This window comes from Xiphias gladius, chromosome 9, assembly GCF_016859285.1.
Source record: "Xiphias gladius isolate SHS-SW01 ecotype Sanya breed wild chromosome 9, ASM1685928v1, whole genome shotgun sequence".
Classification (NCBI taxonomy): domain Eukaryota; kingdom Metazoa; phylum Chordata; class Actinopteri; order Istiophoriformes; family Xiphiidae; genus Xiphias; species Xiphias gladius.
The window spans coordinates 10131225-10275403 of NC_053408.1; the positions used below are offsets into that span (position 1 = coordinate 10131225).

Sequence of the window (144179 nt, forward strand, 5' to 3'; positions counted from 1 at the left end):
TGACATTTTTGAACCTATAGCAGCGCTGTCTGCCTCCTTTTTGATTTTAAAGGCGCACCTAGCCCTCTGCAGAAGACACTAATACCATTTCACCATGCAGACAATAGAAACAGAGAGAGCTGGGTCAGATCTAGGCTGAGCCAGGCTAAACCACTTAGTGCACCCCCCTCTTCCCCTCCCCTCCATCTCCATCTTACCTTCCATCTCTCTCCCTGTAGAATACTGCCACAAACCTTTGAACTGAAATTAACACTTTACCACTACAAAGACATACAATTATAAGCAGCAGTGTCATTTGCAGGATAATGGGGAGTTGGAGAAATGCACCTGTTTTTAGTGGCAGAGGCTTTTTTTACCATCTTTTTATTTGCCAGAATTTGTGTGACCTTTGCCCTTTCAATTAAATTTCTCACTGTGACTTACTGTATGCAAATTAATGTACAGTGAGCCCAAGTAGATGTCAGAGATAGTCGTTTCTAAATTTTTTTGGCCACACATTGAGTGTATTTCTTTCCGTGTTATGTAATTAGAATAACACAAGCAAAAGGAGAGAGCAAATTCCTGACTGTATTTTTTTCTGTATAGCTTTTTTCCTCTGCTGCTGTCCATTTTAAAAGTGGACAGAGGACGGAAAGAAACAAACGAGGAGAAAATCAGGAATGAGTGCAAAGGAGGCCAGGTTACCTGCGAGGCTCTCAGTGGCCTGGACGTTCAGAGAGAGGAGGTTTTAGTCCGGCTCGCCCATGTACAGTAATTTACTTTGCATATGGTGTCTTAGCAGACACGATTCTAAATTTCCAACTGGGAGGCATCAGTGGAGGAATCACTGTCTTCAAAAGACGGCCTGCCAGTCACGCTCCTCTCGTAGCCGGAGATCTGAGCGTGCAGTGATAACCCGCGACATCTTTCTGGAAAAACGGGGAGTCGATCAGCTTTGATGGAGCACATCTGCCATGACAGGATACTGAAGAGCTTGTTAATGAACTGGGGTGGGGCGGGGTGGGGTGGGGGGGCTTTGCTTAGCATGACAGCACAGGGGAAATAGGTGGGGGGGTGGGGGAGGGATGGATGGATAGACGGACAGATAGATGGATGGGGAAGGTGTGCACTTGTTCGCTGCAAAGCAACCTCACCTCCGGAACATGCAGGTGGATGGAAGGGTGCCCAGATGAGAGGGAGACAGAATATGTGTTTGCATTGTCTGGAAAACAGGGCACCCCATCCGATACCCCCAGCAGCATGTTACCTACCACCCCCACCCACCACCCCCTTCACAAAACCTCCGCCTCAGATGGTTGGTGGCAATTAAATATTCATGGTGGGGCATCCAATCCCAGAGCCTGTTGGTCAGTTTTCTCCACATAGGCCAGGAAGTGGAATTGGATTCTTAAGAGGGGGGCCTACTGAAGGTTGGTGTGTGGGGTCAATTGAATCGGGAGTCAAAAGGTTACAGACCCTGTACGATGTCCTGTTATATCCCACCACTTCTCTGAAAATAGTGACGCACTCACCATGAACACTACATAAAAGATCCGCGGTTTGTCTTTACCTGTTTCTCGCTAAAAGGCATATATTCAAGTCGTTTTCTCAGACTTGTTTGACTTGCTTAGAAGTTGAAACAAGCTTGATATATTTGACACAAGTCCCATGTCCTCACATAATTCACTCAGGCTCCAAATTATGAACCAAACTTTCCCTGAAACATTATGTACGTGCTCTCTTCACTGCACATACAGCCTTGCAAGCACAAAGCTGCATTTTCTCAAACAGACTGGCTTACGCTACACACACACACTCACTTACGCTTACACACACAAAACACACACCTCTCTATTGAGACATATGGATGTGGCAACAAAGTACACAACTTTTTGTTCATTTCAAGGACTTGTGAGGGCCCCAGTGAACTGAGAGGCCATATTGATTTTCCCTCTTTTCATGCTGTGACTCTGGGATTACCCATTTTCTCATTCATTTTTAAAGACAACTCGAGATTCTTCCTTCCCCTTTTCTCTCTGTATTTTCCTTTTTCCATCAGCCCTCCTCAAACACACACACATACACACACACACACACACTCCCCCACCATCACAGCAGTTGTACCCACCCCTTTTACACAGCCAAGTCCCTCCTTGACCCTGAAAATTGTAATTCAGCCATAGATTACAGCTGCTGAATATCAGGTCTTACAAAAGCAGTTAAATAAAATATGTTGAAATCGTCCAATCCCAGAGGCCACGGTAGAAATTCTGATCAGGTGAGAGAGAGGGGAAGGAGTCAGCAGGGGGATTAGGGGTAAAGAGAATCGTCTGGATCTACCAGGCAAGAATGAAAAGCTGACATAGAGGTGGGATTGAACCAAAATCATAGCCATCATAATGCTGTGTCATGAGGTAGGATGGAAAATTTTCTTCGACATTTGAGCTGTAACATGATTGTAAATTCATTTAAACTCAGAAAATTAAATGAAATCAAGACAGTACAATGCAGTCCCTCAGACAACCGAAATCCAGCAACTACCACAGTCAGGCTTCTTTTTGATTCTCAATTTTGAAAATATCAAGACACAAAACACATGATCCATAAATTTGCATACAACATGAATACTATTTGTGGGTTATACGTTCTCACAAAAACATTTTCGAAAAGTACTTTGAATGAAACACATAATTTCAAGTAATCCATGCCATACTGTTATCCATAATTAGTGCATAAACCATCCCTGTCTCTAGATAAAGGTCTTCAATGTCAGCAGCTTCTCATATCCTGCAGTGACAACGAAACTATTTGGAAAATAATTGAGTCTCTGGGTACTAATGGACTCATTTTATGCTAAACAGGCCAACAACCCTTTTGGCCTTTCGGCCGTCCTTTGACCGGCGTAGGAGGGGGTCAAAACATATTAATTATTATGCTGGCATGCTTGTTAAAGTAAACCACAAAGGTTGACCAAAGTGAGGATGATACATGGGACAATGCTGTTTCAGATTATCAGATTTTGTGCTATTTTTCCAAGAGAGCATAAACTCCTGGTGCAAGTCGAACAGGAACAGCTTCTAAAATAAATGAAAGATTTAAGTTTTTTTTCTTTTGTTGAAGGTAGACATGCACCAAAATAAATATTCCTCTAAGTGCAAGTGAATGTCATGCTACATTGATGTGATCAGAAAATCATCAACTAGAACACAAGCATGTCATGACTGTTCTGAAAACTTTTCATGCCTTCTTTCTTCATTGTTCCCACCAGTGAGCAGCTTGGACTCAGCCACATGTAAAATGGCCGGACAGTCCAGAGAGAGGTGATTGATCGCGCTTCAATCCCTCTGTGGTTCTCCAGACAAGGAGACGCTCGATTACACTCTGGGATCAAAATGCTGAATTCACACACTCCCCTCCAGAGAAAGAGAAAAAAAAAATGTCCAGAGACCTTCGCCAGGCAAATTCTGCATACAACCCAGCAGTGGCTCTCAGGACTTTGTGTTTTGTCTTTGGCAACCAAATAATGCATTCACCTTCATTCTATCATGTCTGAGCTGGTACAAATCAACAACAAAGCATGCTGTTCTTGTTGATTGTCGCGAAAACAAATGTAAATTAGCATTTACCTTCCTCATAGTGTGTTTACAGAGATAAAGGCAGAATATGAACACCTCCTCATCTATCTAGCAGAGAGCTGAACACTTCCAAATGAAACCTAGTTTGGTAGTTAAAGGTAAACATACCTAAACTGAGCAAACCACATCATTTTCTCGACATCTGTTGGTACAGAAGATTGACAGCAATCAGATTTCTTCAGTGACACCTACACAGACTGGTATTGTGATATGAACACAATGTCTTGAAATGCAAATACAGGCTCCGTTCTCAAAACTTTAAAATAAATATACTCACCGAGAACTTTATTAGGAACACCATACTTATACTGGGTAGGGCTTCCCTTTGCTCTCAAATAAGGTCTCAGTTCTTTGTGGCATTGATTCCACAAGATCATGGAAACTTTCCTTTGAGATTTTGGTCCATGTTGACATGATTACATCAGATCATTTCTGCAGATTTGTCAGCTGCACATTCAGGCTGCTAACCTCCTGTTCTACCACATCCCAAAGGTGTTCTACTGGATTCAGGTCTGGTGACTGGGGAGGACACTGAAGTACACTGAACTCATTGACATGTTCATGAAACCATCTTCTAATGGAAGTAGCCATTAGAAGATGGTAAATTGTGGCCATAAAGGGATTCACATGGTCAACAGCAATACTCTGATAGGCTGTGTCATTTAGACCATGATTGATTGGTTTTAAGGGGCCCAAAGTGTGCCAAGAAAACATTCCTCGCATCATTACACCACCACCACCAGCCTGGACTGTTGACACAAGGCAGGTTGGGTCCATGGATTCATGCTGTTGACGCCAAATTCTGACCCCATCATCTGCATGCCTCAGCAGAAATCCAGATTCATCAGACCAGGTTACGTTTTTCCAGTCTTCAACTGTCCAGTTTGGTGAGCCTGTGCCCGCTGCAGCCTCAGATTTCTGTTCTTGGCTGACAGGAGTGGAACCCGACGTGGTCTTCTGCTGTTGTAGCCATAGCCACTCTCCTCTGACCTCTCTCATCAATAAGGTGTTTCTGTCCGCAGAACTGCCGCTCACTGGTTGTTTTTTGTTTTTGGAAACATTCTGAGTAAACTCTTAGAGACTGCAGTGCGTGAAAAGCCCAGGAGATCAGCAGTTTCAGAAATACTCAAACCAGCTGGTCTGGCACCAAAAATCATGCAATTGTCAAAGTCACTGGGATCAAATTTTTTCCACACTCTGATGTTTGATTTTAACATAAACTGAAGCTCCTGACCTGTATCTGCATCATTTTATGCATTACACTGCTGCTACATGATTGGCTGATCAGATAATTGCATGAACAAGCAGGTGTACAGCAGGTGTGTTCCTGATAAATTGCTAGGTGAGCAATTTATTTAAGATCAGCAACTTTTTGCTGATCTTAAATAAGTTGCAGATATTAAAAACATATTTTTTTTGTGTACATTTTAAAGGGCTTTCGATCAGTGTTAGAGGTTCTGTGTCATATCTGGCTTTTAAGAATGATTCAAAGATCGATAAATATTTAGCAAGATTTTGATATCACATTGATTTGTTCAGGATTTGCTCTTTGTTTCTTTTTTGAGTAACAATATTGTAACTCAAACACTACAAGAACAAAAGTGATTTGAACCAAGTCAAACACTCCTCCATCTTCTATGTTGTCTCTTAAGATTTTTTTTTAGGATTTTGATGGTCAAATAAACCAAATACAGACTGCTGTTTCCTGCCTTTTGATTTCCTCATATTTTGGGTGGTAGGAAGATTTACTGTTTCCCATCTCATGCTGGCAGAGCATGAGATGGAACAATTGGAACAATTTTTATCGTATCAGCTGATAAGTCTTTATTCTTGGATCTCTCTGGAGGTTTTGTCAAGGACTGAGGAAGGGTGGGGGGGACACAAAGGGTAGTGGGGGTATTCACCCCTATGTGGACACAACAGCTGTAGGGTCAATCCTAAAACACTAGTATTTTTTTGTGAAGCACAGTCCGTAGAAAGGATGCCAGTGGACAAAAAAAAAAAAAAATCTCTTTCATGACTTGAATAACACAGGCTGCTTATTCAACTCAGCTACTGTTTGTGCCATTGAAATCATATGTAATCTTCTTGTATGCTGAGCTGATGGCAGTGGTTGAAGGACAGGCCATTTAGAAAGGGAGTGATCTTACAGTTGCACACATGTAGTGCCTTTCAATGGATGCTCAGAATCGTAGCGCTCATTCAGAGTGAAAATGCTATTTCAAGTGGTGGTCTTTCTCCAAAATGGGACAATGAGATGGAAAAGTAAGTAAAAGCAGAAGATGGTGTAACTAAGAACTTTTTATTGTGAGTATCTGCCATTCCATAAAGAACGCAGGGAGGTTAGTAGCAGGAGCACTCATCTCCATTGGCGTGTAGTGCTGTGTGATTGTGCTGTGGCCTTGGGTTCCTATTGGTGCAGAGTGGACGTCCGCACAATTGTGTCCATTATGTTGGACCTACTGTCAGGTAGCCTCCTTGCTCCATTTTTCTCTATACTCTTTCAGATACACATAGCCCTTTGCTCTCAGCGGAGATTAACAAAGTATAACCTCAAACAATATGGGCCGTTGCCATTTAGGCACGCTACGGCCTCTCATGCGGGCCTGGCTACTTTTATTTGCACATAACAACATGTTTGTAATTGAAATTCAATCAGAAAGCCAGTTTTTCAATGTGAAGGTGAAGTTGTGACCTAAAGTTGCTTTGGTATCGTCATTCAAGAGTTCATTAGTCTGGATCCAGACAGTATTTGATGCTCATTAAGGTTACAATTGAAAGAGGTTTTGTTGATATTAGATGTAACCATTTGTAAATATTTTCCAGTGTAGAAACTCAAAGAACATGACCCTGATTTTGTAACCTAAAAATGTTGGTAGTTATGAAAGCACTGTACTCACCAAAGTATTTGCAGAGATCTTGGAACATCGCAACATCACCAAAGCAAATACAAGTAGTCAGAGGGTCAGACCTATTGTAAACAGTTTAACCACATTCTATAAACCACTTTATTTGGAGGTTATGATACAGTTAGGTACAGTGACACAATTTTTGTAATTTTGCCTCTGTAAAACACCACAATGGATTTGAGGGGAAGCCATCCAGATGTGATTGAAGTATAGACTTTCAGCTTTAATTCGAGGGGTTTAAGAGAAATATCCAGATAACCGTTTAGGAATTACATCCAATTTTATACATAGCCCCCTTTTCAGAGGCTCAAAAGTAATTAGACAATTGATTGACATCAGTTTCATGACCTGGTGTGGCCTGTTCCCTTCTTACTGCATGACAGATTATGCAGATAAAAGGTCTGGAGATGATTCCAAGTGTTGAATTGGCATTTCGTAACTGTTCATGGGAACTCTTAATATGCGGTCCAAAGAGGTGTCAATGCAAATGAATGAGGCATTTGGTACCTCCTCAAAAAGAAGGAATGCACTGGCGAGCTCAGTAACACCAAAAGGCCTGGAAGACCACGGAAGACAACTAAAGTGGATGATCGCAGAATTCCTTGCTTGGTGAAGAAAAAAAACCCTTCACAACATCTAGCCAGGTCAAGAACACTCGAGGAGGGAGGGTTAACATTGTCAAAGTCTACAATCAAGAGACGCCTCCATGAATGTAAATACAGAGGGTTTACCACAAGGTGCAAACCAGTGGTAACACTCAAGAACAGAAAGTCCAGATTAGACTCTGCCAGAAAACATCTAAAAAAGCCTGCCCTGGTCTGGAACAAGATTCTTTGGACAGATGAAACCACGATTAGTTGGAACTAGAATGATTGGAAGAGAAGAGTATGGAGAAGGAAAGGAACGGCTCATGATCCAAATCAAACCACGTCATCTGTCAGACATGCTGGAGGCAGTGTGATGGTATGGGCATGTATGGATGCCAGTGGAACTGGGTCACTACTGTTTATTGATGATGTGGCTGCTGATAGAAGTAGCAGGATGAATTCTCAAGTGTACAGGGCTATACTATCTGCTCAGATTCAGCCAAAAGCTGCAAAACTGATAGGATGGTGCTTCACAGTATAGATTGATAATGACCCAAAACATACTGCAAAAGCAACCTGAGAGATTCTCAAGGCAAAGAAATGGAAAATTCTTCAATGGCCAAGTCAGTCACCTGACCTCAACCAAATTGAGCATGCTTTTCACTTACCAAAGACAAAACTGAAGGCAGAAAGACCAACAAACAAGCAGCAACAGAAGGCTGCTGCAGTAAAGGCCTGGCAGAGCATCTCAAGCGAGGAAACTCAGCATTTGGTGATGTCCATGGGTTCCAGACTTCAGGCAGTCACTAATTGCAAAGGATTTTCATCCAAATATTAAAAATAATCTTTAAATATTTCAATTATGGTAGCCTATCCAGTTACTTTTGAGCCTCTGAAAATGAGGGACTGTGTGTAAAAATGGCTGTACTTCTGAAACGATTAATGTGATATTTTTGTTAAACCCCTTGAAATAAAGCTGAAAGTCTATAGTTCAATCAGATCTTCATGGCTTCATTTCAAATTCATAGTGGTAGTGTACAGAGGCAAAATTATGAAATTGTGTGAATGTCCAAATACTTAACGTACCTCAGTAGCTTGCTAAATACAATATGTACCTTAGAGACTTTTTGGTATCTTATTTTTGGAATATAGAATTGAATGGCTTTATATTCCATGGCATTGTACTGCCTCATTAGTTTGTCTTACACAGTTCATGATTTTCAAACTGAATGAAAATATACTTTAACTGTACGGTAACAAGAAATCCACAAAATAATTTGCTAAAACAAATATTTATGTTCACATCATTGCATTTTGAGATTGTGCAAAGAAAAAAGGGCAGAAAAACTTTGTTTAACATACAAGAAAAGCAATCAAATAAATATGAAGCAACAAATTTGGGAAATTGAAATGCACTGTATGCATAGGTATATTAGTGTTTGAGGGTTCTTCACTAACGACTGACGCATGTCAGTCGACACAGTAGTGTGAATAAGCAGAGACAAAAGGACAAGGACTCAGGTTTATTTCAGCTGTCGGGATGTCTCAGTAGGTGTCTACCAGAGGTTTAACTCCACAGGTTAAGAGCTACGGACTGATGGATGGTGGCTATCCACCAGAGAGGACACCATCTAAGGAATGGCGGACATGTGGACCAAGACAAGCTGAACATAAACCTGGAGGCCATGGTCCAAAAGATTTACTTCAAGAAACGAGAAATCAACATAGAGAAATAATCTGAACTTCGAAGAGAAAGACGGTAAAGAAAAATGAAAATTTTTTATCGTTTGATTTAAATACATGTAATTTATTTGCAATTATTTGTACATGCAGTTTCTTAGAAGCGTAGTTCTAGTATGGTTGTTATTTATCTGCAAGGCCATCCTATCACATTTTGCTATTAAGGAGCCTTTAATTTTTGTACTTTATTTCGCTTTTTGACCAAATACATTATGCTCGTCACTATGTTGCTTGTACAACCTGAAAATGAAATGCAACATCATGAGTTATCTCAGTGCTTTGGCATCATCTTCAGCACAAGTTCCTTAAAATAAAAAACATGGGTAAAGTAGTAGTAAAATTCGGACTCAGGGAGGGGTTTTCTTAAACACAAATGTACCGTGGGATAGTAGAATGACAAAAAAATATGTACCTTGGTTTGATTAGAGACTTTGTGTTTCATTATATCCTGGTAGTCTACCTATGAATGCTGGGATATGCACCCCCATTTGAAACTAGCCAGGTCGTTTCAGCACCATGGACAGATTCAGCAACATTCAGAGAGAAGTTACACAACTATTTAGTTCAAGTTTCGACGCACGTAAATAAGCTTCATTGAAGACAACTGGAGGAGAAACTTCCCCTTACACCCAAGATATCCCCTTTGCTATAAGTCTGCCTGTATGGGAGGCCTTTCAACTGTATGACGAAGCATTATTGTCAGTCCTAGTCTTTTTCATCAGGCTTTGCGATTGAGAAGTTTATTATTAAAAATGTTCATTGGACTGGCCTCGGCCATAAAACCTCTACATTGAAACCCACAGACTGCGGAGACTCAGGTATCATATCAGCCATAAAAAGTACACCCACAACTACAAGAGCTCCATTATCATTGGGAAGCCAAAGGAAAGCAATACCTCCTGGCCAGAGATGGAATAGTTGTTTTACATGTGACGCACACTGATACTCAGCCAGACAGGGTGGTGATGAAGCAGAGGCCCTCCTGGTTACACTACATCTCCTTAAAAACAAAAATCCCCCAGCGCAGCTCCAGCTTCAAGCTGATGTGCTATAGGGAGCCGAGGTCACTGGTTCAGCCATCAGAGAGGCTCCTCACTGATGGATGGCACTCAGAGCAACGCGCGCCCAATCCGCTGTAGCCCTAACCGCCAAGAAAGGGCCTTCGCAGGCAGAGAAATATATAAATAAACAGCAACATCAAAGGGATGTTCAAAAGAAAAACAAAGCTTGCACACGTTCGTTTGCAAACACACACACACAAGCACGCATTGGCTCTCTCACACACATCCGGCGAGAGAGAAAAGGGAGGCGGAGGGAAAAAATACAAAGGACTGAAAGCATACACATAGTTTACTCTCCAATGACACTCGGCTTGAAGAAAATCTAGACAAAACAAGGCAGAGTGGTGAAAATTGGAGCGTTTGATGGTTCGATATTCACGTTGAACAGGCTCGAAAACAAAGATCAGGCCAAAACTGTATACAGTTTCAGGTTTTTCACAAAATCTACAAACACCCACAATGATCTTTATCCTCAGTCTTCCAGTGTCTCATTGAAGGGATAAAGTGGCGCCATAAGTCACCTTTACCCACTGGACACACAACTGTGGCTTAGACGTTGTCTATAAAACACATCTGTGTGATGTCTACTACCCTTAACACTTAATATTACATTTCCTCTAAATGACTTTAAAAGAATAAATCGGGTGATATTCTATATTTTCACACTGTCAACAAATCCCATGGAAAGACTAAACAGGTTCTCTCTGTTTAGCCAAAGCCTACAATTTTATTTGAAAACTATTAAAAGCACATCAGCGGGCCACATCATCGCAGGCACTGTAGTTTATTTTGAGTCAATTCCACATACACCATCTTGCTGCCATAAATACTTGGTAGTACACCAAATCCACTGCAGAAAGTAATATCTGCTAAAATCTACTGTGCCCAGCTGTTTTAGGAAATTATTTAGCCTTCTTTAATAAAATTAAAATATAGATTCTTAACCCATTTTTAAAGATTAACACCATTAGTAAGGAACCAGTGGGCTTGCGTCCGAGAGCAACAGACTGGCAGAAAATACTGAGGATGAGCTGATGCACCGATCTAATGCACCAGATGTTTCTTTTTTGTAGACAATTACAAAACAGAACAGAACATATAGGTAGAACATTGCCAGCCTTATCCTTCAATCAGGAAAGTAATATATGTCATTTAGTGCCAGTTGGGCGCCAGTTGGGATCAAATTACTAATCTTGTCAGAGTTTGCACCATCCCCTACCCGACAACTCACCCAGAGTCAAACAAATGTAAGAGCAGCTTTTCTTTCAGCATGTTAAGAATTTTTGAAAGCATGTGACCATTTAGGGGTTTTTATTTCCTATGTTCCTGGACAGAAAGCTGTCTGCGGGGATTGTAAAGAAGGACCAGCAATAAAGCAATCAAGACAAAGAAACCCTACCCCGAAAAAAAGTCAAAGAACCTTGCACAAGGAACTTTTACCTCTGTGAGAGCCAGAGGATGCTATCAAAGATGAGCCTACGTGTAATTGTGTTTAGGTTCAGCCCTCCAAAATGCGCAGAACTGTTTGGATTTTTATTGCACCTCACAAAATATTTGTTGTGGTGCCAGCTAGCACCTTGGCTTCTTTGGTTTTGGAGCCACTTTCAAAGGGTAAACCTAACATAATTTACATTTATGGAAGTCTTCTTGGATTTACTGTATTCTTTTTTGTCTCATTTATCTGATTGCAGGGAACTGCAGCTAAATGTTATTGTTTCCAAGATCGTGGATATTGGCAACCGGATCCTCAGCAGACTGCGAGTGCTTTGGTTGGTTAGGGAGCCTTGCTTTCATGGCCTTGAGTTAGTCAGCATGGGCTCATCCCATGAAATATTGAGGAAGCTGGAAGGGCTACGCTGGGGCCTCATGTTGTTGTGTACGTGTGTGTGTGTGTGTGTGTGTGTGTGTGTGTGTGTGTGTGTGTGTGTGTGTGTGTGTGTGTGTGTGCGTGCGCGTGTATGGTGGGGATTGCCTGACGGTGGAAGCAGTGGATGTTGTGTCAGCTCCCCCAAACCAAAACAAACTCCTTAGCCCCTAGTGTACTCCTAAAATCAGAAAAGCGGATTGCAATATACTTTCCATTGAAAATATACCATTCTCTGTCTTGTTTTCACACCCTACTCCCCCTCCCGCTCTCCCCTCCCTCCTTTCTGTCTTATACACACATACACCCAGAGACACGTACACACCAGCCAGGCTCTCTAGATTTAATCTCATCCTTACTCCTGTACCCTTAATCTTTTTGTTTCTTTACATCTCCATTTCCCCATGCAAATCAGTTCTTCTCATCTTTCTGCCTTTTCTCCTTCACTTTCTGCTCTTTCTCTTTCTCCCTCTTCTCCAATCAGTCAACAGAGCTACTGCAGTGTGTGTGTGTGTGTGTGTGTGTGTGTGTGTGTGTGTGCGTGTGTGTGTGCGCGTGCGCGCGCATGTCTAGTCAGTCAGCGAGCTGAGCTACAGTACAGACAGTTTAGTACAGTTGAAAGAGCACATCAGACTTCTGCCCTGCTCTCTCTGAGGGCTGATAATATGGGCCCTTCTTACCTGTTAGGAGCTAGTGAGCCGCTGCTCCTCCCTTTAAATGAACTTCAGAGGGGGAGTCAGATTGACAGGAACACAGAGAGGGCTGCGCCGTTTGACTGGCGGTCCTGTCAGGGTGAACCCAAGGTGCTCTCTCAGGCCTGCGCTGCTTTCCACAAGGCTGCCCTGCTGAGCTGATTGGGTCTTAATGGTACAGTAATGACCAAAACAAGCCCCCACACACATATGCACACACACAGCCTCACTATTGTCTCAGCCAAGGGCACCTTATCTCAAAAGATTTTAGAAACTTAAAGGTCTAAGCCAGCTAATTTAGCAAGTTAACATCAGTTGAGCCTCCCCATTAATCTTTGTTTCAAAGTATGTGAGGGAAATATAAGGCAGCGTGTAGTAACTGTTTGAGAAACCATTGCGAGTGCGTGGACTCGTTTTCCTCCCCTGACAGATTCTGCATAGTAATAAAGGCAAGGGGAAGCCTCTCTTTAAGCCTCAGCACCTTAATAGCCTGTATGATGACACTTTATCTATAGTTTGTGCATATAATCACCAAACTAAAGGGGGTGACCCCAGGGCGTAAGTTCACCCACTGACATTTGACATCTTTATAATTAACTGGGAAGGTCTAATCTCTGCCTTCAAATGACGCATGGCCACATTCCATTTAATATGCTTATAAGCACTATGTATTATTCAAATATGCAGATGAGGCTCTGTTAGAAAACAGACTTTTTGACACAGGTTTTTCTCTCCCGTTGTGGTGGGGTATGGGGCCACTAATGGACCTGCAGGGATCGGGGAGCAGCAGCCCTTGTGAAATTTTCATTCCCTGAGAATGAAGACCAAGCTTTTTCTTCCATATCTTGTCCGTCTTAATGACACCGTTTGAGTTTAAGCTACTCAGGAAAGACAGAACTGAAAGGCGCGCGTTCCAGCGGTCGGTTTTAAGCGCGAAGGCACTGAGAAGCTTATTAAAACCTCATTCTTTCTGCTGTATAAGCCAGAGCGCACATTTATCAAGCCATCATTTCTCTATATAAAACATTTTTAAGACAGGGACTGCTTGTGTGGATTTTTCTGAAGAGTTTTAATAGTTTTGGTCAGAGATGTTTGGAGGAGTCAGCCATCTTTAGACTGAGTGAACCAGCAGAGCTTTTTATGGATGCGGGCTCTAACAGGGTTGGAAGAAAGAGCCTCTTATGTTCACTTTTGGCTTGAGTTACTTTTGAGAGGCTGGTGGTCGCTGGGTCAGAGGCTTCAGTGAGCCGGTAACCACTACACGAAGCCCTCAGTCCTCACCGGGGCTTTTCAGCAGCTGCAGCAGCGCCTCGCCACATTCACTGCCTTATATCCTCTCGTTTTAGAGAAAAATGAAGTCTGACTTGTGAGTTAGGTGTACTCAGTCTGAAATGCTGTTCATTTTTTCCCTTTTCTTTCAATTCATATTCACGAATCACTTCTAAATTATAAAATAAATATCATACTACAATTATACTGTGGCGAGGTCATAGTCTTGTTATTTAGAAATCATACATACACTTGTGCACTAAAAAAATTTTAGACCATTGAAAAATTATTGTGATTAATGCATTATAGTAAATTATCATCACAAACAGGTATATTTATTACATCCTCCGTCAGAGTCTTTTGAAAACACAGTTGTTGGTTGTAATGTTGGTGAATTTAGGTGTTTTGCACTCAAATTCACTTTATCAAAAACTGCTTTATAGATATGATGTTAAATTTACATGTTTAATGTGTAAAAAGTGTCTTGAATTTGCAATAATAAGAGAATTAGAGTGTTAAAGAAAATCATGCATTCTTTAATCTGCCACCCTGAAGTAAAAACCAAGTTTGAACAACTTTTTAAAAAATGTTTTCACTTCCTCTATGCAATATGTTTGCTCACGCAAAAATACAAAGTTACATCTGTAAATGATTTGTTTCTGTATGTGGCGTAGGTTTACAATTTGCTATTCAAATTTCAAGCTTCCAATTTTATCTTCACCTTGTATGAAAAAGATAAACTGCTACATTTCTATAACCCCGTAAATTCTTCTAAATACGTCTCCAAGCTTTCTTTTTTCCCTCTACACTTACCTTGTAGGGGATGTTACATAAAATGTCCAGTTTTCAAGAGGTACTGTGTTTTGTGGCATTGTGAGTTTGTAACTTGAATAACATTATTATGTTTTTCAAGTTGTATGAAAGGCGCAGCATTTTAAGAGAAGCACATGAGTGCTTTTATATGCTACTGTGAAAGCTGAACCAATCCCTACTGTGTTGATTGTTCTCATTTTCTCTAGTTTGACATTTGAAAAGGTGGAAAAAACAGTAAATCTGAAAAACTAATATTAAAGACCGAAAAATAAACAAATGTCTGCTGTTTTTGCCCTCTGTTTCAGGTTTATCCCCAGTTTGCCATTTGGCCGTTACGGGATTGATATCGAACGGCATCAAATCACCTTTTTTTGTTCCTTAAAGGTTGTAAACATTTGTAAACGAGTGCTTGCATGTGTTGAAGGCATATTAGGTTTTCTCCCTGGTGTCTGTGGGGGTTTTATCGAGTATGCTGTTGTTGATCCTGGGCCGTGATTCCTTCCCTGCCCTCTCCTCTGCCTGGAGCCTGCCCCCAGCCACTCCACAACCTCCCACTGAGCTCCCTCTGTCTCTGGCTTCATCTCCAGCTCTGTCTATCCAGCTCTCCATTGCAGCTCCCGCCTCCTGTCTCATGTCCCTTTTAACTAAACTATGGGCTTTTTTTTTTTTTTTTAATATCAGCGCTCTATTCAAGCCTTTGTTACTGAACCTTCTCTTATTTCTAATTTTTATGTAGTTTATTTGTTTCTTTTTTTATCTTAATGTGGCTTTGGCTTCTTCTTTCTTTGCAGGTGAATTGTCTTCCTTACCTTTTTCTTGTTTAAATCAAACGTTAACATACAGTTCAGGCAGCTTCCACTGCATAATTGTTCTACTGTCAATTTCACCTGTTGATATCACATCCATTACTAATCCCCTTCATGACTCTCACAGGTGTTTTTCACCTTCTTGCTGCCCACGTATACACTTTACCGGCCTGGGTCTCTATCAAAGGATATAAATCTGAGGTAGAACAAACTAACAATCAAAAAAACGAAGCATAAATTGTCATTTTTACACTTTGTTATGGTACAGATAAATCACATGAGATAATGTTTTAGTTAGTGAGCTTTAGAGGTGCTGTTAGGCAGCTTTGTCTACCTTTGGACAGGGCCAGGCCAGCTGTTTACCCCTGTGTCCAGTCTTTATATTAAGCTGATGGTTCCAGCTACATATTTACCGCACAGACATGGGAGTGGTATCTATCTTGTCATCTACTCTTTGCAAAAATGCGAATCTGAGTATTTTTAAAAATGTTGAACCGTTTATTTCTTTTAATGAGGATAGAACCACTGGGAAGATTATAAGTGCGTCCAACATTTTTCTCAATGGGAAATTTAAAGGTCACATATTCCTTTTTATCTGTATTCATATATCCCACAGCATATGAGCACAAGATTACTTTTCTCATGCCAAGGGTCTGTGTACTTAGACACGAGCAACATTGCTGAGAATTTGATTACAAAATGCCAGACAGAAATGATGTGCTGCACAAATATGCGTGGGACACACACAACATCTTGTGCATCTGTTCAGAGTGCATGTCCGCCAACAATTCTTCTTCGCAGACACATAAAGAGAAAAAGGGGGGGAGAAGGCAACAGGCCAGTTGGCAGCCATATTGGCTGAATGATTTATTTCTTTTCTCACATCCACCTGTTGTTTTTCATAGGGCCTAATTAGCAGCCTACTGTATGTGTCATAATGTAACGTCACTCACACAAACACACGGGCAAATTTGATTCTCCCAAAATAAACAAGGGAAGAAACGTTTCCCGCTATCATCCGTGAGACGGCACCAGACGGCTTAGCGAATTTGCCGTCTTGAGTCTCTACTACGTAATACTTTGGTGTGTTTGGGAGAGAGATGTTAAAGCCTTATCTCACTTTTTAACACCCTAAATGTAACAAGCGAGAGACAGTACGTCCCTCTTTATACCCTTTTCTCCCACTGTCCTCCCTCTTTCTCCCATTTATCAACCCCTCTTTATCGCTTCAACACATCTCTCTGCCTCTCCCTCTCTCCATCTCTAGGCCCTGCAGATTGTCACTGTTATTTACCAAATATAGTCTGACAAAGAAGAAGTGGTATTTTTTACTGATTGAAGATCAAAGTAGCAAAGTCTCCTCCTCGAAGCCCGCCCCTTCTATTAGCCGCCCTTAAGAACAGAGGAAAACATCAATTTCTCGCACATCAATGGCGGCTTCATAATCAATTGAAAAAGACACTTGTATGGGGATGCAAATCTTATCTTTGTCTTATTAGAGCTTTTAGAAGATGCATGTCGGGATTTAATGTTATGAAATAAAAGGGGGTCGCTTTTTTTAATCTAAAGATGCAGAGGCGTTAGTAATGGTCGAAATCAAAGCCCTGAGACTGTGGTAATTACTGGAGGAGTTTGCCTATCCTTATTAATATTGATCAAATATTACTGTGATCTGATCTCTGGGCTTATGATGAATTTGGAAGGTGGTTAACGAGCACAAAGAAGAACATGGCACTCGTTTTCCCCGTGCAACAGCCACGAGCAAATGTCCGTTTTCCCTCTTGTTGAGATTTTTGACCGTAAAAGGGAGGAAAGATGCAGCTTTGTTTAAGGTGAAACTGTTAAAATACTTAAAGATTTTAGCGTCAAATCTTTCTGTCACGGCCATTATTCTCCGTTTTGCTTTTTGCCTTGAGTTGTAACAAGGAGATGCACACTCATGCTGTTTGAGTGCTGGAAAAAAAAACTGTTGCGTCAAAGGGAATTCAAGGTTGCTTTTTCAACGACCTGATGATGATGTGCTGAGCTTTAAAATGGCCCTAAATAAGATGATGTCCTCTAGGCAAGAGGGATACACAAAACACAGCAATTCATCCACCAACAATGCCGCGGATGATCACAGAATGTTAAAAGATCTTTATTTTGAAGTGTAAATAAGGCAGGCTCAAAAGTGTTGCCGGTCGGGGCACAATTTCTACACACTGTATCCCAATTCTTAAAAAGCTTTTTTGCGCTAAGTGATACTTAAGTAGCAACCAAAGACATCATTTCATGCCCCGGAATATACATTGCGCATCACGGGGGATCACGAAAAGGTGGAAAATTCATTAGTGTTTATTTCATTGAAATTCATATATCGAAATCCTCCAGCAATGAACACATAAACAAAGAGTCAGCAATGCATTAAAGAGTGAGGGGCTCCATGTGGAAAGCATTGATTGTTGCTTGCTTGAAGCCTTCAGGAGTCTATTGCTTGAGGCGTTGTGTGTATGTGTGTGTGTGTGTCTGTGTGTCTGTGTGTGTGTGTGTGTGTGTGTGTGTGTGTGTGTGTGTGTGTGTACATTACGTGTCCATGCTGTATCTGATCTACCTAACACATAACCATCTGTATGATTATGAACGATTTTGGGATCAATTTTGAGGAAAAAGGAATACCTAAGAGGTGATCAATATTTGAACCAACTGTGCCCTTAAACTTCATACACTCACATCCCTCCATCAGAGTAAACATTAAAACAAAAGGCCGACAGACCTTTAAGAGCAGCTGTGAGCATACAGTGTGTGTCACACCGACAACAAAGAGCACTTCAACAAAGAGAGGAATTGCACCACTAAATGTGTAGTTTGGTGTATTCTGTTATTCTAATTGCTTCTCAACCCTCTGCTTTCTGACTTTTTCCTAAAAAATAACAACAGTTGAATTATTATGTCTGGTGCTGCCTCCATTCACTTGACAATAGATGGAGGACTTTTGAAACATTTTTTTTTTGACAAATACAGTACTTGCGGGGTTAAGTCTAGTTCACAACAAACTTTTCATGGTGATAGAGGATGTGAGCACTGTTCTAAATGAATTTATGTTGCTTACAATTGATTTTTAATTTTGAGGTATTAGTGTTGTATTTAGTGAACCACAGGAGGTGGTTTGAGGGATATGGAATCTACTTTTTGTATCGCCATTTTATGTTAATTATACTTCTACTCCATCACACTTCAGATGGGAAGTTGTAGATTAAGATCTTTAAATACAAAACATACAGTATGATCAGCTCATAAAATATCATGTATTTTTTATATATATAGCATTTTTATATGACAATTTATGAAGCATTTAATATTATCTCTGTCTCAGCCAACATTAAAATACAACAACATTAAAATGCTCTTAACATGTTAATGCATCAGTAATAATAATCCAATATATTAATGTAATAATATAACACTCTGAAAGGGGCTATTTTGCATAATCAGTGCTTTTACTCAAGTACATTTTGCTGATAATACATTTGTGCTTTTACTTATTCAAGATTTCGAATGCAGGATTTTTACTTGCAGTGGAGTATTTTTACACTGTGGTATTTATAGTTCTAGATATTTATAGCATCTGAAATACTTCTCCCGTCATCATCTGGCTTGGGTCATACACTAATGCTATCTTTGGTTTATTACTTTTTGTTGTATGGCTGACCCACCTGACCCCAACAAAGTACAAGATTGAGTTATACACAGTTATACATGTGCTCCTATGACTGTGCAAAAGCATAAATGATACAAGCACCTTTTAAAGTGTGGGTTTTATAGAGACATGAGGTATAACCAGATGTGTAATGCTATAATTGAATACAGATTATTTCTGGGCCAAACAATAGCTGATATATAACATATAATACAGATGTCAAATATCCATGTACTGATGTTGAACATATGCATTTTCACAGGTGTTAATGGCGCAAAGTAGCCCAGTGTAAGTGTATATAGACTTGATTAATAGAACTTTTTGGTACATACAGGCTGCTAATTTACACTCCCTACCCTTTACTTATTATTATTCACAAATGTAAACTAACTAATAGAGGCTGAATTTTATCATTTTTACAAAGCAAAGACAACCTCATTCTTTTTGACAAATAACAAAAAAAGAGTTTATATACATGTGGCTGTAGTTCACTGGCTGCTGAATAGATTTTAGTTTAGATCTACATGCTGTTTTCCTGTTGTCTTTGTTAGGAGATAATGGGAGCAATACGTGACTGCAGGGATATGATCCTTTGCATCAACTATAACCTGCTCACAGCTTAACCTTGGATGATGTTAGCTTTCTTTTGACTCATATTGTACAAAGAATGTAGACTGATGTCTCATTAATGGGCTCGTCTTCCATTCTGTTAATGAAAACATAGCCAAATGAACACGACGTTGCTCTGATTTGTACTGAGAGGCGACTCATTTGACTCAAGGTCACGTCTCCATTGTGCCGCTCGTTAAGAAGTGTGAATGTAGAGCGTTAAAGATGAAATTATTTCTCTGTACTTACGCTTTTCCAAGAATTTATAGTGCTGAAAGAAAAACAGCCGCTACTGTATAACTCAGCAAATGAGCAATAGTGTAAAGTTCAAATAAAAAAAGTACAACTTACTTGTTTGCTGTAATTTATTAAATTCCTATCTGTGTTGTGATTTGATTCAACCAAAATTTCACGATACTAAAAGTGAAAATAGCCCTGAACCCTGTCAATGTACACTGGAAATTTAGTATCACATCTATAGTAAGACTAAGACCACAGTATATATATATTTTTCATATCAATATGATTTCATTCATTGTACAAAGTTGGATAAAAAATGAAAATGAATATGATAAGTCCACATTAAAACTCAAAATGAATGCACAATGCACATTTAGACACAAAAAAGCCAAGAAATGCGCAGAAAACTTTGGACAAAAGTCCCACACAGTCCCACAAAGACAACCTGCCTCCATCACTCACATAATGACTCTTCGTTCTTGCCCTGAAAGGTCAACATGCCCTCACTGTGATTTTAATTATGGCCCCATTGTCAGGAACTTGAAGAAGACACTGTTCTTTCTTCTTTCTTCTCTCACAATAAGGCCTCCTGCTTCCTGTTTGAGGAAGTACCTTCTATGAGATGCTCCCAGTCTCTTAACAAACAATCAGAAAGGGTTTCTCCCCATTAAAAGAAAGATAAAGATGTGGAGGGTCCTGCATACAAGACCGTCTGAGAAAGGGAGTTCCAATGTGCTCCCCAGACACAAAGCAGGGGGGTCAAAAGGAAGCCACTTTCTCTTTACCTATCGTTTGCCCAGTGCATCTGCTTTTGGCTTTTGTTTTGGTAGTTCATGGTACAAAAACACAAAAGTCGGAGATTAAATTTGTTGTCTGACTTTTGCTTTAGTGGATGTCCAGCTGACGATTTGTCAGGATTTTTAAATCATAACTGCTTATATCCATCCCTTCACTATGGGCAATGCTCTTAGGAAGAAGACCCGTGGGGTTTAACCATCCATGATTCCTTTTCTGGATTAATTACACAGTCTGCCAGTGATATTCTGTGTGATAAAACCAACTCTACGCTCAGTCATGTGGGCCTGCAGGAGGATAACTGGACTTTGAATTGCATTGCATATGAACAGCAGATCTAGAGACAAACACAAAATATCTTGTGACCCAATCAGGAGATGAATCAGTGTATAAATATGTCCTTTGGTTACCTGACACCTGATGCTTTCACTGTAAAGCCAGTGTGAAAATATGACTCAAACCACCGACCCACTGGCGTGTATACCATTGACCTTTAAGTAACATTTACCAGCCAGCAGCGGCTTGGCTCGCCTCTCCCTGTGAGATGCTGCCGTGACGGACAGGTGAACAGTGTGTGTGCCAGTCTGCAAATCTGCAGCAGCCGAGTACATAGGTTACCTTGTCTCTCAAGTGGATTCCATGTTTAGAGAGTTCAGGACCTGCCTCGGACCTTGATTAATGACTATCGCGTCCATTTCTGAAAAACGCTTGGCTGTTTGTTTTGGAGGCGACGGGAGACAGCTCACGTAGCTGGCCCAATACGGTTCCCACGATGCTGTGTAGATGAGTTCTGGAGACACTCAGCTCCTGCTCGAGTCCAATACCTAGAGTGATATGAAAAGCAATGTGCCTGCATTAATCATGAGTGTCCAGGCTGTTCACAAGAAAACTCCTGATCCCACTCCTGGGATTTTTTTGAAGGAAAAAAAACGAGGCTCTGCATCCATAGATTTGATGTGTTTCGATTATTGATTCATAAACTTTTAACCTAATAAAATGTTTGTTGAGCTGTTTTTTATATTTGCATTATATTGATGTCTCAGGGGGTAATATTAATTTTAGGTGAGTGCAGAGTCACTGGCCGGTGTGACTCACTCTTCGTGACACTATTATTCTCTTCCTTCACTGTCTTCACTGCGATTTGTGTTGTGGATTATAAACACAGACAGCAAATACATTTGTCAAAAATAATGGTTTGCCATATTTTCAGTAACAATGTGCTCTTTAAAATTAATTTCTGAAGGACTTTGAATGCAATTCCTGCATACAAAGCTTTTATTTTCAAATGAATTTTCCTATTGTGTCAGGGTACAATAAGAAGAAAAATAAATATATATATTTCTAAAGTACACTGTACATTCAATGTTTTCATTTTTCAAGAAAGCAACTCTTTCCTCATCATTTTCCATGTTTTGATGTGTTGAATACAAATCACACGCCAGCAGTGACGGAGCAAAGATTTGCTCTGAGTAGTTAAAATAAGTACAGAAATGTTCTGCATAGTTAAAAGTGACGTGCTGAATTTAACAAGCACGGTAATAAGTACACTATTCAAGAAAACAGAATTACCCATTGACACACAAATGCAAGCACAATCTAGATATTTGTTGTCTCATTTGCTTTTACTCTAATGAATAATATACAGCATGAAACAGTCTTTTCATAATCAGGTAAATCAGACATCTATTTCTCCATCCTGCCCATTCCAAAAAACGATGAGGACCATTACTATACATGTAATTATGGCTAACCACAGTATTATCCCGGTGATAGAATTTATATGAGCTGTACTGACAATAAATGCCCAAATGCTTAACAGCATCCCTCCCAACAATAGAGAAAATTTGCACTTGACTATATGCAACTAAAGTTAAATGTTAAGTTTCTTTTATTATCAAGTGAACTGGAATAATTCACTGGAATAAATTAACCCACAGGTACCGTAAGACAAGTGTATTTTTGGGAGGAAAAAAGAGAAAATGTCCGGCAGTAATATGTTAATCAGCAATGAGAGACCTTTTAGCTGCTATGGCTGGCAACGTGAATGCATGATGGGTAATTAACTGTTTGCAAACACAGAGGATGTGCACTGTGTGCTGCTGCTACCTTCTCTGCTTGAGATCAAACAATGAGGGAGTTCACAGAAACGTAGGTGATTTCTCAATGTAGTTTGGTTTGTGTGAGGATTTTTGAAACCTGTTCCTTTGAGAAGTTATCTAGACTTTATTTAACCAGGTAGTGTGCTTCTTTTTTTTTCAGACTGAGGATAGTAGTAGACAAATCCGACTGCTCACTGTCAGTACAAAAATGGAGTAAAAGCTGTTAAGTCTGAATTACCAAACACTCAGGGAAAGCTGTACTTTCAAAAAAACCTAATTTTATAAAAAGAACAAATTAGCATAAAATATTGACCTCTAAATTTTTTTCTAAGTAGGTTGTGTATAAACTACGTAATGCATCCACACATACTTTATTTAATTATACAGCTTCTATTTCCTTTAATCTTTCACTTGTAAACCACAAAACATATGTGCAGTGGGTTTCAGAAGAATCACGAGATTATTGATATTAAACACTAACCCCTCTTTATAAAAACTCTATTCACTCTCCTTATTCAAACAGTGTTTACTGACTATTGATCAACTGTTTAATTATTCATCTTATGCCTAGGATCCTTTTAAACTAAAAAATCATGACAGCTCAAATGTGTAAAAAGTCTATAAGAGTGCCATCCTAAATATTTACAAAATAGCATGACTTAAACTAAGAAAATTAACTGCTACATATCGTACATATATTGCATATATTCCTACATATATTTCAAGGAAAAAATAAATTGTTTGGGGCGTTTATTTGTCCTAAAATATAATGTTTTGTTAATGTCCTGTGTAGAAGTGGCATAAAAAAAGGAGGATAACGCCAAAGCAGACATACATATAGTATTAAGCAGCCACAGATGTGCTGAGCACTTACAATAATTTGTTTTCAAAGTTGTGAGAACTACAAAGAGCACAATAATCACAGTAGAGTTATCAGTAAGGTGACATAATATCCTGTAATATGAAAACACCATGTGAATAATTAAAAGTATTGGTCTTTTGCCTTTTCTTTATCTTGAAATGTATATGGAGACACAATTACGATTAAATCTGATCCAACATGATTGTTGCTGGCATCAAATGTGACGGTAAACAATTCAGACTTGCTGAGGCTGGTGTATGGATTTATCATCAAGGCTGATGACGACTACAGTGGAGAGCTGAAGTCTTGTGATCACAGACTGGTGATGCCTCTGGCTTCCTCCATGCTCTGAGAAATGCGAGTGCATGGATGAGACAATCCCAAATTGTACCAAACCACGACTGCACATGGAGCAGAGGTGAACACGCAAAACCCATAGCAAAATAAATAGCACCAACAGGAACCCGCGCATGCTCCCGCTCCATCATTCAGAGCAGCGGCGGCAGTGCAGCCTATCATCATCTTATTAAAGGGTCCTGTAGATTAGAATCACCAGGGCGGCATCAGAGGTAGGTGTCCCCACAGCAGGCATGATAACACGCTGCCAGCCCCCGGTAAACTCTCAGGTACCTGCTGAGGCAATCCGGGGAGAGGCCGGCTTGGAGCTTCTCTGCTTTGGTCTGGTCTGTGTGGGCTCAGGTTTGGAGGGCCCCGAGCGGCGGGGTGCCTCTTCTTCCACCGGCTGCCTAAACAACAGACACACTGGATGAGAACCAGAGACGGCGATCCCTTTCCCTTCCTCCCTGCTCCCTAACACTGCTGGCTGCAGCCCAGCCAGCTAACACAAACACTGCTTTCACCTCATCCAGATAAAGCACATCAGTGATCACTGAGCGGAATAGTCTGCTTTCATGGTGTTGCCTGGTCTAGGTGCGTTGGTAGGCAGATTCAAAACACTTTGGTGCTACACTGTGCACACATTTCCTCATCATTGCTGTTTGACAACACTGCTGAGAGCAGATACAGAGGAATTAGTGTCATAATGTTTGTTTTCATGCGTCTAACAGCATGATGACATGAAACAATATTTTTTAATCAGCAATTCTACGTCTTGTTTTGATCTTACAGTGATTTATTTTGCTTGAAAGGAGCTAGCCATGTTGCAACAGAGTGTAAGTGTCACCTGCATGTATGTTTCAGCTCTATTTCTTGCGGTTACATTTGAAATTCATTGTTGATTTTGTGATTGCTCCATCAAATATAATAGAAACTGCATTTCCCCAGCTGTTGAGATAAGGTTACTGAATCACCGGTGCTGTGCTCACCACCGACATGTGCACGCACAAACATACATGTGAAAATGCATGCACAACCTCCTTGTTCAGCTGTAGCAGGCTACAGCCCCCCCCCATCACTTTTATATACATTGCAGGTAGGCAATGGCTTTTTTGTTTTTTTTGTTTTGTTATTCTGTGTTATCCCTAATTAACCTATTTTTATTCAGAGGAGATTGTTAAATGTTTTACATTTTAACATTTTCCTTTGTTCAATTTTTAAATAATCAATTGTTAATTAATTGGAACATAGTGAATCCAATATGTCTCATTGACTTTGAAGGAAAACTGGTATTCAGTTTTAAAAGTAGGCAACAAAAGCATAATATGGTTTTGTAGACATACACTGTAAGGGATACCTTATAATTTCACGTGGTCAAATTATATTTTCTTAACATTTTTTTTCCCATTAACTGCAGCCAAATAAAGGCCACATTATCGTGTCATGTCTTTTACAGATTGAATTTTTCATAAAATAAGACCCAGAATTGGAGCATCCAAATCTGCATCAGTTATTTGTGTCCAGTCTGTCTGCTGAGGGAGAGGAGAAAAATAAGAACAGCCCAGCCTTTGCTGCCAGTGAGGAATTCAGGTTAGTCCCAGAGGACATCACACCTGTCAAGAAAGCAGGATGCAATAACACCCTCCATCCCAAAAAATAGATCTGAGGAAACATTATCTAATAAAATGAAAAATAGATCTAAGGAACTGACAAAGCAGATGAAATGGTAAAACAAGCTCGGAGTAATAGGTTTTATTCTGCTTTGATAGGCCTCTAGTATTTAGTAAGCAAAAAAAAAAAAAAAAGGACAGACACAAAAGTAGGTTATAGAGCGTGTATTTGAAGGATAGGTCTTGAAAAAATAAAAAATAAAAAACTTAAATTTGAGCTATAATGTCGACTTGATTTGGCTTCAGTGTGACACACTGGTCGGGAATAGTGGAGTCAAACTGGTTGCAAACAGCCTGAGGAAGTACCCTCTTTTCTTTCTTTTTTTTCTCTCTCTTTTTTTTTTTTTTCATCGGGAGACCGCCCATATTTGCGTTTAATCCACATTTGCAAGCAGCTCCTATCTTCCTCCTATTTTACCATCACTGTCCTGCTCCCAAACTGCCTTTTTCCTCCTCACATGCTTTTCACTGCAGTCGTCCGCCGGCTTCCTCCAGCCTCCCTCTCTTTTCTCTCTCTCTCTCTCTCTCTCTCTCCCCCCCTCCCTCCCTCCATCCCTCCCTCTCTCTTTTTTTTTTCCTCCTATTTATGAAAACGTCACTTCAAGTCCCTCCCTGTTTGAATCTCATTAGTTTCTTGTGTGTTTCTCCCTGTCAATAATCCTGAATCCAGACTCTCTCTATTTCCATCCCTCTCTATCTGTCAATCAGCGCCGCCTTTGAACTGAAAACCACTCCGACCAACTTCAACTCACTCAATCCGAGCGGCTCGGCTCCTTCTCCGGCTTCCTTTTTCTGCCAAGATTCCCTTCTTTTTTAGTTTTGTACCAACCGCCAGAGCTTTGGAAAACGCCAGTACAGACCCCAAACTTAAACTCGGACTTTCTAGATCACCGAGATCAAGGGTTTAAAACTTTGTGTTTTGCCCCCTTAAAAAAAAAAAAAAAAAAAAAAAAAAAAAAAAAAAAATTTCTGCTCGGGAAAAATGCCGCAGCTCAACGGCGGTGGAGGGGACGATCTGGGTGCAAACGATGAAATGATTGCCTTCAAAGACGAAGGGGAGCAGGAAGAGAAAATTTCGGAGAACTCCTCGGCAGAAAGGGATTTAGCAGATGTCAAATCTTCTCTCGTAAACGAGTCGGAAACGAATCAAAACAGCTCGTCGGATTCAGAGGTAAGTTGCAGATTCAAAACATGGATCGATCGTCCCCGGTTCTGTTAAGTTAGAGGCCTACATTTCTTACGCTGTAACACTGATATACTTGAAAAGAAAGTTAACTATCACCCTCGCCGCCCGCTGTGTTAACTTTAACGCAATCCCTCTGTTTCATTGCATTTCAAGGCGGAAAGACGGCCTCCGCCTAGATCTGAAACTTTCAGAGACAAAACAAGGGAAAGTTTAGAGGAGGGTGAGTTTCTGGTTTATTGTTCCACTCTTGTTTTTTGGGGTTTTTTTTTTTGTTTTTGTGCACCATGACATTATATGTGCCTGACGGAGGGGATCTCCCCCGCTTTATTCCTAAAGAAATGCATTTTGCTGGGGAAAAAAAAGTTTTCAAGGCCACTTTATAAAAAGTTTTCTTCTTTTTTTTTTCTTCCCCCCCCCCCGCCATGTTAGCTGCGAAAAGGCAAGATGGAGGGCTGTTCAAGAGCCCACCGTACCCGGGCTATCCGTTTATAATGATCCCCGATCTCACAAGCCCCTACCTTCCCAATGGATCACTTTCTCCAACAGCACGCACAGTAAGTTCATTTTATTTACAGCTGTATGTGCACGCACACACACACACACACACACACACACACACACACACTCCTCTCTCTCTCTCTCTCTCTCTCTCTCTCTCACACACACGCGCACACGCACACGTACACGGACTCCGAGGAGACACGGAGGCAGCCAGACGCGGAGGGTTGTCACCCAGAAGTGCAGCCGATAACAAAAAAACCAAAAACCAAAAACTGTAGAGTCAAGTTTTTGCCACTGCTCGTGAAGTGTACAGTACAACGGCATGCGTGTCCGCCCCGCAGCTCCCAGCCTGCGTGTTGGTGCTGGACAGCAGCTAGCATGCTAACAGTGCTAAGCGCCAGGACCCAGTGCAGTGAAAAAGGACATAATGGTTTTATGGCAGGTCATGTGCACATGACATTTTTACTGACACGCTCCCCGAATTTCTACTTTAACAACTTTCAAATTTAATGTATGATCGACATGAAATTATTATTATTATTATTGTTATTACTATTATTATGATTATTTATTGCTCTCGTTGTTGTTGTTGTGCAGGGTCTGCTGCATTCCGGGCTACAAGTGCACGTTTTTAACCCACTGAATAATGCAATCGGCCTGTGTTTGCACAGCCTCATCAAAATTCCCCCCCCTTTTTTTTTTTTTTTACCTAACACAAACTGGACGAGCATTCAGACCTTTACACTGGCTTTCTGACATGCTGTAAGCAGTGTAAAGTAATGTCAAACCACACAAATAAAATCAATATGCAGATGTGCTTTTCAAAGTGATTTGCATGTGTCAGAATGTATAAAGACATTATGTGAAAGGTGCATGTATTCAAATTTGAAAAGCCCCCCCCCCCCCAAAACATTAAACAGTATTTTTTTAAATGATTGATATCTATATTTAAATACATTTAGAAGTGTGATTTATTGAATGGAAACTGTGTGCTGTGCTGTGCTCTGTGCTTCTAATGAAGAATCCATTGCCTTAACAAAAAAAAAAAAAAGCATGTGCCATGCAAAACCATATTTATAAATAAATTCATGTTATTTATTTAGACACAATCAGCCATGCTATAATTATACACACTCACTCATTTGCTCAGCACCTCACTAGTCCCACTGGGCAATGGCAATCCTTAAGCGGCATAATTTTTGCAGCCATGGGTGTTTTTCTTCTTCTTCTTTTTTTTTTTTTTGCCCCCCTATTTTAAACGGTTGCAATTACAAGTCTGTGCTTTAGGACCTGTCATCTCATTTTACAAGGTTAAGGCAAAGACCAAGCATTAGGAAATATGACCTCTCCACCACCCTCACCACCGTCACCTCTGCCTAACGAAACTGATATTTGTTACCTCAGTTTTTTTATGCGCTGTGCACACCTTGAAAATAAATGCACATCTGACACATAATGCCTTTTTTTGTGTTCAACACAGTCTCTGCTTTTCAGTTCAACATGATCACCCTGGGTTTTACTTGAAAATTATTTTTGGTGCTTACAGAATTCTCTCTTCGTGTGTGTGTGTGTGTGTGTTTTATAGTTTAAAAGATTTTATCATTCCCGGCATATGCACATATGAGAACATTTTGCCATTCTTTCCCTCTTAGTCAGCCAGGGTTGTTAACGCTACCGGCTGGTATGTGGAATTAGTCACTCATTACTCTCATCATTACTGACACAAACACACATTCACAACAACACACATGATTTGAACTGAAGCAGTTCCTTGTTTCAGTGGCAGGGGCTTGTAGTTTTTTTTGTGACTATCGCAGTACTATATCCTGCACTGGTCCGTGGAGCGCTCGTTTCATTGTGCTTATGCAGCAGTTAGAAGAGCAGTAAATTGTGTAGTATGGCTGGAGGATGCTCCGCCGAGACAGTGTTGACCTTTGCTCTCTTAATTCCACCCCTGAAATACTATTTTCAGGCATATTTCAGAAATGGAAGGATCTTTATTTATTTTTTTTTCTAAATGCATGTTACCTGATTTATTACCTTTCGTATAGTTGCCTCTCGACGCGACTTTCATTTAGTCAAGATAAAGTCATTACAAATAGCTAAAAGCCACTGCTGACTATTGAGGTGGTGCTTTATCACAAATGAAGTAGACTTATTGCAGTTTAATTCACAGATCTACCTGAACAGTGACTGTAGATGAACATGGTTTTCAGCTTGCAGTGGTCCTCTTACTGTACAGCCTCGGCCCCCACTGTCTGCAGCGCCCTGTGTGTCCAGCCATTAGAGCTTTGAAGTCAGCGGTCGCTGTAATATAAATGTATTAGACTTAAAGCTAGCATAAATAATTCACCTGGACATTGATTAGCTGTCTTGCTCCCTAACATGTCATGAGAGGCACTGAATATGACTGCTAGTATTATTGGAATGAGACTTTCTCTGTCTTGTCATGAAAGGCTTTGATTCTCGCTGCTTTTCCCTTCATTTTTCTTCTCCTGCTCCTCTTGGTTTGGAGGACGCTGCGATATTATTTTTAGGATGAGGATTTCATCATCTAGGCGTTTTAAATCTTTATTTTTTTGTATTTAGTATAAATGATTTAAATTGGGATTTTGGATTTCTGTGTGACAAAATGATGTGGTATTTTACAGAGCAAAAATCTGATCAATTTTTTATTTTTATTTTAATAAGTTGGCATTGATCCTGTTCTATTTAGACATTTAACAGTGTTTCCGTGATTTCTGTTTTTGCATGACTTGGGGGGGATAAAAATTCCTGCATGTGGCTGTTACCATAATTTGTCTAACCTCTGGGAGCCATAACCAGTGAGAATTTGTTTTTCCTACCACCTAAGTCCAAGGAGGCTCACAATTTAGTATCATTTAGCAATTTGATATGACGCTGTGCCCGAGCTTTAAAAGCGTTCTTGCCCTCGTCTCCTCCTCTCCTCTCCCTGCCGTCTCCCTCCTCCCTAAACCTCACACAAAGGCCCGCTGGATCACTGGGGGCAGGTTGAATTGGAGAAGTGGCCTGGCCAGTTCACCCTGGTTTTCTGTCTCCTTTCACTTTCCTCCGGTTCCTTTGCTCTCTCTACCTCCCTTACTCTCTCTGTCTACCTTTTGTTTCCTGCCGATGCTAACACGGGGCTTGTGAAAAAAGGCGGTGGGTTAACTCCGGTGCTGTGGGCTAACATCACACCTCAACAGGTCTGGAGACGTAGAGGCTGAGGGAGGAAGAACGGGATCTGGGCAGCCAGCTCTCCTGCATCGGGGCTGCAGGGCCATAAATCCACTGGCTTTATTTACTGCCTCTCAGACTTATGAATGTTAAGATATTTGACGCCACCCCTGGCCCCATAATTCTCCAGGCCCCAAGACTTTTGGCGGAGGTTTTGAGTTTCGATGTATAATTACGAGTAGTTTAAAAAAGAACAAGAAAGTGTGTGTGTGTGTGTGTGTGTGTATGTTTGGGGGGGGCATTAAAATGCAACAGCAAGCATCCACTGCTGTGTTTAGAGTGAAAAAAGATGCTCTCAGAACCTGTGGCGATTCTGCTACAAGACGGTTGAAGGGCTTTGTGCGGTTGAAACAATAGCTTTTCTCCCTGTTTTTCCTCTTTGTTTCGGTCGTGTTGTCATGCTAGGATCGCTCATGTTGCCACAGGTTCACCGTTTTAAAAAATAAATCCACTTTCATACAGACGGACTCCTTCCTTTGTCATTTTTATTTTAGGAAGAAATAATGGAGGATTTTCTGGTCAGATTATTGTAATGAACATGCAGAAATGAATGCAACACTACCTCCTTTGTGCTCATGTGCACACATTGCTGTGGCCTTATCTGTTATAATTGACACAGACAGACAGTATCTTTCCTAAATGTGGCAGCAACATAAGCATAACAATGGTATATCATATGGATTATGTGTGTTTGGCTGCTGTAAATGGATTTTTGGCTGTGACAAGAGGAAAGATAGTTTAATACGGATTTAAGGGATAGGGCCTACACCTTATCAAATTGGCTTTACATGTTAATAGGGCCTAATTGGTGTCCGCGGGGGGTTTCGTGGCACGACGCGGCCGCATTTTGTGCCTCTAGCCACAAAATACACTCTGAATTTAGTTGGAAGGTTGCGCTCCTTTTGTCTTGCAAATCACTTTTGTTTACAAAGTATGGCGGAAGCAGCTCCTGCGCGCTCGCTCCCTCTCTTTCTCTCTATCTCTCTCTCTCTCTCTCACCCTCACCCTCCCACTACTCCTTTTTGTGCTCCCTCTCTTCCTCTCTCTCCGCTGTTTCTCTCATCCTAGGCTAGGAGAGGGGAAAGAAAAGGTCCTTATTTTTCTTCAACTCAATAAACAGTCATAAAAAGTACAATCTGCTTTGGATTTGAGGAGTTAAGTTAGAGAAAAGGGGATGGGGTGGGGGGGAAGCAAAGTTTGGCACCATTAAACTAAAATTGAGGCCTGCTAGACATTAGTGGTGCACAGCACATTCTCGGAGCTTAATTAGTCCGAACTGTAATTGTTCATGGTCTGCCAATAGGAGTAATGCTCAGGAAAAGTGGAGTTGCACTAAATCGGCCCAGGGTTTTTAAAACAATAAATCACTCGCATATTTGTGCCGTGATTCAGATGGAGGCTCGACCTCTCCCATCTCGACATGTGGTAAATTGTAAAGTCAATGAATCGCAGATGTAGGGGTGGGGTGGGGGGTGCTGGTGGTGGTGGTGGTGGAAGTTGAGGGGACTCAGAAAGAGAAGGGAGAGGGAGTACAGTAAGGTTTTGTTAGTGCCTAGTGAATGAATGGAAAAGATTTGTGGAGTAAATATTTACTGAGGGGAGATTATATATATAATGTGTATATGTGTGTATGTGTGTCTATATATATTTATATATATATATATAAAAATATATAAAATTTATTATTATTATTTTATTTTATTTTATTTTTCTCAGCTAGCAGGGCTTAATTGTCTAATGCTGATGATGTTGGCAGGCTGAGCCGTGTGAGAGCTTACGCGCCCCTCGATCTGTCACTCTGCTTAAAACACCACAGAGGCAAAAAAAAAAAAAAAAAAAATCAGTCAGTTTGTGGGTGTGTTTCTAATCAGATTTTTAACTAGTGCAAAGGGAGTAGTAGTTCCCTGGTGACAGTATGAGCTGGGTTTGGGTGTAGCTAACATTCAGCTGCAGTCAAGTCTGGTTTGGAGTTGAACCTTTTTTTTAATTAAATCACTGACTTCATTGTTTTTAATTTAATAACAGCTAATCTGATGCCTAATTTTGACTTCAGTATAACAGATTATGCCTGTTACTCATTAAGTCACAGCACAGCCTGAATATATTTTTCTTTTTTCTTTTTTTTTCTTTTTTTTTTGTAAAACAAATTATTCTCGGAATGGATGAATCCATTTTGCCTCCTGTATCCTTCCCTGTTTCTGTCAGTAAGCCACCACACTCTGCTTTTCTGTGTCTGAGCAAAGAAAAAAAGGGCATTAGTTTAGCAGCTGTGCACTGGTGCCCCCCCCCAACAGCCCCCAGTGTAACCCCCCTCTCACTCTCTCTCCCAGCCGCACCCCCCGCTCCCTCTTTCTCCCATGCATTTCTATAGAGTTCAACACAAAGATAGTACTGTACATCTGGAATGCAACTTTTGTCATCTGTTAAATATAGGCTAGCTCTGCTCCTGGCCCACAGGGCTTGGGGCTCCCTGAAACATGGAAATTAAATTATTCTGTGTGTGTGTGCATGCATGTCACCACCAGTTAAATATGTATCTGTATACAGAGCACGTTGATTTATTTATATTTACTGTTTTTCCTTGGTAAACAGCACATTTTGAACTCCCTGGAATTCTTGGCAAATTCACTTTTAATTTCAAAATCAGTGAAGAAATTTGGTTTTTGACCATTTTCTCATTCTGTTTCTCAATTCAAACAAAAAGTCTGCGTTTTTGAATATTTTAACTTGAATATACACCAAACGTCCTGATAGCACTTTCAAAATACATTGCCCTTTTTGAATTTTAAATTATTGAAGGACAGTGCATAGCTGATCCATTCATCTTTGTTAAGTGGTCCCTAGCACAAATACATGTGTTGACAGTGTTGGTTGGTAGAATGTGAAGCTTCGTCTCACTTTGCAGCAAGTAGAGTGAACTTACATGGAACTGTTTCAAATAAAGACTTATTGAAAATGGTGCTAATTCAAAGTGGTTACTGGAGATTTGGGATTTTCTGGGCAGTGTTAACTGTGCTGCGTGCAGCTGAAAAGATAAGGTTAAAATGACTATTGATTGGATCTTTTAGATATGAAGGTTATGGTTGGGGTTAAGATTAGCTAGTTTCAAGACCTGATTACCTAGAATCTGTATTTTTCAGAAAGTGTCATAATTACAAAACCACTGAAAATTATTGTCCTTTTTTTAGTAAAGCAGTTCAAGTTTTGAAGAATTTTTCAAATGTTTTTTTTGCTGTGTTGCTGTAAATGTGCATATAACCATATATAGCAGTGCATTTTTGATTGAGGAGAAAAAATCCACAGAATGTTATTTGAAGAATTGTTTGAGCTCAGGTATCACTCCAGAAATACTTCTGGTATGTGTGTTTCATTTTTCCTCCTCCTTCTGTTACTTGCCTTAATGTGCATATTTCTGTAAGATCATTCATAATGGGACCAGAGTGCTCCAAATGAGTTCACCCAGTAGCTGAGCGGGAAGGAAAGCATGAGGCAGGAGGGGGCAGAGAAAAGCGGGAAATGTGTGTTAGGACTCTGCGTGTGTGTGTTTGAGTGAGTGGAGGGGGGACGGAGGCACGACGGCGGGGGGTTGGGTTGGGGGTCGGACGCACAAAAGCCTTCTGAATAGAGCGCATAATTGCTGTTAATGCCAGGGCAATGAGAGCAGCGACAGTTCCTGGTTAGATGTCCAAACAATAGTGCCCCTAGGCTTCACATTTATCTTCCCGTTTAAATAAAAAAAAAAAAAATCTAGCAGGTCCTGAGCAGAGAGGAACACAGATTGGAGCAGGCAAGTTTCAGTTTTCAGCCATGCTTGACGAGCAGGCATATGTTCATGTGTGTAGTGTTGCTTCTGAAGCAACACCCCCCACCACCCCCTTCCTACCCACTCCACGTTGCTCTCTGTGCTTCCCACCGTCATCGTCATAAAAAGATTTGCCTTAAAAGCTCTGGGTGAGAGGGCTGCACTGTTGCTGGAGGAATTCTAGTGGTGCCGGCCTTCTGTTTGGATTGTGGAGTGTGTTTGGGAAGGGTCAAAGTGCAGTGGTGCTGACATGCTTTTTGTTGAGAAAGGAGCTTCCCCTCTCACCTCTTTTTTTTTTTTTTTTTTTTTTTTTTTTACAACAGCTGATAGGGAGTGCTTGAGTCTCCATTGGTGTTTTTTCCAGCTTGTCTGTGTGTGTGTGTGTGTCTGTGTGTGTGTGTGTGTGTGTGTGTGTCTGTGTGTGTGTGTGTGTGTTTGTCTGTGTGTGTGTGCGTGCGTGCGTGCGTGCAGGGGGGAGGTGCCACACTGCCATCACAGCTCTTAATGATCATGTCGGGCTAGATAATGACTAGCCGTGCCAGTGTGCAGTGAACACCTGTGGTACACCAGCATTTTATGGCTGTGGTAGAATGCTCTGGAACGTAATGCAGAAGAAGAATCTCATTCACTCTAATATGTTTTTAAAATTGTTTTTTCTCTTTTTCCTTGGGTACATGAATGCTCACACAGCAGTGGTAGAAAATACAGGCATCTCCCTCATCATCTTATTTCATTTTCTAACATAAAATGAAAACAAGGTATCTATTGTTACCTGTATGTTATGATAGTTTAAGCTTCCATATTCTGCAATATTTGATTATTTCAAAATATTAAACATAAATAATGTCAAACTATATGCAGTATCAAAATTTGTTCGGCTACATACAGAATATTATGCAGATGGTGTTATTCAGCAGTCTTGTTTTGTTACTCAGTTGGTATCTCCATTCTTAATGTAGTCAAATCTGTATGCAGATTATCTGTTCAAAATGCCTCAGATTGGAAGAAGGCACTTTGCGTGTGCTAAACACATAATGGAGGAGTTTAAGGTGATAAAACTCCAGTCAATGTATTTTTAATCTACTAATTAAACTTTTAATTGTAGCTGGATAATCTCCAAGGAGTGTGTGTGATTATGTGTGTGTTTGGGAAGTGGAGTGAGTCCACTAATGAGGTGATCGTCTGCTTGTTTGTCGTTAAAGGTGGTGGATTCATAGCTGCCTGCGAAAGGTGAGGGAGGTTTTAGAGTGCAAGCAGAAATAAATTCATCTGCTAATCTGCGGATTATGGTAGGATTTGGGGAAAAAAAATGTTGGCGAGATTACTTAGAAATGCACAAGGCTAATAAAATGTAACCCCTTTACCCTGCCTTGCAGTGTGGAACGGCGTTAGATTCTTCTTTTTTTCCAGTTGATGAACCAATTCCAGTGAAAAACGGATTAAGAGTAAATTCCTATGTTAGCTCTTTAACCAGCTGTTAGAAACCTATTTACACACAATAATAATAGGCCTCTTTTAAAGAGGCAGCTGTCAATTTGTGTACAGCACTAGATAACATTTCATGTAAACAGCTTGTCACATCCACACATGGCCTACGCCTAGCACGTGAACATTGAATTGCCAACTATTGTGCAGGTAATGGTTTATGGAGTGCATTAAGTGTTTATTTTGCTCCAAGATGCTGCTTCAAGCAATATGATTGGTAGTGCGAATTTAAATAGATGGCAATGTAATTTTTTTATTTCCTATGGTTTCCCATTATTTCATTCATACTTTACGGACTGTATACTTTATAATTTAAATGAATTACATTTCAGGGTTGCCTTTCAAATAATATTTGTTTTTCTCTTCTATCCCCTAAAATGGATCCTCGCATTTTTAACTGCGCCGGTAATGCATAGCACTGAAAACTCAAAACATGTGTATGGACATTGGTTTGGCGTGTTTTCAGCATTTAAAAAATCCCTTCCCTGCCCTCCGTCTTCCTCGGTATTACATATTCATTCCTCTAGGGTGAGAGGCCAGTGTGTCAGCAGTGTTCGGGGTCAATTCGAAAAGTGAACAAATTGACTCATGGCACTGAGTGAATTGTCAATTGCCTTCCTCCCTCAAGGGGTCAGAGTGAATGGAGTGTGTTGTTTGGACAACTGTCCTGAAGTGAGATGAGTGGCCTTCACCATTAAGCCAGAGGGTACAGAACTGATGGACAGAGAGACGGACAGATAGACAGACAGAGGAACCAAATGAACTGGGGGACAAACAGATAGGCAAGAGGGAATGTGGCACTGTTGACGCAGAAAATAATGCAATCTAGTCACCCTGAAATGACTGTTTGTTTGGCATAATGACCTGCAGTTCACCGTAGTTGGCAGCTCTGATGGTGTCCACTGCTGAGGCATTGACACCAGGAGGAAGCAATGATTGTTGTAGTCTTCCTATAATAAAACTAGTTCTGGGTGACAGCTGCTTTAGTGGATCACTGTGTTAAATATTAAGTGTTGTTTATTGCTGCTGATGCTCCCGTACTTGAGTTTACATACTTTGGCATGGAAAGGCTCCTAATACTGTTATTATGCATCCTGTTTTTTCTAATGTTGGGTTTTGAATCACAATGTTCTCATTCCAGCAGGTTCCTCTGTGGCAGTCCCTTTTCCAAACAGTTGGAATGAGAATTTCTTATTTGGTTTGGAAGGTACTTAAGTGGATTAAACCAAAAGTAACACTACAAAAGTAACACTACAAAATTCCAGTTTTTGTCTTTGTGCAAAAAAACCAGTAAGGAGATACTGGCCTGTAACGTTTGTGAAGATAACATTTAAATGTCTTGGTTATATATAAATATATATATATTCCAAAAAAAAAATATATATATATATATATAGGTGTGTGTGTGTGTGTGTGTGTGTGTGTGTGTGTGTGTGTGTGTGTGTGTATACGTATGTGTATTTATGGTGAGCACCTTAACATCTTTCAGGAGTAAATTTGTTGAGGCGATGCCATGTATTTATATGAAAAACATATGCTGTAAAGATTTTTGAGTGTTTAAAAATGTATTCTGACATGGTGATTTTCGTTTACTGTCCCTTGCTATGCAAGCGAAAGGTTAATTTCAGATATTATCTGTGAATCTCAAACCTGTTCAGTCATCATGAAAGTTGCGATAACTGACTGACATTACTAAGCAGGTGTGGCCTTTGTGTCATGTGATGCATGTCACTGTGCCCTTTAGAACCAGGAGGCTCTTTATCTCCTTTTTACTACCTCATGTATCTTTATTGGCCGCCACACTTTGCATGTTTCAAATATCAGTAAAGATAAATTTCCAGCTTCGTCATTACAGGTGGTGTCAAGTGGTTAAGATTTCATTGTTGGATCCTTCGGTGATGTGATTATTTCGACTACTTTCTTTTCCTTGGGATGTCCGGGTGGACTGTGGCAGTCAGCATTTAAGTAGCTAGAGCAGGGCTCTGAAGCATTTCTAGTAGATGAGTCTAGTTTTGCATGTCTATAAAAGCCCTTTGTCCGTTGTGGATGACCCTTGCTGTTGTAAGGCCTGTATCTGTCTCTGCTCAGGCAGGCAGACAGGCCTGCAGTGAGGATGCAGCAGCTGGCGGGGGCCCAGGCACAGGAATGCTGTGTGTGTGCTGTTTAAACAGTGGCTTGTCTCAGTGCAGGCCTGGAGGAGCGGAGGGAAGGAAGTTGCTGCATGTTTACATAGCTGAATTGTCCTTTGGGCCCCCCCAGTGACTAATGCACTTCTGTTCAAACATTCACAAGTGTGGAGATGACCCCCACTGATGCCGGTGTTCACAGCTCTGCCTTCACCCTGCCTGTGCTCTCTGTGTGTGTGTGTGTGTGTGTGTGTGTGTGTGTGTGTGTGTGTGTGTGTATACGTATGTGTATTTATGGTGAGCACCTTAACATCTTTCAGGAGTAAATTTGTTGAGGCGATGCCATGTATTTATATGAAAAACATATGCTGTAAAGATTTTGAGTGTTTAAAATGTATTCTGACATGGTGATTTTAGTTTACTGTCCCTTGCTATGCAAGCGAAAGGTTAATTTCAGATATTATCTGTGAATCTCAAACCTGTTCAGTCATCATGAAAGTTGCGATAACTGACTGACATTACTAAGCAGGTGTGGCCTTTGTGTCATGTGATGCATGTCACTGTGCCCTTTAGAACCAGGAGGCTCTTTATCTCCTTTTTACTACCTCATGTATCTTTATTGGCCGCCACACTTTGCATGTTTCAAATATCAGTAAAGATAAATTTCCAGCTTCGTCATTACAGGTGGTGTCAAGTGGTTAAGATTTCATTGTTGGATCCTTCGGTGATGTGATTATTTCGACTACTTTCTTTTCCTTGGGATGTCCGGGTGGACTGTGGCAGTCAGCATTTAAGTAGCTAGAGCAGGGCTCTGAAGCATTTCTAGTAGATGAGTCTAGTTTTGCATGTCTATAAAAGCCCTTTGTCCGTTGTGGATGACCCTTGCTGTTGTAAGGCCTGTATCTGTCTCTGCTCAGGCAGGCAGACAGGCCTGCAGTGAGGATGCAGCAGCTGGCGGGGGCCCAGGCACAGGAATGCTGTGTGTGTGCTGTTTAAACAGTGGCTTGTCTCAGTGCAGGCCTGGAGGAGCGGAGGGAAGGAAGTTGCTGCATGTTTACATAGCTGAATTGTCCTTTGGGCCCCCCCAGTGACTAATGCACTTCTGTTCAAACATTCACAAGTGTGGAGATGACCCCCACTGATGCCGGTGTTCACAGCTCTGCCTTCACCCTGCCTGTGCTCTGTGTGTGTGTGTGTGTGTGTGTGTGTGTGTGTGTGTGTGTGTGTGTGTGTGTGTGTGTGTGTGTGTGTGTGTGTGTGTGTGTGTGTGTGTGTGAACAATGAAGACTCATAGCCACTACTTTCTTCCCTACTGTGGGTGTTTGCTGCTTTAACCTGGAGGCTTGGACAATAGATAAACTGAGCCTTGTAATACACTTTTTATCACACTGAGGGAAGCGCAAGAGATATACAGACAGATGAAGATACAGAAGGCACCTCATTGCTCTAACCAAGGTCCTGTCCAGCAAGGAGCCAGACATTGACATACGATGGAGTCGTCAAGCTAATTGTTGTTTGAATTAGCCGTTATGATTCGATGACAAATCTCTCACACTCTTGCCACCAGAGCGGAAAATGTATCCGGGGATTGGCATGATCTTCGTAAGTGTGTAAACCTGGCTTCAACAAGATGGATAAATGCAATTATTGGGCAGACCTGGAGAGGAGAAAATCCATTTAAAGCCCGTAAAGCTAAGCAGGGGCCGTGGTTAATTCATTTGGCCAATTTACGGGTGATGTACGAGTGTCAGGGCACATTAGTCAGGCATGGGGGAGGTGAGTGTGTGTTGGCTCAGTGGGTTGGGTGGATGTGAGTGTGTGTGGTTTTTTTTTTTTTGGGGGGGGGGGCTATATGCGAAGATGCTCTTTGGTTGCAGAGCAGTCTCCTTGAGACCTGGTTCCTTACTTCTCTTCACTCCTCCCCCCTTTACTGTCTCAGTGGACAGAACAAATGGAGACTGGCTATGGAAATGACAAAAAGATGCACTGAGTGCACTGAGTGTTAGGGAAGTGGGATTGCTTTGCAAATGAGGTGGGGAAACGTGGCTGTGGTCCGCTGGGCGGCAGAGTGAGTACCAGCATTCTTTGCCATACTGAGAGCTCAATCTGGTCCTGTCGGCAACCCCACATCCTGCGAGTTACCCGCCTGCCTTTTTTTAAGCAGCAGTTACTATCGCAGGCCACGCTGTGACCAGTCATAGTAATTAAATGCCGTAAAAGAGCAGACCTGTAACCTAATTTCTGGTTCTAGTGTCAATCTGTCAAGAAATGTCTTTACAAACATTTTACTCTAAGTTATTAGTAGAGAGTGAAAGATACTGCATATAATAGCAAGCTGTATAAAACAACTAATAAAATGTTGCAGTAGGGTTTGTGTTACTGTTGATGGTGTCACAATTCACTCCGACCCAGACTGACTTTCATACTCTCTGTGAAATCAGGGGGGTTTCAAATTGAGTCATAATTAAATTGTGGATGCCAGTGGTTTACTGTAGATAGGCAAGACTCTCAGCACAATGACTGACTCACCTGAGAAATCTTACTTTTGGCCTGAGCAGCGTTTGCCTCAGCCACTGGCAGTCTCACCCATGATACTTTGATTTTGTTATGATGAAAGCTCTTCAGCTGCTTAATGCTTCAATTTATTTTCATCAGTGTTTCTTGTATTGCATGGACAGATGTGTGTTTATCAACTCTTGAAAGGCACTAACATTAGATGGCCTCACTCTGCTTAGTCTTTTACACAACCTTTGTTTCACTGGAGCGAAACCACTCAACGGTTACACAAGCTGAGCGGTATGCAAAAACAGTGGTTAGAGCATAGCTGGGCTAGTGAGAGGCGTTTAGGGAAGCTTTGGTTTACAGCTCCAAGCCACAGCCTGAAACAGGGCAGGGTTTGCTATCAGACAGAGAGACATGAGAGGCTAAGACCTCTCTCACTATGATGCTGATGCCTTTTAAGTGGTTGGGATCATACTTAAGTGCCTCTTGGTTCAGTAGATTTTGGATTGCCAGTGTGTAGGCATGTTTGCAGTCAGTGTCAGAGACAGTGTGTGTTAGCATTTGTCACCTGACTGCCAGGCAGCCGGCCTCAGGAAATCAGAGTCAGTGTGAATGCCGAGGTTTGTCATAGACAGGTGCCAGCACTGCCATCCATGCCTCCCCTACAGCAGCTGGGAAAAGAGTGCAAGGCCCACGGTCAAGTGTGGGCCATTGGGAGAAAGCATCAGCTAGAATTCCCTGCTTGTGGGGGATCAAATGGGCAGGCCTCTGTGGCATAAGGCTCAAACATGCTGTATGTGCCTGGGCAGCCACTGGGTATGCCGTACATACTTTCTGTGGTCTCGTCTTGGCACTTCTATAGGGGGAGACGCTCTGAAATAAACTTTGACGTGTGAAGTTTCTCTTGTTGCTTTAAGCACAGTTCCTTCTGTTTCAAGTGGGATCAGAATGAGCAAATGTGAACATGGACTTCTGTTTTAACCTTGAATTTAACCGCTGAACAGATTCCGTTAAAGTATTCAAAAAGTTTACAGGTAAGAATTAGACATTATGCAAACATTTGAAGTCCAGCTGATCTGTTGTTTTGTCCAGCGGCTGCATTTCGAAGGAGATGGAGTTGCACTACGCACACTGAGAATCTGACACCAAAAGCCCTGTAATTGGCAGGTGCTGCATCCGCAGTGTTTTGAATTTTGAGAGATAGGCAACAGATATGCACACCTACTAGGATTACATCATTGCAGACGTGTGAAACCTGTCATATGTTAGTGAACACCAGCAACCACAAGTGGCATATAAAATGGCCTTCAGTGTTCACTTTTGCGTAGTTATTAAAAGGAAAAACAATGAAATGCTCTCTAAACATTTGATTCCGATATGTTTTGATACTGTGTTTTAGCCCTGGATGTGTGATTAACAGATTGTTTTGCCTAGTTGCTTCTTCTTTTTATTTCAAAAGTTCATTTTGATTACCCAGCCTAGTATTAGGAATGCAGACTATCGTGTAACAGAGTCATCATGTGAAAATCCCCCTTCAAACCTCCTCTGTTAATGTTTTTATGTCTCTAACTTCCTACAGTTCTGTTAACATTATGGTATTAAACAGCAGTGCAGCTTCTCTCCCAAGCAGAGCAATGGCACAACTGGAAAGTTGAAGAAGAAACCTCCCCCGTCCTCTCAGGATAGTGGGGTTGTAGATGTGCCTGGGAGCCATTACTGTAAGTCCTCTGAGCCTTCTAGGGGAAGTTCCGTTGACCCTTTCTTTTAATTTTCTGCACTTGCCTTTGGGATCACTTTTGAATCCTGCAATCTGAAAATCCTGTGCTGTAAATATGCAGATCTAGTCACCATCTTCGGATCCGCCTGCTTGCTTCTTCCCAGATGCTTGTCCACCCTCGTGGGGGAACAACTGCTGGCTGCCGTCTATAGGCCAGTGGAATTCCTCACCCTGACACAGAAAAATAAAATGGATGGAAGTTTTCTATATGCTCCCAAAGATCATTTTACATCAGTAGACGTGCCTCTCAACACAACTGTTCCCAGTTAGTGGCGAGCTGCCACTCTTATTACAGCCACCAGTGGGACAAATGTTTTTCACTACCACTGCATGTAGTTTCATACTCTGTGGCTTGGTTGTAAAGTTAATGAAGCTGGTGAACCAACCTGTTAATCTTCTTCCTCTAATGCTTTACTAAATTTAGAAGTAAACATTGGCCTCAGCTGTACATTATGTAGTCAAGTATTGTTTTACATGGCATACATTTGGCTAATCCTGGCATGGGACATAAATTAGTTGTTTTAATAGGACACCTGTAGGTGCAAGTTATGCTTGGATATTTATAGACATACAGGCCAAACCATTTTTTTTTTTTTTTTTTTGGTATGCCCAAGATCCAAATTTTGGTACTTGAGTAAACATTAGTGGTAGGCCTCGCACATTCAGAAGTGATCTCACTCAAATCTTTTTTTTTTGCCTGACATTAATGAAGCCATTCAGCACAGTTAATTTGCTATCATTTAGCTCAGTGGTCATGTTAAATCATAAACAGGCTGAGGGAAGCCTCATTAACAGTGATGAATAAGTATCAAATCTTAGGCCTGAACTTGAAGAGAATCTTGTTCCCTGGCTGGAAAGCTTTGCTGTTGGAGCTCCCTGGCCGGAGATTGAGATGCTTTGGTTTGAGACGCTGGGAAATTCAACCTCTAATTGTTCACAGAGACGATTGGCAGGAGGAGCTGAGTAATGATAAGTGAGGCATCAACACGGTTGGATGCTGAGATGAGACCACTCACACTTGACCATTCAAGTGGTTTTAGGAAAGAAGTCGAGCCCACTGGGATGCTCCCAAATGACAAACTGGTTGTCCTGAAAAGAAAAATAACTGTAGAAAACCCAACTCTTTTTCCTTGGCTCACTTTTAAGAGACAGACACTTTCTTCACGTTTTAAATTGGCCTTGTCATGCGGTTTCCTCAACTGGGCTGCCGGGAGCCGACTGTTTCCACATAGGCCAATGTTCTGTACCAGTTTTGGTTTCGAGAAAAATAAGGGTCTGTTTTTTCTGGCACTGATCACTGTGGTGTTAAACTTCCAATTTTTCCCAAAAGCTAACACAGTCTTGCGCTTGTATTCTTCACGCCTTTTTGATCCCTGTCACAGTTGCTTGGCATGAGGCACATCTGCTTCAGTCCTAACACTGCCCCGACCTTGTAACCCTCTCCCCCTCCCACTTGTAGCACAAATCCAGTTTTTGTGGTGTTTTTTCTGTGTGCCATAATTTAGCAAATAACATCAGTAATGATTCAATTGGGCATAAAGTAATTGAGAGGCGGCCTGCTTGCCATCTGTCTGGTGAGATTACTACTTTCTGTGTAATTAAACGTGTGACCTTGTGGCCGTGGAGGGAGGTACCAGTGGGCAGCCACTGCCGAAGAGCCAGGCCGTCTTATTTGAAGTCAGGGGAGGCCGGCTGGGAAGGGGGAGAGTTGTTGTGCGGTTTTAACAGTTTAGCCCAGCTGCTAAAGATAGCACAGGCTGATGTGAGTCAAGCTTAAGTGGCAGTCTCCTTTACATGGATCTGTTGTGTGTGTGTGTGTGTGTGTGTGTGTGTGTGTGTGTGTGTGTGTGTGTGTGTGTGTGTGTGTGTGTGTGTGTGTGTGTGTGTGTGTGTGTGTGTGTGTGTGTGTGTGTGTTTACACACGCCAACGAGCCCATGTCAAAGCCCAAGTCACCAAGCCTCAATCAATTTGGCAATGCGAGAGGAGCCCTGCTGAAGTCGGAGTGATCCCTGTGTGCATACAGTGTAACCAGGAGAGGATAGAGAAAAAGGGGCCAAAGAGTGTGCGTAAGTTTGTGTGTGAGCTGGTGGGGTCGTGACGGGCTGAATAGAGGCTGCTGTTTTAACTCTGATTTTATGTGTGGTTTTGTTTGGAGTCCTGAGGTTTGGTTTCCCTTGGACAGTGTCCAGAGACTACAAGGCCTGCTTCTCCTCAGCTCTCCTGCGAGGCCGACGTGAAGGGCCCTGCAAAGCCCTGTGATTGGATTTCATTCCTGATCTGGTTGTTTTGCGTTGTAAACAGGACATTAAAGACAGGGGAGATGGTGAGCTAATGAGTCTTTGTGTCAGTGTGTGTGTGTGTGTGTGTGTGTGTGTTTGTGTGTGTGGGGGTGGTTGGGTGGTTGTGTTTGTGTGTGTGTGTGTGTGTGTGTGTGTGTGTGTGTGTGTGTGTGTGTGTGTGTTTGTGTTTGTGTGTGGTTTTCAGGCTTTATCGTCTGCATCCGCCATTGCGGTCTCACATACCCGTTTAAGATGAGGAACCAAAACCCCAGTAGTACCCCGATGACATACAGACATACACGAATGCATAGTATGCAACTGAAAAAGACATCAGTATGGTTTACTCAGTGTGGGCTGGATGGTGTCTTACAATACTTCCGCCCAGAGCTTGGAAAAAAAATCATTCCTGTTCCCCCCAAAACAAAAATAACCATTTTAATTACTATGGTTGTGTTATGTTGCAGCCACAGCAGGGCTGGCAGGACCCGGCTGAGGTGGCACCGGCCACTGGGGATGGGGACGAGGTCTGGGCCAGCCTCCAGGGAAATTACAGAGTGGTGTTGGGGGGGGGCTGAAGCCTGCCTCCACTCCCTGCTGTCAGCCCAGAGAGCTACTGTTTGCAGCAAGCTAGCTCCTCTCTGTTTCATCTTTGCCCTATGGAGATAATTGGAGATTCACTCTGTGTAAACACGTTTTTTTGTTGCAACATTTATTGTTTCAGTCAGAAGGCCATGTATCTGCCCAGCATCCCGAAGAAATTAATTTTATTTTTTATTTTTTAAATGACATTTTTAAAGTCGACTCAAGTTCCATTTTCTGTTGTTTCTTAGTCATATGCTTCTGTTCATTCTCTAACCTCTTCAGCCATCTCTTGTCTCTCTTTTCTCTTTTTCCTCCTCCCTCTCTCCACCCAGCAGTCCCTGCCCTCTCTCCCTCTTTTCTCTCAGTATGTGCTCTGATTACCTTTCCAAACTGGCAATAAGTTGATTGCTTTACAGAGATGATGTAAGCCGCTGCCCTAGGGTACATCAGGTTGGATTTCTCCCGCTTTATCTTGTAAAGCCTAAATTAACAGCTGGTTTGGTTGGAGTTCTCCTGGATCTGACTAAAGGATTAGGCTTGGTTCTCATGCGAGTCAATCCAGTTTGATTTATTGCAGGTCTATCAAAAAAGATCAATGGGAGTCCTTTTGAAAGTAAATCCTTAATCGCTCTTTGCACTTACGTGTCATCATTGTGAATTTATTTTCCTCCCTTCTATCTCTTGCTCTCTCCTTTCTCCATTTCTCACTACCTAATTCTTATTCTTTCCTTACACCACTGCCTTGTCTATTTTTATTTTTTTTCTTTCTCCTTATACACCCCACCCAACCCAATCTGTGGTAGCGATCTGCCCCTGTCGATGGTATCATGGTGAATTGCCGGATAGATTTTTCTCTGTTCTCATTAGTTACCCATTGGGGCAAGGCAGCCCCAAGCCTGGCTTTAGTATCCTCTGGTTGTGATTGCAACTGAAATAAGACCCTGCTGCTGCCACTCTTGTTTTGTCTTCACCCAAAGTTCACCTAAATCATGCTCTGTCTTTTCTCCATATTAGGCATGCCACTCATCTCTGGCACTGGGTAACAAGGAAGTTTAAGAATTCACGTTTTGTTCTCATAGCTTTGTTTTTCCAGTCAATATTAGTGAACACAAACTCCATCACTGAGGCTGAAATGGCCATGACGGCGAAAGTTAATATGAGAGCACCCATGGGGATGTTCATGTGATATTAGTTGGGTTTTTTTTGGTTCTGAAATTATGACACTATTGTAGTATGGAGCCCATTTACATTTTGTGGTTCCTCAAAATCAACAGAGCAGCTTCAGATTTCACCATCTGATGACATTAACTTTTTAAATCTCAGTTCTCTGCTCTTTGGTCTTGCGAGAGTGAGTTGTTTTTGGAACTGATACATGGGCGTGGCTGACATTATAGGCAGATTTTAGCTTATCACAGAGGCATCGGCCTGTAAGTAACAAAACATTGTTGTACAGAAAAGACATGTTTAACTTTCAAACATTGGGATTGGAGTCAGCCTAAAAAACTTAGCATGCCTTTTGACCCTGAGGGAGAGAAGACACAAGAAAAAAACATGAAGCATGTGCTAAACTGATTCCAATAACATATTCCCAACGTTCAGTTATCTCACATATTGGAATACTGAACGCTTTTTTTTCCTTGCACATTCAAGTGCACATACTTCCCTGTCGAGAAAATGATATAACACTCACACAACACCCTACAGCATATTTTCTTCCAGACATTCGTAAAGTGACCTGGCAGCTGTTGAGAAAGGGGGGGGGGTAGTAAAGATCTTGGTAAAGCTTGTATTCTTCCGCCTACTCCTGTTCTCGCTTTCTCCACTCATGAAGGCCATGACTTTCCAGGAATCTGTATCTTGAAAAATATAACCAGTACCACTGATAGGAAGGCTAGGTGAATGGACAACCCACTTTGATGGTGCCAGTGACATAGAGCCCACGTTTTGGTGGCTTGGTGGGTTTCCCTAAACTTTTCCTGCCCAACATCCAGATTTCTCTGGGGAATGTCTTGTCTCCGAATAATCTGGAGTCCTTTTTCCTACAGTCTGTGACTGTGCGTGGGGTGGAAGGAAGTGAAACAGGCACAGGGCCGATCAATGTCAAATTCAGGTGTGTCCTCTTGGCATGCATGGTGAGCTGGATGGCTGGCAGACCTGGGGTTGGAGGTGTGGGAGGGGCGCTGGGGGGGGGTTACTCGGAGTGTGTGTGTGTGTGTGTGTGTGTGTGTGTGTGTGTGTGTGTGTTGGGGGGGGGGGGTGTTAGATTGACGGGATACGTGGGAAGGAAGGGCTTGCTGTCAGCCAGCTGGACCTCTTAATCCTACAGCCTTGGGGAAAGGGTGTGTGTGTGTGTGTGTGTGTGTGTGTGTGTGTGTGTGTGTGTGTGTGTGTGTGTGTGTGTGTGTGTGTGTGTGTGTGTGTGTGTGTGTGTGTGTGTGTGTGTGTGTGTGTGTGTGTGTGTACGTAGATTGTGTTTGTCTCGTAGAGATTTGTCAATTTTAGCACACCTCTGCTCCACTCTTTGGCCCAGCTGAGCCCACAGTGTGTGTGAGTGTGTGCTCTGTGAGTGTTTATGCTCAAGCAAGAGACAACCAGGATTTCGTGCGCACTGTGTTTACTGTAGTCCGCTACAGTTCGCTTTAACAGCACACTGTATATTTATGTCGAGACGACACAGCCTCTCGCCCCCTTGATGTTGGAGAGGCACTGGGGGTTTGGGGTGTCCCGCGTTGCTGGTTGAGGATGGGAGGATGAGGGGGAAGTTGTGAGGGCAACAAACACTCAAACCCTGCTAGAACCCCCCCCCCCCCACACACACACACACAAACACACACACACACACTCTGCCCCCTAAGAGCATCAAATGCCCGTTCACCAAAACTCGTGTGTGTGCACTTTATCCAGCTCTACGTCATCCTGCAACTAAGTGTCGGGTTGCGTCATCCCCTTGTCATTCATTACACAAAAAACATACTGTTTAGCCACATTCCATGCAAGCTTTTTTTTTTTTTTTTTTTGCTCTCGAGCACCCTCTCTCTCTCTCTCTCTCTCTCTCTCTCTGCCCCACTCTCTCTTTTGGCGTAGACTTTTGCATATATCACAGGCTGGCAGGCTAAGAGCTTGGGACTTCCCCACGCCACACTCCAAGCCTTTGATCCTTTGCTTTGGAGGTAACATCAAAAGGAGAGGCATAGAAAGGCAGCTACTACTGTGAAGTTCAATGTTCAACTTGATGGCTTGGCTGAGGGCTTTTTTTCCTCTCTCCTCCTTCCCCCCCCTTCCCTTCCCTCACCTCCCTCACCTCCCTCCCTCTCTCCCTCCCTCCCTCCTCCCGCAGCTCCCTCCATCCCTTTGCTGCATCCCTCAGCTGACAAAAACACACAGTTTGTAGCCAAAGGTTTTTTTTTTTTTTGTGCCTCTGACCTCACCTCCATAGAACCTATCTGGCATAAAACAAGACCTCCTCCCTGTAAAAACTCAGATATACAGATGGCGTACACAAAAATTCAGTTGTTTCTTTTTGACGGTGTGGTAAAAGGTGCAGTTCCAGTGCCAGGCCCTTCCCTCTCTCTCTCTCTGTGTGGATAAGCTGCAGCATCCTATTTTGCAGCTGGTTGCATCAAAGCCAAGCTAGGCCAGTTGCCGCAGTGGTGGTGGATAGGTTAGGTGGAGGAAAAGGGCATCATATTGTTTTCTGCGTGCCCTCTCTGTTATGGATCCATCCTTACTCTCAACGTCACTTCTTCTGTGAAAAAGAAGAGACAGGAAGCACTCAGAGAGGGAGAAAGATCTTCTCTCTGCTTTTTTTTTTTTTTTTTTTTCCAGCTGCTTTGGTTGCTGTGTTGACGCGGGGCACATAAAGCTTGCAATCATTCGTTCACAGGAAAACAAAGGATTTTCATAATGAATGCGTCAACTGAGTTTTTTATGCAAACTCTCTAAATTAAGGAAGTATCAGATGAAGCTATGCATTCCAGGTCAAAGCTAGGTTTTTCTGAGGTGTAGTCAACTGTATTTAAATGACACAGACTTGATAAGGCGATCCAGAAAGCTGAGGTGCTCCACTAAATGCTTTTTCGTCTTTTATGAGCTTCCCTGTCTGACTGTGCCAATTAGCAAAGGCGTGTGGCCTGCTTTTTCTTCTCCTCTTTTTCTCTTTTTTCCTTCTTCAACTCTCTTTCTAGATAGACGCTCTCTCTATCATGTTCCCAGCCACACACACACACACACACACACACACGTACACACACCAAGCACACGTTTCACGTTTGGTGTATCATTAGCTTAGTGTGCGGGGAGGCGTGCGAGCCCAGGCTCTCTCCTGCCTTATCTCCATGTCAATCACAGCGTGTGTGTGAACATCAGTTGTAATGATCTCCATCCAGCCTGTCGGTGCGTGTTAGCGCCTGGTTTCCCTCGCCCCCGGAGCAAGCCGTTCCCTAGCTAATAGATGCAAAATTAAGCTGATCAATAGATGGCCTCAGCTCATTATTGACATGTTATTGCGGTGTGGGATTTTTTTTTCCAGGGGTTTTATACAGAGCTAGCAAGATGCAAGGCAGGAGGAGAAAACAAAAAAAAGTTAGCCAAATGGCCCAAGCCACTTTATTTCAACCCTTGAAAATATTACATTAAGCTAATTTATTCTTACTCAGTCTCTTGCATGTAATATTTTAGATGCCAAAGCCCTTTTCTATTTATATTACTGGTCCTACTAGAAGAGTAATCACCTGCTCAGTGGTAGGAAATGAGATGGAGACTTTGTAAACCACATATTAAAGATTCATCAATAATTGGCATGTGTACTGCTTTTTGTTTTGCGAGGGTGGGGGGTTTGGGAGGTTGGTGTTGGGGGTGGGAGGCATCTCCTATGTGATTGAGCTAAGTGGTAATTAACCATGAGAGAGGTGTGTGTGTGTGTGTGTGTGTGTGTGTGTGTGTGTGTGTGTGTGTGTGTGTGTGTGTGTGTGTGTGTGTGTGTTTTTTGTTTTTTTTTTTTTTATTTTTTTTGAACTTGTGCTTGCAGCTGTATGCGTGCATGCATGAAGCTGCATGTGCTGCTGTGTGTCAGGGAAGGTGGGGAGGGTACGGTTCAGGGTGCATCACTGACAGAGATGATTTGGAGGTGAGCGCTGGGGCACTGTGGTCATGTGGTCAGGTTAAAGGGGGGTTGGGGGGCCACCCACTCGGGCCCGAGCAACAAAGCTGCTGCGCCTTACCTACCTCAGGTCTTATTGTCATGGAAGTATCTCCCATTTTAATGAGCTCAGATAACCAAGCCCTTATTACTTATTTATTCATTAAGCTACCGTTGCAAAGTGGCAGTACCCCGCTGTGTGAGTGTGCATTTAATTGCTTGTGTGGGAATTTTTTTTCCTTCCTCCATGCACGATATCATAGTAACTACTGTGTTTTATAACAGCAATAGTAAGTTAGGTTAAAGCTAATTGAACCTAAAATAGATAGCTTAAAGCGGATGTATTAGCCTAGTTAGTTAGGTTACAAATCTATAACCTGACACCTTACTTGAGATTTGAGTTGAAACACTTAAAATTCTGGGCTTTAGGTATGCTGAGGGAGTAGGCCTCATGAATATGGAGGCTGAACTGCTTCAAGGTGTATGTGCAAGTGTCAAAGAGACACAAAACAGACTGAATGTTTGTTGGTTTCATATGATGCTTTTGTGAAGATTAATTGCCTGTTGGTGTGTGTATGTGGAACCTCCGACATAATGCTCTCTGATTGATGAATATGCGTAGGTGGAATTGTGTGATAGCGTGTAGTGTTTTCAGAATATAGGAAGTCTTTGTGAAGCCTGAGAGTGTACACATTCTCTCCCTCTGAGGCATGTTTCATAGCTTCCTTATATCCAGTCTACCGTTTAACTAATTCATAGTGAACTCTCGCAGAACAAAACCAGACACCCAACATCAAGGGCAGCGTTCAGCTCTCCTCCAGCACAACACCAAATACAGCATTCTCCAGCAATACGTGGGCGCTGCAATCAGCTTACTTTTCTCCCTCAGCAGAGCTCAGCTGCTGCTCACCTTTTTAACTCTACCCTCCACGCCCCTAACCCTGCTTCCTGTAAGCAAAGGTAAGCATGATGTGAGCATATGATTTGCTTGGCTTGGCCTAGTGTCTGAGTAGTTTCACAAGATGATGGTGTTTCATAGTTAAGCTGTGGCATGGAGGGATGTGTGGAAGCCCACAAAATAATATGACAAAGCAAAAAAACAGGAAACTAGAGGATCTAGAACCACCATGTCGAAGGCAACTGGATTTGCTGTTTTTAACCTTGAAGATGTTTCATCCCTCATCCAGGATGCAAATTAGTTCACTAGAACTGAAAAGTGGCAAAATGTCCTCAAAACAAAACCAGTCAATCCAGTTGCCTTTGACTTAACACATCTATATATCCTGTTACCTTTATGAATGAAAATATTAATAGGAAAGAAAGTACAGGGACTTGTTCATCGTGTTGATGATTCATAGAGCACCATAAAACAAGCAGTTGCGGTTTTAGCTCCATCATAAAAGCATGCCAAAAAATTGAGCTCTTATTTGTAAAATAACTCAGCACTTTGCGTTCAGATTTTTTTTTTTCTAGCCTTTAGGCGTGAACACAAAATTAAAATATGAGAAATAAGTAGACTAGGGAGTATTGATGAGTAATCCCAGTCTGTTGAGTAATTAAGTTAACTGTAATTACAGCCCTAATAGGGGGAAGTTAGACGCATCGATTAAGCTGCATTTTTTAACATAGCAATCGTCCTAGCTTCAGGCTTCATAACATGTAACCCACTCAGTGTGTGATTATAGAGGCCAACGAAAAGCACCCAAAAGCCCAAGTTATATTTTTGTCTGAGTAAAGGAAAAAGAAAGAGGAGGAGTCACTCAGATAGAAGAGTGGCGAGTGCAGCTCTGTGAAGCAGGAGAAACAGAGGCATTCTGCAGCAGAGCCTGATGCTAAAAGTGCCAGAGTTCCTGTTCATTAGCGGGGCTGATGGAAGACTAGCCAGCTCCTGCTGGCCTTCACCCTCCCTGCCACTATTTATAGAGCAGCCAAGAGATACTCTTAATGACACAGCGAGAGGGACCGGGGGGGGGGGGTGCAAGAGTCAGAAATCGAATGCTGTTTACTTTCTGAGGCTTGCTGAGAAGTTGGTGTGTTTTGGACTGCAATCATGTCACCCTTATGCTTCCTTTGAGTACACTGTACTGTACTGTGCCTTCAGGTGTAATTTTAGTCACAGTCTGTCATCATCCAGTCAATTTAATTATAGGTAGTGAACTACGTTTTTGCTAAACTTATGACTAGTGGACAATTTTGTCTCTTTGTAATTGTTGTAGAAAAATTTGTGTCTGCAATGTGTTGTGCAACCCTTTGAAACTTTCCGGTCAATCAGCTGGTGTTTGAACAGCGCATTTGTCCACACCTGCTAAGTAAACAGTGTCAGGGCAAAGCCATACTTATCTCATGACCCAGTGTTTAAGAGTGCGAAACTAACTTCCAGAACAGGCCAGATAAAAGTCAAATGTTGATGGAAAAAAGTCTAAAGAAAGGACACGAAACAGATCAGTTAAAAACTAACGAATTCGCCCTTTTTTTAAAAAATCAAATCCAATCACTTTCTGAGATATTTTGAACAATAGTTGTTTCAGAAGCCTGTTTCTAAAGCCTCTTTTTAAGGGGTGAGTAAAGTCTCAGTTGGGTGGAGAGGATGGAGAGGTCACGTGCACAATCCCCATGTGGAAAAAAGGCTTATATGAGCGTGTCAGATTGAGTTTTTTTGTAAGAAGCAGAGAGAAGGGGAGTTTGAGTTGGAGGTGGAGATTGTTGGCAAACGGAGTGGGGGGGGTTTGGAACAGGTCGGCTGCCCCAGTGCTGTCAGAGCCAGTGGAACCCCCAAGGTGTTCTGGCTTTAGAGTAAATATGGGCCCAGCGGACCCCTTCCTGCCCCAGGGCACAAAAACCCCAGGCCTTCCCACATTCCACTTTTATTTTCCTGGTTGCAAACTGCCTCTGGCTATCAGAGCAGGAGGGGGGTTTTTTTCTTTTCCTTTTTTTTTTTTTTTGTAATATTTACTCATAAAATGTGCATTAGTACAGCCAAAGCAGCCATGACGGACCCTCTTGTGCTGGCTAACTTTCTCCCAGTTTTGTCGAGAAATTCTTGCACTATTTCCATTCGCTTTCCAGTCAACCTTATGGTCTGCACTGTACTCAGAAACACACGCAATAATGTATCATATGGCTGAGTGGGCTGGTGATTTTTTTTTTTTTTTTTTTTTTTCTGTTTTTTTTTTATCAAGGGGATTTCAAAGGGTCTGTGTTGCATTACGCTTCTCTTCCCTCAATTACAGAAAATTACTGTCCCCTCCTCAACAAATTACGTGTTTGTGTAACCACGTGTTCGCTTCTTCTCTTGCACCTGTGAGTGAGGACAAAGGCTGCCGGTAATATCTGCAACAGATCAAGACAATATGCTCCACTCTCCTTTTTAAAGGGATAAAATTGTAGTCAAACTGGATGTACTAATCTTTTAAGCTTTGTGCAGTTTACTTGCAGAGCTTTGAATGGGCTCCTCTTACTAGCCTTGATCATTTCAGACTTAAATTAAGCTCTTTATAGTAGCAGTCTGATTGGTGTAATCTGCAAGCTGTCAATCCCATCTCTGAGCGCTCTCCCAGAGGAGCTGCTGGGCCTGTCAACTAGAGGATGTTCAAATGTGGTTGAGCATTGTTGTTCAGGTGTGCATATGTAAGTACATTTACAGTATTTTGTGAGGGTCACTGGGAATGTACATGGGTTATCTGTACACACTATAAAGTAGAGCTCTGTCATGTCTGATATGAGGAGGCCACAGATGGGCTGAAGATCCGCTGGACTCTTTAGAGCAACACCCATTATCCATATGCTGACTCTAAACCCAAGCTGCTATCTGTCTGTCTTTCTGTGTTTGTCTCCCCTCCTTAGTCACATTGCTCACATGGCTGGAGTGCTTGATGGAGCCCCAGTGGTCCTCATCATCTGTCCCATGGTACCCTGATGGAAAGCGGACCAGTGTGTGGAAGTCATATTGGCACATAAGGAACTCTGTTTGTTTGATTGGTCTGAGGCTCTTTGCTCTTAATCCAAAACAAAACGAACAAGCCGTGTGGTGGCTGCTGCTCAAGCCGCCAGGCCGCATGTAATAAACACATCAGATTGGGGCTTGATGGAAAAGGAGCTGATCGTTGACCAGAAACAGGCAGAACAATCCTGCACTTTCCCGTGTCTGACATTCACATTGGAAAATGTATGAATGACACTTCTCCCTGTTCTTTGTCGATGGCACATATCTGCGTTTAGTTAATGTTAGATAGGATGTGGAAAAACAGTTTATTTTTGGGAGGATCAGAGTCTAGCACTGGTACTAGGAAGGTGTATTTTTTTTTTTTTTTTTTTTAGGCCAAATTGCTTCTGTGGCAGCTTGTTGAATTAGTAACAACAGTGATGGAAGCTGGTGTGTGGACGTTTGAGGATGATGTGTGAGCGCTCAGGAAGCCCTTCCATTTGTCTTCAGCCTGCTTCCCCTCTGCCATGAGCTGTGACACTGGGACCAGGGCCCCAGCTTGTTTTCACTACGATGACAGTCAGTGTGGATCTGGGTTAACACTCTGTAGCTCATAACATGCCAAACCTTGGTGCAGCAGGAGTCACTCACGTATGGGTGAGTGGTCCAGCATGCACGTAGGAAGCACCTGCTTAAAAATAATATAGTGACAAATTATTGCTGAAACAAGAAGGAGATTAATTGATCAACAGAGAATTAATCATCTAAAAATATGACATTCAGTCAGTCATTCATAAAGCAAAAATGCCAAAACTGGTTTTGGACTGTTGGTCAGACAAGACGAGCAATTTGAAGACATCACCTCAGGACATTGGGCTCTTTTTATTTTCTGACTGATTTTATAGACTAAATTGTTAATTGAAAGATAATAGACAAATAATCAATAATGAAAATAATTTGTTGTAGCTCTTGTGAACAACTCCCACCCCCCACCACCAACCCCCTTCTTGTGCTTGGGAAAGCAGTAGTGGATAGGAAAATCGGGACAGTGAGAGTGAGTTCATCCCTCTGTAAGGATTCAGAGGACTCCCTTGTCTTTCACTTCATCAGAGACAATTGAGTCATTCAGCTCCCATTGTGGGGCTGGCCCAGCGAGGAGGGGCGCAGGGTAGGGGAAGAGAACGGAGGGGGGTGAGGAGAAGGAGAAGCCGTCTGCTGCACAACCCGGAGCTGGAGCACAACCACTGGGTGGCTCTTACAAGGTTGGGGTCTGTCAAGGGGGGCTGGCTGGTGTTTGTGTGTGTGGGAGGAGGGCAGGAAGAGACACAGAGGAAAAGAGAGAGTTATCCTGCAACTCCGGAGCAATTTGTCACATTGGAATGGCTCTTGAGTTACCCGGGGGGCCCCCTCATAGCAGGAGAGTTTTCAGGTCGCAGAGTGGGGAATAGGGAGGGGGTTTGGAGCAGCAGAGAGGGGCCAGAGGTCACGGGCCTACTCAAGCCCAGGCAGTGCGTCCGTTAGCAGGACAGACAGACGGGCGGGTGAGAGAGAGGAAGGAGGCCAAGAAGGGGGTGGTCGGAAAGCCCAGTGCTTGCCAGGGCTCCGTTTTGCTTGGCATGCTTGTAAAACCTGCAGGAGAGATTAGTGTGTGAGAACATTTGCAACAGCAGGGCTGAAGAGGAGCCACTTGTCAGGGCATGCGCTCCGGCACCCTCTCTCTCTGTCTGTAGTCTTTCAAAGTCGCTGTACCCTATTGCCACATTCAGGGGTGTCACCTTCACGCTCCTTACCCAACTCCTCCGGACGTCCTCTCGACCTTTCTGCTGGCTGCAGCTGTGTTTGAATATTTGCATGTGTGAGCATGTGGGCAAACGCGATGGCAGGACTTTCCCATGGACTACATTCACAATTCCCCACATCTCTCCAGCACTGCCCTGTCTTCTAGCCCCTCTGGCACAATGGGCACTGTCTTGAATTACCTCATAGATGACAGCATCCCCGTCGATCTCTTCCTCCTCTTTTACTGTTACAACCCTCCCCCCTATCCCCCTCCTCTCTCCCCTTCATGGCAATTAATACCCAGTGTGGGGGGTCCATAAAAACCCACAAGACCTCAACTCTGGAGTTTTTACAACCTTTCCTTTTCCACTCTTAGGACATACAAACAAGCATAAACAAACCCAGGTTTTTAGCAGTAAAAGCCGTCTTGGCATCATAAATGAGCGGTAGTGGTGGAGAAAGACCAGGCAGCAGGGGCTGTAACCGAGGACATGGAGTCAATAACTCCCTCCAGCGTCTACCACTGGCAGCCACCCCACAGTGAACTCTTCGCTAATTACCACTGATTTAGACACAGTCTCAGGAAGGGTCGTGACACACTCACTCTCTGACCAGCACTGACACACATACACATACACATACACACTCTCTCTCAGACATGCATACAAACTAGTGGTCACCCTCGCTGGCTGACAACACAAAGAAATTGAATTAATGTACCTGCATCTCCATGCAGGAGCCAAACTGCTACTACAGAGCCATAGTTTATTTCCATCTGTACTTCATAGATTGTGTTAGAGGAATGTACGATGGTTGCACCAAGTGGTTATAATTTATAACGCAGCAAAACTTTTTGTCACCACGTGCCAAAATCTGATCTGGGGCTCCGGGCCAATAATTATGGTGAGATGATTATGAAATGTTACAGGATTGCATTAACTTCTAAAGTCTAATGTCATTATAGCAAAGAAGCCCATGATCTCAGTCATTCATGAAATATAATGTAAAAGGACTCACACAAGATCTTGAAGTGAAGCAACAAACTCCAAACAGAAAGGCTGTTTGAAAGATTTCTTGATAATGTCGAAATTTTATGCCCAAATGGCATCATAGGCCCAGATACAAGTCCAAGTATATTAATGCAGAGTTTACCTCATGCCCATTTTAATCTGTCTTTGAAATATCTGTCGCACCAAGGTTACAAAATAGGCCTGTTAACTTCCTTTGTATTAATTAGGCAGCCCCGATGATTGTTCCTGTCTCTGTTCTTTTTCTTTTGTTTGAAATTCTTGAGACAATCCTGTTTTTATTGCCAAAATTAGGGTTTCATTAGGATTCATTTGAGTTTGTCAATCTTGAAAAGACTTTGTCAATAAAGGCATTATTATAAATATTTTATGCATTTTTTTTTCTAAAGAATTAAACCCTATTAAACCCATATTTGAATGTAAGGGCACTGCAGCAAGTGGTTTTTCCAAGGTCATTTGTTTAACACCATTCACAGCAGTTGCCCCTGATATTGAGTTCCACACTAGTGTCTCTTTTTCACAATTTTTAGAACCTTCACCTTCTTTCCATTCCAAAGGCCTCAGAGCTGAAACAGCTGCTGAGACCTTTTCCTCTCAATCTAGGTGGCCATGACATTGATAAGCAGAGTTTGGACCACATACTTTAGCAAGGTCAACACCAGGCAGTCAGTGGCTGAAATCCACAGGGAATCTGCTTTAAGGCCCCTGAACATTTTTCATTTGAATGTGCAAAGTATTTTGGATGACAGCAAATTTGGATTATTTGACATGTTTTATTATGATTGAATATATGAAGATGAGCACAAGAGCTTTTCCTGCTCATTTCAGGAAGAGGCACAATGTAGACCTTTTTACAGTCTGCACAGAACATGTCATCAAAATAAAAAGGGCTCCACCCAGTTTATAACACAGACAGATGTTTCTCATGACCCTTGTTTCTGCTTATCTGTTTTTCTGTGCTTATTTGTGTGCGTGACAGAGAGAGAGAAAGCGGGTGGGAGGAAAATTGAGAGACATTTGGTAGAGGCCAAGTCAATCATTTATGGGGGCAGTCAGGAGGTTTAGCCTCAGAAGTGTGTGGTGAGACGCCACGCTTTAACCACTTTATGGGTTCCAATAAAACTCTGACAAGTTACATTTATGACATTAGGTCATCTTAAAGCCATAAGATATGTACAGTACTACCCCTAATCTCTGCCCTCCACCAACTCTAGTGGAGTTGGAGTGACCTAATGAAATCCAAAGCCACTCCTCAGCTACTTTAGAAAAACCAAAAATATTTTTTTGTTTTTTCGAATTCCTGCTCACTGTGAAGGAGCCTGGCTATTAAAACAGTCTAGTGCTGTATATTTCTGGAAAAAATATTGTATCATTTGGTTTACGCAGATGCATGCTTGGGGCTATCTTCACCCCATCCACCATCCGCCTTAAGATCTTTATTTGCTTTTCCATGTTTTTGAGTTTTCACACCCATACACCCGTCAAGAAATGTCGTCTCCCTTTTTTTGTCTTATTTTTAATTTTGTCTTTTGGTTTTTGCTTTCTGCATTGTTAACATGTTTTGTTTCTTTCTTTCCATTCTGTTTCCTTTCTGCCATTCAGTACCTACAGATGAAATGGCCCCTGCTAGATGTTCAACCAGGAGGTCTTCAAAGTAGACAAGCACTTAAAGATGCCAGGTCCCCGTCCCCGGCACACATCGTTGTAAGTAACACTCCGCTCGGTACTTTCCTCTTTCACCAGCTCTAATTCCCTTATTCATGACAGAAAGACTACAGGCCCTACTTTTCTTCTCTCATCCATCCTGAAAACATCTTCAGTGTTGAAAGCCCCGCCCCTTTCCCCCATGAATGGATGTTTTAACTAAAACATGCGTATTTGTTTGCATTTACTCTTAAATCACAGTCACTAATAAGCCCAGACAGTTTTATGTAAACTTGTTCTTTTATACGTTCACATTTTGACAATGAAAGTTTTGTGGATCGCAGAAAGTAGAGCTTTTGTCTGTCAGTGGTGATCAGGACGCGAATGGCACTGGGGGCTGCCACTGTGGCAGGTGCAGCAGTTGTTCTCTGGACAGCCACGCCGCCTGTAATCCCAGATAAAATGACAACTCCCAGCTCACATTGTACTGAACTGTGTGATTATGAAAAACTGGTCTCGTGTTGACAACTTTTTCATGAGAATGAGCTAATGCTGGGTGGCTAACATATTGTCTTTGAGGAAAGCGTGGGCGTTCCTTCAACATTGATTACCCTATCCATGGAGTTGGAGGAGTACTGTGGCAGGAAAGTTGGCTGGACAGCCATGGGGGCATATGCAGTACATACAAACAACAGAGCATCCACCCCAGGCATGTCAATATCTAAGAGGCTAGCAGCTCTAGAATGAACAGTTGAATGTGAACTTAGCAGTTAGCCAAAGGCATAAAGTTTTCAGGAGGTCAGCAAAAAGGTTGAACACAGGGAGCTCTACGTATGTGGTCACAGGGTTAGCGAGCCAGGAAAATCAATGAGAGCGGGGATTGAGCAGAATTAGTTAGGTGACCATGAATGCCCTCGGCCATTATCGGCACAGTTGTTACTCTTGTTTTGGAGTCGTATATCTTCTACATACTGTTATGAATATGAAAATTTTGAAAATGTATAATGATTTTAAATGGAGAAGCCTTCCAAGTTTGTATGCTCATGAACACAGTATCTCCCGTGGTAAAAGTTCAGTGCTGGGGCTAACAATACACAGCACACCCTTTCTATTTAGGTACTATGTGCATCAACACAGCTCGCTGTCATCATGGCTCTGGAGCTCGCACAGAAGGTAGTGATGATTCTTATCGCACAAATTACACTGTCAAGAAAGAGCGCCTCTGAGTCACAATTGACATTTGATCAGCTCAGTTACTTTAATAGCCTGTAATAAAATCCATCTGAACAGTTACTCAAAAGCTGGTGAGCCAAGGCCTCCTTGGTATTTTGCCCATTTAAGTTAAGCACATCTTAAAATAGCAGGAGTCGACAAGGTTGTTTATTTGAAAGAGAAACCTTGTCAAAAGTTGTGTTTTAAGACAAAGAGCTAGCGATGACAGCGTTATTCTGAACAAAACAAGTCCTGCTAAGGCCCTCCTTATCTTCCCCTGTGATGCTGGTGTTATTTTTATACTAAAGAGTTCAGGGGCCTCTTCTTACTGTTATTTTAGGAGACGCTGAAAGAGTCCCAGCTCCTATGAAGTCATTAAACTGGTTGTAGGAAGCAAAAACTGCAGGTAAATACTTGAGGTTTTATCCTGCTATGAGTCATACGGCTGTAAATACTCACCACCTAACATCCACTCAAACCTCCTGCTGTACGATTCACTTTTAAAGGAAGTTTTAGAACAAAGGTCAAGTGTAATGGTTGCAGCTGCAACTTTTTAGAATGCATTAGTGACGTCCAAAAACATTTTATATGCATTTTTTTGTTATACGGTCTATTTTTTTTTTTTAATTACTTGCTTAATGATGACTTGGGTGCTCAAATAATCTATAATTATAATTATTTTTTTGGGACACTAAATTTAAGGAACTATTTTTCACAATGTACACAGGCAAATATAATACATACGGTCAAGTTTGCAACAAACAGGCAACAGTAGCTGTGGTGCAAAAACAAACATGAAACAACATAGATGGAAAAAAATAAGCTTGCACATTGCTGAAGTATATGCCACATTCACAATGACAAAAAATAGTAACTACCTAATGAGTTACATGAAAGGATAATACAAAAATGGGTGATAAATGAAAGGTTAGTGAGATGTAAAAATTAACATGTTGGTGAAAAAGTGGCAGGGACCATTAATAAGGCGCAGAATAGTAAAATGTAAGTCAAATGGCAATATTTTTTGGTTATCACGTTAGATATAATACTGAGCAACAATGTGTTAATCACTACAAACGTTTCCCACGCTATGAAAATTTACATCCCACCAAGCATATAGGAAAGTACGAGTTTGTGATAGCATGCCAGATGAAGTTTAAAGTGACACTAAATTGTGTATAATGGTTTAAAAATAACGGAAAATTGCAAATACTTCTGTGTTTTTGTTTATAGTTTGCATATGACATTCATGGCGAGATTAAGTTAAAAACACAATTTTATTATTGGATTTCTGTAAAATTTTGGGCACAGACATGAACGATGGATGCGATTTGGTCTTCATCTGGATTTCAGGTTTCTGACCACAGATGAAGTGATTTTAGCCAAAACTAGGAAACCAGTGGAGTTAAGAGACTCTTTCGAATTCTAAAGATGTTTTTGCAAGGCCAAGAAAACAGTTGGATTTGCTGATAAATATCTCAGTATCTGAAACTTGAATGAACCATCTGCTTACTTTCTTTTTCTGGGCTTTTATTTCTAAGTGGAAAGCAGGAGCTAAAGCAGAATGGAGCAGTGCGAGCACTGTTAAACGCACATCATGATTAGTACTGACACTGATCAATATGAGGGAATATATTGTAATATTTGTGGTCATATTGCCCAACCCTGTTGTGATCTGTTTGATGGAGTACACAGGCTGGTAAGATCAGAGGCATTGCAGCATCACTGCATAGGCACACAACTCGCTGTTAGCACAAGTGATGAAATTGAATGTGAAATGCAGCTTGTATTGTTGGCACTCCTTCCATCCTGCTCCGGCATCCACCTCTGACTGAGAAGGAACTGTGATTGAATGTTTCCCTGGTTTGCATCATACTGGTTGTCGTACATATAGAAAAGACAGATTACTCTGGACAGCATTGTGAATGCCGATGATAACCCCACACAGGCTCCCGCTGGGGTCACTCAATCAGTCAAGCTTTTTTTCTTTCTTTATTACTTGAAGATTTAGGCACTGCATGTTCCAGTACGTGATCCCCTTATCAATAAATTGGGCTGTAAACGGTAGTTTCGTTTTGTTTACAAATGCGAAGAAACACGCGGGCACCTTGACCTCTCCCTGCCTGGAGCACTAGCAGGCTGCATTGGCAGTGATAAGAAGCCGTCGATTCGCCTGCTAGATAACTGCGATCTGAAGCTTTACTGACCCTGACTCAGTTGAAACAACAATAGAAAGACAGTGAGAGATAGAAGGAGCGATATAGATGGCTGCAGATAAAGCCTCTTAGAAAGTTGTGGCTGAGGAGAAGGATGGAGGAGAGATGGACAGGGATGGAGATGCAGACAGACGGTCTGGCTGGAAGGCTCAGTCACGGTGGAATACTGGAGGCTCAGACGAAAAAAGAGGAAGTGATCTCACGCAGGCTGGTCTTTCGGAGGGCACGCTGTATGCCCCTGTTTACCATGCCCTCAAAGGGGGCCACGCCGGACCTTTTGAAGTGCCTGACCATCCCGCAGGCATCCTCAAAACCTGCCGCTGCTGAACTTTTATGCCATTGGCTGAAAGTTATTCAATATTTATCCACCTATTGATGTGATCTTTTTTTTTTAGGGAGAGAGAGAAGAAACATACTTATGCCTCACACAGCTCCTAAAGGGAAAGATCATAAACAGTCCTTGCTTTGTCAACTTGCCTTTTATTATGATGTTTTAATTTGACATTGTGGACTTGAAGAGTCTCTGTGGATACTCAGCATCAGGCAGTAGCTTAAAGCTGGTCGATTAATTTATAGTGGTGTGTGTGTTTTTGACCACTTTCACACTTCTATTATTTAGACTGTGATTACTCCATCAACCCAGTAACACAACATAACATACCATACCAGATTGTTTTCTATATCCACTGCTTAAAATGTGATAGCATCAACAATAGTACAAAAAAGGATACAGCAGTCAACACTCATGTTGGTAATATCATGCCATTATTTGGCTCAAAGGTACTAAACCATCTCATCTTATTCGATCAGTCTTTTTTCAGGTTCATGAAAAGAACATTAACTCTAGAATGAGAACCAAAAGCATTTTAGACATTATTATTTTTTTTTTTTCACATTTCTTAATTTGCCATTCTGGGAATTGGGGCAGAAACATGCACATTTTAAGAGCCTACACACACAAACTACTTTCATGAAATTCACGTGCATACACACAAACACACACACACACACACACACACACACATGCATACACAGCCTTAGAGTCTAGAGCCTAGCTCTGGCTGAACAATGTCTCCATTGTTTTGTGGGCTTTCACTGGCAGCAGGGGATGGCTGGAGTGTTAACCATTTCTCAACTGCGTGTCTGTGTGTCTGTGTGCGCGTGTCTGTGTGCGCGTGTCTGTGTGCGCGTGTCTGTGTGCGTGTGTGTGTGTGTGTGTGTGTGTGTGTGTGTGTGTGTGTGTGTGTGTGTGTGGACACATTTTTGTTACCTCTTTGGGATATTTTCCGGTATAAACACCCAGCTTGTCGGGACCAGCATGGGTACCAAAGTCCAGTCCTAATGAGGCTAAACCTCATTTCTGAGGTCCTGCTTAAGGGGAAAGGTGTGAATTGACATTAGGTTAAGGTAAGGGTCAGATTTTGGTTTAGGCTGTCCACAGTGAATGGAAGTCAATGCAATGCCCTAACAAGGATAGCTGCACAAACTTGTGTGTGTATGCGCGTGTTAGAGGTAGTGAAGCATGGGCCCTCCCTTGCATGGAGCAAAGGAGGGCACTTTGCTCCAAGTGTATAGTAATTGCTTTGGAGGAAGTGATGGAATCTGGCCATTTTTTTACGGCCTGCTAGACCTCCCACCTGAGCCTTTACAACTCCTGAAATTGCTTAGTTTAATCCCATTTAGTCTCACTTGTTTCGCTCAAGGATGTGTACTGGATATGGGCTGCGTAAAAAGATAGACATGTTTTTGATATTATTATTATTAAACAAAACAAAAAAACAGAACATTACATTTTAGCCAAGCATTCAGAAGACGTGCCACAGTAACTCCGTGGATCCCTATAATGGGTCAGAGGCCTGGATGGGTATGCAACTGCTACTCTAGGTCAGAAAAGACAGAGCCTGGATCACATTCACTCTCCTTGACCGCTTCTCTGTTCATTTGAGAGGAACAAGGATAAAAGGGGCTTCCTGTGGTCTGAATGGGCCATGCACCTGGGCTGGCCAAACAATTGGTCAGGACTCTGGGAGGCCTGGCCTCCTCAGCTATTAACGAGCGACCCCATGGTCAGCAGGCACCACCCACACACTGTCCATAGGCTTTACCTAGAGGGCTTTCTCTATCCTGACTTATACCAACCTTAAACTGCTCTTTCCCTCTTCGTTTCAAGCCCTTTTCCAAATAACCTCTCCCCCCTCCTTTTCTCTTCTTTCTTTGCAAACATCCCTCCATTCACCCTTAACCTTTGCTGCAAAAGAAAGCTCATATCTCACACATTTATTTATTTATTTTAGTGGTCAATTTTGAATCGGGTGATAAAACAGACATTCTCATTTGGTTCTTTTTACTATAAATGGTTTCTCAATTGAATTTCCAAGGAATCCTAGTTTATCATAATATTTACTGATATGGAAATCTTAATTTACATATACTGTGATTTAAGATTTTATCTATATAGCTCAGTTCTTTTTGGCACGTAATCCAAACCTCAGATAGAGAACATTGTGCCTGTCAGCTGTCTCTCGCTGTCTTCTCCAGACAAGACGTTTGTTCAAGAGGTCACGCTTGCATCATCAGCTTGGGCCAGAATCTGAGGCCATCGAGACGTGGCGTCAGACCCGGGAACTGTGACAATGAAAATGAGAGCACCTCAGTCATTGAATCTGTCCAGCAGTCTGGAAGGCCGCTTGTTCCCACAGACAATCCACTGAGTGTTGGCTTAGTCAGCAACAATACCACAACAGGGACTGAAGAGTCCTCACACTCCTTTATGGACTTAAAAATTTTAAAGTAAAGGTACCTGCTGAATTGCTTAAAGGGCCATTACCATGCTAATGGTAAGGGCCAGCGCACTAGAATTCAAAATGTTGAACTTTGCACATTTTTTGTAAAATGTATATATTGAATTTGTGAAGAACATTGTTAAGGATCCTCTCCATTACAACATCTGATTGTAGGAAATGTGAATAGCGGCTTTTTGCATTGTCTCTCTGTGTTTCTGTGTGTGAATAGCTAAGGGCCATTGTCGTCTTTTCTTGCTGTGGTATTTGACCGATATATAACCCCTGTGAACTTAACCTACCCCAGGGAATGTGTGTCTCTATGTTGGAAACGCAAATTTAAAAGGATAATACGTGTGTGTGTGTGTGTGTTAGTGTGTGTGTTAGTGTGTGTGTTAGTGTGTGTGTGTTTCACCAATAACCATAGTGTTCACTGTCTAGCTGTTATGAAAAGTTATCTACCTGGCCCAAGGTTCAAGCACAAGTACAAATAGAACCTAGTGATCTCAGTGCCGAGAAAGCGACCTGCACAGTAGCTTTTACTCACTGGTGCCCTTCAGTAGACTAAAGGCCCTGTTGCTTTTCTCTGCATGTTCTGAGACTTCTACTTGTGTGTTCTTTCTTCCTTAGGAAATCAATATCTCCCATTCCCTATTTTCTTCCACTTTCTTCCTTTCCTGTCCTCTGTCATCTCCAGATATCTGTCAAAGGGATGTGAGATCAGATATTTATTTATTTATTTATGTATTTATTTATTTATTTATTGCTATTAGGGGCAGTAGATACAAGTCTGCTGGGTTAACCTCTGAATGCCTCCCCTCCTCTAAAGAAACTTGTTTTTAAACAGCTAGTAAGACAAGACGAGGCAGTTCTCAATTTCAATGTTAGTGCACACAGTGAAGTGATAAAAATATCAGAAACGACTGTTCTGGGGACCTGTAGTCAGCACACTTTCTTGCTTTCATTTGAAACTCAATTTATAATTGCACTTTTAACTGCTCTAAAATCAAGAAAACATGACTGGTGATTTTACTTACTTCTGTGTGCTGGATCTTGCTGCCTTGGTGGTGACAGCGGATCCCCAGACCAGCTGATTGCTCCTGAACGTCTGTGAAGGTGTGGATGCTAAGGAGGTTAAATGTTCTACTAAAGTGAAATATTGTTTTAACAACCATCCAGCCAGTACCAACAGTCATGTAACCGGTGCAGAGCCAGTGTTCTCCTATTCTCTCTGTGTAAAATTAGTAATAATGGGGCTGAACGTGCACCCAGGAGAAAGCTGAGCCAGCAGAGATGAGGTAGTAGTTTAAATAACTAAAAAGCCAGGGGATGCATTATTTCCTGGGAGAACACGTTGCTTTTGCATAAAACGTGGATTGGCTGGGATTGTGTGCAGATGTGTGTGTGTGTGTGTGTGTGTGTGTGTGTGTGTGCGTGTGCGTGTGTGTGTGTGTTTGTGTGAAGGAAAGAGAGAGAGACAGAGAGAGAGAGAGAATAAGAGATGGAGAGCTGATATAATTGTGTGACTTGGGAACGTCCATCTTTGCCTTTCAGGGGCCCTTCTGCTGGGAATTCCCCGGACAGTCAGATCTGAGCCTTCACCAATTTCATTTGGTGAGAGACCTTTGAATTCCAAAAATATCTTGTTGGATTTTTTTGGTTGATTGGTTGATTCCACACACAAATTAACAACTGATGATTGATGATTTAAACAAAAAAATGAATGAAAAACGTAAATCCTGTTGATGATGAATGATAATCATGCTGTGTTGTGCTTTGTGCTAAATCAGTGCTGCTACTTTGATGCTGATGTGCTTTTTAAGGTCTAAAATGCCAATCCAGGTGATATGATATTTGCGTCAGAGCAATGTTTTGGATGATACATGCCTCGTACATTTGACCGAAGTGCTTACTTACATTTTTAAACACTCAACAAAGACTATTCAGCCTCTTGAGGGATTCATGTTGTTTTTTTGTTCAGCTTTGTTTGGCTTTTAACTAATTTCTCTGTGTTAAGGATTCTGTTTGCCTTCTCTATTTGTCCCATGTGTAACGGGTCTCAGTTTCTGGATCGTTCTGGTTTAATGACAAAATCCTTTTTAGCTTTGGGATTCATTGTCACAAAAATGTTGGATGTATTTGGTTTGAATAAGCTGACAATCCACCAGCAGGAGAAGGGAGTCTTTCTGTTTTGTTTGTATTTCTTTGCACAGCTGTTCTGAAGAGTTCTCTTTATGAACAGCATCTGGGTCTGATTGTTAGAACAGAGAGATAGATGGAGCAATAACATGCAAAGTTTATGTCCCTTGGTTGAAGATCCGGATTAAATATGACCTAACCTTAAAGTTACCTAACACTTCATCGCCTGCTCTGATTCAAAATAGTGGTACAGTCCAGAATCCTTTGTCACTGTGCTGCGACTTTTTAATAAATCTCACAAATACTAGCTGTAATTTAAAGAACCTGGAGCCTAAATGTAAAATTTGTCTTGATTGAGGATTGAGGACATCAGTAAGCCTTGTTTTGGTTTGCTTCAGTTATGCTCTCTGAAGCTAGAAAGAGGCTGGCATTAGGAAGCCCAAAGGGGAACTGATTAATCTCCTCTGAGGCGACCATGGCTCTGTGGATTGCCTACTTGAATTGTTTAACAAAATTGCTTGTTAATTTTGCACACTCTGCAGGGCCTTTGTTGTCAGTAAATAACATGAGTCCTTCAAAAAAAAAAAAAAGAAAGAAAGAAAAAGAAATAAAGAAGGTAAACCATGCTTGATTGTGCAAACAGCAATAATGTGATGGTGGAGTCTTCTAGGATTTAAAACAAAATAAAGAAAAAAAGAAGCAAAAAACAAAAAAACAAAACAAAAACATTCCTCTCCCCATGTCAACATGCTGCCTCCCTCTGCTCCCTCTCTTATACAAGCGCCTTTGCTAGAACTTGTTTGACAAGGTCTGGCAGGATCACTGTTGGGTGTGCCTGTCTGCTTTTCTGTGTGTGTGTGTGTGTGTGTGTGTGTGTGTGTGTGTGTGTGTGTGTGTGTGTGTGTGTGTGTGTCTTACAAACACACCTTTGTCTACACCAGTGTATACGTAGAATCCTTGCACCTAAGGTGTGACTTGAGTTTCAGATGGCAGGTAGTCAGAGCTAGGTCAATTCAGGTTCTAACTTTCATGTGTTTGCATACAATGACGTGAACTAATTTAACCAAGAGATCTGACTTATAGCCTTGCGTGGAGCGAACACTGAGCAAGAAGATCAAAAAATTAAACTCAGCAGGTTTTAGAGAGATGTGGTAATCAGGATTTGGTCATAGTTCATTTGCACAAGGAACTAGGATCAAGGTTCAGAAATTATGTTGATAAATAATGTAATTTGTGATGAACCACTCCTAACAGACTGACAGTCGAGTGCACTCATCTTTGACAAATTTCCCCGGATAGCGCGATCTTTGGGTCCGTTCCTTGGCCAACCTTGTGAGTGACAACAGACTCAGCAGCTCCCTGCGCTACTGTATTAACACTGGAGGCTGTTTCACAGAGAAACTTGTTTTGACAGAACTCCAGGTGTCTTATTGTTGGGGTTGGCATGGTTCAACAGATTTACCAATTAGCAGTGGACTGAGGGCACGGGAAGGGGGGGGTAGAGAAGAGGGGAGGGAGAGAGGGAGGAAACGAAACGTGGGGGGGGCGGTGGTGAGGCGCATTTGGCCACAGTGATGGAATGAGGTTTTGAGTGAGAGGGGAAGGTGAGGAGGGAGGGGAGGGGAGAGGGGGCTGTGACCATACGGAGGCAGGCTGGAGTAAGGCGATCCGTGACCTCGTTTTTTATTCTTTTTCCCATCAGCAGCATGGAAGGAGCTGAGGTTTGAGCTGAGCTACAAAGAGGAGGGGAAGTACGTAGAGAAAGAAGAAGGGGGCAGGAGAGGATCAGAGGAAAAGGGAAAAAAGTGTTAATACATGATACCGTTTTACCTAGCCTTAGCAGAGCTGAATTATTGCAACGTAGGTACCTACTCGATGAAGCATAATTTTGGTAATTTGTGGTGTTTTTCTTATAGATAAACTCCTGGCACTTGATTCTGTTGTTAAGCGTTGCTAACACACATCGGTCTGCAGGAGAGCTGATTTGTTTTTGCTGCAAGTCCCTTTTGGCTTGCTGTTCTCACTCTTGTACGAGGCAGAATTGTGTGGGATTAAACACAATGTTATTACTCTAGCTAACCCTCTTTGTTATTCCTCAGAAATATCTGTTCCTTTTTCCAGGAAGTGTGGAAGTGAACTTTTGAGAATGGGGTGAAGTGATTTAGTAAATATCCCAGGGGTGGCCTCCAGACTTTAGAGTAGTTTTTGGCTTTTGGTTGTTATGACACTGACACGTGCACACACAAGCATTGTAGCATTCATGTACTGTAGGCACATGAGCACCATGGAATCATTACACTTTTAGTCCCAAAAAACGGGGCTGAAAATATAACTATTGAGGGTGTGTTTCCAATATTGTGCATCTTTCATACTGACAGCTTTTCTGAAGTAGAAAAAAGTTTAACTTTTAAGAGGAGCATGCTTTTTTGTGTGTATTTGAGCCAACCGATCACAATAATGAAAAGTCAGGCTTACTTTATATGTAGGAAGCTGTCAGTTTACTACAACGACACCCAGAATAAAACTGTGGAAAGTAGCAGAGAAGTTGAGGGGTAGCAGTTCGTCTGATCTTTTTAGTGTGTGAGCAGTGCGTGGGATGTCTTGTTTGAGTCACTGTTTAATATCAGTAACTTGGACATAGGTAATGTTCATAACAGCCAGTCTTTAGGAGAACAAGTGACCCTGGGTTCTCAGTACAATAGGTGCTTAATGCAGCTCACGATAGCAAGAGCAGTGAGGATGCTTCCTCCTGCTCGATTTTTTTTTTGGCATTTAAGTTCTAAGTCAGGTTTGTGGTCTCCAGGAGACTCTAGTACACTGACATACCATAATAAGGCCTTTAGGAATACACAGTGTTCATGAGAGCCAGAAAGCTTCGGTCAGTCTTCATGAATGGTCCAAACAGTTTTTTTTAGTATCATTGAGCTAGACTGAATTCAGTAGCACTGGGGAAGGTTTCACGATCAGATGCTTTGACACTTTAAGCTTTACATTAATCATGATACAAATTAATGAAACCCTTTACCAGCTCTGACACCCATACCTTGTGGGATATCAGGGGCAGTGCTAAGCTAAATTAAGACATGAGTATTTAAGAATTCAACCATTAGTAGGAGCAACATGCACCCCAAAGATTTTAGAAACACAATCAATAATCAGCAAAGCAATCAAAAATCAAAGTACAAAAGGTGTTTCAAAGATGCACCAAACAAGTTATTGTTGCATCCTTCGTTATAAGCCCCAGATCACAATGTGGACTCGTGAATCTCCGGTTTTGCAATGACTCAGCGTTGAGCGATCCCACAATTGCTACGGCGACTGTCTGTTGTATACATATGTACAAGCAGCTTGTGATGAGAGTGATGGAGACAGCTTTTTGGAAAGGGAGAGAAAAAGAGGGCTAGAGTGGGGAAAGATGGGGGGAATATGAAGCCCCGCCAAATTCCCCAAAGAACAATTTATAGTTATGGATGAATAGACTGTCACAGTCAAATTTGAACTCTGTGGATATGTGTGTGCTGAGGACGGTGGAATGCTGAGTGATTCCAGAGAGCACTTAAGCTGCCTTGAATTCAGTTTTCTGTTCCCACCCATGTTATAACAGGAGAGGGGCTTTTCTTTAGAGTTTGCAGGGGTAAACACTGGATGTCTGCTTTCTGAGTCATTTAGCATCGTCTTCTGTCACCCTTCTCGTATATTCTAAACAGTGTTTTCAGGTTTGTCGGGCCAGCCTGAACGTGACTAACCCCCCAATTTATTTGATTTTGTTCCTCTCGGCAGTTCCAATGAAGACCTATCTGAACTTTTCTTGGATTTGTATGGCTCTGGTTTTGATGTGCATGTTGTTATTTTTTTCTTCTCTGTCTTCCAAGTCTGTGTTGTCGACGGTGTCTGTGTGCCAGGCCCTGCTTTTGTCTCGGCCTGGGGAAGGAATTTGATGCAAGACTTATTTTCCTACCCAGTCAGTTTCTTTGAGCATTTTTCCCCGCTCCTGTTTTTTTCTTTTGTGTTGTTTTGTTTTGCTTTTCTTAATAGTCCTGGAAGTTTGGGACACTTCTTTGAGGCAGGTGAAGCTGCAATTTGACTGCTCTTGCATACCTGTGCAGGTGTGCACATGCTTTCGTATTCATTTATCCAGCCGTTCAAAAAATCTACTCTGATTGAATGGCCTGTTAAAACGTCACTGAAATCAGTCATGTCATAGCAGGAGGCAAGTGTGATGGGGTGAAAAGGATACCTGGATTCCATTAGATTAAGGAGGATCATCACGCTAAAGGTTTTTGATGAAGGGAAAGATGGCTCAGTCTTGACGGTATATGGGCTGTTTTTCATGGGAGAGAAGTCTAAACTATGTGTCAGACCACTTTTTCTCATCAGCGAGACGTGCTATAGACACCCAGCATTGGCCAGACATTGCCTTCGAAAGATGCAGAATTGCATGCTGGGAAAAGAATAAACAAGCCTGTCACCAAAGTTGGGAAGAATCCTTAGTGCAGCACTACTGTCAAAAAGCAGCTTCCATTTCATACATTATTAACATTACCTAAACGCATTATTTGTGTATTTATTCATTCATTTGTCTTGTTAACATCCTCCTGGAGTAAGATAAACAGCGCGGCCAGACTGGCTGTGTGACAGTTGGGTGTGAGATTTGAATAAAAAGCCCAGCAGCGAGATTGGAGCAAGACAGGAGAGGATTCGATGGACACCAGACTTCCTCTCCAGGCTCATTAAGGGACAGTAAGGCAATGATGTCGAATCGGCGCGCACTTTACCGGCCTGCCTTTTTCTTTGAACAGCATCGCCCTCTTATCTGCAACATGCTCTGTTCCTCCATAACAAGACGCTCCCACTCCCATGCACGCACACGCTCTGTCTGTCTCTCTTTCTCATGCACAGTCATTCTGCCTACATACACACTCTTCATACTTATTTAGTTTGTGTAGACAGAAAACTCCTAAGTATGTAGCTTGTCCACAGAATTTTGGCAGCTTTTGTTTCTCCTACGCTATCGAAAAAGCCTGGTACTTGTTTTTTTTTTTTTGTTCTTCTTTTCTGCACAGACATCACAAATGGATATTTTAATTGGAACTTTTGGCACTGTCTCCATCTTGTGTTGGAATGGCAGACAAGTGAGTGGCTGGCGAGGCCGGGGCCGGGCTGATTGGTGTGTAGCGAGGCATGCCTAAATCAACTGGCAGCATGAATAGCTCGCTTGATTCTCACTGGCATTCACTGGAATCCATGACATTTTTTTTTAAACAAGATTCTCTCTTTGGAAAAAGTCTGAGATAACTAACAGGGGAGAGAGAATACCTCTTGCTTCCTTGAAGCATGACTTCCCTTTTGTTTTGTTGGTGCAATTTACTTGCCTTTATGCCAACTCACTTTTTGGTGCTTTTGTAATGTCAGAATGAAATAACTAACCCATGCTATTGCTGTATTCCAGCCATAGATTCATGCACTTTACGACTTCATATATAGGTTTTTAAATGTTATGTGCTTATGATAATGGAAATAATCATGTTACCATAATGAATCATCACAGTACTCTTGATTTAGAATTTATTTATTTTACATTCTACTAAGTCAAAGAAAGTAAGCCTGTTAGAATAAATGAAGAATGCAACCAACAGATGGCATCAGCCCTGAAGATAAGTTTAAAAAATCCACTTTTTGAAGAGACATTCAGTCTTCAGACTGTGTGGGAGAGTTAGTCATGACTCTGTTATGCACCATTGTGATTGGATGTCTTAAGCTGTTGAGAGGGTTTCAAGAAATAGAGATGTCATAGGAGGATCTTCAGTTCAAGCATAAGGACTAAAGCTAATTAATTATACAAATGTGTTTAAATGTGATGTGACGGAGGCAGAAACCTGGGTAAATGTTCAACACATTATTATTTTTATTCTTTTTTTATTTGGTTAATTAGCAAATCTCTTCATTATCCAGTCATATATTAAGAAATCCTAGAAATCTGCCTATTTTTTTTAATCTAAAAGTCATCTGCAATAAGTCTATCAGTAGTTCCACTCTTTGACTGAAACAGTGGCAAAAATGCTTGAGAGATTAAAGCAGTTTACCCATAATTCCAATTTTTGTACAAGGGTACCACTAAATAGGTGATTCATACATGTACCCTTTTGGAATTCGGAGGAAATATCCACTTCCAGAATTCAGGGAATTGAAAGTGAATAGATCACCAACCCCAAATGGCATGTTAGGCTTGACTGCTCTAGGGAAAGCTTACTTTGGCTCCACTACAGCAAGTAATGCAAACCGCATGTTTGAGCTGCACATCTGCATAAGTGCACACCTATTCAAACTGTTGACAGTCCTTTACCTCAAACAGTAAATTTAGGCACGCTCACACCAGCAGCAGAGCGGCTCCAGAGCTGGGTCAGGTTGGAGTCATTGTAATCCTCCTTGACATAATGGAGTCCTTGTGTTTTGCTGGGCTCGTGTGTGTGTGTGTGTGTGTGTGTGTGTGTGTGTGTGTGTGTGTGTGTGTGTGTGTGTGTGTGTGTGTGTGTGTGTGTGTGTGTGTGTGTGTGTGTGTGTGTGTGTGTGTGTGGAAGAAGAGAGAGAATGGAGAAAGATATTGTGTATATGCAGGTGGGGTTGTGTGATCTGTATTCTGTGTGAATGCAAATAAGTGTTTTTGTGAATGTGTGTGTGTGTGTGGCAGTGGGCCTTTCTTTCTGGGCTGGTAGTCAGTGCTGTGTAATTACCTGGCTGTCTGCCACTGAGCCCCACTGGAGCACAGACAGAAGTGGAGCTGTGTCTTACACAACATAACGCCGCAGAGAGAGCCCAGAGTTTGTTCAGCTTGGAGTTTGAACACAACATGGGATCTCTGGAAATGCAGGCGAGGTCGTGGAAGATTTCTAAAGACTTACATATTAAAATTACTTCATTTACATCTATTTTTAGAAAGAAAAACAAAAGGTTAGAAATGTATGTGCACACTCAGGTTTACATATGAGCTTAAAAACTCAAAAATCACTGGGGACATGTGGAGTCAAAAATCCAATTAATTAAATAATTTAATTCAATAATGTTTTCAATTTACTAATATAAAATGGGAAAGCAGCAAATTCTTGCGTTGGAGAGTGAAAAATTAAAAAATGTTTTCTGTTTTTGCTTGGTAAATTACTTAAATAAATAATGGACAATCAAAATTGTTGATCAGTTTTAAGTTGACTAATTGATGTATAGGCGAATCATTGTAATACTAAAGTAAATACCGGGCCACTGGCCAGAAAAGGTTGTGAAATGCTGCACTACGGCTACAGGGTAGAATGCTCTGAACTGACAGACACAGAGGGAAACAGAGCCAGCCAATCAGAAGCCAGGTGAAGCAACAGGACAGATTTATAGCATTGGCATAGAGAACATCTCTCAACTGCTATGTGACTTATTATTGCTTAATCAGTCACTGGGGAACTGATATATGCTCTAATGCAGAGGTTCACCCCACCTGTAAAAGTCAGTGTCCTAGGTGCATGGGCGAGCACATGGCTCACGAGCTGCTCAAGTGCATAATGCGGTGTCAGCTAGCCTCTCCCGCCATTTTAATTGTTATATCTCCTCAGTCTTGATATGAGCAAAAAGGGAGGTTTCGGCAGAACCAAGCACATCAAAGGCTACCTCCCTTAGTCTTACAAGTTGCCTGTCTCTTTGGAGGAACCCAGGCTTCGGAGAGCCGGCAAAGGGGATTGGAGAGGCGTTGCGGATTCCCGGCTGAAATGAGTTTGATGGGCTAATTGTAGCCCCCAGTGGACACAGGCACACATCACAGAGGGCCGGCAGAGCGGGGAGCAGAAGCTGTGGATGAGGAGCTGCAGTGGCTTGAAAATAGTCCTGCTAGCTCTTCCCCTCCATCTCTGAATCTTTGCACATGGCTCCCTCTCGTCTTTGATTCCAATATCCTGTCTTGAGTATATGGATGTTAGGAATATTCCAGGCATGTATCACTCTTCTTCTGCGCTGTTCCCTCATTCATTTTGCTGCACATCCACAGATTTTCTTTTCCTCAGCTCTGTAAACCTGGCAACTCCCTTGAGTAGTCCTGCCCTTCTTTGTGTTTTCTCTCAAGCCTTCCCACTTTGACATTCTCCATCGGATTTGACACTTTCTCCAGGCGATTGCGCACATTAATGATGCAAGCACATCGGCAAGCCTGGATGAGAGCGCTTGTTGGTCACCACATTTAATAAGCCTTCTGACCGCACAGAATCAGAGACTGAACCATAACACAATGCCCAACAAAGCAATGTAATGCACAGACAAACACACACAACAACATTACCAACTGGCTCGACTGTAGTAGTGATCAAAAAGGCTCTCTGCAGCTTTGAACAGTTCTCCTTTTTCCCCATCTGCATCAAAAAGAAATCAATAGCCGAAACTTTTGAGTGTATGTATCAGTTTTTCCTCCCATTGCATCCCCCTCCCCACCGCCAGTTTGGCAGTTGTACATTATGCCACAAGAGTAAAACGCAGTTAAAAGGAGAGAGGCACAAGGAGATGACACCAACAAGGAAGCGGCTCGTGTTGGGTAGGGCCCTGGTTGGGAGAAAATCAATGGGAGGGAACACTTCCATACGTGGAAATGGCACAATGGGAGGGAGGGGAGGGAGTAAAGATTTTTTTTTTTTAACTGAAAAATGATGCATTTGTTTTACCCAGGGAGAGAAAAAACAAAGACGAGGAGAGAGAAAAAAAACACTCTTCTGAACATCTTTTGAAAAAAAGCTAGTTCTTTGGTGAGGTTGAGTTGTGTGGTTAAGGTTTGTTTTATCCAACTGTGCGGAGCGTGTGTAGCTGTCTTTCAGGTCTCTTTTTTGTTTAGGCGCAGAAAGACTACTCATGGCATGTTCAAGGGCACTCAGTGGACACGGATGCCCTGCAGGAGGCGGAATTATGAATACAACATGAGTAAACAGACACCTACATATACTATTAAAATAGTAAGCTTGGTACTTGGAAAGAGACCATTCTCAGTAGTAATTTGAGCCGGGCCGTAGCAGTTCGACCTTACTCTTCTGAGGGTCATTGATAAAGACTTGTGAAAAATGAGCTCTAATTTGCCTGATTGTGAAATGACTTTCACATTGGCAGTAATGTATTCCTGTGTGCATTCCTCTAATACAACCCTTTTAGTATTCAGTTGAGTGATAAAGGATTTTTTTACACAACAGCTGTGAACAAAGAATACAATAGCACACAAACTCGAAACACAATTCCAAGCCTGAGCCTTGAATGGCATTCAGACTTCACTGTGACTGAGCGAACCCATTCAGCGGGAGTACGCGGCGGTTGGAGAGATGGTATCAAGTTGCCTGCAGATGGAGGTCAGTGTGACTGGCACAGTTGGCACCTTGGCACAGCAGCAGTGTGCTGCAGCACTTAGCTCCGCAAAGGATGCGTCGATTGAAGGGAGGACTGGGGAGCGAAGCGTTCTTCTCACTTCTCCTTTTTTTTTTTTTTTTATTGTCTGTGCTTCCTGTTTTGAAAGCCATTAAGGAGCAAATTTCCTCACAGCGAGAGGGGAGATGAAAAGGCCCGGTCTTTTGAAACATGTCCAAGCACAAATGTGAAAAAGAGGGGGAATGATAGCTATCTGTAAACATCTTTGTCGAGGGGTCGACGGAAAAGGAATTGTGAGGGGGAAAATGATACATTCATTTGCGTTCTTTTTTTTTTTTTTTGATTTGCTGATGAAAGAGATGCTGCAGTTTTTGTTCCAAGCCAGCTGTAATGCTCTATTCACAACCACACTAATATATCGGGGCTGGCTCACATAACTACACAGCCACCACCCCCTAACCCCCTTCCGAAAATGCTTTGTGACATCTGCATCCACACATGTCTGCATTCACTGTAGCCAGTGAGTATTTATAGACGAGTTGGGTTTGTCATCCATTGATCTCTTCAGGTTCTGTGATCACAAAACTGTACTTTAAAGTAGCTTTTATGTGGCACCATAAATGCAATTTCTATGTACTTGAACTGAGAGTACCTGAGGTTACCTGCTGAACCTAACCTGGTTTTGAAGACCTGATCAGGCCCTTGGTAATTTTTTGTTTCTAAGTCCAATACTGGTAACACCAGATAGTCATTTGTCTAACAGTCACAGCTGTCATTTCTGTTTAATATCTGTTTTGTTGGCATACAGTATATGTACACCAGTTTCCTCTCTGTGGTGCTTGCCTAGTTTCTAAAGACCAGCAGTATCTTGGTGCTGCAGACTCTCCTCCTCCCTCTCCTCTTCCTTCTCACTCCTCTACCCCTCACTGCCCCCGGGCCTGGCCAGTCTGTGGCTCTTAATAAAACCGACAGGCTCTAATTGGGCTTAATTGCACCCTTTGGGCGTCGTCAAAAGGAGTGTTGCTAAACAAACTGCAGGGTCTGCAAGCAGGCCAGCCAATCTACAGCAGCACATCAGCCGCCGAGCTCATACCTGCATATGTGCGCACAACTTGTCAAAGCTGTTGTACATACAGCATGCGTGATTGTATGATAGCGCATTAGGAATGTGCACGAGTAAGCATCAAATTTAATTACGTGGGTGTATGTGCAGTGAGGTTGGAGGGATGTAGCAAACCATTCATTACTCACAGTGAGCCAACTGAACAAGAGCTCACAAGTCTGAGAATCTTATGCATTCAAGCAGGCAGCATCACCTGACTGTGAACCTCTTGGCGCTCTCTGCCGCTAAATCGACACTGACAGTAAAACAGAGTACGTCTCTGTCTTTGAGGAAGTGTCTACATCTCCACGTGTCAGAAAAGCCTTTTAAATCCCCACTATTATGAAAACCGCTACCAAATAAATCCCCACCTGGCTTTCAGCGGTATAAGCAAAAAGATGAAGCAGTGCTCTACACTCCAGTAGCTCCACCTCCTGGCTAACGGACAGGGGCGACCATGATACTGGCTCCCATTCGAACATGGTCTAATTCAGAGAGGTGGGGCGCTCACCACATGGGCCATTGCTGGGTCACTGAGCACAATCGATGGAGAGCTCCAGATGTGATTGAGTCATTGAAATGGCAAAGCCTAACCTCTCTCTCTCTCTCTCTGTCTGTGTGTGTGTGTGTGTGTGTGTGTGTGTGTGTGTGTGTGTGTGTGTGTGTGTGTGTGTGTGTGTGTGTGTGTGTGTGTGTGTGTGTGTGTGTGTGTGTGTGTGTGTGTGTGTGTGTGTGTGTGTGTGTGTGTGTGTGTGTGTGTGTGTCTTTGAGGCAGTGGTGACCCCTAAGGCTGCGACCCGCAAGCAAAAAGGAGAGATAATCATATTGAGCACAACACTGTGCTAAAATTCTCCTGGCCATTTGTTACCCCTTCTACCCTTTGAGTTGTTTACTCATTACAGCCTTTCACAGCTTGTTAGTCATCCTGAAAAGTTCTGGAACTCCACTATGTTTTGAAAGCATACGGCTTGATACAAAAAAAATGCCACAAACAGGATCGTTTCTATTGTGTGCAAATGGCTGGCGCGTTATGCCAGGAGAGACACAGGGAACGAGGAATCCACTGCGTTCTTGTCCAGAGCTTAAAAGTCATGTAATGATGCAGTGGCTGAGCTGGAGGCCCCATAAAGACTGAAAGGGCCTCATTTCAGTGGCCTGCTGCTGCTCCAGTGCCTGACTAGGAGACTTTAGGAAAAGAGACAGAGCACATACTGTAATTAAGATATACGGCCCAGGGTGGACTGAATATATAGACTGAAAATATAGAGGAGCAGACCAGTCGGCCTCAATCACAGACTGTGGTTAAGTGTTTGGCTGCAGACGGTGCCCAGACCTGTGCAAGTGTGTGTATCTGTGTGTGTGTCTGTCAGCAGTCTGAGCAGCATGCTATAAAAGGCTGGTGAGTCGAGCCATAGCCTCTCTGTGTGTTGGGGTCACAGTGAGCCAAACTATTTGTGCGTGTATGTGAACACGTACACACACTCGATGTGGGTATTCTATGTGTTTGTTTGTGTGTGTGTTTGAAGGATGCAGCTCCGAAACCCTGACCCAAAGCTCTTTCCCCATCCCGTCTCTCCGTATTCATCCCTGTCATAAGATATAATCCTGCTGTCTAGGGCAATAGTGTGTATCTGAGAGGAAACATCCTCCTGTTCCTTGACTTTGTGCCCAGTGTACAAACACACACACACACACACACACACACACACTTTGCTGCTCACACCTCAGTTGTTTCAGTGCTTTGTCACTCTCTAATGTTAACTATCCATCAATGGTAGGGGCGTTGCTCTTGGAAATGAAGATGGATTGAATTAGTGTTGGGTGTGCTGGCTGCTGCGTTGTGGTGGCAACCCGTAATTACACTGTCAGGACCATTGAGCCCCCCCTTCGATGAGATGCTGAACTTAACACATTTGCACCAGTGTTGATTACAAGGTCTTTTAGTCTGGGCAGATTCACATCATGTAGTTCTAATAGCAAGTGAAAGGCCCGGTCATCTGCGGAGGATTAGTGTATCGTTGTGTGTACGCAGCGGTCCCCTAGCATTCAATCAACAGCAGTCATCGACCGACTGCTGCAAATTTACCCGTTATTGTTGGAGAAATGAAAGCAGTAGCAGAAGCTTCATGCCGTCTCATTGTCCCATTGTAAACAAATACACATGGAGCGATCATGTTTGACACTAGCCTGCATTTTATAGTTTAAGCATTTAAAGAAAAACAGTGACTACTCTTCTGAACCACAGTACTCAGCAGCTGATTTGCATAGAAACTAAAGCTTCATGGTGTTCATGGAGTAACCAGCCAGAGTGTTTGGGGCATGTGCTCACCTACAAGACAAAATGTTTTAATTCTGTTTTTGGTCTTTAGTTGCATTCTGATTTTGTAATTCAGCTGAAAAAGATGTGTAAATTGTAATGCTCCAGATAATTATGACTTTTGCAGATGAACATTGTTGCAAATTGCAATTGTTTTCCAGTTCGGATCACCGGATATTGAGATATGTAAGCACCCAGTTGTGCTTTGTAATCATAATGATGATGATGAGAAGAATGCAGAACTACAACAAAAAAAACAAAAAACAAGTGTGGTAATGTCTATGTAATGTGCAACCACGGTAACTTACATAAATACAGTGTCCGGCCTCATGGAGCAGCTGATTTTTAAAAACAAGCCTAAGAAAAATATTTGGCTGGTAATGAAGTTCAGGTACCTATGGAAAACACTTTAGTATTTGCAGTTATAAAGAACATGACATTAATGAGAATTCTGAATGGGAGCGGACATTACACCATTGGTCTCTGAAGAAACACAAACCCAGACAGCGTTTGCGGTGCTGGGCAGTGAAGGCAAGTAACACAAGCACAAACAACTAAACTCTCCCCCCTTCACCATTCATTCCCTGTATCTCCCCCTCTCTGTGGGAAATTAAAATTGGGCTGAAGTGTTTGTTATTAAATACGTCCGGGGAAACTCCAGGAAATGGATTTAATTTCATATAGAGGCACATGACTGAGGATCTTAGCGAACCAATTAACCTCACCTCAGCTCATTAAAAACTCTCCTTTCATGGCCAGAAGCAGCGACTCATCCACTAACACGGGACATGAAAGCACAAATTTGTCCATCCAAAACTCTTAAAAGTAATTGGAAAGGTACATAGAAAGGTCCAGTAATCTTGTGACACAGCCTAACTCTAGTGAAGTAAAAATAGAGGTGATGAACGATAACAGGAGGACAGGCTGAGAGTACAGATGACCTCTTATAACTCAACTATAATACAACTGATTATATTATCAGCTCTGGAAGGACAACAGTGTGCAGTAGATCTTAAAGTTACTCCTCAGGATTAAGACAATTTCACTCAAGGTCACCAAAGCTGGAAATCCAGAGACATCTGCTTCACACACTAGAGGTCAGTTCACTGAGTGTCTAAATGCATACCAGTAGAGTTGTTCTGCAAATGATTTCAGGTAGCAGAATTTTCAAATTTTGTTCAAGCTTTTCTTCGCACACTGCCTGCCCTGGAATTTGAACAAAGGCCCTCAATTTTTGTCACTAGAGAAAGGGCTAAATATTTCTACTTACTGTATGCCACCAAAGTACTAGAAGGACAGATATGTGTAGTGGTGTTTTCCTCGTTTAGTTGCAGCTGTACGTTTAGCTCAACACGTTTCGTTGTTTCCTCCGTTGGAGTTTTCTGTGTCAATCTCATTGAAAGTCCATTTGTGTGACCCAAAACGAACATTAATATTAGTCTTAACGTAAAGATTTTGGCACAGTAATTGCTTGTGTGCTGTTTTTTTTTTTTTTTTTTTCTCCTGCACATAAAACATTATTTTCAGGCCTTTGTTGAAACTATCTAATGAGTTAATGGCATTGAGAGGAACCATTCAGCTCTTACAATGCCAGCGTATGTGTGTCTGCGTGTGCACTCACGAGTGCTAGTGTGTGTGTGCATGTCTTGGCTCACACTGTGCACACTCATCAAGCCACATGCAAACAACCAATCTCTGTCATCTGCATCAAAATAATTACAGAGAGATAAACACACCATTTGACCATTTTCACAGTGATCTAATCTGAAGCCGGGCTGTGAAAGCGCACGGGGGAGATGATCAAATCCCTGCCTAATGGAACTGATCACTACTGTGTGTTCAACATTCAGCCGACAGCCGTATTACAGATGCATCTCCTCATCTTTCTCTGCATTTAGCATGCCTGCTTTGTCCTTTCAGCCATTTCTATTTAAAACAGAAATGCGGCTAAAAATTACATTTGTTATTAATTTAGATTTTGAGTGCGTGACCCATTTTTCTTGGCTGTATAAACTAGGTAGATCAGATGTGAGAGAAAAAGTGCAGGCCTTTTGTCTTGAGATCAAGATGGCGATGAACTAGGAGTGTATTGGTTACAACCCTATTGCTCCACGCGTTTCCATCTCCTTTTAGCTAGAAGGCAAACGGCATCCGAAATCTGATTAGCCTCCATTATAAAGAGTGATATTTTCATCTTGCCGATTCTCGGCACTGTGTCAGAGCATTTGGTCGCTTTAATGCCGGGAAAAGCCTGCTCTTTTGACAGATAGTAGATATTCTCAACATCACTTGTTTGGACATTTCTGCCTTTTGTGACATGGAATAAAAGACGGGCAAGAAAATAAAAAGCAACTAAATAATGTCAAAAGATCAGAAATCAATGGGCCGGAGGAACGTGATCCGCACTGCTCTGTATGCGACCACTCTGCCCCCCTCGCATTACGAGTGTCTTTCTACAGCCACTAAAGTTGCTTTTGTTCACCTCCTCGGAGATGTAACTCAAGCATGAGGAAGCCGTCTGACAATGTTTGGATATCGGCAAAAAATAGCCTTTTACTTAAAGGTTACTGGCCAAGGTTTATTGAGTTACACGTTCATCAGTGATGAGAGGCAGAAGAGTTGAGCCATGAGAGAGCTTCATTAATGTGTAGGTTTATATTTCACATTTTGATGTAACTATGATGTGGAGTAGCAGGAAATGATCAATGAGGCTGTGGATAAAATGTTAGTTTAGATAAAAGGTGGGTTCTCGGCAGATATGTGGGGGGTTTTTTTTTTGTTTTTTTTGTTTGATTTTTTTAATATCTGACAGGGCAACATGTAATCTATGCAAAAAAATGCATTTAAGACTATGTCAAAATAGGTCGGAAAAAATCTCAACGTGGCTAATTGTAAATTTCACTGCATTATTAATTTATTTTAACATTTATTTTTTTGGTCTAGTCTTAAATGTGTTGATTAGAGAGAGAATACAGGATTTGTTAGCTTGTTTGATGTTTACTTTACAAAAATATATTATTTTATTTACATAGATTACATAAGGACCTTCTGACTATATTGGTGAAACACAAACAAAATGTAATAATAAATTTTAAACAATTCAGTGTGTATGTAGCTTAAGTGATTAATGCTTATATGAAGATTGATTTTGAGGATTGATATAAATTTTTTTTTAAAAGAACACTTTTCCATTTTATTTTTTTAATCTGATAATAGCTCCCCTTGTCGGGTAAAAATAGATACTGCATTTATTATCATCTAGTATTTTTGGTAAAAACTGTAGGTCACTGGCAGGGTACTTTATCGCTTCTTTTTCTTCCTAAAGAAATATTGGACTCCTTTTAAAATAATTTTTACGGGTTACACTAGAGGTTACAGTATAAGGTTTCAACTTCTGTGGGAGTTGTGATCTGTTCTAATGAGAAAAAGAAAATGCAGAACGACAATGCTTTGTGTCTCCCACTGAGTCTGAGCGATAGACACAGGATTAAAAAAAAAAAGAAAGAGGAGAAAAAAACAATTTCTGGACATTTCTAGGAGATAAATTTAATTTCTTTGCTATTTGGAGGTCTTCTTTGAAAACGCAATTGTAATGAACACATTCAAAACTGGAGAATAGATTTACCCTCAGCTTCAAATAAGTTGGCGTTATCGGACTCTGTCATTCGCTCCTTCCCATTTTCGAGCTGCTAATTGATGTTTTTGATGTTGGCGAGAAAATTGAAGAAAATGTCATGTGTGAACCGGCGCGGAAGTTAATAAGATTGACTTCGTTGACTGAATTCACAATGAGCGAAGGAGAGGCGTGTAATGGGGACTGCTGCGAATTCGCCCGTCCATCTGCCGAGGGATGAAATCGACACCTAGCACGAATGGGCCCGTAGAGGTCGATACGGAGGGATGGCGCATTTGGGATGCCCTCACCACCTCAAAAAAAAAAAGTCTCAATTTTTTTTTTCTCCCTTCTTAGCGGTTGGGTTTTGATTTTGTTTTCCCACTGATTGGAGTGCATAAGCAGCTGTTTTTCCAGAGGGCTCCTGCCCCGGCCTGGGCCCAGCTTTTCTGTGGAGTTGTCTCCCAGGGCTGCCTCCTTCCTCGCTCCAAACAATACTCGTTCTTAATGCTGTTTTGAGTCTGAAAAGCCAGAGGGCTTCATAAAGGTTAGATTAAGATGTGGCTAAAAGATGCACCAATAACAGTTAGGGTCATTGCATATGCTTGGCCAATGTGTAACAGAGCTTGAACTTAAATCCCCTTAAATAAAAGGATAGAAGCACCACCGGGGTCGCTCCATCTTGAGCCATTTATCGAGCGCTGGCTGAAAGCCAAATGTAGCCACTTTACTTCTCATGTTCTTTTTCTTAAAGTTTATTTCGTCTAATAATCGAATAATTTTTCCGAAATTGCCAATTATTAATAAATGTATAATTGATTTAAAAGTATTTGTTTGTTGATTCACATTAGCGTTAGGTATAATGGGTTCTGCGTTTTTAATTGGGGCACGGATTAGTTGAGTTGGGTTCAGTGCTTCTGATTATTTTTCCCGGCCTAAAGGGGACTGAGCTAAACCCCTAATACGGCCAGTACCCCTAAGCGCTCTTCTTTTTGAAGACACCAAACAAAAAACAAAAAAAAAGTGGCCTCTGCTAGCGTTCGGCCCTCCGAGGATCGTGGATAAGGGACATTATTCTCAGAATAGGCAATTAATTCCACTGGCAACGATCGGTTAGAGCTTCTTCCCCCACCGCCCCTCCAAATGCCCTCCTCTCCACCCTGCACTCGCCATTTGAAATGCTAACACAATGAAATATTTTTCTATTGGTCCGTGTCCCTCGGCTAAGCCACCGCCGCGGGCAAAGAATTTCATCGACTGATGAGACCACAGGCATGCTCGATAAAAAGGTTAACTGTACGTGACACGCACTCCAAGTAGCCCGCGCTACCTTGAACTCTCAAGTTCTGTAACTTTTATTTGACTTTTTATTGTTAGCGCGGCCAGGCTTGTTTGGCTGCCGTGGCTAAAAACGAAGCCATTTTTTGTTGCGGTGTTACTGGAAAATTAGGATAACATGACAGTTTTTTTTGTTGTTTTTTTTTTTTTTTTTAATAAAGCAATTTACTTGTTTTTGATTGTGCTTTTCGTGCGATGGCATTTTGCAGACGAGTTTCCATTGTTGCTGATTATTTGACAGCTTTTTTTCATAAGAAGAAAATGGGCTATAATGAAATGCAATGCCTTTCAGATGATAACTCAGGATAGTTTTACCCGTGAAATGCACTGTTTCATACAGTACAACAGAGGAATTAATTTGTTGAACGGTGAAAATATTCCTCATGAGGACAGTGAAATTGATTTTAAAAAGAATAAATAAAGCCAGGATTTGTACTGAATTATGATTATTATTATTATTATTGTTCTTAACCTACCCAAAACCTTTAGCTTTCGTTTACATTTTCCCTTGCACAACACAGTATACATTTGTATCCATTGTGTTGGATTTTACAATAGCTTGGCTCTGCTGTGTGAGAATAAAGAACAATCCAGGATGGCACATTTCTTCCACCTTCAGGGATAGGCAAGGTAGACTGCCAGAGAGTGGGAGGAGGATTCCAGGCTGTTTTCAAATTGTTAGTAAAAGATATATGGGCACAGAATAGGTATTGCTGCTGCACTACCCCGAGCCCCATCTTTCATGCACACAAACACACATATACACACACACACACACACACACACACACACAGTGTTGTGCGAGGACTGAGGCAGGTGGCTCCCCATGGCTGCAGCTTCATGACAACATGCCATTAGAAATAGCAGGCCTGTTGATCAATCCTGCCGACATGACAGCTTCGCCGCGAGGCCTGGCTCTTTGAGTGCCGACGCCGCGGCAGCTCCCTCTCCCGTTTCTCCCCACTAATTGGTGAAGGTTTCTCTTATATATGCTCGTGGCACAGGGCTTTTTTTTCTCCTCCACCTCCTCCTCCTCCTTTTCTTCTTTTTCTCCCTCTCCCTCTTTTTACTTTTTTAGCTTCAGCTTTCTCTTTCCCCCATCCATCCCCCCACCCGTGCCACCCATTTTTATCTCCCCCCCCCCATACATACACTGTATATACTATACTGTATATGTGTATATATATATATATATGTTTGTGTGTGTGTGTGTGTGTGTGTGTGTGTGTGTAGATATATATATATATATATATATATATATATATATATATATATATATATAATTTTTTTTTTTTTTTTTTTTTCTTTATTGTTTTTCATTTTAACATTGTCACATTGGAAGCGATAACTTTGGGTGAAATATTACAAGTGGGTTGAGTAAAGGGATGTGTGTGCCGCGGGCGCTGTTCGTTCTGTATTTTTTGCAGGACTATTGGAGCTGGGATTTGACATTGACTGTAGGCAATGCGCATCAGCACCAGATACACAATGGGGATCATCCAGAAAAAAAATTAAATCTTTCTCAGGTGAAATGAAGGAGAAACTAGGCCTTTGATACAGTTGCATTGTTGATTGCATGGTTTATTTTGACAATTTAGGCAATGCTGCTAAAAATACTATATCCATAATTAAGTGACACTGTCATTTACGTTGAAAGTCTTTTTTTTTTTTTTTTTTTTTTTTGCTTTTCACAAACATCCGTTTAGCAGAATACGTATTTGTGTTTATTTGATTTGTCACGTAATGCCTTTCTTTCTCATCAAACAGAATTAAGTTGCAAAATGTCAAAACAATTGTCAGGAAATGGCTGTGTGTTGCTTACTGACTCGTCACGGCACACAGGGCTACGTTCTAATTCCACCAGCGTTTCGCCGGTGCATCACTCTCAAACGCCACCCACACTGAATCTCTCCCAACTAAGTAAATGAGGGGGGAGATAAGCACACATTAAATGTTTAACTGTCTCGCATTTGTCATCTATTTTACCCCTCTTAATTAAACACACACAGCTTAGCCCCAGCACTCCAAGTACAGACACACTCGCGCACAAACATACACACACACACCCTGCCTGCAAGCACTGGAGCCTGATTGCACACCCTGTCCTGCCGATGATTAATTTAGCCGTTAATATTTATTTTACTCAGACCTGCAAAGTTACCAGCTCAGTGGAGGGTGAACCTTAGATTTTGTTTCTCAGTCCTACAGACTGTCTTGTTGCAAAGTGATGAGGAAGATAGATTTTTTGTTTCCTTGTTTTTAAATTTTTTTTTTTCTTTTTTTTTTTTACACTTTTCCCATTATGGTTTTAGTTGGAAGAGAGAAGAAGTATTCTGTGGGCCGGTGGTGATTTGTGTCTGCTTCGGTATATTTTAGGGATTCAGTGCATGTTGAAAACATTAACTACTACCTCCACCCAGTGGCACAAAATGAAAAAAAGGCAGGTATGATTGGCAGCACACAGTATTTAATGTAGTGGGAAGACTTGCCTTAAGCGAAGAGGGGGATGTATTCACCACACAATAGTACTGCTATCTCCCACTCTGCATTGTCTCTCTCATCGCCGACCTTATTACATGCCGTATTTGGCATGAAGAATCCCCTTCTTATCGACACTGAATTTTAATGCCAATAGGCGTAGATGGCCGTCTTATTCTAGGAGTTGTTTTGACATCATATTGCATTTTCTGTGTGTGTTGGTTTATTCTCTCTTGGTGAATCAGAAAAGAGATCTGTCTGCACAACTGTACACTACTGTGCTCTCAACTTGCTGACTGTTCTGTAAAATGTAGTGCAATTGAACATTGTGTGGCACGGGTGCTTTGCCGGTTCTTGGGGCATCAGCAGACGTGGAAAGGAAAGGGAGAGAGGGAGCCCGGGCCTGGGGTGAGTGGGAGAAGAGAGGAGAGTAGAATTGGGGGTTCCTCTGAAGCCCCCTCTCCAGATACGAGGAGCGGAGCGGGGATCAAAGTGGCTTGTTTTATGTGGCTGGTGCGAGACTTTGAAGTCCCGGAGTCACCTACAGCACTCACTTCATCAAGTTCACTACTGTCTTAATAGCAGATCAATAAGTTTCAAAGTCGGAGAGTTAATTTGATACTAGCGCTGATGTGATCACGCTGGGCCACGGAGCCGCCTGCTCTGCTCCCTCTCGTCTCGCTCTTCCCTTCTCTCCTCCTCACCTAGATTGGACCTGTTTTAGGCTCTCAACTTGAATTAAGCCACGGTGGGATTCTGTGTTCGGTGCCTGTTTTCATGGGAAGCCTTGCATGAAAACTCAATCAGTGTCTGTGCTTGTGTCACAACAATTAAAAGATCGTTTGTTTAATTGGAATTTAATTCACAGCATTCTTTCTCAGCCATTTGAATTTTGAGATGTATATTTTACATCCATATTTTTAATATTTGTATTATAAGGGAATTAATTATTCATGTGAATGAATGCTGTCTGAGCTACAACACAGATCTTTTATTTCTCGGAGATTTCGAGCAGCAAATTGTTTGATCTTTCTGGCTCAAAATAATTATTGAAAGACTCAAATTAATGTAATAAAATTCTGAATGTATTTTTAGTTAAATGCACTCTGGCTTCTTAATTTTATTACATTTTTCATTCTTTGCTGCTGAATTGGATCAGGTCTAATCCATTAGATGTCTCATTGTGAGATCCTGTAAATACAAGTTCTAAATGTTAATAGCAAATTATGTGTATAATAATGAACATCTGGGTAACATTTTAAGATAAGTAATTAAATTGATGAAAAATATTAATAAGTTATATTAAAGTTTTTAATGTGAACTTTGCGATGAAAAAAACAATTACGACAATGCCGACGGCTTTTGGAGATCGGAGGAATCAGGAAAACGGAGCGCTTTCTTATGCGCGCTATTCATTTCACAAAAAAGCAGCACCATCTGTATTTGGTGCCGTGATACCAGTGAGTTGGTGAGGCCGGATCGGCACCTGGAGAACAAAAGGGCAATTTAGTATGTTCATCTAAGGGTTGCTAATGGTATTACGGAGCCGGCAGGGTGGTCAGCAGGGGCCCGGCGCTCCAAGGTGAGCCCGCAGCTTGACCCCCGCACTCACACCAATTCACTGGGCTACTGGCATTAGTGCCCCACATCTGCCATTTTTTGTGCAACCCCCTCAGCGCTTTTCACTTTATTTTATAGCGTATTCTTCAGAGGGGTGCGAACCGAAGACAAATTTTAATTTGAACCAAATAAGATCTCGCATTCGATCGTTTCTCTGACCGAAACAATTGAACTGAGAAAACTAATCGGATAATTGTCAAAAAAGGACGGATGCTGCTTGCAAATGTTGACTCTGTGTTGCTCGGAATTTACAATATGTGAGAGAAGAGAAAAGTGTTTGCCTTTTAAAATGATGCCAAAGATACTTTGGGTACAGAGAAGTGAAGAAGGTGGCATGTTGTCTGCTCAATTTTTCAAGACAGGGGCAGGTAGGAATGCTTTTGGTTCAGGAAATTATTTCAGATATGAGAAAGCTTTGTATTTATTAAACCTTTCCGGAAATAATTTTAATCAGAGAAATTGGAATGACACCATTATTGAGAAAATATTTAAAATTGTGCATTATAACATATTTGATGGTGGTTAGAAGACTGTGCAGAGAGCCGTGTTTGACATATCCGTGGTTCCTAGTGTGAAGTTGTCTGTGGGAAGCCGGTGGCAGAGCAAGGGGAGAGCTCCTGGATGGAGCTGAAATGCTGCAGCGGGTGGTGCTGATGGAGGCTGCCTGTGTGGTCCTCAGCGGTCAGTGCTCCGCCAGGCTCTGCCGAGAGCGGCGGAGGTCCACGGTTTTAATGAATGTTTCATGTTAAATTTAGAGCCAGCATTGTTCACTGTGAAAAACTTGCACATCTTATTTCTCTTAAATGTTCCAACAAAGGTGAAAAAGAAAATCCAGATCTTCTCGTGAAAAGAAAATCAAGGAGAATAAATCCGTTGTATGACATCAAAAGGAAAAAAAAAAGGATGTTCTTTGAATTTAAATTTTATCTGCCGTCATCAAAATTATTTTTGATTTATGTTTTATGTCCTTAAAAAATTATTAAAATTAAGACTCAAAATATTTCTATATTCCTCTCCTTTTTTTCTTGAGGTTCCTGCTGTTCATGCACCATGAAATCTTGCTTCATTAAAAGTGTATTAATCTTGTCTCGTCTCATGGGAGGTACCTTAAGATGATGTTGTGTCTTTTTCTTTAAATTGTTGGAGGAAAAAAAAAATCTTCCAGATTTGGTCCCTGTCAGTCAGAAATAATTGTGTGCTTAATCTTGTCCCTGATGGATGACTTGGAGTTCAGCAATGGGCCAGCTCCAATGACAAATACAATATTAATATTCATTAACTGCTTTGACAATGCTAATTTTGATGCAGTAGTAAAGGGCCTTCCAAAGTTAGCGGCCAAAGCATCAGAGCTGAGCAAGGTGGCAAGATAATTTGTGCTGCTTTACTGAGCTGAAGGCTTTTAAAGTCTTAAGCAGGGGAAAAAAAAGGCTAGGTACCACAAACAAAATAAAAGAGAAAGGGAAAAAGTTCAGATGCATTGGAAACCAGGACTGTGGAAGTAATACGATCAAGAGACGGCTACAAAAATTTGACACCTCCAATGCTGCGTCTTTGAGCAAATAATTTTTTTTATTTTTTTTATTTAAACAGAAACTTACAACAAAAAAGGATCATAACATGGTAAGTCAGCACATTCTCCATTTTTTTGTTTAATCTTTTTGATCTTTTCAATTATCGCCATTTGAAGATCAATAGTCATTTTTTTTCTGGTGTGGTTAAAAGGCTCACAGCGGTGGTATAGTGGATGGTCGGATCACGGCTTTAAGAGTGGGCTTCCTCTCTTCAAGCCACCAGTTGGCCGGGTTGAATTTTCTATTGCCAGCTCTCCCGAAAACCATACAGGGCTTGTATCCATTTATTGGTATTTTTGGTATTGTTTTAACTGCCGTTGTTGCCTTGTTGTGTCAGGTCTGACTTTGGAGTTGGGGTTCCTTTTCCCCACTCAGTAGTCTGAAGAGTGTTCAGGCAGGAGAGTTGGAGGTGCTAAAGCTGCACTACAGTGAAAGGCTCTTTTGGTTATAAATGTCTATTTTTTATTTTTTTTTGTCCTTTGTGTGGCTGTTTTTTCCGGGGCTTCCTACATCAAAAATTGGGGCTACCGACGGGCAGGACTGCGGTGCAACGTGGCTGCAACACCACACACCCTTTGCCCCGGTTCGGAATGCTTTCTCTAGCCTTTTTTCTGACACTTTTTCTGCCCTGCGTTTGTGTTTTTTGATTTTGTATTTAATTTAGTGTGACTAGTGGTGAATGGAGCGTGGCTAGTTTTGGGGATTAATGACATGACGAGAGACACCCCGCTGCTTGAGTTTAGCCAAGTTAGGGCAACTCCTATAGAAGGCACTCCTCTACCTTTATGTCTGCCAAGCCGCTGAATGAAAGCCTCTCTCTTTCTCTCCCTCTTTTTGTTGTTCTTTCAACTTATCAAAGAAAGAGAGATGGACACAAAAGACCTTATTAGGGGGGATATGAAGATGGGCGCGGGGGAAAGAGGGAGTCCCGGTCAGATGCGAAGAAGCGCAGCGCAGCCTGAGTGTGTGTTTGAATGCATAAGGGGGCTGAGAGTGAACAACCAGCTCCGGCTGCCCGCTCGCAGTCGTCTCCGCTCTGGGACCTGAAGGGCTGCTGTCCTAAGTTGCTCCAGCATACCTTGGCTCTCGCCCGGTCCTCCGGCCGCTCTCTTATCGGCTTAACCCATCGGGTGTTAGTGAGGGGCTGCCGTAGATGAGGTGCTGCCCCCCAGTGGATTAGTGGCTGACATGGTGGTGGGAGTCTGCTTGGAGTCTGTGCACTACCACGAGTGCCAGCATGCTTGTTTTAACCAGGAACCGAGAAGCATCCCGAATACAGCTCTTTTAAATGGTAAGACTTTTCAACATTTTAATTACAGCTGTGCTTTATTTTATAGTGCTTGTTTGGCTTTAAATATTATATTTTGATTGAATTTATTCATGGATATTTTTCTGGGCTCTGTTTGGCAATTTATAACACTTATGTTGCTAAGTGACAGATTGACAATTTGGATAATGAAAGGCAGTGTTTGATTGCTTTGTCTTGACAGCCTGACAGGGGTGTATTATTCTAAGACATCAAACTAAATATGATTATTGTTTATTGTATGGTAAAACACAGTTATATTAAATCAAATTAATAAATGCCATTACTTATAAGGAAGAGATTTAAATTTTTATATATTGTATTAACATTTAAATTTAAGTATTTTTGATCATTTGTCACATCTGCTATTCCTGCGTTTCTGTTAACATGAATAAACCAGGGTAAATGTTTTTTTATAGTTAATGTCTAAAATCTTTAAGTATCTGTAATTTCTAATCAAATATAATTTTATTAAATAACATAGTTATACTGTAATTATTATAGTAAATGCTAGAGGAGGAGAACCAGGACATTGAAGTTAGACTTGTGTGCTAGTAGTATTTTCTATTGACTGTTTTATCTTCCATTGTTAAAAGTTGTCTGAGAAAATAATGATTTTGTAAAGGCCATAGGTTGTTCCGTTTCCTTGTTTTGTAAAACTTTTTGTTCTTCCTTTTTTTTCCCTGTTCTTGCACACTTTTGGGTCTCGTGCGAACATCTTAGACAGTGGAGTGGAATAGAGTTTTTTTTCTTCTTTTTTTTTTCTCGCCCCTCTGCTCTCTTGTGTTGTGGCGTTGATGCCATTGTGGCTGGGTGATTGGGAGCTGTCCATCACTTGCTTGCGAACTGGCAGTTTACTTAAGAAAGTGCACGTGGGACAAAAGGAGATGGCAGGAGTGTGGCAGGCCGGCTGAATGGAGGGAGGGCAGGCAATTAGCCACCGCCTTGTTGGGGCTCTTTTACTTGTCAAGCTGGAGCCCCAGCGCTATTGTCCAAGCTGTGTAAGGGACATTCCCAGGGCTTTGTTTTGGCTTTAAGGGCCTCAGGACTGCCTGCTGCAGGCCAGGGGAAGAGCAGGGTCCTAACAGTGACAGAGAGGCTGAACGAGAACAGAAGATAAAGAAAGGAACAGCGTATTAAGAGATAAGTCTATGTAAATTTTTAGTTTTTTCTGTTGAGAACTTTAAAAATTCCTTAATACAGCTGAGAAGCATTAAACTCCCTGTTTTATTGGCTTCACTTTTAAATGTATTTTTGTCTGATTTATTTCCAACATTTCTAGATTCCCATACCTTAGTTCATTTTTCTTAATTATTTTCTCTTTCAATAACCTTCAGCAGGTAATATTTAAAATATATTAAATATTACTGTGCTTAGATGGAAATAATTTATTCTATAAATATTTAATTTGTCATGGTCATTAGTCAGGTTCAGGTTTTTAAAGGTTATAAAAGGTAATTAAAAGATGATAAGTCTAGTTAATTATAGAATGCAAAAATGAAAATGATCCTTACATTTGGAAACTTGTCAGAATTTTAAGTTACTGTGAAAATAAAATGTCTTTATCTGAGGTGATTTAGCATTTTTTTAAATTGTGTTTCATTGTTGTTTTTTTTTCCTTTTCCTTTTGTTAAGAATTTAGATAATGTTCCCCTAATATTAAATGTTTAATGGGGAAACAAACATTTTCTCTCAGTAATCTCAGAATTAACAATTACAAGTTTTTTTAAAAAAAAATTTTTTTATCATCGCTTATATTATTTTAAAAACAATGTGTCAAATTTTAGGAACATGTTCACTTATCCAGAATAACAAAATAAAAGTTGTGTTTGATGGAATTCCCAATGTCTGTGTATACACTAATGGCCAACTGAACTCTTGAATTTCTTTGTGCTTGTTGGGGAAAAAAAAAAAAGTCTTGACCACGTGAAGCTTAGGGGTTAGGTCATTTGACTTTAGTATTCAGAAGAAAAATGGATTTGAAGGTGAAATAGTTGCAGAGAAAGGAGAATGGGAAGAAGAGGGTGGTGAGGAGGGGCTCGAGGCCTTGTTCACATGAACCTTGAATGGAGACAGAGCTGAGAAGGGAGTTAAGAAAAGAATTGTTCTCCACTCTAAGGTATTGTTTGGAAAAAGGGTGAGAGGGGGAAAAAAAGGATTGCAACGAAAGGTGCCACATCCGTGTCAGAGTGAAGACTTTCTCTCTCGTTTCCCTCCCGGAAAGAGGGTCTGAAGAGGGGACTGTCAGCATCACACAGATAAAGTGACTGTTGGCCACACTTTGCTGAGCCTGCCCTCCCTTTGTGGTTGTTGTTGTGTCTTGTTCCTTTTTTTTTCCCCTTCTATCTCTCTCCCTCTCCTGCTCTCTCCTCTTTGTCTCAATCTCTCGCCTTGCTCGCTTTACCTTGTAGCCAAAGCTTTTCAAGCTGCCAGTTCGTCTCTGGGCATCCTGGAGGCACAGCAGAGCCCACACACATACACACACATATTCTAAGAAACACATACACAGACCCACCGTACAGCAGGGATTTGGGTAATAACTGATTTTTTGTGTGTGTTTGTGAGTATAAAATTTTTTTCTGGAGTATTGCTAGTGGGAAGACTGCTGCAGTGCTGAAAAGCTTCTTGCAGTAATTTTTCCTTCTCTCTGTCCATTCTGGCTCTCACTTCTTGTACCTCTTGTCACCGGCATCAAAACTTTAACTGAGAAAGAAGAGGAGACTGCTACCTGCTAAGTAGTTACAGTGGAGGTTTTTTTGGGGATTTGTTTTTTTAAGGATGGATTTGGGTGGGTGGAAAGGATTGTTGTGACTGTGGGTGTGTGTGTGGGTGTGTGTGTGTGTGTTCATGGGAAATGAGGCCTCAGAGCCTGTTGTAGATGCCTCAAAGATACACGTACTCTAATGTCAAAACCTAGGGGAACAATGGTCAGCCGGCCGCGGCACCAAGTGCAAAGAGAGGGGGGACGATAAATACTCATGCACACACACCACATATGCCCGGCAACACACTCGCACACAGTGTAGGAAGGAGCAAAGGCAGAAACAGACAAAGAAGAAGGAGAATTGGAGGAGAGAAGCAGCCAAGAGGAGCAAGAGAGCTTCTCCCCGGCGTAGAGAGGGAAGGAGGAGCTGGGGGGGCCAGGTGGAACGAGGAGGAGGAGGAGACGGGGGCGGGGGTGGGACAGAGGGGGTCATGTACCCGCGGGATGGAGCTCCAGCCGGGCCGGAGGAGACGGGAGCTAAGGCAGGAGTCCTGGGCCCCGGGCTCTCTCTCCTCCAGCAGGTGGGCTGCTGGCACCTCAATCTGAGCAGCTGGGTGAGTAACGCAGCACTGCTCACCTGCTTCTTCACTGTCTCTGCGTTTTCTTACCACTGATGGCTTTTAGCATTACTCTGACAGGTTGTTGTTTTGGTGCAGGTCTAGGGAAAGGGAGGGGGGCTAGTATGTGGGCTGAGGGGGTAGTGGTCATCTGATTTTTGAAGTCTATTTATAATAAACTGCCACATTAAAAACTTTTGTGTGTATGTGTGTGTGCAGCATTTTGTGTGTGTTCATGTATGTGCGTGCTAATTACACTATATATGCATGCAGATTGCTCTAACCTGGAATCTACATAGTCATACACTTAAAAATGATTTATGTATTTTTAATAATCTTAAATTGGAGTCTAAATAATAAATATTAAACAATATATCTAAATTAATTTCAAAAGTACATTTTCAGAGACACGATTCTCTCAAGAGGAATATTATTTACTTGACAAAACATTATTTGATCAAGCTCATGTCTTAATCATGACATGTAAAATAAGATTTCAGTAACCTCACAGATTAACATATTCCTTTGTTAATGTTGCCATCCAATTCACATTCTTAATTGCCTGGCTTTCAACTGAAATTCTGAGGGGTTGATTGCATTTCAAAAGGCAGGATTCAGTCTGGCTCTTAACTCTGATACAATATCACCTCTTAGAGAAGCCCCTTTAACTCAGGTATGAGAGCTCAAGAGGCTGTTTACATTGAAAAGAAAAAGCTTTAACGCACGTGTGTGTAAGAGGCGATTTGTCTTCACAGAATACAACGGTTCTACCAAATACCACTTCATATTTAAGCTATTTGTGCGCAGTTTTATTTGTCTGTGACATATCAAAACTTGTCCTTTCTGCGATTCTATTTGATGTGCCAACTATCAAAGATGGGAAGCAAAAATAAATGGTGACGAACGACTTGAGTGCTAGTGAAGAGAGCAGGAGGAAGGGGAGTTAAGGCTCTGGCCCACATAATATTTTTGTTCAGCGCTCTGATCAAGCAGTCAGCATGTCACTGCAGCAAAGTGAATAGATTAACTTTTAAATATACTGTGGTCTCAGGAGCCACTTGCCCTCAGAGATGCGTCGTCTCTGCTGGAGAAAACTGATCAACACCTCCCTATCTGCTTTTTAATCCCCCTCCCTTACAATTTTCAGGTTCTTAATATTTTGTGGAGTTTTTTTTCTCCAATGATTAACCAAGAAATATTAATTCTGAAATGTAGCAGGGATTTTTATTCAGCGTGTTATGCTGGAGGATTGTGGCTCTGATAAGCCTTTCATATTCCATTGCTGTTAATCTCTAAATATTCCCTTAGATTGTCTGCTTGAATCTGAGGATTGATTTGACCGACCAGGGCTTGTGTGTGTGTGTGTGTGTGTGTGTGTGTGTGTGTGTGTGTGTGTGTGTGTGTGTGTGTGTGTGTGTGTGTGTGTGTGTGTGTGTGTGTGTGTTTCTGTCTGTCTGTGTTTGTGTGTGTGTGTGTGTGTGTGTGTGTGTGTAAACATTAGTTGGTATGATATGGGGTTTACTAGGAGATGAACATCTTTAGCCTGGAGGGAACACTCTATACCTCCCAAAGGAAAATAGCAATCATCTATGTAAACAGATTTCAACAGGATGAAACTGAGTGATACCAGATGATTCATTAGATTGGTGGCAGCACAGTTTGTACTTTTTGTTTTTGCTCAAATCAAATGCACACATACTCACACACACACACACACACACACACACACACACACACACACACACACACACACACACACAAATGACTCTTCTCTGACACTTTCCCCAGCTCTCCAGTATTGCTTGTGTGTGTGTGTTTGTGTTTTCTGTGTGGTGTCACTCCATGTGCCTTGGATGTGGGCCACTTGCATGTTATGGGAGAAGCTCAGGGCGCTATGGCAGTTTTTTCTGCTTGCTTTGGAATTCGGAGGCCTGAGAGGACCCCAATCCATCACGGCACTGTCATCCCCACATCTCTCTCCTCTCTTCCTGGCCTCCCTTCCCTGCCCCGGCCTCACTACAGCTCATTAGCACCCCGCAAGCTGTTGTGACAACTCATCATATCATGACATAAAGCAGAGGGACAGAGGCTCTAGCCCCCCGCCCAATCACCCCCTGGGCCCACAAGGTCGCCACATTCACATTTAGGGCTCAAATTGGCCCTGCGAGGTGCCACCAGGCGGAAATGCAAGGCCAACAGCTTTTTCCTGTCCGGCCTCCACCTCTATGTCTCCCTCCCTTTGTCTCACTCCGTCCTGCTGTCACTTTCTCACCCCCTCTGCCCTCTCCTGTACCCCCCCCTCCTTCCCCGGACTTGAAGCTACTCATTCATTTGTCCACTTCCAATAGGCTCTTTTGACACAGTGGCATAACAGCATTATTCACCAGCTAGTATAGGAAATGTTTTACACTTCAGATAATTTTCTGGTCACACAAGCACTACAGCTTGTAACACAAGTTTAACAATTGGAGAGTTACATTGTTAGAAGTTTTAGAGCAAAAAATATTGGTGGTGGTTTGTCATCAGTGGTTAGTAGATTTACAGGTATTGTATAGAAGAACCATTGTGAATAAGGTGATCACAATGACACAAAAAACAAAATGCATTCAGGCACAAAGGCTTCCTCTTTGAGCATATGAGCCTAGCAGTTGGAAATAGAAAAACAGAATAGAATAGTATAAATAGAGCCAAGGCAATATCAATAACCAGAGGCAGCAACTACTGCCTCTGTTTGTGTCTGCTGTATTTAAGTGTGCTGCCTGCACTTCACAGCACTGGCCTTCCTCAGCAGCAGGCGCCGTATGTGTCCTGGGTGTGGAAAGAGTCAATGTGTTCATTGATGTTCGCACAAGAGTCTGCTCTTAAATTTTTCTTCAGGGTCTTTTGAATGTGAAAACTCTTTTTGAGGCTTGAAAATCTGGTGATCATCACTACAGATCAGTATTCTGTTTGTCTTCTGCTATATTTGTTTGTTGTAACGACAGAGGTGGTGGGAAGGATGCAAGTCAGCGGGGGTGTAGGGGCAGGAAACGTTCTTTCTTTTCCCCTGGCTTTTGTGGAGCAGGGAGAGTAAAGCCTCCCACGTTGCCTGCTTTTGTTTCTCAGCGCTCTGTGGGCTCTGTGCGGCTGAAGCACCCAGCATCCTGCCAGACGAGTCCTGGGCTTGTATTGTCCCACAGTGGCCACAGGGCAGGTGCTGGGTGTCCTTTCCGTAGAGACCACCGGGTTCTGCCTTGACGTCAGCGGGAGGCTGAGTCGATGGTACTGCGTGTGCGATTTTCACGTGGCATATAGAGTGAGCGTGTGAGCTGACTGACGACATCAGACCACAGGAAGTCCACATCAGCTGACTGACCATATATGCATTGGGTGATCAACACTGTGGGTGTGAGTTTGACTGGTGGCGCAGTCAAGTTCTTGAGTTTTCACCCATGTCAGCACGGAATATAAAAGGGGAACACAAAACAGTCTGTCCTTCCTTGGAAAACAACAAAAGCCAGCTACATACGAACCAGAACTTGAGTATATGTTACTATGTTCCTTTCCTGCCTTCACATCCAGCCACAGTCTGTAGTGAACTGAGCTGACTGTGGAGGCAGCAGTCAGTACAGCCTGTTGCTATTTGCCTCACTTCTAGGCTTTTCAGGGAAAAAAGAGCACACTCTTAGACCAAAAGTGACTATGATGTAAATCAGCTGGCTTCTCTCTCTCTCTCTCTCTCTCTCTCTCTCTCAGTCCCATACACACCCTCTCTAACACCCTCTGTCTAAATGTGGACTCAGTGGATGGGCATTTTGAACTGTCTTCTCAATGGCTGGGGCCCCTGGACAAAAGAACTCATTTAAATGGCCACTAAAGCTTTTCAGCACAGAGAGATGAAGAATTGACAACATTCTTTCACATCATTACTCGAGGGAGGAGCAGGGAGTTGTGAAGGAGGAGGTTAGGAGGTGAGCAATAGAGGGGGGGGGGGGGGCAGAGACAGAGGCCATCTTCTAGCATTCAGCTGCCGACTCATCAGGCTGCATTTGGCAGCTGTCATAACCCTCATCTCCATTGTTTTTCTAGCAGTTTTATCCTTTTCATCCATCTATTCCAGATGTGCAGATCAGATCAGGAACCTCTATGCAACAAGAACTGTCTTGGTTTGTTTCTTTTTAACGAATCCTATTCCACCTACACCCCCTAAACCCCCAACATACAAACACATATGCACACCCCCAGCCCCTCTCTCCTTCTCTCCTCCCCAGTCTTTTCAGCTCAGGGCTGTGAATGAGTCCCAGGAGTCTCTCTGCCTCCCTGGAGTTCTGCTGGGGTTCATTAATCTTTCATTGGGACCATGGCAAAAGGGAATGCCCCCCATCCCCAACCCCCACCCCACTTCCCCACTACCATAACTGTAGAATAGAGGTCTAGATGGCCAAATAGACAGCTTTAACTACTCAGTGAAAATTTAGCACAGGGCTCTGAATGGACTGTTGTTGTATTAGGCTCTCACACAGGTCTGATATTAACTCCATCCTCAAACAGCCCGGACAGATTATTAGTTTGCAGCATTAAGCTCTGCTCACATTTGTCTCGCCCTGGGCCCAAAGCTTTGCATTTGTATTGTCAATGAGCATCGGGCAACTGAGCATCTTATGTATGTATGCCCCCCTGCCAACATCTAGTTCTATTAATGTTTTTCAAAGTCTTGTTGGAAATGTGCCACAGTGGAGCTTTTTTTTTTTTTTTCTTCTTGCATAGGTTAAAGTCGCTAATGAGGGTGTGTGGAGCCCATGAGTGAGCAGACTGAACACACACACACACACACACACACACACACACACACACACACACACACACACACACACACACACACACACACACACACAAATACACGCACACAGGCAGCTTGGTGTCTCACTCCTCTCCCTGAACATATCATCCATGTTATGATAAGCCTGATTAGTGCTGCTTCTTTGACTGCTGAGGGCAGGATAAGGATGTGTGGGTAAAGAGGCGAGAGCAGCCTCTGCCACTAGCCTAATCTACAGCAGAGCTCTAATCTGGTTATCTTGTGGCCGGGGACTGTGTGTATTAGTGTCTGTCCCAGCCTGGCCTGATGAGAGGGGCTGAGCTCCGGTTAACGCAGGGGCCCATGGCAGCACACCCCTAAAGCTCCACTGTAATCTTTGGGTAATTGAAAAAAGGGGGCCTGCACCACTTAGGAGCACAAAGAGAAGATTACATAGCTAAAACTAATTTGGCAAAAATGCAGAAATGGATTTTCAGCCCCACCTCCTCTTTCCTAACCCTTTTATTACAATACACCCCTACCCTCTATGAACCAGGCCCTCGGGGAATAGAGGAGGGAAGGGGAGCAAAGAAGAGGGGAGACCAGGAGGAGGAGAGCTGAGCAGAGCACTGACTGGAGCTGCTAATGACTGTGGATTTACACGCGCTGCCTTGATTTCGTGGTTTACAGATGATCGATTACTTCACTACAACAGTGGTTAAAAGTGTCTCATCACACATCAGGCCCAAATGTGAACTGGCAACCCCCCAAGCCTATTAGATTGTGTTACTGAATTCCAGGGTGACACCGCAGAACTGTTTTTAATTACAAACCACACTATTTTCACTGTGGCTTGGTGGTTTGGCGCCTTGAGAGTACCCAGAATTTGATAGCTCTTCTTTCCAGAGCTTTGAGACCAAGCTGTAATTCTGTGGCAGGCGCCTACAATCTCTAACCCTTAACCCAAATATTAACATCCTGGCTTCCTTTTTTTTTCTCTCCCATTCTCTCTATCTTGTACTGTCCATCTGTCTCTATCTGTATCTTTCTTCTCTCTCTCAGTCTAATAAGGTTCCAGTGGTACAGCACCCTCACCATGTGCACCCTCTCACACCTCTGATCACCTACAGCAATGAGCACTTCACACCGGGGAACCCCCCACCTCACCTACAGACAGACGTGGATCCCAAAACAGGTAAAGCCCAAAGTATCATACATATGTATGTTTCAGTGGCCTGTGAGGATTTGTATTCAAATAGCAACAATCTACTCGATTCCTGCTAAAAACAGCATTAGAAGACAGTACGGAGTGATTTAAAGGTGTCAGTATGAAACTTCTCCTGACCACCATAATATGTTTCAAAAAATTCAAAAATAGGCATCAGAACTTTAGAAAACACAGAAGCAGCACTCCTCCGATAAGGCACTTCAGCTCTTTGAAACTGTTTGCACTGATGGGTGTGTAAATGTTTTATTATGCCCTGCTGCCATGTTATTCATACAGGACCTTAGAGTATGTTTGTCTTGTTGGCGTCTGTCTGTCTGTAGACACATTCTTGTGAACAATTCAAGATTCAAACATAACTCAGATGTCATATTTACAATACAGCTGTCCTGTAGAGTAGACTGTATTATTTGAACTACTATCATATTTAATATTGATACCATCCATATATTATGTGAAATATTATAAAATCTAAATGTTTCATTTTTCCATTAACACATTATATTTATAGTGGGACAAAGTCAACTCAAGTGCTTCTTGTTGACGACTGCTGCTCTCATCTGTTACTGATTGATTTAGCTATCATGGTCATTAACATAGTTTGGCTTCGGTGGAAAGTGGCCTTGCATTTCAGAGCACAAACCTGAACAGTGCCTCATAAACCCCTCATAAAACATGCAATTCAGCAAACAACCATGACTTCTCATCACCGCAACTCCAACTGCCAAGACAGCCGCTGTAGCTGGAGGACCTCACATCTAACCACCAGAGAGCAGTAAACACAGAGTCTTCAAGACTGTGTCTTTGAAATTATGTCTTCAACTAAGTGCACAAAAATCCTCAAAACGGAAGACATGACCTGAGCACTTGGATTTATACAGGTGTTTGATTATCTACTGTGCCTGTCAGATCTCCAGTTACATCTTTACACCGTGTCGATCCTGAAGATTCGGAGTGTCCAGGTTTAGCAGTCTGTTTAGAGTCTGCCCACGCATCCCACTCCCACAATCATTCAGCATACATTTTTAGGCAATTTCATTCATTTCCGTGAGCATCTTGAACCAACACTTCATTTTGTTAACTGTCATTCAGCCCGTCCCTTTCAGGTTAATGCATTTTTAGTGCGGTGAATAATTTCATGCTTTTCAGTGGTCTCTGGTGGATTCAGTCAATGTTTTAGGTAATAATGTTCCCTTATTATGATGGTCCTTACAAAGGGGAAATAATGTGCCAGCTGCTGTTTAATGTAGTGCTTAATGGGGCAGCTTAATTGGGCTCAGTGTTTAATTAATTAATTAATTAACGAGCTATATTAGGTCTTGAGCACTGGGTGGCGATGGGATAATGGTTGTGAGGCTTTCCTTTTTAATAGAACTTTCATTTGTATTCCAAGGAAAGTAAATATTTCCGTTTTGACACATGCTGCTGAACAGTACATTATCCATCAGTTAGAGAATCTCTCTCAAGAGTCAGTTACTGGATAACCTGGACTCGTCTGTGGACTTTGGGTGTAACCACCAAAGCTGGCCAAGTCCTGATCTGTGCAGAACAAACTGGTTCTACTTTGGCCGTGTTGGCACAGGCCAAAATATCTGCAACAACAGCTATACAGGCAAGCCAGCTGTGTGGAAGAAACATACATCTGCCAAAATGAAAAGTCCCTCAGTTCCTGGTCTGCTGAGCGCACACACCTCCTTGCTGCGCTTTTACACGTCTAGTGTTCCCTGTTTCAACTTTGTCATGAGAGAGAGAGAGTTATTTTTACATCCGGCTGTGTACGAGACCTTTTCGAGGCATTCATTCAGGACAGCTTGTCGATGCAGTTTCTTCGTCTGTCAGCTGCCACAGAAAGTAAAGGCAACACCGTGCACACTGCGATTGCTTGGCAATGCCCTCTACGAGAGCTGTCCTTAAATTGGACATCTTTGTCAGTGTTCGTCTGTGGTGGGGATAACAAAAAAAACAAAAACTTGCTGCTGTTTTTATGTTAAATCTGATGACCACTTGGACGAATGGAGACCAAAGAGCCAATACATACAACGTGTCTCACATTGTCATTAACTGTGCCAAAATTTATGGTAACACTGAACGTATAGCTATTGAAGTAGTCAACCATTCATCTCAGTCAAAAGCAGAGGTATTGACTTAAACTGAAAAAGACCTTATAGTTTAATTGGCCCGAACTTTCAGCTCATAATTTGTGACTGTTGAATATTTCTAATGGCTCAGTCATGTTTGATATCAGGTAAAATTCATATCCATAAAATCAGTTTGCCTGTGTAAATTAGCCGGCATACCCAACCTGTAGCCCCATATTGAAAGCTCTCTGATCACAGACAAGGCTCTAGTTATATTGTTGTGTTCTGTTAACTTCTAAACCTCAGTCATTTTATATCATTAATCTTCTGATTCAGTCGACAAATGTGACAAGAATCGTGTTGGTGTTTTCTCGTCACCTCTCTCCCTTCTGCCTCTTCCAACACGTTGTGCCACCGCCACCGCCGCCGCCGCCTCAAAGGCCTTTGATCAGGGGGTGCGATTTAGCACTGCGTACATGCGAGCAACAAGCCCTCTTCCTCCCATCTGCACTCCTGTGATGCCTGCCCTGTTCAGATGTGAAAACCCAACAAAAAAAGAATTCAGCAATGAAAAAGATCTGGTTCTCTCTCTCTGTCATCATCTTGTCTGACCACCTCGTCTCTGCTCCTGTCATCCTCTTTCTTCTTCAGGTATTCCAAGGCCTCCACATCCTCCAGATATATCTCCTTATTACCCACTGTCACCTGGCACTGTTGGCCAGATCCCCCATCCGCTAGGATGGTTAGTACCACAGTAAGCAAATCCTTTTTTATTACTCTTTCTACTGTATTGTCATATGAGATGATTTGAAAAGGCCAGCAACACCTACATATTGTAATGACTAATAAGTATAAATTATATATCAAGTCAAATCATTAAAGAATAAAACAATAAACAACAAAAGCTGATATTACCTTACGTGTGTATGCTGTAGCAGCGGGATGTTGGTATTTATGTAGGTCCCCAGAGTGGGCCCCTTCTCTGAGCCGGAGGCCTTTCTGAAACTTACACTTGATCTCTGAACATTCGAACACACTCGCTCCTAGACCACAACAGCTCATCGCAGCTTCCTCAAGCCCTCACCAACCTCAACTTGCTACTTTGTGGCAAATACTATTTTGCATGTGTCTGTATGGTCCAATTAGAGCAATGAACCGTGATTGCCTGTATTTTACCCACAATTCCACACGGGGGCTCTCCCCTGGTAACTGTTGTCAACACTTGTTAATATGACAAAAGGCTACAAATTAAGCTCTGTTAATTTAATGTTTTCTCACCGCGATCTAAATACCGAGAGAGGCCCCGAGCGCAGCCATGGCGCCCTTTGATTTGCTGCACTTTATTTTGGTATAAATTTACATTCATTATTATTTGTCTTTGGATGTGTAGACCTCAATTAGCGTGATGGCTCCATTAAAGAGACCCGCGCTTCGTCTTTAATTATCACAACAAAACACCTAGTTCCAGCTTGGGGAGGAACAGGGCCCCACTCTGTCGACACAGAGCGAAGGGTTATGAAATTTAATTAGCCATTGCTATCAAGATTTGTGGCATTCAAATTGTTCAGAGTTTTCCTCCCTTTGATCTGCACTCTGCAATCCCCCAGATTTTTGTCCTGATCAAATGAGAATAAAGAGGCCCACGGTGGGGAGAGAAGAGAGACAGAGGGCTTTACCTTCTCTTCCTCCATCAACCCTGTTCCTTTACCTTTTCGCCTTTCTTCTTTTCTTCCCCCTTCCCAGGCAAGGTCAACCTGTTTATCCAATCACAACAGGGGGTTTTAGACACCCCTACCCAACTGCGCTCACTGTCAACGCATCCATGTCAAGGTGAGTTGAGCCCTAGGAGCTAAACACACACACCCTTTCTCACTCACTCATACAATCAGTTGTGTGGGTTTGTGTTGGCTGTGAGCGTAATTCACAAGCAACACACATGCACACTCACATGCAGAGACAGTGAGCAGCGACTTCTCCCTTAAGGAGAGCTCGCACTCCCCATCTCTGTGTTCAAAAGGCCAATTCTCCAGTGTGGGGCTCCAGCTAGCATGCTCAAATATTAATTATATTTATCATTTTCTAATGAGGCCCCTGAAGAACATTTACCCCCACTGCATGTCAGGCAGATCTGAAATGAGCTGGGGCATGTCCTTGCTGTGAGTTTCAGGAGCCTGACAGATAAACAAACACAGCAACACTTTTGAGGGAGACTAGATGACATAAGTCGGGGTCTGGCACTTGGCTAGTGCTTTGGTCCAGCCCATTAGGGTCCAACTCAAGTGCTGCTGTGGACATTAGTGCACCCAAGGGGGGTATGTGTATTTTTTACCATCTTGTATACATGTCTGTGTGTTTGTCAGTTGGTGTTAAACTACTTATTATTCCCTTGGGGGGGATGCATGTCCTCTATATTGTGTGGGATGCGAAAAGAATTCATTTTAGATGGCTAAAAGCTCATGATTTGTGGCTCCGGAGAAGGCGAAAAAGCAGCAACACAAGAAAACAAACAGCCTCCCACACTCTCTCCACTCCCTCCACTCCTCCTCCCTTCTCCCCTCCACTCCCCTCTACATGCATTTGCAGCAGGGGATTTTTTGGTTTTAGAGTCGACGGATGAGGCCGAGCTTCAGTTTAATTACAGCCTGATTGGAAAAGCAGCTCCTGAGGGCTGTGTGTTTAGACCTCTGTGGCATTGATGGATCGCATAGAAACAGGGAGAAATTGCAAGGGGGAAGGACATTTTTTTAAAGCACGGCCCTGAGAATAAGGGAAAAGAGTTTGTAGGCTCACCCAGACATTTCAGTTCAGGTTTTTGCAGTTGTTTCTTTAATGTTTAACTGTATATACCTTCTTATATCTTATATCAAACATTACTGTTGAAGTTATTCTGTTGAATGGTGTCTGGATAAGAGCCAGGTTCGCCCCTCCCAGCCCATCCCGAGGAAGTCTCAGGTGCAAAGGGTCAGACGATGGGTCTGTCCAGACATTGGCATCTGGCAGCAGCACCCAGCCAACCTGGACTTCAAGTGACTGCTAATTTGGTCCCTTAATGACAGCCTCTACATTGTGATCATCTTATTTCCAGTGCAGCTAATTGAATATACTGGCGGGGGGTGTGGGGGGACTGGCCATGGGGAAGAGCTAATGCCCTGTGATGAGGCCCCTAATTGAATTAGTATAACTGAATAGATGGAGGGCTCTGGGAGCTCTCTGGAGAATGGGAAGGTTTAACACATCTCAAAAAAAAAACAAAACCCAACTCCCTCCTCACGAATGGCGAAAAAAAAAAAAAAAATTCTGACTCTGAGAGGGCAGAGGAAAAAAAATATCAAATCGTTGACAAAATCTAGTAACAATTTATCTAATTGTGTCCACAAAATGGAAGACTCCTTTCATACATAGCCTTCAGCTAGTTGTTTTTGTTCAAAGAAAGGACCAGACTGTTGTGATAGCTCAAACAATTTGTAGGGAGCAGGCTGACTGGGGGAAATTGGAAAGAAAAGACATCCTGGCCTTGTACTCATGTCGGGAGCCAGGTCTTTGCAGGAGAGCGCTGCCTCAGTATCAGTCCCCTCTGCCGTAGCCCGAACTGAATTAGGATGCAGGGAATGTATCTGGTACCTTGTAGTCCTGCAATGAGCACCTTACTCCTAGGTCCTGTTTAAAATACATTCTTTTAGGACGGGAGGAAAAAGAGCCAAGGAGAGTAGAGACAGTCAGCGGAGCAAATGAAAGACATTATTTTGATAATGGGGTTGGAGCCAGTGCAGGTCCCTTTTATTGACCTATATATATATACAATATATATATTGTGTGTGTGAATGTATGTGTGACAGGTGGGAGGATGTAAAGGTCCCTTTGCCCCTTGTGCTTAAGCCTGCCCTTTGATATGTTCCCCCATCATCCTGCTCCCTCTCTTTTCCTGGGGAACGGGAGAGGTGCACTGGCCGGATCATTATACATTAAACAGGCACGGGGGCTACTGCTTCACACTGGCAATTAAATGGCACTGGCTGACACTGGGCTTGCTGCGCCAGTGACCCCCCCCTCCTATCCCTCCCTCCCTACCCCAACACCGCCAGCTACTCTTACCTTTCAGATTGAGACGTAGGAGCCCCAGGGTTGGGGGTCTCCGCTGCCTCTCCCTCTCTGTGTTGGTTAAATTGGTCCAAGGCACTGCTTGCTGCTGATGAGCCCGGATGATGATGATGATGCCCCCACGCTTCAAAGGGATGGCCGTCATGTTTAAACCATAACCTGGGACATGCAGTGGTAGCAGGAGGAGGAGAGGGAGGGAGAGAGCAAGCGAAGGAGCATGGAGGTAGTGAGGGGACAGGGAGGAGTAGAGAAGAAGAAGAAGAGGAGAAAAAATAGATCTGGGAACAGAGGAAATTTTAACAAGTGCACAGAGAGAGAGGGAGGGAGGGTGAATGGGGAGAGAGGAAACAGAGTGAGCGAAGAAAATGCAGCAGCCCTAATGATGGGCGATATGCAGCCACTGCTGCCGAGCTCCCCATCAACAGATGACATGGCACAAACACCAATGTGTCAGTGATGAAGGGAGAAGAGGGGAAGGAGAAAAAGAGGGAAAGAGTTTGAGGGGGGAGCGCACTGGCACTCCCCTGAGATGGCCTCCAACAGAAACTAGTTGTTCCTGGCAAGTTTATCCTCATCATTATATTCTGGCTCGGAGCCATGCAGCCAGACACAGCTAGATAATGAGCTGCTTTAAAAAAAAAAAAAGAAGAAGAAGAATTATTCCTCATTTTTTTTCTTCTCCTTCATCCTCCTCTCTTCTCTTAAATGTGTGTGTGGTCACGTGGAGCCGAGGTGCCATGCTGTAAACATACACATGCGGATAGATGTGTACACGTTTAAAAAAAAAAAAATCTCACACAAATAATCGTGTATCGTCATACATGGACAGACACATACAGAACAGCTGTGTTTTATGACTGTTCTGGCCAGTGAAACGATATCATAAATAAGGGTTTCTGGCCTCAAAATGTGGAGCTGTTTGAAAGGATGAAACGATGATAGGAGTGGAGAAGGATGAAGATACACTTGTCAGAGCTGCTGACATTGCTGAATTGGCAGAAAAGAACGAGAGGAAGCAAATAGAGACCCGGCACCTTAACTGATACTGGACTTTGATAGAACATTTTAATCTAGTTTCAGCATTCCCTGATAGGGTTACTGGATCAAGTTTTACCCCTGTAAAACTTGGCATTTTCATATCTGTGTAATTGTAAAAATGCAATTTCCTCAAATATTACAATGAACTGAAGTAAAGCAATAGGCATTTCTCATCTACGGTTGAAAGAAAATTAAATTGTCGCGAAAACCTATTTGGAAACCATTTCCCCAGTTATTATAAGTGACGATTATTAAGGGAGGTATAAAGTTTCTTCTCAAAAACCTAATGTGGGGGGGGTTCTTTTAGATCCGAGAAATGTCTCAGCACTGATTAAAGGATGGAAGGCACTGATATATCCGTGTTCAAGTTGCATAGAGCCCTTAAGCAAACCCGTTTCATTGAGCTTATGACAAAAATTGTTGCCTATATTCCTTGGGACACTCTACATAGAGAATGTATCATATTATAATATTAATCTCAATGAGGCTATGATTAAATAAAAGTTTTTTTTAAAAAGGCACTTGGCTCAAGTGTATAGGTGTTTTTGGAGCATTTATCTTTGTGCAGTTGCACTTACCTATTGCCACACATACATTTTTCAAATATTTTACTGATGGTTTATCATAATTTGTGTGAAGTGTATAGTTGCCCAGGGTTGATTCTGTGCTCAGATTAAATTGTGAGACGTTCGACCAAACACTCATTTTGAGTAGTGACATTTATCTTATTTGGTTGTGAATAATAATACAAGAATCAGCCTTGGGCGTGTTTATGTGGATGTTTGTATATGCATTTATGTCTCGTGGCTAAAGGCCAATTCCATGTAGATGAAAGAAATGGAAAAAGCCCCTTATACTTTGACATGTCATTGAAGGATGGGAATGGAATTTAGCCCCGGCTGCATAGTCTTGTGTATAAATGTGTTCCATCTTCTCATTTCACCTGTGTCCATTCTGACGATTTACACAGTCTTCTGTCCTCTAGGTTCCCCCCACACATGGTGCCCCCTCACCACAGTTTGCACACCACGGGCATCCCACACCCAGCCATCGTCACACCCAACGTCAAGCAGGAATCCTCCCACAGTGACATCAGCTCTCTCAACAGCTCGTGAGTAGACTCTCTCTGCCCTAGTATCATTTTTTTTGGGCTGACATGACATAGAACCAGCCGTAGGCCGACGGTGCTCACCTTCCTGCCCTATCGTCCTCCACAGGAAACAGACAGACGCTAAAAAGGAAGAGGAGAAAAAGAAACAGGTCCACATAAAGAAGCCTCTGAATGCCTTCATGCTCTACATGAAGGAGATGCGGGCCAAGGTGGTGGCTGAGTGCACACTGAAGGAAAGTGCCGCCATCAACCAGATTCTGGGGCGGAGGGTAAGTCCTAGATACTAGAACAATCTAATGGTCAAACTGACGGGTTTATCACAGTTGCTCTCGACCGTGGTGCTCAGGCACCACTGCCCTGCTAATTTTATTCTAAACATGAGTCGATTTACGCCTGGTATTCAAGGTGAAAGCAGTTAACAAGGATCGAGGACCATGATTGGGATTCACTGCCCTGTTAGAAGATTAAAGTGTGTTTTAGTGACCTGATGGCCCAACATTGTAGATTTAAGCCCAGTTCACAATCTGTATACCTTTTTTTTTTTTTTCCTGTTCATGTTGAAAATCTGTGTGTACTTTCTGTGTCTTGTTTCTTTGTTGCTCAGTGGCACGCCCTATCGCGGGAGGAGCAGGCCAAGTACTACGAGCTGGCCAGGAAAGAACGACAGCTCCACATGCAGCTGTACCCAGGCTGGTCAGCACGAGACAACTATGTAAGTTTTTAAGTTTACAAGTCGTAACGGCCTGATCTTCTTCCCTTTCACTAGGTCACATGACCAGGACAAGTTCTTTCTTTTGCTTTTTTCTTACCTAGCCAAAAGGGATCTGTCTTTTCCTGAAATCTTCTTTTGATATGTATATCTGAGACTGGACAAAGTGCTTGACCTAAGCCCACCTTGTTATGACATTAAGGAATATCTGTAACAAAGCCTGAACGTGGTGTTGGTTATAAGAATCCTCGGTGAATGTTTTGCGCCCTAGACACTGACACATAAGTGCGCAGATTCTCTTCAATTTGGCCAGTTTTGGGATCAAGTTGAGCAGTGGAGTCTTCCATGAGCAGCCTTTAGAGAAATCTGTCTTCCAAACCAGAAGCCCATCAAGATGTCTAGATGTTCACATAGAAGAGGAAAATAAGACAAAAGATTACAGAAAAAGAAGAAAAGAGCAGAAAAAGATGGAAAACAGAGCGAGGAGGGAGAATTCGGGTCTAGCCTGCAGTGGCTGTAACAAACCAGAGGGCAGAGAGAGAAAAAAAAGGCAGAGAAAGAATGAATGAATAAATAAGTAAACACAAAGATGAGTCCTATTCTCTGTTTCATGTTTTGGGCATTCTGCAATATAATAACTAAGGTTCCTGTCTGTGTCTATTTTTTTCTTTCTATTTTTTTGGCGGCTAACCAACAGGGGAAAAGGAAGAAGAGAAAAAGGGAAAAGCAGCAAGCAGAGAGCAATGGTAAGTGAGCTGCAATTATCTCTCATATTAGAAGAGCCCCATCATGTGTCAGGCAGATATGACATCTTGCAAGATAAAAGTCAAGCTAGTTTTTTGTGTTATGTTTTTTTGTGTGTGTGTGTGTGTGTGTGTGTGTGTGTGTGTGTGTGTGTGTGTGAGTGTGAGTGTGAGTGTGTGTTATTGTGCCTGGCTTTTTTTTTTTTTTCTTTTTTTTTTTTGGTATAGTTATGCTACCCAATGCAATATTTAAATAGTAGAGTTGCTTGTAATACCCCCTTTTCCCATTTTCCCTAGCTAATAACAACTGAATATGCATGACCCCCCACACTCCTCCTCACCTCCCCTCTTGACACCCCCCCTCCTCTCCCCACTTTACCCCTTAGCGTTCTGGTATTGTGATATGTGTGTTTTGAGAATGTGAAGTTAAAGCATTGTGAGAGCCATTAACTTTGCCAGTGTTGTGTACGTGGCCCTGTTTTATAATGCCTGTGCCCTGCAGATAGACTGCACTACTCTACTTGTGTGTGTGTGTGTGTGTGTGTGTGTGTGTGTGTGTGTGTGTGTGTGTGTGTGTGTGTGTGTGTGCGTGTGCGTGTGTGTTTCTGTGTGACTGTGCATGTGTGTGTGTGCTTGTTGGGCTGCCCCTTGCTTGCTTTCATGCATGCTTTTATACCAAATAAGAAAAAAATCACTTACATCTTAAAATTAAGGAGGTTTGCTAATTCTATAATCTATCCATTTTTATTCTTACGATTCATATTCTTCTGATCGTATTGTGAGGAGCAATGCCGTCTTGTTATTATGTATTTTGCGCTCGTTTGGTGACGGATTTCTTCTTGAAGGCCTCTCTATCTGTTCTTTTTTTTCAGAACACAGAGAATATTTTCCAAACCCTTGCCTTTCACTCCCTCCGATTACAGGTGCTAATGTCATTTTGAGTCTTAAATTACTAACTTGTTTTTTCTTCTTTTTAAATTAATGTATATTTATTATCCATGAATGTGCAATATTAGGCAGGTTTAAACTTAAATTCTGTATTTTGAAATATGTTCTTTTTGCTTTGTTTGCTGCTTTCTTTTCTTAAAATGTTGCTATTGTTTATTTGACTTCAAGCTAGATTGTATTTCATTCAATTTACCTCCATTTACCCATTTTGCTACTTAGTTTGGAGCATTTTCCGTATTTTGGTCAAGTCAGTATGCAGTTTGCTTGAGGAACTGATGATATAAAGGTAGATTATCATTGTGAAGTATGACCTGAAGGATGTTGTCAGGGTAAACCTCCTTAATCTATATGCTTCAGTAGCTACGCTTGTGCCTTTCCTATAGGCCAGCATGAGTTTGGCCTACTCCCCCTTTAAATCTGTCCCTACTCAGACGAGGCCTGGGCTCAAACACTCCACCACAGTCACTCTGCTCTACTTCTGATAATGACATGATTACTGGGTAGAGCTAGCAAGTGACTCGCAGCTCTTCTGCAACTGGCAGCCAATGCTGATGGAAAACAGTCAACTGTTTGAAACCAGGTCCAAGGAGTAGATTCCCTCTTCAGGTTCCATCTTTTTTAATCCTTCCCTTGACTAGGGCTAACTCACGACCGTGCTGTTTTAGCAATCTGCTACTGCTGCCTAGTTCTACCACCTTGACCTTGTCCTTTTAAAACCATAGTGCACTGATAACATCTAGCAGTAAATTAATCCAATCTGCATTTGCTCCATTTATATCCTCTCAACCAAATAAGCGCTATCTTATCTTCCAGCTTTAACTCAAGTCAGAATTTAGATTACATGACTGAAAGCGATTGTTTCCATATTAATATCATAATTTGATCATTTGCATGCGTTTTGATTTTACTAATATCTGAAACACACTAATTGTGTTCTGTCCTATCTTGAAAGGCACACTTGCGAATGGCTTTAAGGGGGTTTTGAGGGGATTTCTTGCACAATGAGCCACTGCCAAGCTTCATAGATTCACTGTTATCTGTTTTTTCTCCTTATTTCTCTCCTTCTTTTGATTTCCTTATTTTTTTTGGGTTTTGGTTCTATTCATCCTCTCTGCTGGCTTCCCTTCCCTGTTGCGGCATCAGACCTGAGCGCTCCTAAGAAGTGTCGAGCGCGCTTTGGGCTCGATCAACAGAATAACTGGTGTGGCCCGTGCAGGTGTGTATGGTGTGTGCTTGCACTGGCCAGGGCCAGGTGAAGGCTGGGTAACTCTATGCTGGGACTTCCTCCACTGCTCTATGCTGCTGCTTTTTCTTCCTCTTCTCTTCCCTCCCCTCCCTCTGTCTGTCCCGCCAGGCTATCGTGACCTATCAGCTCCCTCCAGCCACGCCCTGCCGGTCTATCTGTAGGCTCCCACTATTTAATTTTTACCTCTTGTTTGGGAAGAAGGTTATTAACAGCATATGCCAGTGTTTGTATGAATGGCGTTTGTGCGTATGTGTTGATTAAAGAAATATTTCTGGGGTCACAGGAGTTTCATTTCAGGATGTACAGTACAATAAGCCTCACTGAGCATGTTCAGAAATCCTAAACTGGCAGGTCGGGGCTTGGAGGATCTGGAGCCTGATGGCTTGGTCAATATGGAGGACATCCCAGTGTTGCCAGCCTAAACCTAAGCCCTGGCTATATGTTTTTGTCTGTTCAATGACGTGTCCATTTTCTTTTTTTCTTTCTTTTTCTTTTTTTTTGTCTCTGTGTGTATGTTTGTGTCTACCTCTTTGGCTAACAGATGCAAATACCCCAAAGAAGTGTCGTGCCTTGTTCGGGCTTGACCAGCTGAGTTTATGGTGCAAACCATGCAGGTATAACTGCTGTAGTACCAATGGGAGGAAGACATCCACAATGAGCAGCTTCTTCTCTTTGATTATTTGCTCAGATATCCCTCTAAAACATGTTTCCATCGATGTGGTAACAGATGGCAAACTCCTTTGCTCCTTTTCCTTTCTGAGGAGCTTCCTCCTATAAATTCCCTCACAGCAATTTTTCTTCATTGAACTTGGTTCAAGCCCAGTGGCAGAAAATGGATTTCTAAATAGGATTACTTACTATTTTATCTCAACAAAATATCTTTCTGCAAGATGATGGTTTCCTAACGTAATTTGGAATAACCTTTCTTAGAATCTGACTTGTTATGGTTGAAATCCATTTTCTCTCCAGGCAGTGGATAATTCCCTCCCATCTTAACTGTCATGTATGTTCTAATTGGCGCCCTTTGAATAACAATGTTATGCTTACAAATTTAGCCCTGCTTTCTCTGAGGGCCTGCTCAGTGACACTCTTTTCTGTGCCCTCTTCCTCCTCCTTCTCCACCTCTTCTTCCTCCAAACTCCTCTTCAATAACCCTTACTTAGTCCCTACCTGTTGTCTTTCTGTTCTGACACAAGCAGTCTTTGAATTGGGAATATTTTCATGGTAGGTATTTGTTTCTGCTAAGTAATACCCTTCTCTGTGTCTGGCTTGCACCACACCCTGCCCAACTCTTTCTTGACATAGCTCTTCAATACCAACCATTGCAACACGTTGTTTGTTACTGCTGCTACCCGTTTCATTTGTATTGTTTCGATCGTTTATATGGCTAAGCTGGAAATCAAAGTTTAGTCAGATGATTTTTGTATGTAGCCGCACTTTGCCGTCACATTAAGAGCTTATTCTCAGCAGTTTAGAAACCTATTTCAAAGGACATTTCATCACAGTCTAAAATGTATTGGATGTCCAACAGGAATTTAACAGATCACCTATACTTTGGTGTATTAAAATTGTCTTTAAATATAAGTAGGGCATCACACTCACCCAGCTCTACACTGTCCGCCATTATTTGTGTTCTCACTTGGCTCTCTTATCTCCCTTCCAGCTGACACACACACAGAAATACGTCTTTATTCCTTAAACAACAAAAACAGATCATGAGATCAGGAAACTGGAAAGTGAAATAATTCAGTCTTCGTTTTAGGAGCCGAGAGGTTAAAAGTTCTCTCTGGGATCCATTTCCTAAAAGATGCATCTGGTGTAATTTCCCCCCGAGACAGAGAAATCAATAACATACACAGGCACATACTATGAATCGATATGTCTGTTAAAAAAATGGATATTAGCTCATTTGTTGCAGTTTGACAGACAGTTATCGAGAGCAAGATGTGTATGTAGTGGCAAAATGATACCTTTCTACGTCCAGTCGATACTCTGCGCCACCCAGTGCTACAGTATAAGTGTAGAATGCCCTAAAAGCCTTATCACCACTCTTTTCTAGACCTTTCTAGTGTTCTATACTGTCTGGTTTTGTGTGCTTGTACTGTTAAGCTTATCGGAAATGCATGCCTGTCTTTCATCGTAGCATGCGACCGAGGTTTCGTGAGCCCCTCTATGTGTTTTGTTGCTGTCCCTCTCCTCTTTCATTCTCTCGCTGTTTGTGTTTATGTAGCATTTTTCCCCTTCAGAATTACAGGAAAAGGTTTGATTTGACAACAGTCTTTCTCTTTCTTTTTAACCTACTCCCTGTCCCTGTGAGTCTTAAATATGAATACTCTTTGGCCTTCAGGCATCCTTTTGATAGAATGGAGAGCTGAGAGAGGGGTCACTGTCAGGGTCAGGGTAAAGATGAGGTGGGCAGAGATTCCCCCTTAACCAAATGTGAACACAGCCCTAGCAGAAGAGTCACCACAGATAAATGCAACAAACCCCTACACTCCTTACTCCCTCTTTCCCTCCCCTCCCATGCTCGCTCATTGGGTTCCACTGAGCACAATGGGCCTGGCCCCAGGACTCAGCAGGCAGGGGGAGGGTCCTGACCCCAGGCAGGAATGTAAGCATGATGCCATGACCCTTCACACACGCACACACACACACACAAACACACACTTGTGTCTGTGGGGCAGATGCAGGGTAGTGTGGATCTTGTTGACTTTTTCACCTTGTATCCAAACTCTGTCCCCTCAGGAGAAGAGTGAGTAGAGCCAGATAGAGGTAGAGGAGTGAGACAGGTCCAGTAGCCTCATGTTGCTGGAGAGAACAGGCTGATCCCCAGATGTAGCCCTGCCTGTAAGACAGGCTGAGTTTACATCCAGAGAGCAACCACTACTACACCTAGTCTGCTTCATTTTATTCTCTCATCATCACCACCATCTCTGTGTGCTTTCCATTTCCCTGCTGCTTCCTGTCCAGGTGTTTCACCTGTGATCTTTCCTTCATGTCTGTCGTGTCTGATGGTTTAGTGTTTGGAAACTGTCATTCCTACCTGTCATTCATTCTTCTTAGCACAATGTCTATAAAGCTAGTTAAATGCACCTGCAAAATATTATCTGCGATCTAAAAGCAGTTTCAAGTAATGGTTGTCCCTAATTTAAAAGGCAAAGGTGCATTTAAGTGAGCGACAGTGCTAAGAGGCATTGTAGTTTGAAGATGTGATGTTAAAAGACGTTCTCTTTCTCTCGCCTTGTCCCTCAGGAGAAAAAAAAAGTGCATTCGCTACATCCAAGGTGAAGGCAGCTGTGCCAGTCCTCCCTCTACGGACGGAAGCTTACTAGACTCCCCCCCATCCTCCCCCTCCTCAGTGGTTCCCTCCCCCTCCTCAAAAGAGTCCAAACCTCAGACTGAACAAATGCAACCTCTCTCACTGACTATGAAACCGGCCCACCAGCCACTCCACCACCCGCACCTCCTGGCTGGGCCTCCACCGCCATCTTTGGTTCAGCTGGAAAACTCTGCTGCAGCTAGCAAAACGCCCGGCGCCTCCTCCCACAACGGAGCCCTGGAGCACGGTGACGTCTCGTCCTCGCGGCAGCCGGGCTCCTCTGTGGCGTCCTCAATGGCCCGGCCCTCGGCATCGCTGTGTCATTCCCACTCGCTCCTCCCCTCCACGGCCCCTCAGCCTCTGTCGCTAGTGACCAAGTCTATAGAATAGTCTGCCCTATTCTTCGTCTCCTCTTTTCTAGCTCTGCACACACACACCTTTCTAGGCCCTCTCTCTGCCACATTTCACTTGCCGTCAGTCGTTTTTTCTTTATGTTCCTGTGCCATAAGGCTTTGAAATTTTTGTTTTTGTTTTATTAAGGTTCATTGGTCAATATTTGACCCATCATTATCAAAAAATCTAATTATTATAAAGAAATGATACAATGAGCTGTAGTATAGCTTTGTGAATCTGCCAAAATTTTTATGAATTTTGTTTTGTCTTTTTTGTAGTGTTAAACAGTGCAAACAGAAAAATTATCTAGTTCAACTTCAAAATGTTTAAAAGACGGATATAAAAAGGTAGGCTAGATTATTCGATGAGCCCTTTTCTTGAAAGAGTTGGTTCTCCTTCTTTATTTGTATTAAATACGAGCTTGCGAACCAATCATTTGACATCTGTTCAAACTCTAGGAGGGCATGAGGCTAGCGGTGACACCTCTCTGAGGAACAACTTTAATTGTGATGTTACTTGTTCTTGTTTAAATGTACAGAATAACGGGAAGGGGGGGGGCGATTACTGTGTTAAATATGCATTCTTCCACTGCGTTGTCTATTTTCTTTGTTGTTTACCTTTGGGGTGGAGTCAGGCAAGTTGGGTGGGCTTGAGGGGAGGTCGGGGTGGGAGGGTTGAGGGTTATTAAATTCAAAATGTCACAACGCTAGGACCAGTAGTATTTATTGCTTTAGAGATTGCTTGTTGTATCTTGTATGTGTCTCTTTTTGACTTTTTGTTTTCTTAATACATTGTAAAAATATTTTTTCTTAAGGTAAGCGACTTATATATGAATGATCCATTTTTACAAGGAGGTTTTAAAAGGCAAATCTTTTGTTATTGATTTCTTTCCTCGCTGAAAACCTGGATTCCACTCAGTGTACTGTGTAGATCTCATGAACAGAAGTATGCACAACTTCATTTCAAGAAATGCGTCTATAAGCCATCTTACAAAAAGAAGAAAAGAAAACTTGAAACAAGAGACAGTGGGTACCGTGTCTTCAGTGGTTGGAAAAGTGTCTAAAGCCCTTCTTTTTTATTGCACAGTCACATCTCTCAGACTGTAGATTCGTGTACAGATTTTCCGTGCCAAATTTTGTGATAATTTTCTCTGCCCCTCTAACCATGCTGTAGGGATCTTTTTTTGTTTTGTTTTGTTGTTGTTTGTTTTTTTTAATTTCGATACCATTCTTTGCTGTGACGTTACATAGATTGCTATGTATGTAGTATAAATGTTGCTATAACAAATGTGTTTGGTAGCAAATTGTCAAATATTAAAAATTTAAACTTAATAAAAAGACGGACATCATACTGTATAAACCCACAAGGGCCAAATTATGTATATTAGGAGGTTCATAAAAAAACTATTAAATACAAAAAAATACACAAACTGCCACTTTTAAGTACACTACTACATATAGGTAGATAGAAAAAATAGGCATGTTGATGTTGCAAGAGGCTGTAAAAAAAGCTACAAGAGAATCATCCACTCGGTGCCATTGTAGTTGACATGACGCGACTGTAATCTGTCGATTTCTTCTCTGGTTTATTAAGATGCTAATGATAAATAGTTTGAATGTTTCCTTAACGGCTGTGATGTTCCTGTTCTATTTTATGCTCTTATCTTTTTGTTTGTTTGTTTTTTCCTGTTATTTTAAATGGTTCCAAAACCATGTTTTTTTGTAATGAATAAATGTTTATGCTGTACAGTCTCTGTAGCATGCAGTTCTGTATTAATAAAAGCAACTTAGTATGTGCACATCTGTGTCTTCCTTTTTATTCGGAAAAATCCACTGGCAGGTGCAGCGATCTGAGAAAATGTTTAACCAGCATCTCAGCAAGTAGCTCCTACTCAGCTTCAGTTCTCCTCCACAGTTCACAACAGAGGGTCATCAAAGATGTAAGATCTTAAAATCGGTTTAATAAAGCAGTTGTCTATGATCATGTCTCATGCTGCCTTTGGAGAACATTGTCATTGTTATTTAAAAAAGTAAATACCGTTTCAAGTTTTGTGAAATGCAAATAGTAACATAAAACAGAGGGCAGACATTGTTACCTATCTAAGCACCACCAGAAAGAAAAGACGTGATCTCGGATAGGTAATCTGACAAACCTGTCTCTACTTTATTCAAGTGGAGCTCGAGAAAACAAACATTTAGTTTATATTTCGTTGAGATAATAAAGACAGAGGATCTTTTAGTTCAGTTCAAGAATCTCCTGTTGTGTGGCTGTTGTTTTCACTGCTCTGTGTTTGCACACGTACAAAATAACCCCATGCTTAAATATAATGTAGTTAATTAGAAAATATTTACAATCATCAGCCTTTGAACAGTCATAAATGTCTTGTTTTCAGATTCACCCATTAAAAATATGTTAGCAAACTACAGTAATAAGCTCCAAACAGCAGATTGTGGCTTGACTGGTTCTTGAATACTCACAGGTTCCCAGTTGTGATTTACTGGGTTTTTCCGGGCTGTAGTTGTTAAATTTAGTTGATTACTTGAGCTGCATTTACACACCTACTATACTTTAGCAGCAAAAATGATGTGGAACATTTCCAGGGAACATTCAACTGTTCATCAGCTAAAACAGAATGATGTGTCCTTTTTTTAAGCAGACAGCTGCTGACAGAGAGTAATACTCAATCTCTGTATCTAATTAAATGGATGATCTGTAGACAAAGTATGAACAAAACTGGAAAAAACTGGTATTGTCAGGTGTTATATTTGCCAAAAATGTTTTATCCGGACTATCAAGTGTTTGTATATACTGTTTATTATTTATACATGTTCAAACATCTAATTCTACTCGTCGTGTTTTTTGCTTTTTTCTCTATAGTGTTGTAGCAGTGCACTATTTTATCACCGTAAGAGTACATCTGATACAATTTAGACTCACTGCAGTGCTTCTTTCAAGTTTCGCATTTGCTACACACATCTTATCATTAAAAAGATCAGGTTTTCTCCAGGGCCTACTGCACAAGCCAACATTACAACACTTCAGCAAACTGAATGCCTTGTTCCGAGTAGATCTGCCTTGTATCCAGATAGGAACACTGACCAGAATGGCTCAAACAAACAAAGGGCTTGTTTCACACCAGGTGTCGAAATGCATCTCTGAAGCAGCATGAGCGACCACTTGTAATTAAATTCCCTGCTCAGTTTGGATTTCATCTAAGAAGAAACAACAAGTGCTGCTAAACAGAGAAAAATATATATCAGCACAAGACCGTACGGTGCATACAGAACAGAGAGGAGGAACATGGATGGTGTTTGGTTGCCTGTGTCAGTTACGGATTAAACCTACCGTATGGGATTAAGTGTAGGCAAATCAACCGTGTTTGGGTGCTTTGTTGTGCTATTTTTATGTGATCCAAGATTGATTTTTGCTCACACAGTGGTACATGCAGCACATAAATGCATCTCTAGGCCATAGTTACTCTATGTCGCAATGTATTTTCAGCTGTCTGAATCACCAAGAATTAATTTTTGCGCCAAGTATCAAAAAGACCTCCGCGGCGCCTAAAATTTGCAGATATTTTTAGAAAAAGTGGAGAGTACAAAACAATAAAGAAGACTGAAGAACCATGCTGGAAACTGGAGGGAAATGTTAGAACTACTGAAGAGAAAAGTTCTTGATGCTCTGATCCCTACACCTAATAAGACAAATCCCCTTTAACCATGTGTGCCATTTATACATGTTTCTCATGCAAATGGACCTCTCGTGCTAAATTAATAATAAAGTGAAACTTTGCTAATCTCCATAGGGAAATTCTCCATTTCCTTGCTTCCATCTACGTGTAGGCCAGAGTTCAGGATAAGCACAGAGCAGCACATCTGGAGCTGGTAGAGGCTCAGTGACTGGGTGAAGTCACTTAAACAAGGCTGATTCTTGCTGACAAAAGGGGGCTTGTACATTACTGTGTGCATTGTGGTTGCCCATTAGCAAAAGAATTCAAAGTATTCTGACATTAAGATCATTTGGCACTCGACACATTGAGCACTTGGAAACTGTTGCTGGATGTTTAATCATAGCCATGATTTAATTTTGCGTTGGGTTAGAGAGGAATTTTCTTGCTATTTCATCTGTGAAATATTATCAGTGAAGCATTTAAGCTCTTCCAGTGGCACCCTGTCAGTAGTTATGTCAGGAAATTTGTATACAAATTCTCTGTATCAGAAATATCACACAGGCGTTACATTGCAATCAAAGCAGGTTGTGTTGTTTAGGTTGGTCCCCACTTACATGACGTTCTCAATGGCTAAACAACAGATTTTGCAATAACGCAGGCCCTGCGTGTGTGTGTGTGTGTGTACATGCTCGCAAGCGAGTGCAACATTTTACGGATCCACTCTGTGCACTGAGGAGAGCAGCACCGATTTCTTATTTAGTTGAAGTTTGCTTGAATCTACAAAGTAGCCAAGCAAACAACGAAAAAGTCCCAAAGTAAAGCTGAAAATCTGCGTGCATGTTGTTGTTGAACATGGCCATAATGTACAGCTCATCCTCTAATGAATACCAAGCAAAGAAGAGCTGAAACCAGGGGGATAGGTTCAGTTGTGATCAAGCAAATGTGGGACTCTTCTTTGTTCCCTTTGAATGTGTACAGTATGCACACTTAATACATTTGTGTGGGCTATACCCTTGAACTATAAACCATTAGACTAGCGACGTATAACATGGAAACGTCCGTGACAGTTCTATTACATTTCAAAAAGGAGGAAAGTCTTTGTATACCTGAGTAAAGAAATGATGTTTTTTTGATGTGATTGTGGCATGGAGGAACAATGTTGAAGGCCATTGCTGCAGGCAAGCATACAAATCAGAAATCATTGCAAAACATTAAATATGTCCCCTAGGTTACAACAAACAAAATACACAAAGATATTGTTTCGGATGTTATTAAAAAAAGAGATGTATATCCCTGACCCTGATCACAGTGTTAGGATAAAATTGAAAGGTTAAAGAAATGGCCGCAGCATAGCATAAACATCTTCAACCTCCTTTGCTGAAAATAAAAATGCATTTTCATACAGCTTCACATTAACAGATTTACTGTATCTTGTCCTCCATAATGATATCCCTCTTTTCACCCCAATTAAGGTTAATATGGAGTTACATGAAAAGAGGATAGAGGTTCTCTGTTCGGTTTCTCTGTGTAGACATGTTTTTCGAAGGTGCTCTTTAGTTTGGAGCCGCTGCTTTTTGAGAAAGGAGTTCTCATACCACTCGTGAAGCAAAGAAATTAGCCTGAAAAAAAAAAGTCTGAATTGTGTTGATAGTTCAAAAGAACTTATTGAAACCAACTCCGATGCACAGCAGCCGGGCTGTGACCTTCATCAGGGAGGAGCAAACATTCATTCATTCCTCAAGCACTTTGGCATGCTGTTCCCTGAAGAAGACCACTGCGCAGCCAACAAAATTCATGGGTTCCAAAAAAAAACACACACACACATATATATATATATAGTACAGCAAGGTCTGAGTGTTTCAAACGCTGTTATGTCATACTCTCATACCTTGATTTGAAAAAAATATCAATTCAGACTGTTAAAAGTGCAGGTAAAAGTTCTTTTTGAAATCTTTTTTTTTTTTTTAAAGTACTTTCTGTAAAAGAGTCCACCCTATATTATCAGAATCATAGCAAACATTTGACAGACACAAATGCAGGATCTGGCTAAATTCTACAATAACTGAAATGAGGACTGTGGTGCTACAGTATTTTGACAAAAATGTTCATGGGTAATGCCGTTTTTTTATTGAAAATTTGCTTAAATAAACACAAAAACATTTTAGAGATCGGCAGAAGATGTAAGCACTCGAACATCATGAGATTCTCACTTGGCAAATTTTGCAAATTAAACTGAATGTTTCCTCTTTATGATATTGGATGCATCCTTTTTCCATATCTTTTTCTCTTTGTTAAGGAAATTAAATTTAGGATTATCTGTTACCATATGTTTGCCATATGTCGCTATACGCTTTGTGCTATGGAGCTACAAATAATTGAGTTGCATGCATATTCAGCCAAATATATGCAACTTTGAAAAAAAATCCAGTTTTTGACAAACACAGTAAATTAAAAGTAAGTAAAAGAGCTCCTGGAGAGTAGGAGCCAGGAAAGTGAAAGTATTTTGCTTTTAGAAATCATAGTGGTTACTTCTTCTCATATGTCAGTAGCTTTTGTTACTCATAACCCCTTGTCTATACCAGTTTTTATACATTTTAATAAATACCACTGAGTAACTTGTAAATTAAATATCATCTTCTTTTCCAAAACTAATGTTGAAAGAATCATCCCACTCTTTATTCGGTAACAATTGTCCTCTAACCTTGAAGAACAAAAATGATGCACATGAAAGGTGGGTATTTTGGGAGATTTTCTCTTTTCTACAATATGAAACAGTCTCTTTTATCTAAAAAATAAATAGGGCCTACCACAAGAGGGAAAATTTGGTACAATTTGGTGCACGGTGAATTCCCTAAAGGACTATTCCGCAGTGTGCCGGTAACAAGGCCAACTTTAATCAGAAAGATTTTGGATCCATTAAGGCCATATTGTGTATATTGCACTACAACAGATTCTCATAAGAGGGACAATGAAAGCAGCGATCAAGTACACAGAAGGGGGGAATGAGCAACAGGGAGTGCAGGGATGTTCCATCAGAGAAGAATTTAAGTAATTCAGACCAGAACATGGAGAGGCTTTTTCTTTTATTTATCACAAGTCCCTCTCATAAACCTACAGCCCTCCTTTAAAAATTACACAATGTCTGATGTATGAAACCAAAAGGTCACGCAGAGGCAACAATTGGGCAACAACACAGAAGTAAAAGAAGAAACAGATTGCAGTATCTATTGTGTTCCTCATTTTAGGACAATCAGTTGCTTTTAGAGACCCCTCACATGTGACCACTATAGCTATGACCATGAAAGTGTTATTTAAACCACACCTACTCAAATCACATTCATCCAATCAGTAGTTGTCATGACTGATGAATTCAAAGCTGCGCTATATGGGCGATCAATGAGACAAGTGTTGAAATGTCTCGTTGTTGAGCTTATTATTTGATTTACAGAAAATCAATTGACAACAACTGTGACAATTATTTAAGTCATCTGTCCAGTAAAAATGCCAAATATTTGCTGATTACAGCTTCTCAAATGTGAGAATTCACTGCTTTACTCTGTTTTATATCATTGTAAGTTTGGGTCTTGGGCTGGTTGTTGGACAAAACAAGCACTTTGGAGAAATCAACAACCCTGGGAAATTCTATAAAAAAAAAACCATTTTCATTGACTAAATTACTCCAATAAATAACCAACAGATGAATCGATACTGAAAACATTCATATGTTGCAACCCTAAATGGGACCATGGTCTCATTTAGGGTTAATCGGTGTTAAGTGTGAATCAGTGATCTACCGCATGATCTTGACGCCGCTGTGATTAATACTTTTGTATCAACAATGGATCACATGACTACTTGTATATGAAAGGGGTCACTCTTAGTGACAATCCCACAGAGAATTATCACCAATTTTACAGTTGTCCTCAGCTCTACATAGCTTTTTAGCATCTTGAAGCTCACCGTTTTGGTTTTCCCGGGCCACCACTTTACTGTTTCGGTTCCCTCTCGTCACTCTCATCAGTGTTGTTTCTGGGGGCACAGCAGGCAGCAGTTTCAGCAAAAAACTCTGAAAACCCACTGTACACTCTCTGAACATAGTGGAGCATTTAGCAGCTAAAGGGCCAGAGTAAATATTGGACTTCACCCTATCAACTTTATAAGGTGATAATATGTTAATGTTGTGCTTACAGCTTGTTTCTGTCACCCCCGGGTTTTTCAAAAATGCATGTCCAGCCGACCTCTTTACAGAACCAATACTGCCAGCTCAGCACAGCTGATATCAGCCTGCAAGAAAGTATGAGCCTGAAAATGTGTTTTAAAAATCCAAAAGCTCTGAAAGTAACCATTAGGTCTCTGGTATTGATTAACAACACTATCAATTCTCCACAGAAATATAAATTGGGTGTTCTGTGCGAGGACATTAAGTATCTTAATCATTGCACTTTTAGCGTTTACTTACAGCCTGATCATTGTTAAATGTGTTTACTGTTAAGATCTGCATTTCAACCAAATAGTGCTTCGTATGGGGACTCTGGGCTCAGTGATGAAAAAGCAAAAATACCTTGAGACAGAGTGTGAGGCCAAGACGGACAGATGGACACCTATATGGAACGGGTGCAGCATATATACAGGTGTTATGTGTATGTGCTGCTGTCTGAATGTAGGCTTGTGTGTCACCTTCCCAGCACAAGTGCCCTAGTCCCTAATGATGGCGGTGTGCAGCGAGCTAACTACCCTCACAGTGGAGCGAGCCCCCAGGCTAGTGCCACATCTCTCCATCAAGGCCTGCCTTCATCCTGCTTTACACTGGGCCCTTTCCAAAGACACACACATACAGAGACAGAGAGAGAGAGAGAGAGCCAATGACAAATAATTCATATTATGGCCTGCCTGAAAGTTTGCCACACTACCTCATTAAGCAGCCTATTGTAACTGGCTGACATTCTCTCAGCATAATAACATTCCTTGGTCGGGTTGTTTTTGAAGTGACATCTCACTAGAGGGAAACTAAATAAATAAATAAAAAAATAAAAAAAATACCCAGTTGTGCTATGTTGCTTTTCACCTTCAGAACTCTCAAGGTGATGCAACTTTAGCTGCCAGATATCAATAATGGACCCCTGTTGTTTCTTGATATGGTACAAGGTCCAGCAATGACATATCAAATGAAGACAGAAATGTGGTTACTTGTGTCATTCGCACTGGAAAGAGCGGCTTTTTCCATTTTTAAGTACATTACGGATAACAGGGATACAATGTGACGAGGACAGGACCGAGGCAGCACATTGACAGTATTACGCATCTTCACATTAATTTTGATCACTTAAATTTTAAGGCAAGGTCTTAACAGTCCGTCAGTTTATGAGTGTGTGGACAGCAAACGATCAAGGTTGAGGAGGTTTGTTTACATAACTGGCATCACGTACTATATATCTGAATGTGCCAAGTGGAATATTATATTCCGTGTTAGGTAGGGCATATAACAAAACAATAACCTAAGCCTTCACCTTTCAGGCAAGGTAAGCAAACGAACTAAGGAAGCTCATAATGAATAAAAATTACTCACTCAGAGAGAGAGCATTTGATTATATACACATCTCAAGCTAATACAAATAAATCCATCCTCCAGAATCTTGTGCCCATGTGGACTTCAAACACACACACACAGACACACACACACACACACACACACGAGAGAGAGAGAGAAAGATAGATTTATTCGGTGTAATGAAGACACTATGGCTCTATCCAAACCTACATATTGAGTTTGATCTCCCACTTAGGGCTGCATTGATTTTTCCTCTTAGTCACACAGTCCAGCGTGCCGCTTCTGAGACACAAATGAAAATTAGTCTGTTTAATTTAGTCTGCAAAATTTACAATGGGCAAACAGAGAGGCAGGCTGGGTAGGAAAGCAGGAGAAGGAGTGCAGGCGGGCATTCAGGGACTGGGGTGTATGGCTTGATGAGGGTGTGGAGAGGAGGTAAATGAATATGCACCTTTGATGTGCTCCATGTGTGCTCACACAGCAGCAAATGGCAGAATAGCAACAGTATGGGAGTTAGTTTTGTTTTTGTTTGTTTTTTTCTGAGTGGCAATCAGTCAGTTCAGAGGTGCTGAGCTCCTGGCGAGCCTACAAGGCATGTGGCTAGGTGCTCTCTGTCCTGGGGGCGAGACGGGGAGAGCTCTGACTTAGCTCTGACTTTTCCGGGGCATCAACGAGGCATGGGAGAGGAAGAAGAAACTTTCTCAGCAAAGTGAAAGAGGGGGGGGGGATCATCCAAGTGAGGCAGGCTTGAAGTTAAAGCACTGACGAGCACTTCAATCTTCACTTCAGTCTCGACAAGTATGCCAAACATGGATTTTGCATAAACACACAGCACTTCAGAGGCAGACATAGAGATAAAGATGAAGTTATTCGAATAACAAAAGGGAAAATGAGAAGAAGATGGAAGGCGAACCCCCAGACATGAGGAAAGATGGAAGACAACCCTTGCTAAGTTGGATTCTGCGGCTGTCTTCCATCTCCCTCAGCAGATAGCAGGAATGATAGCGAAGCATGTTCCAGCGTCCTATAATGAAGTCCAGATGCATAAATCCAGCTCTGCTCCTCATCATCACAGGCTGCGACCTTGGGAAAACTACCTCAGCTCTGGGCCTTTTCTTATATTTACAGAATGCTGGAGAAACACAGCAACCAGGCTCGCTGTTTAGGGATTAGGAGCAAAAGAATCCCACAGAAAAAAACATCTCAAATGACAAAAGGCCGCGTATCTGTCCTCTGTTAATCCTGAATTAATGGAGTGGCTTGTGTCCTCCTCCCTTTAACAGTATTCTTCCTGCATGAGAGGTGATGCTACTGAGCTGATCCTGACCTATCCCATGTAATTACACAGCACTGTCAATGTGAAAACGTGACACACAAAGATCTACTCGCGTATACAGCTGCATGAACACTCTCCTGTTATGCGCAAAGGGCTGACCCTGATGCAGAAAACATCTAAAAGATAAAAATATCCGATTTTTAAAATCACCAGTATATAACCAAGTAGTAGCAAATAGGCAAAATTTACTTAAAATCAGATTATAAGCACAAAATCAAAACATACTGAGTAGTCTGTCCTCAAAGCTGTGAATAAGTAAACAGGCCCAGAATGGCCTTACAGATAACCACTTGCCACTGAATTGGAGGAAAGAAAGAGAACACGGTAGATAAAATGCTGTGTGACAACTTAACAGTGATATAAGGAGAGTGACGCAGTAATGCACTAGTTACAGAACTGGATTAAAAACAACTCCGTAAGTAATAAGAAGTGCTTTTTAGTTGCCTGAAGAAAAATCTTGAGTAGCCCCCTAAAATAAATCCTCAAATACTGCTCCAATTTTCCTATAAGGTACTGAATATAGCCCTGGAGAAGAAGCAGTCGTCAGTTAGTATTCCTGAGCCCCTGCGAAATTCAACAGTCTCAATCACTTTGCCTGAGTATATACTTAACAAGTTGGTTTCATCCCAAGGCTGACAATGGGAGCAGATTGTGTTTTTGTACTGCATATTACTTCTTATTACCTCTTTTAGTGATGGGAGATTAGAGAGCACAAGACACACTGATGTGGCTGAGAATAGCAGGTAAAGACATTTCACTGATTTTCAACTCCTCAGTCAAGTGCAATGTATCATAACTTCAGTGGCGCACACTCACTGTATGAAACAAAAGTGGTGTAAAAGTGGGACGGCAAGTCTCATCGAGTAGACACAATTACAGTGTTGAGGAAATGCTGTGAGCATCGGATGTAAGACAAGAGAGCCATTTTAAAGGAGATTAGTGCTGACACCTCCCTGTGTCTCAGCGTGCAGTGATCACACTGCACCAGCTACTGTGTGTGGGAGGCCTTTTGTCACTTGTACCATTCAAAGTGGGAGAGGGAAAACAAGCGATGGGATGACACCCAGTCGCCTCCAATAGATCAAAACCAAGCTAATAAGCCAGGATGCTCAAATTAACAGTGAGGCCTCTTGTTTAACTCAGCTGCTTGACTTCCTCAGAGTAGGCACATCAGCTACGCAGGTACATTTAAATCCATATGAGGACGAGACTTTGGAAATAATGACTGCACTCAGCGTCATCGGGAAAAGAATTTGGGAGGAAAGCAGATAACAAAAGCTATTTTCTGTCAACATACGTCCATGCTAAAAATCTACACTGGATGTGCATGACTCACAATAAAAAAACTGTAACACAACAATTGATAACAGATGCGGTATAATGTAGTTCAGCTAAGGTGGAGGCATATTAAGAGGCCAGTCATCCACTTAAAGAACCTTGGAGTAAAGCACATGAGGCCCTCCCTTTGCAACAATAATCCATCTCCATTCTATCCCTGAAGAGGCTTGTTGAAAATTAATTTGGCCTGGTCAACAGTCAATAACATGCTCCCCAGAGACTGGCAGTTTAACCCCCATACTGCTCAGTGTATTAGAGCACGCACACACACACACACTCAAGTCCACATTCCACTCAGCTGCCTCTCAATAGTAAGAGGAAATTATTATTGACCAAATTTCTGAGCTTAATGTACCCAAGTCTCACCCTCCAGGCAATCCACTCTCGCCTCTTCCACCACGCTTTTATCATGTTGTCATGTTGTCTTTTATTCATGTTCCATTTTAGACGAGAATTCTTCAGTGACAAGAGACAATGATGAGGACCGTGCTGGGAAAGTCATTATAGAGGTGGCCAATGTGATCATTTTATCTCAAGAGATTAACATCCATAAATAATGGTTTTATTTAACACTAGGTACAATATGGTTTGTTTGAAAACTACAGCTTGTATGAGATTTTTCAAACAAGGGGTTGGCGATACAGTGTGTTCAAAATCAATATTATGATAATAATGAGATTATTTTTTCCAATAGTGACGTGGAAAATGTATGCCAAATCAAACATTAATGTTTAATGCAGTGAGTTCCACAGTATCACGTCAGCCAAATCTCTCACACATGCATACAACACCTTATTTGGTTTGTGTTAAATTCTAATCTGCAGACGAATTTGCAAATATTAATTTAGACAACAGAACTTTGTGAATGATAGCACATTATGATCACACCGTCATGACACAATTCCACTCAAAGTTGATAAATGATTAAAATGAATTTTTGCCCTGCCTATTGTCTGTGTAAGTGTTGAAGCTTCAAGATAGATTGACATGCCCTGCATAGCCTTTTCAAATGCAAAAAAAGAAGAGAAAAAAACACTGCACTGACCTGAAGTTCTTAAGACCACTTGTTACACTCCTGTATATTCATTTTAGATCACACAAAGTACCTGACAATGCTGCTGTCAGCTTTGAGTTTGGCCATTCACAGTAGACAGCGTTTGACGTTACAGATTTTTTTCTCATGTTTTGCTGGAAAGTGCACCAGATACGTTTTTAGAGCAGTCAGCTATTTTCAGTGCTCAAGTTCAGTGTTTGCAGACACCGGTATGAGGCAATTCCGCAAAGGAAAAACACAATAGCTTATACTGTCCAGTGTGTGTGTTCCTCCATAAAGTAGACATTGTGATTCATCCCTAAGGGTCACCCTAAAAAAACACATCTCTGTCTACTGACTGAGGCAACAGCCAGTAAAAGTGTTGCAATTCCCTTGAAAAATTTGGGACACTTACATCAGAACATTTTCTTCAACTATTATCTTTTCCAAGACTGAAAACGATCTCCAGTGACAAAACTCCTGACTGTCTTGTTAAATATAAGAGCAGAGTACAGTTAATTTACATGGATCATAATATAATTAAGAGTAAGACTGAAAGTTGATAAAGCTTTAGTCGAAAATGAGACAGAAAAACATTATAATATTGTGGATATCAAGAAATAGCTTTACAATTCCCAGTACTTCTCATTTACTCACAGTTGAGTAGGGACACGCAGTATTTTTTTTAGTTAGTAATATAAGGAATCAAAAGAGTGATTAATCGGGTACTTCTACGCAATAATCCTTTCTTATCTTACCTTGTGGAAACAATTAAAACTGAAATGAAACAGACATTGGTAAATATCTTTTCAAAGTGTAAACACTTGTTTTTCACCTGAGCTTCTCAGCATTGTGGAAGAAAATAAAAAGGCTTTTCTCTAACTCTTTTGGTGCCAACTACTCATCACCAATACAGCGCCCTGGATCTATTGATAACAAGACTGTGCTTCTCCAACTCACCTCCTCAGAGAGGAAAACTACAAGCCCCTGAACATTTGGTGCTGCTGAGATATGTGTAGAGGAGCACACATGAGCCATTTTGTCAGAGCAAGTGGTGAGGGTTTGGTGGTGAGTGAAGACACTAGAGGAGAAGCGCCTGTATTGAGGTTGAGAAAGAGTGAGAGAGAAAAGAGAAAATGGGGCTCAACCCCCCCACATCAAAGCTCTTCCCTCCAGCGGTGTCTTGTGATATTTATTTATTGAGATGATTTTGCCAGAAACCCAGTGGCCTGGCTGTGCCCCCCCACTCTTTGATATGTTGCTTGGTTCTTAGCTAGCTGTCCTCAGAGAAAGAGGGGTCGCGGGGTCAGCCAAAGAGACCCCCAGAGGAAAAAACATGGCTCACAGAGTACACCTAGAAACACCACACACCATACCATATACACGTACACACACAAACAGCACACCAGATGATGCACGGGGAAAGAAGGGGGGTGGTGGTGGTGGTGGGGGATCAGGCATTGATTATTATTAAAGGGCCAATGATTTGTTTCCTCCACCATTTGGAGGAACACGGCTCACATCTAAATGAATATCAGATTAACACCTTGAAGTCATTACAGCGCTCTCTTGATTGTCATGTTCAGTTCATGCACCAGAACAAGCTGGACACATCATAACAAAAACAATACGCTGAAGTGTGATGAAGCTCGAGAGATTCTTCTTTCATGTGTGTGTCTAGTGGATAAAGAACAAACAGCCCCAGGGTTCATTTGTCTCATTAAAATGTCCAAATACAAAACACGTTGACACCTTGTAATGGGATAACCACACACGTATACATGCTTTGCACACACAAACACGGCAGTCAAAAGATCACTTGTACATCGGTCACATTACAGAAGTCAAGCGAGGCCTCTTGTAACCAGAGGAAGCTTCCTTTATGGTCAAGAAAATTGTCAAGTGCTGCTAGGAAAGCTAAGATTAGCTGCAGCTGAGAGCCAAGGAGGGCAAGCCCGATCCAGTAGGTCCAGGTGGAAGCCATTTGTTAGCACCATGTCATTTACAGTATAAAATAGCCTGGTGATGGACCTGGAGTGGTATGTTTATAGGCCAAATAATTTCCATGGAATAGTAAATCACAGTCAGGGAAAGAGATGTGAACTCTTTAAAACATCAGCTGGACTAGACAAGCCAGCAAGACTTTTCTTTTCAGGTTTGGATTGCACAACAGTTTTTCTGCAGTCATTTGGGGTGTGATCATGGGAATTCAGCATGTGGACTTTCGTTTTTTTACCTCTAAGTGTAGACCTACACCCATTGCTGGCTCAAGTTCAAAAGTCATGTTTACGAAGGAAAGAAATGCATGCAAATCTAAGGTTATAGTCAACAATACTGTACAAATCTTAGACACAAAACAACAGTGGAATCCATGCATACTGATGTTTTTTTACGATTTATTTTGGCAGTCACTAACTCTGATTAAGGAAGGAGGGAGGACCCCTGTCAATGTGCCCCCGTGTCAGAGTCGTCCACAGAGAATTCACAAAGTGCAGCGGGGAGCCGCTCCTCACAGCACCACGGGTTGTAATTTCAGCCACAGGGGAGGGCATGCTCATCTTTTTTGCGTGACAGATCTCCAACATAATGCATTGTCAAATAATTCTTAATATGGGGAGTGTGACACGATGGCCGCATTCTCAATATTCAGATTTGCTCTGGCTCATAAACTCAGCCGCCACAGTGTGCCATTGGCCCATCAATCAAGACATCTCCACCTCTCCCCCATCTCCTCCGACTCTTCTTCACCTGTCAGCCCATTTGAATATGAGTTGGCGCTTGGATGGCTTCCTCAAAATAAGCCACTGGGAGAACAAGGCCTGGCAAAGCTGTTTACACATGTAGGAATTTTGATTGAGGAATATGCAGAGCTCTCCTGTGCCAATGGATGGGACAACCCTTCTCACCCCAGTCAAAAGGGCCTCTCCAGACTTATTTACACATAATAGGTACATTGCATCATCTTGTGGCAAAAGTCAAGGTTTTTTATAAATCCTTTGAATATGTGTCTCTATTGTTGACACTGATTGTTTGAACAGGCTTTTAAAAAATTCCTTGGCAAACACGATGGCTAGACATGAAAGCCTTGACAGTGTTTGCTCTAGTTTGATGATAAGAATAAACACTGACAGAAAATATCAAGGACTGACAATCACTGCCCATCTTTCTTAGTCTCCCCTTCAATAACTCTCCATTTAGACACCCCCTATAATTGAACTTGTGTAAACAATAATCCATCTAAAAGCAGAAGGGCCATTTAACACAGACTGATTGTCTGTGTGTAAGGGTAAACAAACAGAGTGCCACTGGATCTGTCATGGCTTAGACCCCTCCAGATAAAGATGGATGGGGGAGTGGAAAGGAGGGAGGGGGCCGAGGGACTGGGACAGGCAGTAAAGAGCCACGTCAACTGCTCTCCCTCCTCATGCATTAAATTCAAACGAGGCTGGTGCACAAAACTCTCACTGATCAATTGTAAGCAAAAGCGAGTGGAGGAAGTGGAGGTAGAGGAAGGGGTTGGGGGACGTGCTTGGCTCTGCTTTGGCATACATGATCAGCACATTGGGCTAAATGATGTCATCCATCAGGATGGACACAGCAATTTGCCATCTATTTCCTCATCAATCAAACTTGAGCGTTCGTACAAGGGGGTGGGATATGTTTATGTATGTGTGTCTTCTAGAGACAGAGAGGCTTTGGCAATTTCCAGACTTTACCTGAAAGGCATTAAGTGGCCTCAACAGAGTGCAGTAACCTGCTCCACTGATCTTTTGTCCATGAGTAAGATTTACAGTCTGTTTTGAATTAAACTTTATGGATCCAATGCTCAGTGGTTTGTTTTTTTTTCCGGCAAAATTCCATGTTTTTTCCCCCCAATAAAGTTCTTATGCCATTGTGAAATACACAAATCTAGTTTAATTCCCTCTGAGTCATTATATGCAATAATTTAAACTTTGCTAGAGAAGACAGAAGACTTTTTGGTTTTATCTTTTTTTTTTTTTTTTTCCCAAACAGCCTACATGATGGCTTCTCTCTCTCCCTTCCTTCCTTGCTCTCAGTAACTTCAGAGCATTCAAATGTTGAGCTGTTTTGAAATCAATGTGCCTTTAGCTCTTGAAAATACTTATATTTCATATAACATTCTGTAACTGACCACTAGATAGTATCCCGGCTTAATTCCCCAAAGAGCCCCTTAAATACATTTAATCCTAACTTTAGAAAAAAAAAAAAAATCTATTATCAACAGCTATTTAGCCGCTGGCACAATTCCATACACTTTTAAACCTGCAGCATTTTGACTGCCTCTGAAAAATGCCATTCAGAATCCTGTTAGTCTCAGTTACTACTGCAAGATTCGGTCTTAAAATACCTAAGATTTTAGAGGAATTACTTATCATGAAACTAACTTGAGTGGCTTCAGCGGAAACATTTTGGGGAAAAAAATGCCCCTTACATAAACTAATTCATAAACTGGATTAACAGTGCTGGACGATTTTCCCTGGGCCTCTCTGATTGCTGAAATTGCTGATTAACAGTATTTCCTCTTACATATTACCTGTTGGATCAAGACTAGTTTATTCTCAGCACATTTTCAGTCTTATCTTAGGAAGCAGATATTCTAACAACTGGGCCTCTCCCAAATGGAAAATACAGTAGATGTCAAGTTTTGATTATAAATATAGCATTCAATATCTCAGATATTAAACCAGATATGTGGTTTGATATGTGTTTTTTGTTGTGGTTTTTTTTTTTTTTTACATTATAGAATAAGTATTTGATCTGATACATGCAGGGATGACTTCTTATGTGTGAATAAGACCTCAGCCTGAGACACTTTTGGTCATTTCAGAGTCTAGACTAAAGGTCAACGGTATTGAAAGACTTTTCTGTCAGGACCATTAAGCTTTGGAACAATGTGCCTGAGGAGATCGGGGCCTGCTTTCCCAAAAGCAACTCAGCCCGAGGACCACCTTTGCCCACTGGCCAATAGTTGAACCATGCTGATCATGGCAGGGAGACGCCTCTGGGAATCCCAGCAGATAGCAGAAAGACTGTTAGGTAGGATGAAATCACAGAAGAAAACATTTATAGACATTTAACTAAAAATGCTCAGTAATAACTTAATTAAAATTGCTTCAATTTGATTTGCCAAGAGGAATCACTTTACTTGGAGTCTGATCTAGATAACTGAAATTACACTTAGGCTTTCTGTACAGGACTGATATACTACCGTACAGTATTTCAGTATTTCAGTATTTTCAGGGCATGACATACAAAGACCTAGCATTTAGTACAGACAAGGTACACTAAGTGATAGTATGACAACAGAGTTTACACAATGTACTTAAACTCATACATTCAAGGGCAAATACATATGTGCTTTACTATATTTCAACTGTTTATGTTTGGGTATTGAACTTTTTTTTTTACTAGTATTTCAAACTACTAACAGCCTTAAACTGTTAGGGTTAACTTGTTTCTGTTTTTATTTCTTCTTCTTTTGAGTTCCTCTTTTAGTCTTTCTTCTGCATCCCCTTCTGACTATTATTAGTACAACTACTGCTTTTACTAGTTTTGTTATTACTACCATTACTAATAATCCATTTCTCAACAATCTCATGGCCATTATGTGACCCAACAGCCCAGAACAACCACCACTCTCTCCCTCATCACTTTCCTCTTCTTACATTGTTGAGATAATGGTCTTGTCCCCCCTGGGGAGAGAGAGAGCCACTGGTCTTCTCTGGGACTGGAGAAGATCAAGTTCACCTCATTATTAACCTACACACCCCTTTTGACCTCTCCAGCACCCACCCACCAGGCAGCAACATGTGCATCTCATTGTGGGAGGACTCATCGGCCCCCTTTTCCCCCCTGCCTGCCTTGTCTGGCTCCCGTGGAGATCCAGAGCTGATTTATAGGCCTAACAGATTGGTCCCTGGTGACTCGGGTGCAAAATTTGACGTATGACTAAAGGTTGGCACAAGTGCCTCTTGCATGTTGGCTGAACAGGCTGAGTCAGAGTGATTTAGGTCTTCTCTGTTTTAAGTCGGACTGGGGAATTCATGGTTTTAGAAAATGTGAAAAAGTCAACAATCTTTTGCTGTGTTCTATGTCACTTGTGCAGCAGCAGCTGCAAATCCTAGGTGAAAATGTCCTCAGGCACATCACCTTTATTGGATAAGTAAAACCATTTACATACTTGGCTATTTCCTAAATACAATCTAATCAAAAATATTATTCTTGCCATTTTTCAGGAGGAACAACACATTTTCAGTAAACCCTGGAGAGGTAAAAGTTTAAGCTTTTGAAAATCTGTAATGTGCATAAACCCAAAAATAATCAGGTCTCTGCCTTTCCTTTCACATTTATTTATTCACTCACACATTTATTCCTCAATAGGCCTGTATGGAAAGGTTTTTATTGCATGTTAATTGTGAAAAATTATAAGACAGATGGTGAATTCCTGCAAGGCCCAAGTGTGTTGTGCATTTCTGTGTTTGCATGATGGAGACTGTTTGAAATGTTGCGATCTTTCTGAGGTTAACTAAGCAAGCGAGTGCATATCAGCTATTATAATGTGTAAGCTCATTTGATCCAGAATTTCACGATAGTGTAAACAAACATGCAACACACTTGTCTGACTTGTAGGGGAGACTTTATTTACGTCGGTGAGCTTCACAGTGTACTGGGAAGTCATGGTAAGATAGGGTCTTTCTTCGATACTGACATAATGAATAGTGCACTATAATGGATATGTAATGTCAGATTCATTACATTGTTACATTGGGACAAAATCAGAATCCAATTTCACAATGTTTATATTTAATCCTTTTTGAAATCTGCATTAAATTAAATTTGAATTAAATTTAGAGAAATATCCACTGAGTGTTTTTACGTGGACTTTAATGGGTGGTATTTCTTAAACTCAGACATGCTTGGTACCGGAGCACAACAGATGAGATACAAAACAGAAGGACAGAGGGCCGACAGTTTCTTAAAAGAATAAATATTCAAAAAGAACAAAAAGTAGAGGTACTGTACAAAACACACACAGGCACACACACACACATCAACACAGATTCTCTTTTTCTCGCTCTCTTTTTCACTCTCTTTGTCATCCAGTCTCAGTGCTAGCAAGAGTGCTGGCATCCACTCGGGCTGGGAGATGTTCTAAGACCTCTTCTTACTTTGTGCCAGCTCTGCTATACCCTAGTGGGTGTGCGTTTAAGTTTCCCCATCTGCTTCTGTTCACATTATCTAGCTCCAGGGCAGGCACCTTGCCTAAAATACACACACGCACACACATGCACTAACGCAGAGACACACACACACACACACACTCAGAGTTTCATCTTTGTGCTGATGACGCAGTTTTACAGTTGTGTGAAGCCCACACACATAGCATAGCAGGGGTGTTTTTTTTTTTTTTTAATCTTTACCTTCCTTTTCTTTCTCGACAGAACAGGCGAAATCAAGAGGAAGTGCTGGCCTCTGGAGAGTGGAGGCCGCTAACTTCCTCTGAGCGTTGTGATCACTGGCTGCTCCTCCCTGGAGGTTAAATCAGTGGTGGAGCTCAGAGGACGTAGGGGAGCAAACATCACTAGTGGTTCTGCTGTGAACGAGGGGCCAAATTTGCATCAGAGTTCTCCTTTTTTTTTTTTTTTTTTTAAAATACCTCAATCAAATCATATTCTTCAGCACTGGGTTGTGACTTTTGAGGTATGAGCAGGCAAAATAAAAGCTGCAGAAGCTTCAGATTATTAAAGAACGCTGATTATGAATCGGGAAAATAAAGGAAGTGAGTAATAGATGAGAATGGTGTAAATGCCCAAAGTGATTTGCCATGTCACACTGTCACATTAAAGCCTAACAGCGGCTATGTGACTTTTTTCCCCCAGAGCCATGTGATGTGGCTATGCTCTCTCTTTCTCTGCTATGACTGGTGCCATAAAAAGCTGATTAAGCTGTCTCCTAAAGGGGTCAGAGGTCAAACCCATCCCGTCAAAAGCAGGCTGGTGGCGAGCCACAGGGAGCTGTTAGGGGCATGTGACCTGTTGATTGTCCGAAGTATGATGGACTGGGAGGGGGGCAGGGAGGATCCTGCAGTGTGTGGTTCCCATGGACTATCGAGGAAATCAGTGGCAACAAGAGGTGACTCGGGGTGGCTGAGCAACTCTGTCACCAGACGAAGCTCTTTTCTGAAACTGGGAGAGGAAAATAGAAGGATGAAAAAGAAGAAAGAGGGAGGAAAAATATGTCCAGCAGGGGGCCATTCTTCCAAGAATATTTTAGTTCAAAGAGGTAGTCGGACATCATTCAGAGAGATTTGAAAACACATCAGTGGAAGTTAAAAACAAAAGCACCATGAGGTAACTGGCACAATCACGTAGCCATTATGTAACAAACTATAAAAAAATCATGAAATGCTTTCGGCCCGTTCTGGAAGCATCATCTCTCCAAATTTATGCATGCACTCTACTTCCACTTCTGCTAACAAAACCCCAGGGTCAAAGTCCAACAGGCCTCTGAGCATTGTCAGTGACGACACCTTCTTCACTGTGTATCTGTGTGAAAACCAAGAGACCCTGACAGCCACGCACCACCATCAAACAAACATTTATTTCCCCTTTGAAAAGAAGAGTCTTCACATGCTTAGTTTTCATGTTTCTTTCTGTTCCTTGGAAAACCTCATCTGGGCCCCCATGTTTCATGGCCAACGCAATGTTGTGTGTATGCCCGTCTGTCTGCTTCCCCTCTCTCATATTGCTTTATGTTTGCTTATCTGTTTGCCTTTACTTATTCATATCTGCATTTTGGGTGCTCCTTTCTTGCCTCTTGATATTTGTCAATATGGGCTTGACCTCAGCAAGCCAAGTCTCTCCTCTGAAGTGGGAGCTGGCGATAGCCTTGAAAACAGACCTTTAAATTAAACGAGGGAGAACACAGATTGTTGTATAATTCATCTGGACCCCCTGCCAAGGATCCTCTGTGCAATCGTGTTACTGTCTAGATTAGAATTTCCTTTTGTTGCCGCCTGTTTGTGTAATACACAATGTGGATCCTGCCAGGGCCCAGTAAATTACCTCTTTAAACATTCATTTGCCTTAACCAAGAGGAAGGGGGAGAGGGAGCGGAGTGGAGAAAGGAAAAAACCTCTTGATTTCACATACAATGAATAAGTTAATAAAAAGATTTTTCCCCTCTCCTGTGCACGCATTTTCTTTCTCCACACTTGAAATCATCCTTACCAAATCAAAAAGTAAGAGAGAAAAAGGAAGGGAGGGAGGAAGAAAGAAAGAGAAAGAACTAGAGTGAGACAGAGAATGTCAGCGTATGCAGAAGTACAACAACAAGAAGAAAGAGGAGAGGAGTGAAGCCGATTGGAGAGGAGAGAGGAAGCAAGAGAGAGAGAGACAGAGAGAAAGAGCCAGATGAGCTCTTGGAATGATGTGCCTCATAGTCCCCGCTTGCGTATCCCAAAATACCTGGTGCTGGAAATGTGAAAGCCAGGCGCACAACGGACGCCATTCCCCAGAGAGGCTCCGCTGGTATCATTAGTGAGGGAAACGGCGGGCTCAAGTGGCGTACAAACTTCAGCAAAACGTCAAGCGAGAGAAATGTGCACGCATTGCGCCTCATTTTTTCCTCCCCTCTTTCCCCCTTTTTCTCACTCTCCCTCTCTCTTTTTTCTTTCTTTGTGTTGTGTTTCTGATACGACACCACTCTTCTACCAAATTAATATTGCTCAAAATAAAAGCCAGGACAACTTTAAACTAGCGAGTGAAGAAAGGGGAGGGAAGAAAAGAGAGACGGGGTAGAGAGAGAGGGAGAATTTGGTTCAGTTTTCATGCTTCCTGTGAAGTGGAGTCTCTGTCTTCCTGCTCCTCTCATTTTGAGGTCTGTGGTTTCGTCGTCTCCGTCTTGGAGTCAGCTCCATCTAACTGATGAGGTCGTCACAACTGCTTATGAATGCCAAATGAGGAAACACAGCAAGCACTCGTGCTAGTAAAGGGACATTTACATACAGTTTGAATCATAAGCAAAAATCCTCCTCGCCCTGGACAAAGTACTGTTACATTACCGGACTGTTCTGCCATTTTGAGAGCAAATTTAAGCACAAAGAGCATTACGTGCCAACCTAGCCTACCATCACACTCACTCCTGTTTGCTTCTGCTGCGTAGGGTTCAACTTTCTGAGGCACAAACTTAGCAGCCTTAGCATTTAATGGTGAGATATAAAAGTGTTCTTCTGTCATGTGAAATATTTTCTCGTACCAACACGCTCAGAACAGTTGAGTCACTAACAATTGCCTCTTAAAGGAGATCTTGGTGGCTCACTTCATTGGGATGGCACAGCTACAGTGCACAACTGTAATCAACTGGGACAGCGAGCGCCCTTTGACGATTGGCTGGTGAGTGGAGCCAAATATGTCTTTTCTACGTGGTGCAGTCTGTCGCAGACGTAATTACAAGTTAGATCTAAATAAACAAACAGCTGCTGCCTGACCGCCCCTTCAGGAGCTGTTTGGTGGCTGCTGCTGGAGATGTGTGCCTGCTTCGCTGCAGCGCTCAAGCACATTCACAGACGAGTGCACACAGACATGATCTATATAGAGTGCGCTACACACACAGCACAACAGCTAACCCTGTTATCATGCAAGACCTCACATGCACTGCATACTTCCTAATGATAACTCTAGTAAGACGATAAACATACATAGCGCATACATTCAGACACACAACGTGTAATTTTAGCTGCGATGGCCTATGGATGCGAAAGAGAGGATTTTTCTGTCTGATGAAAAACAGGAAGGCACAAATACAGAGAAATTGTTGAGCAAACTTACAATTAGCCCTTTATTTTAATTGGAGCATTTCAAAGTGAATCAGTGAGCCACTGAGGCTAACCAAAAGTACCGAGTGGTGCTAAACTTGGAGTGCGTAGGGCCTTTTGTTCACCACTCCTATTTTAGGAAAGAGGGAAAGAGAGGGAAATATAGAAGTCAGGAGAGGAAGAAAGAAAACTGTGCACTGTGACACATACATACAGAATCCAATGGAGCACCACTCTGCCACCCCCACAAGACATATTTGTGGTACACCACTACAAAACCAGACAAGACACAAAACATATGCCTCCCTCTTGGGAAAATTACAGGTGGTGGACAATTTAATTTGTGTGCTGTGTACTTTAGTGTGTTTGTAGCTAGCAGATGACATGGAGTGAGACGGTCATTAACAGCTGCCACTGTTTAAATTGGCCCAATACTTAAACAGCTTGAAACTGGGGTAATAACTTAAGTCAACATGCTGCTGGATAATGTCATTTCCAAATAAAATCCAGTCCACAGATACCAGATGAAAAGCGCACATTTCTGTATAATAATCTACAAAAAATGACAGCCTTGTTTGTTGCAACATTAACACTAATTTGTGTAAGCTTTGCTGAGACAACTACGAAACTGCTCTTACATTTATCTTTGATGTTTTAGATTTACTAATTGTTCATGCAATGGACAGACAGATATTTTAACACACATAAGTAGCATATGAATTTTCTGTCAATACAGGGTCTTGACTCAAGTTTCACTACACTACTGGCTAATGAAAATTCTTTTCTTTTTTTCTTTCTTTCATATCATATGGCATCACAGGTAACAGGTTTTAGTCAGTGGTTGAATCACAAAAATACTTTAATACTACAATTTTAAAGAAGATAGTGTAGTACCTTGTAAGTAATTTCCTCGCAAGTCAACTTTGGTTTGCAGTATAAAATTAGCAAGAATTAAATTAGGACCTGACAATAAAAAATGTTTTTATAAAAAGCAAACCCCACTGTCACACATCAATTAACTAACTACTAGTTAATCACATTAGGGAATTAGTCCGAATCAACAGTCTGTGTCATATTCACTGAATGCTTTTTCAAAAACGAAACAAACAATTAAGGAAATGAAATCCCTCGAAATGAGAATAACCTAAACAACTGTGAAACCATGCAGTTAGGCAAACTGTAGCTAACACCTAAGCTAACATGTGACTGTCTAACCAATCAAAGCAGTTGGAAGAGAGGAGACACGGCCGTCCATAAAGGACCCTACTGCTGCTCAGTTATTCCAGATGCCTTCTGCTGGAAGTTGCTGGAAACTCTCTTTGGGGAAATAGGCCCTGCAGATGTGAATTCTTAATGCTGCTGTCATCCAAAATGTGCTGTTAAAAAAGTTTTTTTGTGACATATTATCAGTATTTGGCTAATTAGGTAATAGACAGGAAGTGGCAAAGAAAGCATTTGGTATGATTATGGTAATGTAGCTGGAGGGGATTACAGTTTTACCATGCTGCAGCTTTAAAGTGGCTTCTAGTAATAATAGTATCTTTTCCAACTGGCTGACCAAGTATGTGAGAATCTGCAGAGAGCAGCCAGCAACAACATCTGAAAATTGTAACATGTAAGGAGTGTGTTTATTTGTGTCAGACTGCTGTTTAGGGAGTTCATTTATTTATTTATGTGCTTAGGTGGCAAGTATCCTGGAGGTAGAGTAATGGTTTCACGAAGAGCTAGCAAAATGTTTGCAAAGATAATCCAACAGCAAAGACAATCCATCCCACAAGTGATGGAGGACTGGACTGGCTTGTTTTAGGAAAATGAGACAGGAATACAAGAAATAAAAATACTACTCTCCGTCAAACAAATGACAGAGTAATTAAGTAAGCATGCGTCCAATGAATAATAAAAAATATTCTGTGATTCTTTTGAATAACAAACAAGTAAGATGAATAGCCAATGGTTTAAATCCAGTTAGAGTTCAAAGGTCGCTCCCCTTTTTCAAACTGTGCTACATTGCCTCCTGCAGAAACATTAGCCATTGATAGTGGCTCATGAACAGCTAATGTGCTGATAACACATTACATTTAAAGGTGTCAGTGCTTTGAAACACCAGAGGAATAAGGTGTGGGAATCCAATCCATTAGATAAAGCCAACAGTAATAGGTATCTCATATCAAAGGGATATACTGTAGTTTAAACTGCAGGGGCTTTGGATGCGCTCATTGCTATTTATTGTTTTAAGTGGAGCTTTACGCACAGGAGGTGATATCAACACAATAACAAAACCCTTTCAACACCATTGGGCTTTGTGTGGCATCAAATGTGTCTATTAACCAACCTCTTGACAAGCCAAGGTGATTCATCTCTACTGTGCCTGCCTGTGTATGTGTGTATCTGCTTTGCGTGAGTGTGTGTGAGAGAGTGTGTGGATGTTTTCATTCCAGATAGTGATTTGAATGTAGCTTAACAACAAACCAAACCAAACATTAACTATTTTAACCACTCACTTGGAAGGGATTTTCAAAGTGTCTTTTTTATTTCAAACTGGTCACAAAATTTAACTCTGCCAACCAGTCAAGTTGCAGTTTACATCCATGTCTGTCCAGACTCATATAATATGTGCAGTGAAGACTTTGAAAGAATTTAATAAAAGGTATTGAGTGTATTTTTTGGCGAAATGTAAGTTATCACATTGAGAGAAAAAAAAACAGTCAAATTCCTTGTACATTCATGTTTGGCTAATAAAGCTGATTCTGATAGAACACAAAGTTGAAGCCACGACAGTAGACAATGCTTCAAATATGGATGTTGCTGCAAAGAAGCAACGTGTTGTGGATGCTTCACACACATGTTCAAACCGGCAGCACAGAAGATCTGTACAATCACCACAGTTTCAAGGTGTCTATCTAACATTAGTGTCACCAATTCAAGTGTCCGACCAAATGTGAAAAATGGTCACAATCTCCCCTTCTGAGTTATGGCGTTGAATAATGGCCAGAAAAGTGTCTTTGCAAAAACATTATGATGTCACAGTGAAGTTGACCTTTGACCTTTTGGCTATAAAATGTCATCACTTCAATTTATCCTATTAGACATTTGTGTGAAATTTTGTATTAATTGGTGTATCAATTCTTTAGTTGTGGTCAAAAACATGTTCCGGAGGTCACAGTGACCTTTGACCACGAATGATCTTATCAGTTCATCCTTTAGTCCAAGTGGACGTTTGTGCCAAATTTGAAGAAATTCCCTCTCCGGTGTTCCTGAGATATTGCGTTTACGAGAACGGGATGTACAACTGGCTTGTAGGCATAATAAAAACAATAACAACAATAAATAATCTAATTTGAAAACAAAATCCTAAAAGACAAACCCTTATTTCTTGCCTTCAGACGAATGGACTTGGTAATGGCTTACTACAATGAACTGTTAAGAGTGAATCTCCTTGTGTGTGGCTTCGAGTCTGTAAAAAAACAAAAAGTTAACCGACACATGCTGACAACTCACCAGATTCCAGAAGCCTGGCAGCTAAACCCAATGCCATTCTGACAAACAACGAGAGGCCCCAAAATCAAAGTGCCCTTCAGCTCAATCACTCTGACTGCCTCTCCCAAACACTAATAATCACTTTCCTCCCTTCCTTTTTTCTCCCTTGTGTGAAACATCACATTGCCTTTGATTGGGCTGTTTAAATGATTAGCACACCACCTCGGCAGAGACGGCTGG

The 144179-nt window shown here is 41.8% G+C and overlaps 1 protein-coding gene across 16 annotated transcripts; it reads left to right on the forward strand.

The window, feature by feature from the left end:
• Positions 1-26283: 26283 nt before the first annotated feature.
• On the forward strand, positions 26284-117343 carry tcf7l2 (transcription factor 7 like 2). 16 transcript variants are annotated; one of them, XM_040134694.1, is made up of 15 exons: positions 26284-26813; positions 26982-27048; positions 27258-27382; positions 58589-58690; positions 66393-66452; positions 100855-100987; positions 103747-103849; positions 104839-104925; positions 109202-109342; positions 109449-109611; positions 109947-110054; positions 110734-110797; positions 111667-111717; positions 112886-112958; positions 116241-117343. In XM_040134694.1, exons 1-15 carry the CDS (start codon positions 26625-26627, stop codon positions 116695-116697), a joined length of 1923 nt encoding a protein of 640 aa, XP_039990628.1. In that variant the 5' UTR covers positions 26284-26624; the 3' UTR covers positions 116698-117343. The 16 variants fall into 16 exon arrangements, with proteins under 16 accessions (XP_039990628.1, XP_039990629.1, XP_039990630.1 ...); XM_040134695.1 differs by lacking the exon at positions 112886-112958 and adding an exon at positions 113530-113602; XM_040134696.1 differs by having other exon boundaries at positions 110749-110797.
• The last annotated feature ends 26836 nt before the right edge of the window (positions 117344-144179 follow it).

Coding starts and splice junctions, on each gene's coding strand:
- tcf7l2 (XM_040134694.1), top strand. CDS start 26,625: ATGCCGCAGCTCAACGGCGGTGGAGGGGACGATCTGGGTGCAAACGAT. Junction 26,814..26,981: donor ACAGCTCGTCGGATTCAGAG/GTAAGTTGCAGA, acceptor TTGCATTTCAAG/GCGGAAAGACGGCCTCCGCC. Junction 109,612..109,946: donor ACCAGATTCTGGGGCGGAGG/GTAAGTCCTAGA, acceptor TTTGTTGCTCAG/TGGCACGCCCTATCGCGGGA.